The following is a 121273-nucleotide window of genomic DNA, read 5'->3' as shown; positions in this document are numbered from 1 at the left end:
GGCCCCCCGATCAGAACCCGAGTGATGTTTTGTTATTGGACTTCTGTGCTCGTCACGAATTGTCCATAACGAACACCATGTTCAAGCATAGGGGTGTTCATATGTGCACTTGGCACCAGGACACCCTAGGCCTCAGTTTGATGATCGACTTTGTGGTCGTGTTGTCGGACTTGCGGCCACATGTCTTGGACACTCGGGTGAAGAGAGGGGCAGAGCTATCAACTGATCACCACCTGGTGGTGAATTGGCTTCGATGGTGGGGGAGGATGCCAGTCAGGCGTGGTAGGCCCAAACGTGTTGTGAGGGTCTGCTGGGAATGTCTGGCAGAGCCCCCTGTCAGAAGTAGCTTCAACTCCCACCTCCGGCAGAACTTCGATCACATTCCGAGGGAGGTGGGGGACATTGAGTCCGAATGGGCCATGTTCCGTGCCTCTATTGTTGAGGCAGCTGACCAGAGCTGTGGCCGTAAGGTGGTGGGTGCCTGTCGTGGCGGCAATCCCCGAACCCGTTGGTGGACACTGGTGGTGAAAGATGCCATCAAGCTGAAGAAGGAGTCCTACAGGACCCTTTTGTCCTGTGGGACCCTGGAGGCAGCTGATAGGTACCGGCAGGCCAAGCGGAGTGCGGCTTTGGTGGTTGCTGAGGCAAAAACTCGGGCGTGGGAGGAGTTTGGGGAGGCCATGGAGAACGACTTTCGGATGGCTTCGAGGAGATTCTGGTCCACCATCCGGCGTCTCAGGAAGGGGAAACAGTGCAGTGTCAACACCGTATATGGTGGGGATGGTGCGCTGCTGATCTCGACTCGGGACATTGTGGGTCGGTGGGGGGAGTACTTCGAAGACCTCCTCAATCCCATTAACATGCCTTCCAATGAGGAAGCAGAGCCTGGGGACTCAGAGGTGGGCTCCCCCATCTCTGGGACTGAGGTCTTCGAGGTGGTCAAAAAACTCCTTGGTGGCAGGGCCCCGGGGGTGGATGAGATACGCCCGGAGTTCCTCAAGGCTCTGGATGTTGTAGGACTGGCTTGGTTGACACGCCTCTGCAACATCGCATGGACATCAGGGACAGTGCGTCTGGATTGGCAGACCGGGGTGGTGGTCCCCCTCTTTAAGAAGGGGGATCGGAGGGTGTGTTCCAACTACAGAGGGATTACACTCCTTAGCCTCCCTGGAAAAGTCTATTCAGGGGTCCTGGAGAGGAGGGTCCGTTGGATAGTCGAGCCTCGGATTCAGGAGGAACAGTGTGGTATTGTGTCCTGATCGCGGAACAGTGGACCAGCTCTACACCCTTGGCAGGGTCCTGGAGGGTGTGTGGGAGTTTGCCCAACCAGTCTACATGTGTTTTGTGGACTTGGAAAAGGCATTTGACCGTGTCCCTCAGGGAATCCTGTGGGGGGTACTCCGACAGTATGGGGTACCGGCCCCCCTGATAAGGGCTGTTCGGTCCCTGTACGATCGGTGCCAGAGCTTGGTCCGCATTGCCGGCAGTAAGTCGAACCCATTTCCAGTGAGAGTTGGACTCCGCCAGGGCTGCCCTTTGTCACCGATTCTGTTCATAACTTTTATGGACAGAATTTCTAGGCGCAGCCAGGGCGTTGAGGGGGTCCGGTTTGGTGGGCTCAGGATTGGGTCACTGCTTTTTGCAGATGATGTTGTCCTGTTTGCTTCATCAGGCTGTGATCTTCAGCTCTCTCTGGATCGGTTCGCAGCCGAGTGTGAAGCGGCTGGGATGAGAATCAGCACCTCCAAATCCAAGACCATGGCCCTCAGCCGGAAAAGGGTGGAGTGCCCTCTCAGGGTTGGTAGCAAGATCCTGCCCCAAGTGGAGGAGTTCAAGTATCTCGGGGTCTTGTTCACAAGTGAGGGAAGAATGGAGCGTGAGATCAACAGGCGGATCGGTGCGGCATCCGCAGTAATGCGGGCGCTGCATCGGTCTGTCGTGGTGAAAAAGGAGCTGAGCCGCAAGGCGAAGCTCTCAATTTACCAGTCGATCTGTGACCGAAAGAATGAGATTGCGAATACAAGTGGCTGAAATGAGTTTCCTCCGCAGGGTGTCTGGGCTTTCCCTTAAAGATAGGGTGAGAAGCTCAGTCATCCGGGAGGGGCTCAGAGTAGAGCCGCTGCTCCTCCGCATCGAGAGGAGTCAGATGAGGTGGCTCGGGCATCTGATCAGGATGCCTCCTGGACCCCTTCCTGGTGAGGAGGCCCCGGGGAAGACCCAGGACACGCTGGAGGGACTATGTCTCTCGACTGGCCTGGGAATGCCTTGGGATTCTCCCGGAAGAGCTAGAAGAAGTGGCTGGAGAGAGGGAAGTCTGGGCATCTCTGCTCAAGCTGCTGCCCCCGCGACCCGACCTCGGATAAGCGGAAGACAATGGATGGATGGATGGTTATCTATTGTTGCTGTGTTGATTTCAATGTAATAATTTATCAATCTACTGAATTTCACCCCAGATATTAATCTTCGTAGTGTTTCATGACTGTGAATGGTGTCAATGGCGCTATAAAATATAAACTGTGATCTTAATGTCAAGGTGATAAGATGGAAGTATTTTTCAGCATAACATTCTTCTGCCGTGGCCTTTCTCACATCTTTCCAGGACTCTTCTTAGCAGGGTTGATAGCTGAAGAGATGAACTAACGAAATGAAACATAAAATAAGATTGTGGGATTGATAAATATGGATGGCTGGCCCAAATAGCAGCACATGGTCTGTGAATAAGGTGGGTGGTGTAGCTTATACGTAAATCCTGCACTGGTGGTGTCTCTTTAAGAAGCTAATTATCCACCTGTATAAATTGGCCTAGAAAAGGCTTCAAGGTAGATGTGTGTGAGACAACCAACTGCTAACTGGGTGTCGCAGTGAGGAAGTAAAAACTGTGCGCGCGCGCCTCAAATAGTCACGTTAACGTGAAACAATGGGGCTTGTCACAATACAGTATTGTTATATTGATTTGATCTGCGTTATTGTTGCTCCGTTTGTGTATAGATTTTTCGTTTTATTACCATTTCAGGAGTTATTGGGAGGTTTGTGGGGTATTATTTGCGAAGTTCATTTGTATTCCCCTTTTAATGGAAGCCTTGACGAGTTGTATTATATTTATTTGTATGACTCCATAAAGGCATGAACATACATTATATTGAATGCCGGACTTGTGCTACAATTGGTTTTAAAGTTAATTTAAAAAAAAAAGGTATTTGAGAAGCTTAATCTTCCGGCATGAGTCTCTCAGGAAGCCTAAGCCTAAAAAAAGTAGGGGATGGAATTCTCACTGAGAGTTCAAAGCTATTTGATACAAACATGTTATACTGGTGCATATGAAAGATTTTATTCAAAAGTTCACAAAAAGTCTCCATACGCTTTTCTGATAGAACAGTTGTGGGCTTGATCGCTAAACCTTGTTTTAGATATTCGTTGCCAAGTGAAAGTCTGAAAATAAAAACCGACTTGCTGTGTGTGTCTGGTCTGATAACAGAACAAACTGAATTCTTCTTCGCCTTCCTCCTATCATTATCCTCCTATCGTTGTAAAGTCCGCTGTCTGCTGCAGCGCTCCCTTCTCTACCCTGTACTGTCAACTCCGTGCCGCCGCGCTTGCGCGTTCTGCCTGTCCGGCCCACCCCACTTTCTGTTGAAGTTGACGGACGTCTTTTTATTGCATTAGCGGCGCGTTAACTTAGTGCTCACGTTCAACGTGAAGTGGATAGAGAGAACTATAGAAAAGGGCGGTTCTTTTTTGCAAGTTGTTCCCAAACTGTTGGAAACAAGAAACTGAATTAAACAAAATTACAAGTCAGAAGATATAAGTTCAGGTCCACACGATGAAACTGCTGCGGCTTGTGCCGATGGCGCCTTCCCTCTGGAAGGACTCGTGAAAACAATTGGAAGTGTTTGTGTGTAAATCACGCACAATCTTCGGTGGTGCGTTTCCCAAAAAAGAATAATGGTGACGATGGAATAACGAGCAACTTTGCAATGCACGCAGGTAACATGCAAGACTTTTCCGTCCACTTCCCTAAACTCTTAGTTGCCTCCCTATCGTTATCATTTTTCTCAAAAAGACATCCTCTTTACGAGCAAACGGAAAGTCCTACCCAGCTAAACCCCGATAATGAAGCCGCCTACAAAAACACCGATTGAAAAGTAGTCGATTGGCAAAACGTTAATTATTAAGGTGACGCTTTAATCCTCTTGTAGATAGAAAAAGGTTGTGAAAAGTAATATGATGTAAGCATAAAGTTTAATAACAATGCACTGAAAATCAACCTTTATTGTTTTGAAACAAACGTAGCTTTAAAAAAAAAAAAGGCCGTTATATTTGAAAACAGCAGAGTATTGTGGTTTACTAAGACATGCAGTACCCTTTTCAATAGTGGGAAAGGAAAAAACAGCGAGACGATACAAGGAGACGGGCTCAACCAGCCCAGAGACATGCTGGTTAGGTGAATTGAGGTTGGTAAATTGGCCCAAATGTGTACTTGTGAGGGTGAATGTGCAGCCTGTGGTAGACTGACACCCTGGCCATGTGTTGTCCTTGCCTTTCACTGGATGTTTGCTGGGATAGGCTCTGGTTTCCCATGATCTTGCTCAGGTTAAGAATCTGGATGGATGAATAGATGGAAATGATACAATTACCCTGCATATCACAACCTATTTTCTCTCTTTTGGATGCATAGTAACCAATTGGACAGCCAAGTGTAACTTTGTATCATTATGTATTACACTATTTCACACTATTTCAGACAGAATCCTGGATGATTATTTTTCAAATATATGTAAGGCAACATGAGTATAATGCAATGCAAAACAAAAATACTATTTATGAAGACAGCAGCAGCACATTTTCCATACAGTAGTTACACCTTTACCTTGAGTTGCATCACTCTTCAAGTTTGCTGATGTGTTGTTTGGCATTTACTTGTTCTTCGGTCACTACCTGAGAGTTGTTAACATGGAGGAGATCCACCAATAACACCCAGCAGGAATCCAACAACAAACTGTCCATTACTTCATTGTTTCATACTGTTGAATTAGCTCAGTAAACATACCTTCTAGGGCACTTAAAACATGTAAAAAGTCCTACATGACAGCAAATCAGCTGTATGTTCAATGCAGAGAACCTTTATGGCAGGTGGAATGAGGGTCCAAGAGGCTGGGTGTAGGATGGATGTCAGCTACAGTTTACAGGTTTAGTTTTAGTAATGTTTTGTTTAAGTGCAGGGTTTGTGAGGTGGTGGTCAAAGACACAGACATAGAATTCAATGGATGTTAATCTAGATGGGCTTTGTATATTTCAGTCTTAGTCTCTTTAAAAATATATCAAACCCAGAGTTCCTGTACTAACTTTTTCTTTCTTCCTGTTTCTCTACACATAAAACATCTCTTTGAAAGTAAAGTAAAAGTAGGGTGCAATCTTAGAACACAGTCTTCAAAACGTTTAAAGAACATAGAAATATCATCAACTTATAATTTTGTAACTATTAACATTAAAATTTATTTTTAAAAATGTTACAATTTATCTGTAAAATGAAACACAATAAATGCTTTAATGCATTTCATTATGAAAATGATATAACTACATCAGAAATTGTAATATTCTACATGTTCAGAGGGCTGCCATAATTTCAATTTCATCCATTGTGTTTGGCAATCGCTTCTTATGGCTACAGTCGGGGCAAAAGGAAGCCAGTTTAAGAAGCATGTAGCGATTAATGAGTGAGCCAGGGTTTACCTTCAAGAAACCCTCTTAAATTAACGGTCGATCATACAATGGAGTTTACAATATTCTTAGAATTAGGATGCTTTCGGGAAACACAACCCAGAAATGGATGGAGCACGTAGAATGTACAGTATCAAGGTTTGTGGATTGTTTACATTACACTTAAATAAAACATCTTGTCTTGTTCCAGTCTGCAACATTTCAGCCCCATGGAGTTTCAGTATATGGAAGATTATTTCTTTATGAAGTTTGCCTATAGCCACTATACTGGCAGTGCACATAGTATGTAATTAGGTAACAAGAACTGAACAGGCATATATTCATCCATTCATCCATCTTTCCATCCCGGAGGTACAACACCCATGCAGGGTGCCAGTTCATCACAGAGTGAATACACACATACTCACACACACACACGGGCCACTTTAATAATGCCAATCCAACAAATCTGCATGTGTTTAGACTGTCGGAAAAACTGGAACATCTGGGGAGAACATGCAAAATGATATGGTGTCAAGAAACCAGATCACCTTGGCCCACTAGCTAAAATTTGGCCTAAAAATCAAGAGAAGGACTGGAGAGACTCTGGTATCACAATGCTGAAATTCTCTTGTGATTACGTGGCTGTCAATAAGGGGGAACTTGAGAATTGAGCAATTATCTGAGCTTGACTGTTAAATTGTCAGTTAAAGACTACACCCTGCGAAGTGCAGTGCAATGACCTGAATATTTGAATTGTTTTTTTTTTCTTTTTTTAATCATCTAAGCCAGTTTAAGAAGCACGTGACGATTAATGAGTGAGCCAGGGTGCACCTTCAAGAAACCCTCTTAAACTAACGGTCGATCATACAATGGAGTTTACAATATTCTTAGAATTTGGATGCTTTCGGGAAACACAACCCAGAAATGGATGGGGCACGTAGAATGTACAGTATCAAGGTGTGGATTGTTTAAATTACACTTAAATAAAACATCTTTACTTGTTCCAGTCTGCAACATTTCAGCCTCATGGAGACTCCTGAACAGGATATACCTGCCCCCAGGATATGAAAACACCTCAAAGGTTATTTTGTAGCTCCCGTTATTGGCATTATTGAATGCTGATGTGCAGATGGGAATTGCTGTCTCTGTTCAGTTGACAATCTTGGCATGTAATGAAAAATGTCATTTATTTATTTCATGTTACCATTGCTTGTTTTCTTTCAGTATATGGAAGATTATTTCTTTATGAAGTTTGCCTATAGCCACTAGACTGGCAGTGCACATAGTATGTAATTAGGTAACAAGAACTGAACAGGCATATATTCATCCAGTCATCCATCTTTCCATCCCGCAGGAACAACACCCATGCAGGGTGCCAGTCCATCACAGAGCGGATACACACATACTCACACACTGGCCACATTAATAATGCCAATCCACCAAATCTGCATGTGTTTAGACTGTGGGAGAAAACTGGAACATCTGGGGAGAACATGCAGTCTCCACAAACACATGAATGTCAATCTCCTTTACTGTGCCACCAAATTATACTATTGTTATTAATTCCTCTCTCAATATCTTCTATCCATTACTTTAATTCAAATAGAACAGTGCACCTCAAATGATATGGTGTCAAGAAACCAGACCATCTTGGCCCACTAGGTAAAACTTGGCCTAAAAAACAGATTGGACAAGAGATGGACTGGAGAGACTCTGATATCAAAATACTGAAATTCTCTTGTGATTATGTGGCTGTCATAAGGGGGAGCTTGAGAATTGAGCAATTATCTGAGCTTGACCGTTAAATTGTCAGTTAAAGACTACACCCTGCGAAGTGCAGTGCAATGACCTGAATATTTGAATTGTTTTTTTTTCTTTTTTTAATCATCTAACAAATGCAGCATAGGAAGCTCAATAATTACTTACAATAATATGTTTAAATAGTATCAAATATTATTTGGTAGGAACACCTTGAGGAGCTCCTGGACCTGACAGACTCCCCCTCAGTGAAGGAGCAGAACCAGAAGTTAATGTGGGATCAATGCCCGTTTCCCAGAGGGAGGTCACTAAGTGGTTATGCAACTCTGTAGTGGCAAGGAGTGTGGATGAGATACGCCCAGAAATGCCCTAGGCTGTGGACACTGTTGGGCTGTTCTGGCTGACATGCCTTTTGATGTTACATGGCTATTTGGCTGGTCCCTTTGGACTGGCATACCAGGCATACCATTTTTAAAAAATGGAGACTGGAGGGTGTTTTCTAACTACTGAGGGATCACACTCCTCAGCCTCCCTGTGAGAGTTTATGCCAGGATACAGTCGTGGAACCTCAGATCCAGGAGGAGCAATGGGGATTTTGTCTAGGCTGTGAAACAGTAGACTAGCTCTTTTCCCTCATAAGGATTTTGGAGGGGTCATGGGAGTACACCCAATCGGTCTACATGTGTTTCATGGACTTAGAAACAGTATATGGCCGTGTTCCTCAAGGGATTTTGTGGGAATTGCTGGGAGAGTATGGGGTTCTGGAGCCCTTAGTAAGAACTGTTTGGTTCTATAATCATAATGAGAGCTGTGTTCTCATACTTGGAAAAACATCAGCACCATTCCCAGTGAGTGTGGGATTCTGTCAGGGCTGGGACAGGATATCAAGGTGTAGCTGAAAGGGGATGGTGTCCAGTTCATTGGACTTAGAATTGTGTCTCTGCTTTTGGAAGACAATGGGGTCTTGATGGCTTCATTGGGCTGTGAATTCCAGCATGCATTAGGAAGGTTTGTGACCGAGTGTGAAGCATCACCTCCAAATCTGAGGATGTGGTTCTCAGTAGGAAAAGGATGGATTGTCCTCTCCTAGTGGGGGTGGGTTGGGGGGCATTAGTGCCTCAGGTCAGGGTGTTTATATAACTTGGGAACTTGTTCATGATTGAGGAATAAAGAGATGTGAGATCAACAGACAGATCGGGGCAGCAGTCACTATTACAATCCGTAGTGGTGAGGAAGGCACTGAGCCAGAAGATGCTTTGTCCATATTAAGTTTTACCCCTTGAATTATAGGTCTTTGCTCTTAATCAAGCTCATATCATGCCTTCTAACTCAAAATGTCTGCAGAGGTTCATCTGGAGAGATGTCAATGCCTCCGATTTGCACCTTTGTTATCAGATCAAGCCCAATCAGATTCTGGTACAACCTGGAGTTCATTTGCTTAGTTTTTAATGCAAGCTAGAGTTTAGCATAGCTGGATGCTGCATCCAAGGTTAAATCTGCTTTCTTAAGAGGCCTGGTGTTCCACAAAATCCTAGCAGAATGGGCAATACCCATTATGTCTTACACTGAATACTTTCGGAATCTGCTGTATATTATCATTGGAATGATTTTTAAAATTTTCTATGTTTTTTTTTCAGTAGGTACTTTAAGCTCAAAAATGAGGATTCCAGTCACCACCCTGCTGCTGATTATGATGGCCTTTCACGGTAAATTATGTTCAGGATCTAATGCTTCATGACATAAGCCAATATTTATAGACAGTACAGATTTTAAAATAAAGTGATACAAGTTCTAATATTGTACAAGTATGAAGAACCCAGATTTAGTGGGTTCAGAGAAACGATGCATAGATGGATTGAATCTCACATTTCTTGTTTCGTGCTTCTCTTTACAACTGCAAAAGGTAGAATGAAAAGTTGAAATCAACTCACTCATCACCATTACTGCCTCAGTAATAATAATAAAACTTGGACATTTTCAAGTATGTCTGCCTGGAAACCGTTCAGTGCAATGTTACTTGAACCATTAACATTTATAAATATGAGTAAAAATAAAAAGTGTTCCTATTGCAGTTTCCTTTAGTTGCTGACATGGGTGGCACAGTGGTGAATTTCTTACTGCTGCTGCCACACATCTTCAGAGTCACATTTGCATGTTTTTCCCAGGTTTATATATTTCTTTGCCTTGTTAGTCTTCCCAGTGATGTACATGTTGGGTCAACTAGCCATTCCAAATTGGAGGGGGCACAGATGTAGCCTGTTGGTGTTTGTTTACTGCCTTGCACTCCAACCTCTGCAACGTCTAACTGAATTAAGATGCTTGGTTAATGTGCTGGGTTGCTTTCCTTCTGTCATCTCAGAACATCTGAAGGCATGCCCTCAAGCTCCGCAGTCTCATTGTCTTCCCAGAAGCAACACGGTCTAACTGTCTTAAGGATGCTCCAAGAGATATCACTTTTAGCACTCGTGGATCATCTGGTCCCCTACTGAACTGTTCCACTTAGATATTCTCAACATGTTTATCTCGTTTTTCTTCCTAGTTGTATGTTTTGACCCCAAGAAGGTTTTGTTTTTTGTATTTTTGGCCAGTATGAGTGAATGTGTGTCTAGTGTTATTCTTACCTGTGGCCTGAATGCAACAATGCCAGGATGGAAACTAAAAACAGTGTGAATTTATCATGAACATATTATTCAGCATTTTCTAAAAGCCATTCTTGCTAAAACTATTAATGTAGAATGTAAGACTAATTTAAAAATGCTGCATCTCCAGCTGTATTTTACACTGTCTGAAACGCCAGCCTTGGCTTTGTGAGTGCTGAGCCCAAATGGTGTTTTCACTTTTCTACTTCGAGCTGAGCTCAGCTGGGCTACATGGGTCTTTGGTGGGCATAACGGGTCACTGTTATTCCTTGTTTGTGTGGAGATTTGCTTTTCTAGAATTATAGCAGCATGGAGGGGCAAATTTTGGATTGCTTTTTGTCTGGTAGTTCTCTTTAGATCAGTCTTTTAAGATTCACTCAAAGGATCACTAGGATGTATAAGTCACTTGCCCACTCAAGCCATTTAATGTGGTTTCAGCGTTAATGAGTGACACGCTCTAAGGCACAGCCCACTGGGAGAAGGCACGTCCCAGACGTACAGGAGAATTTCTATGTCTTACATCTGATGCTAAGCATTGAATGGCCTTGTCTCTCCAAATCTGTCCATTACCACCACAACCCTTACCATAGCAATCGATTGTGAAAGTCATCAAAACCAAAGGCTGTCTGCATAAGTCACAGGAAGGTAAAGTAAAAGGGCCCACACCTGGCCAGGAATGAAGAAAGCTTTGACCACTAACCCCAGCACTCAGGATGCCACTGCTACAAGTAACTGATGGATTCCTCAAGGCAAATAGCTACCCTGGAAAGAAATACACCATGACGGCCATCAGCAGTTTGTAAAAGATTCATTCATGCAGCAGAATGTTTGAGCCTTTCAAACAACAGCAAAGCTAGATAATTGCAAAGTGGGTTGGCCTGGGAAAGAAGCTGAGTGGGTAAGCCATAAGCCGTTCCGTGGGGGTTCGGGGGAGTCCTTTGAGGTGAGTGAGGGGGCTAAAATGATTAATAAATAATGATTAACATAAATGAAACAGAAGCATTTGGGGGACCTGGCATTTAAATGGGGGGACCTGGCTTCGTCACGGCTTTCAAAGAGAGAACTCCCTGAGGAAGTGTTTCTTGTCCATGTAATTCTAGTAAATCTAATATTTACAAGTGTGTAACTGTACTTAGTAAGTGAGAAATGCAAACATTATTCTAAAATATGTATATTTTTATTTATACTTTAGAATCTAGTAGTGGAATACCCATTAAGAAGCGTAATTGTGAATGAAATTTTGCCCAGAGAACTTTGTTGATTTTCTGGGTCTATGTTATCAATATTTTGGAACGGAGACAACTTGGAGTGAAGCAGAGGTTAGTAAACATTTTTTTAAGTTTAATACTACTCTTAAAGATGTGGGTGCTCACTAAACTAGTATATTCAATTATTTAATGATTAAACCCTACTACTAAACTCATGAACAGTTTGATCCAAGTCCACATTTGCACATTCAGTGACAATTGTTACAAGATTTTCAGGTTCCTAATCTTGATCTACCTGCACAGTGTTCATATTAGTATCATTTACCATTATGTAATTTTAAGAAATATAACAAACTTTCCTTGTTGTGTAGAGTGTAAACTGTTCATCCATTTTATGAGCTCATATTATACATATCAGGATTGTGAAGAGGCAGAGGCTATACCAGCATCAAGTTCTGGACAGCAGGGAGCCCTGGATGAGTCTCAGTCATGCATAGAACTGGCAATTAACTTCACATTCATTAAGTTGTGATGTGAGAGAAATTTGAAAAATCAAGTTACATCCAACACAAACATTTTGCACTTCGCATAGATTGTAGTCAAGCTGGAAACCACAGTCATTGTCTCTGCATTACTGAGGCAGGCACTGTCTCACCTTGCTATGTGTTTACAATGCTTACTCTTTTTAATCAGAAAATTAAATATTACGCATTTCTTTTTTGTATGCATTAAGTATACAACTCTGTATTTATGTCAAGTGAATACAGAGGTTAAATCTAAAAAGCTAGACAAGAAATTTACTTCCCGCAAACAAAGCCAAACTTTACCATCAAAAATCTTAAAGCTAGGTTGAAACATGGTAGCTTGTGTACCTGGGTTGCCTGTCGACAACACTTCTGTTTTTATTTCCAGATCCTTGCCTACTACAAAATAGCCAAGTAATTAAAATAAATTAAATCCACTTGGGAAGAAATGGTGGTAATGGGCCTGAGCGTAACAGTAGAGCTCAAAGGCTTATACATAACTACTAAAACAAGCCTTGAATTGCAACTGAATACGATGAACAGAGCTGGAGACAGGTCCTAACAAAACCAGACATAGTGAAGGCTAAAAAATAAAAAAGAGAACCGCCATGGACACATCACAGCAGTCCATGACAGCAATGACTGGCATTCTATCCTGCCTTGTTTTCTCTAGTGAAGAATAAGGTCAGAAAGTGAACAAATGGACGGATGAATTGAAGTATTTTGATTGTTACTTAGAGCTTACTTGTGTGGCTACCAGAATGAGCCTCTGATATGAACAAAATTGGTTAATCAATCACTCAGCTTTAAATACAAGGTTTTTTATAATGTTATTGTGTCCATCATGTCTTTATAAGCTGAATTAAAGCCTTAATGGCTGGTGTCATGGAAACACTGGATAAACGGACTCTTTGATAGTTAATTAAATTATTAATTTTTGATAGCTCCCTGAAATCTGCTTTATACATCTCAGCTGGCGTTATACCCCCATTTCTACCATCCATGAGCTGCCATGACACATTACTTTCAAACTAGGATGGGACTAAGACAGGTTGAATTCTAAGTAATTAATGCAGTGTTACCTTGGTGTTAACGTTTGCAGTGCACTGTCTATTTGTGTTATATGGAATGTACTTTGCAATGCATGTAGTAATAAAAATGCATTACATTTATCATTCCAACAGATAGCACATCACTAACATTTGTAGCATTGAAAGGCAGTACATCAAATGTTTGTTGTGTTGGAATGACAAATGCAATTATATGGCATTTGAAAAGGGTCTCATAAAAGCAGTGTTAATGTTTGAGATGCACCATCTGTTGAAATGACAGAGATACAGCAACCAGACAGTCACTTATCCTTTTATTTAGATAATTGCTCATCTTAGGTACAGACGTTCTTTTAAATATTTTGTAAAATAAGTAGAATTTATAAATGATAGTGTGCACAGCTATCTTCTACTGCTAGATTTTGATGTTGTCAGCCTCACATATAAAGAAAGCACCATAATCTAACACTCCATTGTTTCCCATTGTTCAAGGTAATGTTCATGATGCCTTTTCGTTTTTACAAATGTGTGACAGCGGAGATTCTCCGTCTAAAGTCATGGCTGATTCGTGCTCATGTTACACTTGGATCTCCATGGATCTCTGCTCTAAGAATCTGCCGGCCTTGTTATATTTCTCTCTTCTGCTGAAAACTGACCTTCTTACCTTTCATCTGGGATTTTTACTTGATCCCTGCTTAATATATCTTTGTTCATTTGAATTTTACTGTGGCCCTGATTTGTTTTTTCATATTCAATTTGTTGTTGCCTTTTTTCATTTGCTTTTGTGTTTTCTCATTTGCTTTTGCGTATTCAGCAACTCTGATTTTTCTGATTTGTTTTGTGTTTCCAATTTGTTTTTGCACATTCAAATTGTTGTTGTAGTTTCTGATTTGCTTTTACGTTTTCCTCATTTGTTTTTGCATTTCCAATTTGTCTTTGCACATTCTGACTGCTTTTTTGTATTCGGTTTGTTTTTGTGTTTTCTGATTTGTTTTTTGCATGACTCAATAAATGCACATGTGAAGGCTAGCTTCATTGTTTGGTTTTATTTAATAATAATCCTATTTGCCTTGTAAAACACTTTGTACTAGTTGTTTCAGTAATCTGACAAATTTTTAAATAAGTGTTATAATTTGCTTCATTATCAAAGTAAATAATTTTGCTAATAACATTTTAGGAAAGCTGCAAACACTATGAAGGCCATCTTGCCTCAGTTCCCAGTGCTGAAGTCAACAATTTTATCATTTCGCTAATTAAAAAGAGCAATGGCAACACATTAGCATCAATATGGCTCGGAGGACATGACACAGTCAAGGTAAGCAAATAATTCTCTAATACATTTTCATTTAACTCATTTTTTCTGGTACATTAACTGCATTTTTTCTTCAAACAGTTTCCTTCCATTGCTTAAAACCTGTTGTGTCCTGGTTAGCTGGAATGAGCACAGGGCATGGTTCCAGTTCACTGCAGGACAAACAAATACCCACACACACTCACAGAAGTGCAAGGACAGGGTGAGGAAAGTGGTGTCTGTTAAGGACACCACTGGAAACAAGAGGAGTTCCACACAGAAACGCCACTGTCTGGGAATCACTCGAAGGTCCGGTGCTAGTGTCTGTATCCCTGTGCTTAAGTTTTTCTTCAGATTGCTGGAAGTCCTCAGGACTACACGCAGGGCCCCCCAACTGGTGACTCGTGGGCAACAATCAGCTTGTAAAAAAATGACCTGGTCCGTTAAAATGCATTTCTCATCACAGATAAACTTGTTTCTGAGCGTGAATGTACTGATTTCAAATTCCTCAAAAAGAAAACGACTTGCTGTCACGTTACATTTAGAGTTCTCGGAAAGTGCACACTTAGAAGCTTTGCTAGGTGGCGAGATTGCACTACTCCTCTTTTTCAACTAGCAAATATCTGCAAACATGTCTAATCAAACTTAAAAAAGTGAAGAATTGACAATGAAAATCCATCCATCCATCCAGCTTCCAACCCGCTGAATCCGAACACAGGGTCATGGGGGGTCTGCTGGAGCCAATCCCAGCCAATACAGGGCACATGGCAGGAACCAATCCTGGGCAGGGTGCCAACCCACCGCAGGACACACACAAACACACCCACACACCCAAGCACACACTAGGGCCAATTTAGAATCGCTAATCCACCTAACCTGCATGTCTTTGGACTGTGGAGGAAACCCACGCAGACACGGGGAGAACATGCAAACTCCACGCAGGGAGGACCCGGGGAAGCGAACCCAGGTCCCCGGTCTCCCAACTGCGAGGCAGCAGCGCTACCCCACTGTGCCACCATGCCCGCCCCGATAATGAAAATAGATAACTTAATAATAATTGGTGTAAGAAATATCTCTTTGTACCTGTTTTAACAAAACCCATGTGTCTGCTCTGTAACAAGTCTGTTGCTGTCACAAAAGAATACAACCTGAGAAGGCACTTTAATACAAAGCACACAAACTTTGAGACAAATTTTCCAGCAGGCTCAGATGTTTGTAGGTGTAAAGTGCAAAGCCTTCTAATGAGCTATGAAAGCAGACGAGATATTGTGGTTCAACCATGTTCTGAGCAGGAAAAGACTGCAGAAGCCTCCCTCTGTGTAGCATGGAATTTCAAAATAAAGAAAAGAAACGTTCACTGACCTCTTAGGCACAGCCATCAGCAGTGTGTCTCTCTGCGGAGAGAGCGTTGACCTTGTTGAGAGGTTTACTTACCTTATCAGTGACATTCATGTCTCTGGTGACTCTTCCTAAGAAGTCAGTAGACAGATTGGAAGAGCATAGCGGGTCATGAGGTCACTGGAAAGGGGGGGTTTTGCACTCCCAATATCTATGCAAAAGGAAGAAGGTCCAAGTCTTTAGAGTCCTGGTGCTTCCTGTCTTGCTATATGGTTGCAAGACATGAATGCTATCCAGTGACATGAAACAAAGACTGAACTTCTTCTGTACTGTGTCTCTTCGGAGAATCCTTGGGTACCGTTGATTTGATTTTGTGCCAAATGAGCGGTTGCTCATGGAGTCCCAAATGAGACACATTACCTGCATTGTGAGGGAGCGACAGTTATGGCACTACGGCCATGTGACGCGATTCCCCAAGGGTGATCCAGCTCAGAGGATCCTCATTGTTGAGGACACGAGTGGCTGAACCAGGCCAAGGAGACACCCATGTAATACCTGGCTGCAGTAGATAGATGGTCATTTCTGGAGGGTGGGACTGGACTGCATGTCTGCCTGGGGGGGTTGCCAACCAGGATCCTGAGCTGTTGTGTAGTGTGATGGGTGCAGCAACATGCTGTACCAGTGCATGCTCCCCATCCTGATCTGACCTGACCTGATCTCAAATTTTATAAAGTACTTCATTAATCATTCTGATAAAAATTCAGTCAGAAGGACTTAATTTTAGACATTTTTAGATTTTATGGTCTATAACAGGGGTAGGCAACGTCGGTCCTGGAGTGCCACAGTATGTGCAGGTTTTTGTTCCAACCCAGTTCCTTAACGAGAACTCAATTATTGCTGATGAAGCACATATTGCTTAAGTGACATTTTAATGCTTCATTTTAGTGGTCTCGCTTGTTAAGGTTCTCCAACCTTAATTGCTTATTTCAATCTTAAACTGCTGCATTCAGTGTTTTAATTGCTCCTTATTAGCAATAAGATGTAAAACAGGGGTAGGCAATGTCGGTCCTGGTGAGCCGCAGTGGCTACAGGTTTCATTCCAACCCAATTGCTTAATTAGAAACCAATCATTGCCAATTTCAGACCTTATTTAATTTTATGGCTTGTTAGTCTGTGCAATGTAAGGCTTTCATATCGTAGATTTTTTTCCTTTCCAAGGTATATCATCCAAATGATTTGAAGCCTAAAACAGATCATTTTCAGTCTGTCACATTTTTCTATTAAGTGTTTTATTAAATCAAGCCGTGCATGATGAACACACACAGATGTAATTGGAAAAAAGCTAGCTGGAGAACTGCTGGCTGCTTTGTCTTTTACATCTTATTGCTAATAAGGAGCAAGTAAAACACTGAATGCAGCAGTTTAAGATTGAAATAAGCAATTAAGGTTGGAGAACCTTAACAAGCGAGACCACTAAAATGAAGCATTAAAATGTCACTTAAGCAATATGTGCTTCATCAGCAATAATTGAGTTCTTGTTAAGGAACTGGGTTGGAACAAAAACCTGCACATACTGTGGCACTCCAGGACCGACGTTGCCTACCCCTGGTCTATAACATGATATATAGTATATTGTTACCATCCAAAATTTTGTAAATACTATGATTTATAATTTTGCTAATGTCAACCACCTCTAACAAACAGCAATATTTCTGCTGGAAAGCAATGGCTTCCTCTGAAGTGTTCTCCCATGAACACAAGTCTTGTTCAGTGTTTTTCATTATAGTGCACACATGGCCATAGACTTTGACAACTTCAAGATATTTCTGCAGGTCCTTTGTTGTTACATTAGGGTTCTTTCTCATCTCCCTCAGCACCGCACACTGCACCCTGATTGTGATCTTTGTAGGACACTCACTTCTAATTAACTTCCTCAGATTGCAGACAGTTTGTTTAACTGTTAACTGATGAACACCTTGGTCACTACAAATGCATTTCTACCCTTTTCTAGCTTTATGCATCTCTATAATTCTCCAAGGACCTCTGATATTTGTTGTTTTATACTATTGTCTTTTCATTTTGAACATTAAAACATTTGTTTTTCCCTTCAGTTTTTTGGAGTATCATAGTTGTGATTATTTCTAATTATATGTATAAAGCTGCTGGTTCTGCTTAGGACTTTCTTTTCTTTTTTCTCAATTTTTTGTCGTAATAAGCAGTGACTAATTCCTTTAGTGATGGTTATTCCATCTTTTATTGACCTCACTAGCCTAGATATTTATATACTTTTTCCAGCCTGGACTGTGAATGTTTAAATGATGTGTCCAGTGTAGACAAGGGGAAACCAAATGTTTGTGTATTAAATGTTTAAATTGATTGTTTGCCTATTATTGTAACTTAGTTGAAGATTTATCCACATTAGTATGAGTAATTAATGGAGAAATCCAGGTACTTCCAAAGGGTCCAGAAGTTTTTTCTTGCAGTGTTTAGCATATATCTAACGTTTTGTAGTTCTTCTGTTTGTTGTGATGTTTTGGTTGAATTGCCCAATATATTATTGCCTCATTTTATTCCTATTTGACTTCATAATTTTTAACATATCTGCTTCAACTAACTAAGCTTTTGGGGGTCAAGCAACACATTCAATGCACACCATGAAAGTCTTGTCTGAGCATCTTAAACACAACAATGAAAACTGAGGTTGATTCTTTTTGGATTATTCCTGAATGAAAACATTCCTCCAAAAGTACCTCAAATGACTAGTCAAAAAATAAAAATCCAAAAATCCATCCATCCATTTCTAAACTAGCCTGAGCTGTCAGCATTTGACATGTGGGAGAAACTGGACAGGGCATACTCGTGTACACCACTATGCTTATACCAAGCCACTTTAGCGTCTCATTTTACTTTAGCACAAGCATAGTTGATTAAATCGGAGTACCAGGCACAAGAAGAAAGTGCATATTCCACAAAGACAAACAAATGCAGAAAAATTACACTAAAACAGTAAGGATTTTACACAGTGTTAGGGAAACACCTTATGGGAAAACTGCATTTATGGTATATGTGCAACTCCTCCCATTACATAATAGCTGCATAACTGGCAAGGCCAGGCAGACCAATAGGATGGACAGTTGTAGAAGCAAGTGGCACATGGAAGACAGGACCATCAGCAGGATCCAGACTCATCCCTGACAGCAAAATATGGCATGTGCAATGATGCAATCCACAAAGAAAAATAAAAACCTTCAAGTCAAAATTTATTTGTTTTTCATTTTAGGAAGGTACCTTTATGTGGACAGACGGATCAAAATTTGGCTTCCAGCCTTGGAATGAAGAAGAACCTAACAATCATGGAGGAAATGAGAACTGTGTTCACATCATTGGTGGCAGTAAGGAGCCCATCTATTAAACTGCTATAAATATCTATAAAATAATATAAAGCATGTTGGTGCACTGTGATGTTCACTTAGCTTTGGATTATAAATATGATACATGAAGTCTGATGTGAATTATGAACTTAAATGAAGGGACTGATAATTAGTGGTTAAGGTGCTGGTCCTGAAACCGTAATACTGCCAACTTCTTATATTTGACCTCTGACACATGGTGTGACCCAATGCATGGCAAGAAAATTTGCATGGCTGGTGTTCAACCAGCTGAGGCAGGCATGTGTCACTCCTCTTGTCAGGTTGCTACACTGACTCCCTGGAGATAGCACATATTAAGTTCACATCCTTGGTGTTCGTCAATGGGAAAGTACCTATATATGGAGACACATGTGAGATCCTGTGCTCCTCCTCGAACACTCAGAAGTAGTATTAAGGCAGGGTGTTTCTGTCAAAATGTCAATCAAAGATGATGGCTCCCTACTCTAGCTACAGATTACAATGTTATCCGCAAATATCATAGTCTGTGGGGACTCCTGTGTAATCTCATATCTCAACCTGTGCATCACCGTTGCAAATAAGAAAGGGTTCAGACCCAATCCCTGATGTAATCCCACCTCCACCTTGCATGCATCCGCCACTCCAACTGCAGACCTCACCACTGTCACACTTCCCTTGTGCATATCTTTTACCACTCTTACATACTGCTGTGCCACTCCCGACTTTTATTATTATTTTATACTATTATTTTAATATTATCACGAGATTAAAATATCTATCTATCCTTTGCTTTATAATTTGTAAAAAAGGAAAGCCTTTTCAATCTAAACTGCTTTTAATTGCTCTCTGTAAGTCGCAGTTCGAGCGAAACAGCCTTCACCATCTCACAGAAAGGTAAGCTGACAGGCTTTGTGCGCTCATGGCTCAGTGTGTAGAGAGAGAGAGAGAGAGCAGGCATGTTCCTTTAGCTTGAATCTGGCAGGCCCTGAGCGTGCCTACCCCCCTGCAGTGGGCTCTTTCGCTGAGAAAGCAGACGCTCGTTTTGTGGTTTTTAACTTTTGAAGGTAAAGGATTTTAGGTATTGCATGTAAAGCACGAGATAACTAGTTTGATATAAGCCTTTTAAAAATCACACAGAGGTAAATAGTATACAGCAATACCATTTTAAATCACGTTTGATACGTATAAAAATCTATCTAAAACAAACCCTTTTCTATCAAATACACCACATTTTAAATAATCAAGTACATTTATGTATGTATTTTCAGATGAGCTAAGGATCCACATTGCGGAAGCATTTCGCTTAACTTTCTAAAGGTGAGAGCTGTACCCAGACACACAGAGTGAACGGGCACACTTGAATAACAAGCTTCCAGAAGTGGGGATTGAACCCACGCTAGCATTTGCCCATTGGATCTTAAGTCCAATGCCTTAACCACTCTGACATTCTGGTGGTGCTTAAAAGGTCGCTGGAAGCCGGGGATTTCTGTTGCAATTGAGCCATTTGTTGTTGAGGTACCATGTACATCCTGCTTGTGTATTCCATATTTATACTCTCAAACCTATTAAACTAGTAATGAAAGGAATGGCCACGCTTAATAGGGCTCTGAGAAACCCTCCTTTCTGATTTAAAAGGGTTTATTTCTTTTTAACGGTAATTTTTTTTATCGGCGAGTTTTTTAGCAACGATGCTTCTTCAGCAGAGGGTTCAGTGCGTGTGTTACTGTGGTATGTTTTAAGCTACTTCACCAGGCACAGATTATCTAATATATTAACACGGTACTAGTCAGGGTCTATTGAGTATCAGGATTTCACTTTCTTTTTTAAAATCTAGTACCTCCTTTTCCCATCTTGGGCATTGTTCAATAAACCTTATTTTTTGGTGGATCGGAACATTTTGCTTACACTCCACTTATTATTCTCTTTAGGTTTTTTACTGTTATCCCTACATTTGTAAGTTTCAGCAGTCCTTTGAAAATGTTTCTGTGACAGTAGTAAGTAGTAACTCTATCATATTGTGCAAAAATCCACACTACTCACTTTTAAAAGCTCTGCTCTGAATTTACCAATTCAACCAATATGTCAGCTTTGCTTCCATCTCACCACTGCAATTGGGCCTTCCTCTTTGTAGATTTATGTTGTAGGGGTTTATTTGTAAAGCACTTTGTGGCACTTCAAGTTAAATTAGATTTACTTGGTTATTCAGCTGTCCTTCAGTGTTTTTTTATTTTTGTTATAAATTGTATTTAATCTCTCTCTTTATTTACTAAACATTTCATATGTTGAATAGAAAACAGTTATCTTGTTCAGGCTTTAATTTAAAACAGCATTTTCATCAACATGCTATAACCACTTTGGTACTTAGAAATTCTGTTAATGCTTGGTAATAGCATTCCATTTTACATCAGTTATGATACCCTGAAAAATAAGAATGGTTATAGTAAGTTATATGAGGATATACACTACAGGTCTTATGATTAGGCTTATTTTGGACATGTTAGGCAAATCAGGAAGGAAACTGTTTTAGTGAACAGTTACATAATATCTATTATATGTGTTAGCACAGTGATTAAAAATTTACTAAAAACTGTGTGGGTTATTCTTTCTTTTAGGTAGTCCATGCTACATATGGCAACTATCATTGAAAACTGCTTTGCCCTTGTTTGTGAAAAGTCACCCTTTATTTTAGTAGCATTCAAGGTGAAGGGGGATGTAAGTTTGAGCTGTGATTCCAAGAATCAAGAAGTGTCTGCATTCTTCTTGAATACAAGTCAAAGGACCAGTGTTTGTGCAGTGATAATTGTCAAGGTCAGAGTTAAGCTAAACATTATTATTCCAAAATGAAAAATTTACTTGCCCATATCCATATCGAGCAAGTATCACAAATATAAGACAGTAAAAAACTAAATTTACAAACACTAAGTCACAGAGGAAATTAAAAACATTGTAAAGAGAAGACAGACACTCATAAAGATTTGGGGTTCTTGGCCCCGTATACTGAAATTCTCAAAACAAAAAATAATCAGTAGTTTTCAACAAAACTCAAAAGACCTTGAAGGGTAGGGAGACAGACAGTATATAGGGTTGGACCGGAAATCAGAACGTGGGATGCTGGGTAAACCGTGGTGGTGGATGGGAGTCTGGCCTCATCGATGGGGAAGCAGAGGGAAGAAAGGAACCCAGAAGTGTTGCAGCTGTTTGAGTTGTCCGGGCGGTCTTACAGCGGTGGTGTCTTGGTCTTTCTGAAGAAATAAAGATAGAGAGATTAGTATGCTGCTGTTGTCCCCTGGCATGACTTGTCACGGTACAAATCGGGTCCTTAAGCTGTTCCCCCAGCACTCGTGCGTGACAACATATCAAGACCAGATCAACAAAGGATCACCCCCAAGCTCACAGCACACTGCAACTGAACCTATGTGTTCTGCGGTATATTATTAGCTAAACCAGGGGTGCCCACACTTTTTTGGCTTGCGAGCTACTTTTAAAATGACCGGGTCGAAATGATCTACCTACATTAAAAATGATATATATATTGTGGAACTTGACCCGGACACAGACAGGCAGACATGTTTTAATCACCACCACACGTTTATTTACACAACTAATATTTACAATTATTGTGCCACAAACCCCAATCTTCCCTAAAGTCCAGGCCAACCACTCTGCCTCTTCGAACCGCCTCCTTCTCTCTTTCTTGCACCTTGTCCTGCTTCCACCCGACTCCAGCCTGGAATGAAGGGAGGTGGCCCCTTTTATCCGTACCCGGATGTGTTCCAGGTGTGTACTGGCAATCCCGCGGACACGCCCCAGTGTGGCGGAAGTGCCGGCTGTAGTCCCAGAAGCACTCCGGGTGTTCCCTCTCTTCTTCCCCCCAGCACTTCCTGGTGTGGCGGAAGTACTGGGGTCCAGGGTCCTTCAGACAGGGGGACGCCCCCTGGCGGTGACCACGGGCCCCTACAGGGTTGGGCTTCCAAGCCCTGTACCCGTGGCCCCCAGTACAACCAGGGCGGATGCCCCCTCGCGGTCAGGAGGAGGAATGAGCCCTCCTCCTGTCTTCCTGAGCGTCCCGGCCGGGCCTGAGCCCCGTCCGGGTGCCACAATATATATATATATATGTATATATATATATATATATATATATATATATATATATATATATATATATATTATGAGGGATTGCCGGCCATACAGTCCGGCCAATACCCCCATGACGCCAAATGTAGCCCTCCCTGCAACATCAAGGTGCCCCGAATTCCAGCAGGGCCTCATGGACCTTGGAGTTTTAATGCACAGCCCTGCTGAATACCATGGGGGCCGCCAGGAGTAGCTGCAGGGAGGCCCAGGGATTTATGCTTTCCGTATAGCCTGGAAGTATTTCCAAGTCACGGGAACGGAAGAAATGATATACTTCCAGGCTGAAGAAAAGGAGAAGTTTTTACCTGACCCGGAAGTGATAGAAAGTCACATGGACTGAGGGACAGAACCACTTCCGGGTCAAGGACTATAAAAGGATTGTGGGAAATCCCAGACGTTGAGCTGAGCCTGGTGGAAGGGTGGCAATGCGTCTGGGAGTGGAGGATTGTATTGATTGTTTATTTGATTATTGATTTATTGGAGTATAGTGGAGTGGAGGGTGCTTTGTGCACTTATTATTATAATAAATATTCATTTTGGCTTTTATCTGGTGTCTGACATCTGGTCTGAGGGTTCAAGGGGGCACAGGGACCCTTTAAACTGTCACTATATATATATATATATATATATATATATATATATATATATATATATATATATATATATATATATATATATATATATATATATATATATATATAATGAGTAGGGTGGCACGGTGGCGCAGTGGGTAGCGCTGCTGCCTCGCAGTTGGGAGACCTGGGGACCTGGGTTTGCTTCCCGGGTCCTCCCTGCGTGGAGTTTGCATGTTCTCCCCGTGTCTGCGTGGGTTTCCTCCCACAGTCCAAAGACATGCAGGTTAGGTGGATTGGCGATTCTAAATTGACCCTGGTGTGTGCTTGGTGTGTGGGTGTGTTTGTGTGTGTCCTGCGGTGGGTTGGCACCCTGCCCAGGATTGGTTCCTGCCTTGTGCCCTGTGTTGGCTGGGATTGGCTCCGGCAGACCCCCGTGACCCTGTGTTCGGATTCAGCGGGTTGGAAAATGGATGGATGTAATGAGTATACTTTATACATAAAATATATATTTTCGTACCTTGCATAACTGAATAACCCTTATGCCGCAATATCAATTCAATACATTTATGGTCTCTACAGTATTTGGATTTAATAATCTTCATGTGGGAAAAGGCTGACTCGCATAAATAAGTACAGCCGAATAATGCAGTCAAGGAGGTAGCACATTTCCTCATGTTTGGGTACTTTTCCTCTGTGAGTAAGTTCCAAAACTGTCCATGAGTCCTGGACTTCAGCTGAATGTCATCCTGTAGTGTCAAAATCTCATCCTCCACTGTAGAGGAGTTTTAGGTGAAACAGTGTTGCAATTTTTGATGCGGGTGAATCACCCTCAACATCTTCCCTAAATGGATAGCACTTAAATGTAGCGATTGGCTCAAGTAAAGCCGAGTCTTGAAACCGTCTGTCAAAGTCTGACAGACAATTTTCGATCTGCTCTGTGTAGCGTATGCTGTCAAGTTGCGCACACGCCTTCCATTGTGTCTCCAGCTCTGACGCGAGGTTTTGGATGTTCCCCAAATCAAGGCGCTGCAGCTTTGAGGACAGATGTTGCATTTTTCGTTTGAAAGCATTAACTGAGCTAATCATATTGACCATGGTTTTGTCTTTTCCTTGCAGCTGTAAATTAAGCTCATTCAACATGTTGGTCAGATAGGAAAAAAAATACCAAATCTAGCAGCCATTTGATCGTCATTAAGTTGCTTGTATTCTGCATGTTTAATGACAAGGAGAAACTCCTTTTTCTCTGGCCAGGGGTCTCGAAATCTCAGCAGGAATTTCTCCCTAGCCATCTGCCTCAACAAAGGCCTCTTTTATCATCTCTCCATCTTGGAAGGACTTCTTATGCTTAATGATCAAGTGACTCACTCGGAAAGATGCTTCGGTGTGTCTGCCTTTGCTTTTGAATTCAGCCGAGTGAAAAATGAAGGCTGTTCGATTAACTGCGATTTTAGTTCCCTCTCCTTTCATTTCTCAGATCACTTTTCGGAAGGAAGTCAGTTTCGTAGTTTTTATGAACAGTTCGAAAGTGTCTTTCCACATTTTCCTTCTTTGGAATAACAATGATAGATTGACAGAGCAGAAAAACGCACTTTGATTGTGACTTTGTGAGAAAAAAAAATCCTCTTCCAATTCCATATCCAGCCCATAACCCCCCCAAAACAACACATTTTTTTTTAAATCCCTTCTTTAGTCGATATAAATTGGAAGGCTAACTAGATCACTAGCCGGAGTTTTGCAGTAGCTCGCGCGTTTGATCGTGCATGCGGGATGACCAGTGTGTTAGAAGAAAAGAGATCTCAGACTGGCCGCCCTGTATATCAATCAAGTGGCAAATACCATAGGGAGTAGATATGAAAGAGTAACATTTAAAAAAAAAGTTTTTTGAATGCAGTGCTATCTACCTGCACTACCTTTCCGATCTACCGGTCGATTCAATGTATTGGGCACCCCTGAGCTAAACTGTCCTCTGTTTAGCCAGTTTCATGGGGTTGCAAAGAGTTAGGGAAACCATTATTTAACATCTGCTAGTATTATGCTAATTAACATTAGCTTGCTATTGTTATGACCTTGTCTGGCACTAAAAGTTGGTTTTGTGTTCCTCCTGATTCAGGAAGAACATTAAATATTGGAGTTAGGAATATTAACTAGACCGGTAGTCTTGATTGTAATGGCATTTGACATTTGTGCCAAAATGAAAAAAATAAAGAAATAAAGGTAATTGGGAAATATACAACATATATTGAAAACGAACAGTGCCAACATGCTAACTAAAAAAAGACGACTCATCTGGATAAGATATTTTAGAATATGTACCTGTTCGCTACCCACATGAGTCTGACAAACTAAATGGTCTCTGCATAATTCTCTAACTTCCTACGGGGTACTATAGATATTGTAATGGAGAGTGAAAAAGATTATGTTATATTTATTCTTTAAAGGACAGTGTTAACCAGTCACAGTACATTATGTTCAAAATTCACCTATTGTTTTTCAGAAGAGATAGGACAAGTGCTGCATGTGTTCTGTTTTCTCTTTTCTGTATTAACTACTGTATTAACAATTACCATACTCCTGATACATTATGCTTTTGTTATGCAGAAGTACATTTCATAAACCCGAATAAATAAATTTTTCCACTTGACAGCTACAACCTTTTCCTTTTGGGCTGTTTTTGAAAACTTTTTTTTCATTCCAAACTTGAAGCTCGACTGAACACCTGGTAGCTTCTGAATCTGAAAATTGTAGGGATCTCTTCTTGTTACAAACTTTCATTGAATTGATGTCTTTACATTTAGCTTGCATTTTTGCATCATAACTTACCACTTCAGTTCCCAGCTCTGTCACAGAATCAATTCAGAGTAAGTATTTTATAATTGGAAATCTTTCTGTTCAGTTTAGATTATACTGTAAATGTTTTAAAACAGTATAGAGTAACTGACAATATATTCATGCAGTATAAAAATATAAAAACTTAAGAATATAAAAAGAAGTGCAACATAATATGAAGGAGAAAATAATTTCAGAAAAGCATTAAATCATTGCTTTTGTCCTGTCTTGAGAATTCGTGATATTACATGCATGTTGATTTTCAAAGGCTCTACTCCACAGTTATGGTTATGTCACTTACTGTATGTTGGATTTATTTTTTACATCATAAATATTTAAAATGGGTCCTTTGACTTGTATTGAAGAATGCAGACACTTCTTGATTGTTGGAATCACAGCTCAAACTTACATCCCCCTTCACCCTGAATGCTACTAAAACAAAGGGTGACTTTTCACAAACAAGGGCAAAGCAGTTTTCAATGATAGTTGCCATATGTAGCATGGACTACCTAAAAGAAAGAATAATCCACACAGTTTTTAGTAAACTTTTAATCACTGTGCTAACACATATAATAGATATTATGTAACTGTTCACTAAAACATTTTCCTTCCTGATTTGCCTAACATGTCCAAAATAAGCCTAATCATAAGACCTGTAGTGTATATGCTCATATAACTTAGTATAACCATTCTTATTTTTCATGGTATCATAACTGATGTAAAATAGAATGCTATTACCAAGCATTAACAGAATTTCTAAGTACCAAAGTGGTTATAGCATGTTGATGAAAATGCTGTTTTAAATTAAAGCCTGAACAAGATAACTGTTTTCTATTCAACATATAAAATGTTTAGTAAATAAAGAGAGAGATTAAATACAATTTATAACAAAAATAAAAAACACAGAAGGACAGCTGAATAACCAAGTAAATCTAATTTAACTGGAAGTGCCATAAAGTGTTTTACAAATAAACCCCATACAACATAAATCTACAAAGAGGAAGGCCCAATTGCAGTGGTGAGATGGAAGCAAAGCTAACATATTGGATGAATTGGTAAATTCAGAGCAGAGCTTTTAAAAGTGAGTAGTCTGGATTTTTGCACAATATGATAGAGTTACTACTTACTACTGTCACAGAAACATTTTCAAAGGACTGCTGAAACTTACAAATGTAGAGATAACAGTTGAAAACCTAAAGAGAATAATAAGTGGAGTGTAAGCAAAATGTTCTGATCCACCAAAAAATAAGGTTTACTGAACAATGCACAAGATGGAAAAAAGGAGGTACCAGATTTTAAAAAAGAAAGTGAAATCCTGATACTCAATAGACCCTGACTAGTACCGTGTTAATATATTAAATACTCTGTGCCTGGTGAAGTAGCTTAAAACATACCACAGTAACACACGCATTGAACCCTCTGCTGAAGAAGCATCGTTGCGCTGTTAAAAAACTCGGCGATAAAAAAAATTACAGTTATAAAGAAATAAATCCTTTTAAATCAAAAAGGAGGGTTTCTCTGAGCTCTATTAAGCACGGCCATTCCTTTCATTACTAGTTTAATAGGTTCGAGAGTATAAATATGGAAGACACGCGCAAGATCTCCCTGGTACCTCAACAACAAATGGCTCAATTGCAACAGGAAGCCCCGGCTTCCAGCAACCTTTTAAGCACTACAGAAATTGAACTGGATAAACAAATGAAATTCATACTTGAAAGCAGTGACTTGAGCGCAGATGCAAAAGTAAAACTTTATACGACCATCTTGCAAAGATACCTTACCTTTGTGAAAAAAGCGGATAAAGAAGCCGGCACAACAGTGACAGGGAATTCGCTTTTCTTCTCAGAATACGGTCAGAAAAATGTATGGATAAAAACTTTTTAAAGTATAAAGACGTAAATAAAAACAGACAGCCTGGTCGAGACAAAAACTAATTGATTGGAATGTCTGTTTCGGTAACAGAAAAAACTAATATTGCTTGCTTCAGTAATATAAACATTGTATTTGTACATTAATCATCATACGCATAGATAGATAGATAGATAGATAGATAGATAGATAGATAGATAGATAGATAGATAGATAGATAGATAGATAGATAGATAAAAAAGAAAGAAAGAAAGAAAGAAAGAAAGAAAGAAAGAAAGAAAACATTTTTCTAATAAGATAGTGAAGACGCACCATTTTGTCTTTCGGCGATATTCGGAGTCATCTTTCAGTATTATCGGCAAGCTGTGTAATGGACCAGTCTGAACGCTCATTTATATATACCAAAAAGAGCGGTATTTTTTTATAGCAGACTTTATAATAAGGAGAGTGATTTCTTTTAGCAAATGTGTGCCCTTTGACCCGTTTTAAGACCGCTTTACATTTACAACAGGAAGATATGAACTTATGTTAAAGGCCTGTATGTGTGAACCTGTTTCTTGTGTCAGCTGCCCAATTACACATATCAGCAAAAGAAAAGCTAATCTTACATAGAGTATTTCACATAATGTTTGATTAGGGCACACAGCTGTGTGCTGTGAGAGTCGCCCCTTCTGGCCTCCCTCGTTTGGAATAGAAGATGAATCTCCACCTGTTTTGGAAGGAACTGAAAGAATGATCACAGTTTTCATGGAGTGGCGAGGATTTATTAAAATGACTTTTTCTACCATCAGAATGGCCGAGTGGTTAAGGTGTTGGACTTAAGCTCCAATGGGCAAATGCCAGCGTGGGTTCAATCCCCACTTCTGGAAGCTTTTTATTCAAGTGTGCCCGTTCACTCTGTGTGTCTGGGTACAGCTCTCACCTTTAGAAAGTTAAGCGAAATGCTTCCGCAATGTGGATCCTTAGCTCAGCTGAAAATACATACATAAATGTACTTGATTATTTAAAATGTGGTGTATTTGATAGAAAAGGGTTTGTTTTAGATAGATAGATTTTTATACGTATCAAACGTGATTTAAAAGGGAATTGCTGTATACTATTTACCTCAGTGTGATTTTTAAAAGGCTTATATCGAACTAGTTATCTCGTGCTTTACATGCAATACCTAAAATCCTTTACCTTCAAAAGTTAAAAACCACAAAATGAGAGTCTGCTTTCTCAGTGAAAAAGCCCACAGCAGGGGGGTAGGCATGCTCAGGTTCTGCCAGATTCAAGCTACAGGAACATGCCTGCTCTCTCTCTCTCTATATCCATCCATCCATCCATTTACCAACCCGCTGAATCCGAACACAGGGTCACGGGGGTCTGCTGGAGCCAATCCCAGCCAACACAGGGCACAAGGCAGGAACCAATCCTGGGCAGGGTGCCAACCCACCGCAGGACACTCTCTGTATATATATATATACATATATATATACACTGAGCCATGAGCACACAGAGGCTGTCAGCTTACCTTTCTGTGAAATGGCTTTCTGTGAAATGGTGAAGGCTGTTTTGCTCGAAGTGCGACTTACAGAGAGCAATCAAAAGCAGTTTAGATTGAAAAGGCTTTCCTTTTTTACAAATTATAAAGCAAAGGTCATATAGATATTTTAATCTTGTGATAATATTAAAATAATAGTATAAAATAATAATAAAAGTCGGGAGTGGCACAGCAGTATGTAACAGTGGTAAAAGATATGCACAAGGGAAGTGTGACAGTAGTGAGGTCTGCAGTTGGAGTGGTGGATGCATGCAAGGTGGAGGTGGGATTACATCAGGGATTGGGTCTGAACCCTTTCTTATTTGCAATGGTGATGCACAGGTTGAGATATGAGATTACACAGGATTCCCCACAGACTTTGATATTTGTGATTAACATTGTGATCTGTAGCTAGAGTAGGGAGCAGGTTGAGGAGACCCTTGAGAGGTGGAGATATGCTCTAGAGAGGAGAGGAATGAAGGTCAGTAGGAACAAAATAGATGTTTGTGAATGTGAGGGAGGTGAGAGGAATGGTGAGGATACAGGTAGTAGAGTTGGTAAGGTGGAGGAGTTTAAATACTTGGGATCAACAGTACAGAATAGCGGGGAGTATGGAAGAGAGGTGAAGAAGAGAGGACAGATAAGGTGGAGTGGGTGGAGAAGAATGTCAGGAGTGATTTGTAACAGATGGGCACCAGCAAGAATGAAAGGGAAGGTTTACAAGATGGTAGTGAGACCAGCTATATAACAAGGGTTGGTCAGAGAGTAAGTCAGAGAGGAAAGATTGCGTTGGTTTGGACATGTACAGAGGAGAGATGCTGAGTATATTGGGGGAAAGATGTTAAAGATGAAGAGCCAGGCAAGAGGAAAAGAGGAAGGCCTAAGAGGAGGGTTATGGATGTGGTAAAAGAGGACATGCCGATGGTGAGTGTAACAAAGCAAGATGCAGAGGACAGGAAAATATGGAAAAAGATGAACCGCTGTGGTGATCCCTAACAGGAGCAGCCAAAAGAAGAAGAAGAAAAAGTGCAGCCTTATGACTGTGTGACAGTTATTTTTGCAGCACAAAAACTTTCAGTTCTAATGTGCAATGTTACTTGTCTATAGACAGCTTCATCTTGCCAATAAAATAGCATTGGAGTTTTTTACTTTTAACAAGAAAGAGGGAGATGGATATGTCATATTTTTCCAAAAGTGTATAAACACATGAAAATCATAAAGAAAACGAATGCACCTACATATTTTATAATTGTAGAGGTGGGAAGTTGAAAGATTCTGTGAGATTATATTATTCTAATATTTGGGTCTCTAATATTTGTATTATTAGGGACAAATTTATAAGGTCCCAATTTAGTACGGTGAAATTCTTACTTGCACATGCTTGTCAACAGCAACATATTCAATATATCATTTCAATTTTGCATGTTTTAAACATTATGCACTGCAGTTTACTCCAACAGTATATGGTAATTTATTATTTCTGTTATATGCAAATCCCTAAATGCCAAAATGTGTTAATATTTTATATCTATTAAGAAAAAAACTTGACACTTCATACTACTTAAATTATTTTTTTAATTGTGGAAATGGTTTTCAAGTGTTTAGAAGTCTCTAAGGTCCTAAAAGATATTTCCTTGATGAAATAAAGAGAAGACAATTACAGAGAACCCAGCTGCTCCTTTCAGGTTACCAGCAAATTCACATGACCACTGCTTGTGACACCACACAGGACATGCCCCCTAGTGACACCTGGAATCACAGCATCAATTGGAAGCCAACATGCTACTAAATAACGAAACACAAAGAAATTAACTTTGTGATGTACCAGTAGTAAGGGAAATCTGATCAGTGCCCATATTTATCAAGTATCTTAGAAATACTAATTGCAATAAAAGTCTGACTAGAATAAGAATTTATCCTACCTCAGAGTCGGGCATGAAAAGTCGGGGGTTGAGGGGTTGGAGTTCACATTTGAGAATGAAAGACAGCAGAATTTTACAGCACCCAAGCCACAAAATGGCACTCATGAAGGTGTTTTTTTAATTTCCTTGGAAATCATGATGACAGTTTGTAGTTTTCTAATACTAACACTAAGGCTTCACCACAAAGATAAAAATAATAATAGTAATATTCAAAGTAGAAAGCTGAGCACTGGCTGATGGGTTTGAAAAATGGGTCTTCAGCCATATCTTCTGATGGTATCCTTTATATCCAAGAAGTTGACATCCATGAAGGGCATGATTATGTTCAAATTGAAGGTTTATGCCACTGTCATGGAGTACTCTATGTGTGAGTCATGTACTGAACAGTGTCACTTCACAACAACATCAAGATTAAAACATTTTCCATCAATGACCACTTGTGTTTTGATACTGTGATATCATTTGCAATTCACATATGCATGCCCATCCACGCTTAGGGCAATGATCTTTTTGTGTGTGCCATCAATTATACTAACAACTCCAGTAAAGCAGTGATTTGCATGAATTGCTTTAACATTACCTCACATGGAGATGTGGGGAAATATATACATTTGAATATTACCTCAAACTTTATAAGGGCATGCAAAATTAAAATAAAAATGGCTGGTTTTGACATACTCCAATCATTACTATTGCAAAGCTTCATTTTCCTTTTGGCCACAAAATGTAATGTTGCAAACACTTAAATTCCGGCTGGCAACTTTGCATAGATGGAGCAATCACATGGCTTACAAGATTTGTTATAAATATTATTCTGTCTCTGCCAGATCAACATCTTTCACAAATTCATTGTTATCTAGTGTTTCCAAAACATTCTGCCTTACCCAGGATGTGTGTGCCAATCTTTACCTGAAAGCCATCTTTTGGAAGCTCCTAGCAAATTAGGGTATCTCATGATCTGGTGAAATCAGGAGTAGTTTCCTAATCTGAAGAATTGATAAAATGCTATTACTTGTACTCTTAAGAGCAGGATCAAATGTGCATCACTCATATTTTTGTGCCAGTTAGAACTGTTTGCTTACTAAATACAGACACTCCATTTTTCAGCCCATACCTCAAGAATGAGGTTAGTTTAAACTCCATCAGCTGTACAACAAAATACAGCTTTCTCCGTCTCCACTGGTCTGTCTGTAGCCAGCTGCAATACAAGGCAAAAAATGTAGAGACTGGCGGACTGATGGACATGAGTATGTGAAAAAGCAGTTGATTTTACAGTCTTTAAACTTAGAAGTGATGATTGTCAAAGACACATAGCTTGTCCAACATTGCAAAATTTTTATTCAAGTCTTTTACAGAAAAGAAATAAATTTGTTGACGTGGCATAATGAAAGAGTTGCTGCCTCGCAGGAAAGACACCAGGATTCACGTCCCAGGTCCTCCCTGTGAGGAGTCTGCATGTTCTCCTCATGTCTGTGTGGGTTTCCTCCCACAGACCAAAGACATGCATGTTAGGTGGATTGGTGATGCTAAACTGGCCCAATGGTGTGTTCACCCTGTAATGGACTGTTCCTGCCTTGCACTCTGTGATTACTGGGTTGGACTTCAGCCCCCCACAACCCTGGTCAGGATAAAGCAGGTTAAAATAGGATTGATGGATGGGTGTAAATTTGTAACTTGTATCCATTTTCCTTTCAGGTGCTGGAGTTTGGAATGACTTATCATGCTCTACTGAATTGGCTTATGTTTGTGCCATTTGAGACTGCATCATCAACTGATATTTTTTTTAAAAAGTACTTTTGCTGACTATTTAACATCAAATTAATTCAAGTACTTTTTGTCTTTTATATATTAAAGAATCCTATAATTCATGGATACCTGAAAATGTTTGTTTTACAACATACAATAAAGAGAAAATGTGCAAAAGATTTTTGACTTTTTAAATTTTTCTCTTCACTAAGATCACTAAGTGAAATCACTAAGAAATCACAAAGATTTCTCCGCCGCCTACTTTGTTTAGCCTTTTAGTCCAGTTGAAGGTGTCTTTGGCAAGTACCTACTTGTTTCTCAAATTTAAAAAAGTGCCCAAACAGTTTAAATGTTTAAAAACAAAAACAAAAGTCTCTGCAATCCCACTAGGCCTGCCTAAATACGTAGTTTAAATAGACCCTTCTGTCAGTTTCTCACCTCCCCAGGACATGGTTATAGATGGGTAGTGCTGCCATCTCCTCTAACATGTCATCTGCCCACCCCAACGTAAAATCAGTCAAAATAAAGTTTTAGCTTATTGTTGTATTTAGTTGCCCTCCCTAAATATCGAAATGCCAACTCCAAGATGACATCCTAGTCACACCACTGGACCTTCCAACATCACCCATATTTCCATTTCCTCTTACCTTTGGCCTCCTGCCTATTTGCTCATTAGCTTTTTTCCCAGCTCAGCTGCTGACTTCAATGTTGGTGCATTGCCAAGGTTAAGCCCACCTCAGGCCAAACTTCAACCACCAGTGGAATCAAGGGCAATCCTTGATGCGGTTCACTCCCCAGTCATATCATCCTCTTGATCACTTAACACTGTATACGACATATTTGGAATTATTTGACATTTCTTTAAATGCACCTTGGGGCTGTCACAAAAAGTAATTTCATTATGTTACACAATGACAATAAAGTGCTTGAACTTGAACTTGAACTTGTGGTCTTTGAGGTCCCTCCAGCCATGGTCCACAACCTACTCAGACCTTCAAGGCATCATCCAGGTGGCAGGGTCCCACCAATCCCTAGTGTTGTCTCTCTGAAGAGCTGTCCTCCTTAGGGTCAAGCATGCCTGGGATTTTTAAAACTGTCTCATCTCTCCTCTGTAACATTGGGCCTACATTTAGCGATTTTTAGAAACCACAGTCAAATGACTACTCACACTGCATGACCGTTTCACCAGTCGTATGTGTTCTCAAACTGTTTGAGCATGCTCAGTTTGATTGACACGCCATGACATAGGTGCTCAGGCTATATGTATACATGGCCCTGGCAGACAGTTCTACCCATTCAAGAAAACAAGATGGCCACAGGATTCTCAAAATTTCAACAAAGAACTACATTGCTGACAGTTGCTGTACTGTGCTCTGAAAGTACAAAGAAAAGAAAAAGACATGGACATGTGGATAGGTGAGAAGACAAACACAATATAGTGTATCTATTTAAAAGAGAGAATTGGAGGTACGTAATCTATGCAATTTAATGCTGTGTACGTTTATTTCATGTTCTTCCTGGTGATTACATCTTGCCTGAAGAAGGGGCCTGAGTTGCCTCGAAAGCTTGCATATTGTAATCTTTTTAGTTAGCCAATAAAAGGTGTCATTTTGATTGGCTTTTCTCTACATTCATAATGGCTAACACGGTACAACACCCTAGTACTACGTTCTTCCAGTAAACATTTCCTAAGATTCTTTTGTCATTGACCATTTAGTCTTATATGAGTTAGCTTTTTGAAATCAAAAATATAAAAATAAGCCTGACAATGGTAAAATCCATTTTCAGACTAACCATTTAATCGAAAACAATGGTATCCCTTTGATTTTTCTGGTTTGCTTCTTATACCCACTGAAGTTCTTCTTTTTTAACATAAGGTGCTGATGTTACTTAGTAAACTCTGCATTTCTTCAAGAATCCACTAGATGGTGGTGTGTATCCCTGCACTGATGAATTCAGACATTATAAATTTTAAGGATTTGCCCTCTAAAAGTACATCATTGGCCTGATGTCTGTGAGAATAAATCTCAGGCTTAACTTAAAGACACAAAGAGTAAACTGTTAGAATAAAAAGCACAATGATAAAATGGGATAGTGGCCTGAAACTGATTAATCATGTCACCCAGAGCTTTATGGGTGTCCTCACACCTCACTACTATGGATGGCCTGCCCGACTCAACTGTCCATAAGCTGTAAAATTGACAGACGTTCTTATTTTAAAAGTGACTTGAAGATTTCGTGCTGCTGGGTGTCAACTGAAATGACCAGGGGTTTCTGTTTTTAAAGCATTTACGGACTTGCCTCATTCTAGCCTAGTAAACACCTGAGATCACCTGATTCCCACAGATTTATCTGGATGTTGGTTTGGGACATTCATATTCAAACCTCCTGTAAAACACACCATTTATCTCTCTCTTACATTTTAATTGTCTATTTTCTAATCAGTTCTTTTGTACCTGTTACCCTTCTTCTTCCATCACTTCACCTTTACTTTTGTAGACGCTTCAAACTATGTTACCTTGAAGTGTATCATGCACTACATGCCATCTTGATCTTTTGGATTATTTTCTTTGTAAATCACCTTGTGAAGGTGTGCTTCTCTGTGAGAACCAATAAGTAAAATAAATTCTAATTCAGTAAGATGTAATTCAGACAGTGTCAGTACATATTAAAGTTCTACCAGTCAGGCTGCCATAGTTAAAGACCAGATGAGACAGGCTGACACTGCCAGAGTGGTAAAGAATTCCTCAAAACTAATTAGTTCAGGGTTAAAGAGTTAGGTGAAGGGCTGCGAGGTGTGACAGATCGTGTAGGAAGAGATACAGCAACATGGGGACATGTTACAGTGTGCTTATTTCATGGACAGTGGTACCCAGACAATCTTTAAATAGAAGCAGGGGAGGATAAGATGACATCTAGAAGGGTGGCTTCAGGTGCTGAGAAGGACATCCCTGACCCCAGCCTTGTATTGTATATTTAAAACACAAAACACAGTTCCTTTTTTAAAAATACATCTCACTAATGAAAAATCCACTGATATAGTTAAATTCCAAACCTGCTTTTTTGACCCTATAGTCATGAGCAGTTGGAGCCTGCCCTGGTAAGATCACATATAGTATATAGCAGGAAGCAACTGCGTTTGCAGCATTCTACAGCCACACTCAGTAATATCAACCACATGAGACTCAGATATCAATCGAGCATGTAAGACAAAGAGTGCCAAAATTGAGTGCTGTGTGGTGCTGCTGAGGATGTAAGCCATCGCCACACTACTGTTACAGGAAAGTAGCCAAGCCCATAAAGAGCTTTGTTTCTAAACTTTCTGAACTAAGAAATGCTGTTTCAAAGTCAGAATTGGAAATGCTTATTCATTCTTTCATTTCCTCACGACTTGATTACTGTAATGATCTCTTTACGGGTTTGAACAAGTCCTCTCTTTCACGTCTTCAGTTAGTCCAAAATGCAGCTGCCAGGCTCTTGACTCGCGCTAGCCGGAGTGATCATATCACTCCCATTCTGCACACACTGCACTGGCTCCCTGTGTTTTATAGAATTCATTTTAAAGCTTAGGTACTTACTTTCAGAGTTTTGCATGGACACGCTCCTGAGTACCTAACCAGCCTGCCCCAATGCTATACAGCTTGCCGGACTGTTAGATCTGGGCAACAGGGCCTTCTAGTTGTCCCACACACTCGGCTAAAGACCTATGGGCCTATGGAATAGCCTGCCTTATAGTCTGCATGCAGCTGAGTCTATTGATTCTTTTAAGAAACAACTGAAAACATTTCTTTTAAACAGGCTTTTAATTAGTGCTGAATTGTTCTTGTTTGTTTATTTATTTTTTTTTTGGTTTTGTTTTAACTGTTGTATTTGTACTGTATTTGCTGTTCAGTGCTCTGTGACCTTTTGTCTGTGAAGGGCGCTATATAAATAAACTACTAACTAACTAACTAACTAGAGTCATAAAGTGTAGAGCTAATTAAAAAGAATTACCCAGGACAGCGGGATGTGCGCCTGAAAAAGTGGAGGTATTACTTTGGAAAATGGAAATGTTTCAATGCTTATGGGATTCTTTGTTGTGGTGTGATTACTACTGAATACTGACTGACTGTTGTGAGCTGCATTCATTGGCAGCAGCAGCCAAGTCAATTTAAGGCAAAAGAATTTTTTCACATCGGCGTTCACTTCAGTACACACACATATAATGTATTCTCTTCTACAGAACACACTCTGCATGAATACATAAATTGAGTTATGATGCAAGAAGCAATATGAATAATGCACACCAAACAGCAGTAATCTAGCACAGAGAAGTATGCAGTACCTGACGATGCAGCGTGTTTAGATATGTATACTTAGCTAATCCAGTAAAACACTTGTGTAAAGGAATAGATATGCTGTTTACTAATTTTTGTGTTGCAGGCAACTTTTGAGTTTGGCTCAGCAGCACCTTCTAGTGGCCACAACTGATGTGTGTAGTGTCCAATCGATACAGAGCTGCCAGACCTGGGGCCTCATGTATAAATGGTGCGTACGCACAGAAATGTTGCGTACGAATGTTTCCACGCTCAAATTGCGATGTATAAAACCTAAACTTGCCATAAAGCCACGCACATTTCCACTGTACCTCATAACCTGGCGTACGCAAGTTCTCTGCTCGGTTCTGCAGACTTAGATCCACATTCCTTATGCGGCTTTATAAATACACTGAAACTAACTGTATATTGTTTATTAGTGTAATGCATCTGATTGTAATTAACCTGTAGCAATATAATGGTCCAGGGAATAGCCATAGTATTCCAAATACCATAACTGCTTTAGCGTTGTTACTCTCACTGCACCTTCTTTTTCTTCTTTCAGCTGCTCCCATTAAGGGTTGCCACAGCGGATCATCTTTTTCCATATTACTCTCACTGCACCACTTGTAGTATTTATATCACTGTATCTGAGTTTGGAATCACAGCAGCAGCTGATCGGAAAGAGAATTATCTGTATACAGCATCAAGCACACTCTGCTTCAGCCCTGGCAAAACGCTTCAGAGCCTTTCCTGTACGGACCTCGCTGTTCAGAAACAGTTTCATCCCAAGAACTTCAAACGCACTCAATCAAGTGCTCCTTGTAGAACTGTTAGTACTTATAAGTACAATCACCTCACTGTAAACTTGCATTACAGTTATAATATTGCACAACCTGCGCCACTTTATTACATATGATAACGGTATCATTTTTAAGATGAAATGCAGCAAAATATATTGATTATATTATACAGATTATATTATACAGATAAAACTTTAACTTCATTTAAATAATCTATATTGTTAATAATCAAACATGTGAGGACATGGTGCCGCAGCGCTGGCTAGTTCACGGATTATTCTATACCTTGTGCTTTATTCTTGCTGGTGCTGGCACGACAGTGGTAGGAGAGATAGATAGAATAATTAAACACGTACTACGAAGATATTTCAATGTTCCTTAAACATTTTGAAGAATCGTCGTTCCAAGCTTACAGATGGCTTAACATCTATTACAGAGCTGATTGTGTGGCGATTGGGTATTTGGAGAAAGAAAAGTAAGGACAAGAATTGGAGATTAGTATATTTGAAAGAGACAGTACTGCTGCGATAAATTATTTCATTGAAGGTCGTGCATGGCGCAGCAAGCATCTTGCGTGAGACATGAACAAGCACTGTGCCACCATGTTCCTATGTTTAATAACATGTTTTCATTCCTATAATCATGAAAAAGATATCCCGTATACATCTCATTATTTTAATTATTCAGAGAGCTGTAATATCACAAATGTAATGGATTCTGTGTCCTGTCGGAGAAAGAGAAAGCCCGTTTAAGAAGCAGGTAGTGATTCACACACACAGAGCACACAGAAGATCAAATACAGAACAAAGCATTTAACGTGCTACTTTAGTTACGATGGGATTTGAGAAATTAGTAACTTAAACGATTTTAAGATGAAGTTTATGATGTTCTACTTTAATGGCAAAATAAACTACGTGATTAAAGTGGAAATTTTGAGATTAAAGTTGACATTTCGTGCTTTTTTCCCACTGTGTGCCTATTTTTTTGTCTGTACCCTAATAAGCTTTCATATGACACTCTGATGGTGGGCTACAGCTTGCCTTTTCACGGCGAATTTGATGTGTGACTTCTTTTTTATTTCGGGCACTGTGCGACTTTGTGAACTTGAGCTTTCAAGTTTCTCCGACACTCTGTCACTCAATCAACTTCCTTTTGTTGATTATACCACTGTTTAAACCAACAAATAGTACGTTTTTCTTTGCATCCACTTGGTATTCGCTGAAATTCATATATTTTCCCCCGTGCTTTTCCCATTGTCTTTTTACAGAAGGCTGAGCTTAAGGGCTATTTATATTGATTTGCATATTCAAAGAGGTGTAATTCTGGGAGGAGTTGGGGCGGGACAGCAGGCGCGTGCACGTGCGTTACTTTTCATGCTGATCGGGATTTATGTAGTGGAAGAACGTGGAAGTTTGCGTACACACAGATTCCTGCATCTGGATTTTTCTGTGCGTACGCACATTCCCGCTTTTGTGCTTACGTCATGTTATAGTGTGAGTTCTACGCACAGCGTTATACATGAGGCCCCTGGTTACTTACTGTACCTACCCAGTAAAACTGTCTCATAAAGGAATAGCCTGCATATCAGCTCAGTCTGTGTGGCAAAGTCTGAACACTCAGATGTTGTTTAGTGAGGTTGAAAGAAAAGTGTGGCATAACATGTCAGCTAAGAGAAAAACATTCATTTGAGAGCAGCAAAACAATACAAGCTTTTATTGTATTAAAATTATTTAAAAACAAAGGTTTTTAACTAGTGAATATCATTCTGTTAAACATCCAAATTAATTCTGTTTTGTGCCTTCTACATGGGTAAGAGCACAAAGCCTTTTTCTGTAATACTCAAGAGGGTTGGAGAACACATTTAGAGGAAGTGGGTTTTGTAAGCAGATTGTTTCCATATCCTTCAAGCCCCCCAGTCTAGATTACCAGACTGCCTTTTTCAACTCAGGTCATAGATTTTCAGTTGGTTTGAGGCCAAATGCTGAGATGGCCATTGCGAAACATAGCTTTTCCTTTCTGCCTATTATCTTTGTTAATTCTAAAGTGTGTTTAGGGTCATTTCCACAGTGTAACTTCATTATGTGACCAAAGTTGTGGTCTTGATACTTTGATACTTGATACCTTGATACTTAGAGTCAATGATGACATTGATCTTACTAAGGACTCCAATGCCAGTAGCAAGAAATCAACTCCAAAAATTCAGTGATACATGTCCACATTTTATAGTTTCAATGAGATTATTTTCTTTGTATGTGTCCATCATCTGATTCGAGACCTATGGATGTTGTGTGGTATTTGGCACACTTCTGACATGTCTGTTGTTATCAATATGTTCTTTCTTATTCTATATATATTCTATACTAGCTGTGTAAGCCCGTGCTGTAAAAAGCCCAGGGTCCTAGAAACTATTGAAATCGTCAGAAAAAAAAAACCTGAAATGTAGAGATGTCAGGTAATTGAAAGGAACTACTCAGGGCATCTCTCACCTAGGAGGATTCATTTTGCCGACGCGCTCACATTGCTTGTGCATTAGCGGCAAGAGGAAAAGTAAAAGGGATACCATTTTGCCAATGTTAGAGGCTAAGTGACTCTGTCTTTCTTCTGAAGTTTCATTTTGCTGACATGCTGGCCTCGCTTGTGTTATTAGCGGCTAAGTACATTTTCTGTTTCCTCAGTGGCGGAGCCCTTACCCCTAGTCCACCTCTCACTTCTGGGCTGGAAAGACACACACACTTCCACGCGTAGACATTTATATATAAGATAGCCTCTTGATGTTGATGTGTCATTTCTTATATTCCATGATGTCATGACACCTTGATGCAACCAGACACTGCTGTTCTCCACCTCGCCTCCACCATCATTTTACTCACTGTGAGTGGGAAATAAAGACAGACCCCTAGCTGTCAGGGAAGGTAATTGGATACTTTTGAATTTCTTCATAATTATCTTAATGATATTAGGTAGTGTATAAAATACATTATTTTATTAGTGAAGATCACTAGTTACAGTATTTGTATTTTGTGATTTTGCTGTATGACCATATTTTCTTAAGTGTTTTGCTTCTTTTTATATAGTTTTCTTTTTCTTAAGTACAACTCACAAGTTATTCACTGAAAACTAATTTTTTTTTGTTGTTTATTGTTTTTTTTTTGTTCAGCTTTACTAAAGGTGCCCATAAATCTTTAATGTGTATTTTGTGCAGAAAATATATGGTTAAAATGTTTTAATTTATTTCCACATATTAAATCAATTGCATTGTACAGTATATTTAAAATATTTTGCAATTTTGAACTATGTAATTTTGTTGAGGTAAATTTGTCTGAAACATTGTTTTAATTTTATTTGATGTACAGTATTAAGCAGTAATTTTAGTCTTGCACATAATCATGCAAATGGTCTGATAAAATTAATGAATGTGTTCTCAGGTCTGAATAACGGTGAGCACACAAATGTCCCTCCAGCCTGCTTGTCCAGTTTGGTGACACAAGGAGCCAGTCCTATCATAATAGCATTAGGCACAAGGTGAGAACAAATCCTCGACAGAGTGCCAGTTCATCACATGGCACACTCATGGACACACTCATGACCACTCATGGTGGGCTAAGTTAAAGCTGCCCATCAACCTAACTTGCACTTATTTAGAATGTTAGATGAAAACCAGAAGAACTGGGGAATAATAAATGTGGACAAAGTGAGAATGTAAAAACTCCATCTTAGACGGTGACTGGGCCTGAATTCAAACCCAGGACTGTACCACTAAAATAAGAAAATGGACAAATGGATGGGAGATATGGACACAATTAAACATCACTAGTGAAACACATGGACTTATGGTCCTAAAGTAAAATGAAAAAACAAACCAGATTAAAGTTAAGAAGCTGTTGATACTTCTTATGTTTTCTAAACAGTTGTTTCTTTCCGTTTCTCTGGAAGTTACATGTTACTACTTGTGTTGGCTCATCTAGAACAAGCTTAACTTTTCTATTTTGGCAACACACACTTGTTTTCAAGACAAAACAAATCCAGCTTGATATTGATCTCATCATTGATGTAACTTCGCTAATTAGTGGTTTTCAAATAAACATCAGTTTGAAGATTTAAAAGCAATGCTTTAATGTGGTGGAAAGTTTTGACTATTTAACAATCTTTTTGATTGCCGCCGTGTATTTCTGTCTCTGGGACGTTTTTGCATTCTGTATCCTGGACTTTGTCTTGCATGCCTGTGAACCATTGCGTTTGTCTGCAGCTCAGTTGATCTATATTTAGGATTACTTTTGCTTGTCTGTTTGGTTCACTGTCATGTCATTTTATTCTTTGTTGTTCTTCATCACTTAATTAACTTAATTAAAGCTAAACAGATGTTGCTGCTCTTCTTTTTCTTTCTGCCATTATAGAGGTTTTAACTTGGCTTCTCTATCACTTTTCCATAAACACACGACCATAGGTCATGGCCACAAGGTTGCCAATACCTAATTTTTTTTTATTTTCCAGAATGTGCTCATAATCTTTTGATCAAGACAAAGATCAAGGTTCTAGCCCCAGTAGTTTGTGAGTATCCCCATGACAGATGGACAGACCTTAGTGTTTTATATACTGTATATTAAAAGGAAGTTGATACTTTGAAAGCTCAGCCAATGATAAACACAAATTCAAAGAATTAAGAGGGGTTCCCAAACGTTTTCATATGACTGTATATAGTTAATTACATATTTATATATTATTTATTTAATGTGTGTTTTATAAAATATTATACAGTATATAAATATAAATGAATTAACAATGATATCCTGTATACATTTACATAGAGACACACATCCTTTTTAATGCTAAAAGCAGGAAATCATCAGCAGAGACACAGAACGTGGTTTATAGCATACCATGGGATTCATGCCCAGTGGTGTACGTGGGACAAACGTCAAAAACACTCGCAACACGTAAAAAGGAACAACGCAATGCTGTCAGAAGAAGGACCCATGGTTTCTAATTTTCCTACATACAAATTCGACTGGACACACATTTAAATGGGACTCAGTACAAGTAAAATTCAAAACTAATACTAAAAGTGTCAGAGAACTGGCTGAAATGTGGCTATCCAGTTAAAAACACCATTAACAGACATCTGGACATGAACCAAGCATTTGCAGGCTTGAAAAGAAGAACATGTATATAATGAAAAAGACTTTATAATCAACACCCTCCAAACCCCACCTCATTAAACCCTCCCTCCCCACATCCACCTCCCCTCCCCTCCTTATTTGCTATATATTGCCTTGAACTCCTGTATGTGTAATTCATTTTTCTCTGATGATGATTCCTGACAGGAGTCAAAAGCTTAGGAATAAAAAACTAAATTTAAGATACATGATTCATTTCCTCCGTTTGTGGGTTTCCAGCTACATATATGCAAACCATATCACAGACCTTTAGTTCCATACACACATACATATATATTTATCAAAATAATGTATAAATTATTAAATTATATATTTGTGATACAATATGACCTCCAGACTTCTCATACACACCAAACACTAAAGAAACCAAATTAATCAAAAGAATCGATTGACTTAAGCTGATTGTTTGAAAGAATCAAATCATTGAAGTGAGTCAAAAAGCCCACCACCACTAATATCAGAACACTGAACAGATTAAGTACTTCTGGGTCAAGTGGAAGCCCCACAAAGTAGGGACAGCCATTCCCTGCAGTGGCACTCACTGAACCCAGCAATGCTGCCTAATGGGACTACATCTCCCAGTACGCCCCATGTGTGTGTTTGTGTGTGTATACTGACTCAGGAATGCTGTCACCCAGCACACTGGGGAAGCATACGGTCTTGGAAGGCTGTTTCCCCATGTCCATCCACCACACTGGTCCCCCAGAAGGGCATGAGTTTTCTGTCCAAACCTGCTGGGATACCAGTCCATCAGTTCATCCTTCCATTTTACCATGACAGGCCAGCATCCAGGCAGAGACAGAGAATGCCTTGCCTCTGACTGCCCATTATGCTGGCCTCCCAGCCAAGAAAGGGTACAGGGGTCCATCCCAGGCAGGATACCAATTCATCCCAGCTGCCCGTCACATTAGACAGTGATTAGGTGGGGGATATGGCCCACTTCCCAGCACTACTGTGCATCCCATGAAAATGTTAATGCTATTTTTTAAGGTTTTTGTGATATTCCAGAAGAGAAAATGAAAATTTGCAATATGATGGACTGCTTTACCATAGCATATTCTGATTGAAGCCCAATGCTGTTTGGATTTGATTTTAGAAATATTTGGATTGAATGGAAATTCTCTTCATAATTTTAAATACATCAACCACATCACCTTTTAATCTCCATTTGCATAAATAAAAAGGCTCAACTCCTTCAGTCTCTCCTCATACTTTATACCTCTTTGTCCTGATATCAGCCTAGTCACTCTTCTCTGGACTTTCCTTAGCGTGGCCACATCTGAAGGCTCCACTACAATTCCTAGGTCTTCTAATCAAGTGTATATTCTAGTTTCATTGTGTATTTAAATCTGTATGATAATACATACTGTATAGTCTGCATTGGCGTCTGTAACAAACAACTTACATAATGCTTTTAGATGACATCGGTCTCATCTTCCACTGAAAGAAGACATCCATTCAAATTCTTTTTACATGAATGGCCATTTCCCACCTGTTCTGTTTTGCCTGTCTTTCCTAAATAATGTGTAACTATCTACAGTATGTTACACTCATCCCCATCTTTGTTATTTAGCTCTGTTTCTGTTATCTCTATGATATCATAATTAAGTGCAGTTACAAACAACTCCCATTCACATGATTTATTCTTGATACGCCTAGCATTAAGCAATTTAATTAATTTTACTTTATCTTTTAAATCTTATACATTTCTATGTATGCTACTGCCCATCCCTGCATGTGAGGTTATAAACTTAACTTGTGATAATCTTCCTGAAAACCACCCCATTCGCTAGTGTAAACAGACCTTGACTAACATATGTGGCGGGCGGCCAGGGTTCATGACCTGCCGGGACACCCCTTCGTTATATGCCCCTGGACGCTAGATGGCTGCCCCCCTGGGTTGATGCGGTGCCTCAGTTTCCCACAGGGCTCCATGGCAATTGGAGTTGGGGGCAACCCTGTTGGGTCCCGCAGGTGCTGCCAGGGGGGGCTGCAGCTGGAACTCCTGAGCCCTTGGGGTCAGTGTTTTCACCACACATGGAAGTGCAGCTGGAACTCAGCAATTAAGCACCTGGAGCACTTCCGGGTGAAGTATAAAAGGGGCCAGCAGCCACCACTCGAGGAGCCAGAATTGGGAGGAGGAGGACGAGGTTGCCTGGGAGGAGTGGTGGAGGAAGAAAAAGAGTGCTTGCTGTGTGTTTTATTTGGTGTGTTGTGCTTGGGACTGTGTACTGCATGTGGGATATGGGGAAGACACATGCACCCTCAGGTGAAGAAAAATAAAAGAGTTTATCTATTTTACGTGCGCCTCCGTGTCCGGTCTGTGTCGGGTCGGGTGCATATATAGCGCCTTTTCACACATACTTAAAGGCTTCCCCTGTAAATGGGTGCCCTTTTATGGTGGGAAAGGTCCTAATTGTTCCAGAAACAGGCCCAATATCCCATAAACCTATCCACCTCTATTTTACACCAAGGACTGTGCCACACATTAAGCCTTCTGATCTTCTCAGACTTACTTGGACTGACATGTGGCACAGGCAGAACTTCTGAGAAGACCACCTTGTCAGTTCTGCTTGATATTTTAGCACTGAACTCTTTATATTTAAACTGTAAAACTGAAAGACTATCCTTATGTATGTGATTTTTCCCAAAATGGACAATAACATTTGAATCCACCCTACTTTGGCCAAAAGCCTATCCACCCTTCCAGGGAGGTCTCCTACTTCTAGACCTGGAATTCAACACACCACACAAGATTCTATTTTTCTGGAGCAAACTTGCACTTCAATCCCCCTAATCACTGAATCCCACCACTGTCACTGCCTCTCTCTTCAATAGATACAATAAATACGAATATGTTTAAGACACCCACCAATTATCAGAAACTGCTTTTAGAGTCATTTGAAGCCTATGCTGGGAGAATCAGACACAAGTCAAGCAGTGACCCCAAAAGGGGCAACTAAATATTTTTCTATGTAAATCAGCAGTCAGGGTGTCATGGCTGTACACTATTCTGAGGTGCTGCCATGCTGGTGATTCTAGCCCATTCCCAACGTGTAGTTTACAGGTTCTTTCCTCTTGTATTGTGCTTTCTTACCAAATAAAAAAAGTGTGTCTCACCCGGGGCTAGTTCTCTGTCTGTGACTGATGCTAGGAAGATGATCTTCATGTAATGCCAAGGATGAGATTGGAGAAAATTCAGCTAAAACGAAACACTTCAACATGCAAATACAGCACCATTTCATGATTTTGAATTAAACAAAGATAGATACACTTGGTGTGATCTCACATCTCCTGTGGTGTACACACCCATGACACAGTTGACCTTTATCTTTTTATGAGTATTTAAGATAGAGGTGATCCTTTAGTTTGTTTGAAGGCCATGGTACCATATGTTTGCTGAATGTTTACTTGTTAGGAGGTCCCAACTTTTCAAAAAGAAAGACGTTTTAATATTCAACACAGTATAAATATGATGAAATTCCTGCTTCTGAACTTCCAGCTCCCATTGGTAAGTAGGAACGTATTGTTTTAGTAACTAATTTCTCTTTAAAGGTGTAATTACTGCAATATCAAATTCTACAAACTAGAAAGAGCAATGGTTTAGCTTGATTTGGAAAAAGGTTTAAACATCCAACTGAATTACAAAAAGCTCCACTCTGCTATATTTTTAACTTATTCATCAAAGATGCTGTAAATATTTGGTGGCTTTTTATTAATGTAGTAGCTGTAAGTGATTTTAAACTCTGAATTTGCCAAATTAAAATTGGATATGTGTAATAGATACACTAAAAAAATTCAAATTACACACAAAACTTTGACAAAGTTTACTCAGTGTTGTTACAGTACGAGAGTGTGCAAAATTAATAATTCATTTTGGATTAACGTGTAGCATGGTGGTCCAGAGGGTGCCACTGCTGCTTCAACTATCCTGGGCTCTTTGTTTGAAGCCATACTTTAAACATACTTCAGGCCTGGAACCCCTGCAGATTTTATTTTTTTCTCCAGCCGTCTGGAGTTTTTTTTTTTTTTTTCTGGCCCCCCTGGCCATCGGACCTTACTCTTTTTCTATGTTAACTAATGTTGTCTTATTTTAATTTCTTATTTTGTCATTTATTTTTCTTTTCTTCATTATGTAAAGCACTTTGAGCTACTTTTTTGTATTAAAATGTGCTATATAAATAAATGTTGTTGTTGTACTTGGCCAGTGTCCATGTGGACTTTGCATTTTCTCCATATGACTGTTGTTTCCAGTACCTCTGGCTTTCTCAGTTATGTATATTTTAGAATAATTGGTAGCTCAAAAGTAACTGAGTGTGTTTGAATTTGCACTGAAGCTTTGTCTTGCATTTAATACGGTCTGGGATAGGCTTCGGTCCCATAACCCTGATGGAATAAGCAGATTTGGCAAATAAATATTAGGATGGGGTGGCACGGTGGCGCAGTGGTAGCGCTGCTGCCTCGCAGTTAGGAGACCCGGGTTCGTTTCCTGGGTACTCCCTGCGTGGAGTTTGCATGTTCTCCCCATGTCTCCATGGGTTTCCTCCGGGCGCTCCGGTTTCCTCCCACAGTCCAAAGACATGCAGGTTAGGTGGATTGCAGATTCTAAATTGTCCCTAGTGTGTGCTTGGTGTGTGGGTATGTTTGTGTGTATCCTGCGGTGGGTTGGCACCCTGCCCGGGACTGGTTCCTGCCTTGTGCCCTGTGTTGGCTGGGATTGGCTCCAGTAGACCCCAGTGACCCTGTGTTCGGATTCAGCGGGTTGGAAAATGGATGGATGGATATTAGGATAGACATAATAAAGTTGAATTCAACAACCTTTCATTTTATAAAATGTGCATTTTCTGTATCTCAGTTTGACATACTGTGTATGATATAAAACAATCAGAGTACAGACTACAATTTTGAATCAATGACGCGTAAGACACGGGTATCTGGAATACTCCATTCTTTTAAATCTTGAAAATACTTATAATGGTATGAGGGAAAAAATAAAATAGCAGCGGCCATAGAAAGCTGCAGATATTGTATGATGGGATACATATCTAACACCATCTGGTGGCCAAAAACTAAAATACCAGGTGCTTAAAAACTAAAACATGTACAGAACAGAATGATGGAGAGTTACTACTACCGACATCTTTTACTCTTTTTCTTTTATTTTTTGAACATTTAGTATTTGCCTAACGAGAGCAGCCGAAAGAAGAAGTATTTGCTGTTAAAATGTGTCAAGCTCCCCCAACAGTGTTGCATTTTTGTTTGCTGTTATCTATTGTTGCTGCGTTGATTTCAATGTAATAATTTATCAATCTACTGGATTTCACCCCAGATATTAATCTTCGTAGTGTTTCATGACTGTGAATGGTGTCAATGGCGCTATAAAATATTAACTGCGATCTTAATGTCAAGGTGATAAGATGGAAGTATTTTTCAGCATAACATTCTTCTGCCCTGGCCTTTCTCACATCTTTCCAGGACTCTTCTTAGCAGGGTTGTTGGCTGAAGAGATGAACTAACGAAATGAAACATAAAATAAGATTGTAGGATTGATAAATATGGATAGCTGACCCAAATAGCAGCACATGGTCTGTGAATAAGGTGGGTGGTGTCTCTTTAAGAAGCTAATTCACCCACCTGTATAAATTGGTTTAGAAAAGGCTTCAAGGTAGATGTGTGTGAGACGACCAACGGCTAAGTGGGTGTCGCAGTGAGGACGTAAAAACTGTGCGCGCCTCAAATAGTCACGTTAACGTGAAACAATGGGGCTTGTCACAATACAGTATTGTTATATTGATTTGCTCTGTGTTATTGTTGCTCCGTTTGTGTATTTTTTTTTCGTTTTATTACCATTTCACTAGTTATTGGGAGGTTTGTGGGGTATTATTTGCGAAGTTCATTTGTACAGTATTCCCCTTTTAATGGAAGCCTTGACGAGTTGTATTATATTTATTTGTATGACTCCATAAAGGCATGAACATACATTATATTGAATGCCGGACTTGTGCTACAATTGGTTTTAAAGTTAATTAAAAAAAAAAAAAAGTACTTGAGAAGCTTGTGTATCTTCCGGCATGAGTCTCAAGCCCAAGCCTAAAAAAAGTAAGGGATGGAATTCTCACTGAGAGTTCAAAGCTATTTGATATAAACATGTTATACTGGTGCATATGAAAGATTTTATTCAAAAGTTCACAAAAAGTCTCCATACGCTTTTCTGATAGAACAGTTGTGGGCTTGATCGCTAAACCTTATTTTAGATATTCGTTGCCGAGTGAAAGTCTGAAAATAAAAATCGACTTGCTGTGTGTGTCTGGACTGACAACAGAACAAACTGAATTCTTCTTCGTCTTCCTCCTGTCATTATCCACCTACTATCGTTGTAAAGTCCTCTCTCTGCTGCAGCGCTCCTTTCTCTACCCTGTAATGTCAAAAGGGTCTCCGTGCCGCCGCGCTTGCGCGTTCTGCCTGTCCGGCCCATCCCACTTTCTGTTGAAGTTGACGGACGTCTCTTTATTGCATTAGCGGCGCGTTAACTTAGTGCTCACGTTCAACGTGAAGTGGATAGAGAGGAGTATAGAAAAGGGTGTTTCATTGTTGCAAGTTGTTCCCAAACTGTTGGAAACAACAAACTAAAATAAACAAAATTACAAGTCATAAGATACAAGTTCAGGTGCACACGATGAAACTGCTGCGGTTTGTGTCGATGGCGCCTTCCATCTGGAAGGACTCGTGAAAACAATTGGAAGTGTTTGTGAGTAAATCACGCACAATCTTTCGGTGGTGCGTCTCCTGAAAAAGAATAATGGTGACGAATAACGAGCAACTTTGCAATGCACGCACGTAACATGCAAGAGACTATTCCGTCCACTTCCCTAAACTCTTAAATTACTCCCTATCGTTATCATTTTTTCTCAAAAAACATCCTCTTCACGAGCAAACGGAAAGTCCATCCATTATCCATCCTGCTATATCCTAACTACACGGTCACGGGGGTCTGCTGGAGCCAATCCCAGCTAACACAGGGCGCAAGGCAGGAAACAAACCCTGGGCAGGGCGCCAGCCCACCGCAGCAAACGGAAAGTCCTACTCCGCTAAACCCCGATAATGAAGCCGCCTACAAAAAACACCGATTGACAAGTAGTCGATTGGCAAAACGTTAATTATTAAGGCGACGCTTTAATCCTCCTGTAGATAGCAAAAGTTTTGTGAAAAGTAATATGATGTAAGCATAAAGTTTAATAACTTTGTATATTGCAGTCATAGTCTTTTTAAAAATACATCAAACCCAGAATTCCTGTACTAACTTTTTCTTTCTTCCTGTTTTTCTACACATAAAACGCCTCTGTGAAAGTAAAGTAAAAGTAGGGTGCAATCTTAGAACACAGTCTTCAAAACTTTTAAAGAACATAGAAATATCATCAACTTATACTTTTGTAACTATTAACATTAAAAGTTATGTAAAACAATGTTACAATTTATCTATAAAATGAAATACAATAAATGCTTTGATGCATTTTATTATGAAAATGATATAACTACATCAGAAATTGTAATATTCTACATGTTCAGAAGGCTGCCATAATTTCAATTTCATCCATTCTGTTTGGCAATCGCTTCCTATGGCTACGGTCGGTGCAAGAGGAAGCCAGTTTAAGAAGCACGTAACGATTAATGAGTGAGCCAGGGTGCACCTTCAAGAAACCCTCTTAAACTAACGGTCGATCATACAATGGAGTTTACAATATTCTTAGAATTAGGATGCTTTCGGGAAACACAACCCAGAAATGGATGGGGCACATAGAATGTACAGTATCAAGGTGTGGATTGTTTACATTACACTTAAATAAAACATCTTTACTTGTTCCAGTCTGCAACATTTCAGCCCCATGGAGACTCCTGAACAGGATATACCTGCCCCAAGGATATGAAAACACCTCAAAGGTTATTTTGTAGCTCCCGTTATTGGCATTATTGAATGCTGATGTGCAGATGGGAATTGCTGTCTCTGTTCAGTTGACAATCTTGGCATGTAATGAAAAATGTCATTTATTTATTTCATGTTACCATTGCTTGTTTTCTTTCAGTATATGGAAGATTATTTCTTTATGAAGTTTGCCTATAGCCACTAGACTGGCAGTGCACATAGTATGTAATTAGGTAACAAGAACTGAACAGGCATATATCCATCCAGTCATCCATCTTTCCATCCCGCAGGAACAACACCCATGCAGGGTGCCAGTCCATCACAGAGCGGATACACACATACTCACACACACTGGCCACATTAATAATGCCAATCCACCAAATCTGCATGTGTTTAGACTGTGGGAGAAAACTGGAACATCTGGGGAGAACATGCAGTCTCCACAGACACATGAATGTCAATCTCCTTTACTGTGCCACCAAATTATACTATTGTTATTAATTCCTCTCTCAATATCTTCTATCCATTACTTTAATTCAAATAGAACAGTGCACCTCAAATGATATGGTGTCAAGAAACCAGACCATCTTGGCCCACTAGGTAAAACTTGGCCTAAAAAACAGATTGGACAAGAGATGGACTGGAGAGACTCTGATATCAAAATACTGAAATTTTCTTGTGATTATGTGGCTGTCAATAAGGGGGAGCTTGAGAATTGAGCAATTATCTGAGCTTGACCGTTAAATTGTCAGTTAAAGACTACACCCTGCGAAGTGCAGTGCAATGACCTGAATATTTGAATTGTTTTTTTTTTCTTTTTTTAATCATCTAACAAATGCAGCATAGGAAGCTCAATAATTACTTACAATAATATGTTTAAATAGTATTAAATATTATTTGGTAGGAACACCTTGAGGAGTTCCTGGACCTGACAGACTCCCCCTCAGTGAAGGAGCAGAACCAGAAGTTAATGTGGGATCAATGCCCGTTTCCCAGAGGGAGGTCACTAAGGTGGTTATGCAACTCTGTAGTGGCAAGGAGTGTGGATGAGATACACCCAGAAATGCCCTAGGCTGTGGACACTGTTGGGCTGTTCTGGCTGACATGCCTTTTCGATGTTACATGGCTATTTGGCTGGTCCCTTTGGACTGGCATACCAGGCATACCATTTTTAAAAAATGGAGACTGGAGGGTGTTTTCTAACTACTGAGGGATCACACTCCTCAGCCTCCCTGTGAGAGTTTATGCCAGGATACAGTCGTGGAACCTCAGATCCAGGAGGAGCAATGGGGATTTTGTCTAGGCTGTGAAACAGTAGACTAGCTCTTTTCCCTCATAAGGATTTTGGAGGGGTCATGGGAGTACACCCAATCGGTCTACATGTGTTTCATGGACTTAGAAACAGTATATGGCCGTGTTCCTCAAGGGATTTTGTGGGAATTGCTGGGAGAGTATGGGGTTCTGGAGCCCCTAGTAAGAACTGTTTGGTTCTTGTATAATCATAATGAGAGCTGTGTTCTCATACTTGGAAAAACATCAGCACCATTCCCAGTGAGTGTGGGATTCTGTCAGGGCTGGGACAGGATATCAAGGTGTAGCTGAAAGGGGATGGTGTCCAGTTCATTGGACTTAGAATTGTGTCTCTGCTTTTGGAAGACAATGGGGTATTGATGGCTTCATCAGGCTGTGAATTCCAGCATGCATTAGGAAGGTTTGCGACCGAATGTGAAGCAGCAGAGATGAGGATTGTCACCTCCAAATCTGAGGATGTGGTGCTCAGTAGGAAAAGGATGGATTTTCCTCTCCTAGTGGGGGTGGGGTGGGGGGCATTAGTGCCTCAAGTCAGGGAGTTTATATAACTTGGGAACTTGTTCATGATTGAGGAATAAAGAGATGGTGAGATCAACAGACGGATCGGGGCAGCAGTCACTATTACAATCTGTAGTGGTGAAGAAGGCACTGAGCCAGAAGGCAAAGCTCTCAGGTTACTAGTCAAACTATATGTCTACCCTCATATATGGTTATGAACTTTGGGTAATAGCCAAAAGAACGGGATCAGGGGTAGAAGCGGTTAAAATGAATTTTCTCCCCAGTGTGGCTGAGCTCTCTGTTAGGGACTTGGTGAGAAGTGCAGGCATCCAGAAGAGGATTGAAGTAAAGTCACTACCACTGTGCATCGAGAGGTGCCAACTGAGATGGTTCATGCAGCTGATACAAATATCTCCTGGAAGATCCAGATGGACTGGGAATGCCTTGCGATTCCAGAGTATGAGTTGGCAAGTGGGGATGGGAAAAGGGATGTATGGGCCTTACTGCTAAAACTGTTGCCTCAGCCACCCTGTCTGAGAGTTGTGGAAAAATGAATGAATTAATAATATGAAATATGACACATAGAGAAAATATAAATAAGGAAACATTGCTTATGTAAAGAAAATTATATTTTAATTATATTTTAAGGAAATAAGAGGAAATTGATCAATTTAAAGAAAAAACGGGAAGTACTACACCCACTCAGAAGGGAAGTGCAGTGTGGTACAAAATTTTAATCATTAAATGGGAGGGTCTGGGTATTAAAAATGAGTACTATATAAATAGAATGAGATTTGTAATAAAAGCAAGGTGATCTTGAAGACAGAGAAAAAGGTCTGAATCAGTGTCAATGCTGCTAAACTGCTGTAAGAATATTATTTCTCTATTACTTATATTTTGCATTTAATCCTTTTAACTTTGTATTTTGTATTTGTGCCTTAACAACATTTTAAACAATTTTAGTATTAATTTGGTTTAGATTGTTAAATTTTTATGGTCTCAGAAGTTTTGATGGGGTGGGTTTCAGCTTAGAGCAGGGGTCTTCATTCTAACCCTTTTCTTTATTAGTGCTGCTAATTAACTTGTTTTCCCTTTATTTTAATTGACTTGACTGAACTGCTTCATTTTTTTCCATAAATGCAGCCAAATAAAAATGAAATGTGAAGCGAGCCATCAGATGACCAGCTAGGTTGTATCCTCAAACTTCAACCAGTTGCTTAATTAGAAGCAAATTCCTGTTGATAATTAAAATCATTATTTTGTAATTAAACCTGTATATTAATTCAGGTGGTTGGTGGTCTCATTCTGCCACAGCAGACATTTCCAAAACTGTTGATTTACATTTTTCAAAGACCACTATTAAAATGTTTTGTGGACCTGAGCAGATCAACATTACTGAGATCCTCGCCTATTTATTTTCAGATATTGTATGGTGGGCACAGGTTGCTGGTCATGTGTTGGCTTGTTTTGTGTCTCATTATGTGTTTGGCTGCTAATTTTGGAAAAAAGGAAACAATTAAGGAGGCTGAGTCTAAATAGCAAGTCAATTAAAAATAAGGCAGAATCAGTTAATTAGCAGCAAAAGCTAGACCCTAATTGTGAAAATGGTTAGAATGAAAACCTGCAGCCACAGTAGCCAGGACTGTATTTGGAGACCCTGCCTTAATGGTTTCATTGAAGGGCTAGGTAGGATTAGGGATGTTAAACCCAGCTCTATGAGACATTGGCCTGCAACAGATAAGCAATTCTGTTAAAGTCTCAACATCAGTTGCTAGGATCAGTATTCTAGAACTGCAGATTGAACCCTAAGGGCTCTAAAGTGACCAATACTTCTATAACTTTCACCCCTTAGCCTGGGAAAGAGAACATTGATTACCTTGGTATCCCTCCAGGCCTGGATCTAAATAATGGCCACTTGACTCAAGCAACGACCAGTTAATAACAAAGACAGCCCTGCACCTCAGCCCACAGTGAGGCACCAAAAAATGATATTTTCATCAGCTGAAGGATGACATGCACAAAGTCAATGCTGCCACTTCAAGATTGTAACAAGTGGAAAGTGACGTGCCAAAAAGTGGATCCTTTGTCAATTCAGGGCAAACACTAGGAAGAAGATTAATCTATTCATATATTTTTCTCCACTCCAGGCACAATGATAATTATAATCCATCTTCCTTTCCCTGCCTTTCAAACTAGTTATGTATCATCTGCAAACTTAACTAGCTTATTATTTATACTACAAGTGCTTCCCGTCTAAGATGGGTTGAAATCTAATATAGACTTCAGTGTTACTGTTTGCAGTGCACCATGCAATGCATGCATCTATTACTGTATATGCCATTTTACATGGGATTTGTAAAGAAGTGTTAGTTTTGTTATCTGTTAGAATGACGGAGATAGACACGCAGACACCCTTTTATTAAGGTGGATACTTGTTAGGATCATTTGCATGTATTAAAAAAGACCTACGGCTCCAGTTCTGATCTCTGAGAAACAATACTTTTAACATGACTCAATTCTGAAAAATTTCGCCACACCATAGCTCTTTGTTGCCAGTGCTTAAGCTAGTTTTGCACCCACATACACACTGCATTTGGAATTCTCACTTCCTTTTGTTTGACTGCCAGACTTTCATGTGGTACTTAATCAAAAGGCTTCTGAATATCTCTCTATTATAAAAAAAAAATCCTGGGAGAGAAAGACTAGGGAGACGAGATGTGATCTTCACGTGAAGATCACGGAAGACACTTAAAAGACCCGCGAGACGAAAAAGATTGGCCACGGAGCGTCTCATGGGGACCTTAAACATGAGACTTTGTACCAAGATTTTGACCCAGGACCGTCTCGCGGGGACGTAGAACATGAGATTCTTGCAAGACACACCCTACTTACAACCAATATCAAATAAGACCACGGGCAGCAAAACACTCAGTCGTGTCAAAGGCTTTGAGCACACACAGATCCAGGGCTCTCAGCACATATAAAGCGAAGAAGAAAGTGCAGTGCGGAGAAAAGAGACTTAAAAGCGTTGGAGAGAAAAAGTGCAAAAAAGAAAAAGAATAATCGAGGTGCAAATTCAGAAAATAAGGAAAGTAATAATCAGCCCGGAACAAGTGGAATTGAAAAAAAAGCACGTCCAATCGGGCTCAGAATTAAAAGACAAAGAGTAAAAGACAAAGTAGAACTTCATAAAGATGTTCAAAAACGTTGGCGCTATACACATACAGACAGGGCCGGATTTTCCTATAGGCTAACTAGGCTTCAGCCTAGGGCCTCAAGATCAAGAGGGGCCTACATTCAAATTGTTAGCAAAATTAAAATTACACTATTCTAAAAACAGTGAACACTAAAACACTGAACCGAAAATAAGGAGAAATTCTACGCATATGACTAATAAACAAACATAAAAATGTATTGGTTAATCACAGTAATGATGTATTTTATTATCTCTCATGTAATTTACAAACTTAAAAATGGAAGGTGAAGGGGCCTCATAAGTGGAATAGCCTAGGGCCTCTTTTCATATAAATCCGGCCCTGCATACAGAGCAGGTTAGAGATTATGAAGGCAGTGGACTTTGAAAGGGTAAAAAAAAAACGATGGCGCGATACACATGCAGAGAAAGGTAAAGAATATGAAAGCAATAAAATTCGAAAGTATTGTAGTGTCCCAGGCAGGCTGAACCCTTTTTTTTTTTTTTTGAGTGACTGTTAGGTTTGATTGAGGGAGGGCGGAGTACAGCACGGAAGACTGACAGCGGGGTGTTGATTGATGTGGTAAGGGGGGAGTGGGGGTTGGAGAGGGTGCTAGAAAGTTGTGTTTGGGGTTATGAAGTCAGCATTCTTTTTCTTGATTGTTCAAGTATAACTTTTGTGAGACTTTACTACGTCTGTCTGTTTTTTTTTTTTTTTTTACTTCTTCTCTTTTCAAGCCGGACGCGGAGGTCGCTACAGTATCAAAAAAAGATAGTAAAGATCGCATTAGCACAAACAAAAGGAAATTATTACTCGAAAAAAGGGAAAATAATCATCACGGACCAGGTGTAATTGAAAAAATAGCAGGACAAAGCGAGGTCAGAAATAAAAGACAAAGAGTATAAAACAAAGTAAAATGTCATAAAGAGGTTAAAAAACAAAGGGGGCCAAACACATGCAGAGCAGGTTATAGATAATGAAAACAGTGGATTTCAAAAGACTCAAAAAAAAAACGTAAGCGCGAAACACATGCAGAGCAAGATGCAGAATATGGACGCAGAAAAAAATGAAGTGTCAAAAAAAAAAGTAAACATTGCATTAGCGCAAACAAAGAGAAATTATTACTTGGAGAAATAACGAAAAGGCGAATAGAGATTGAATATATGGACACAGGTGATATGTCTGAAGTATGTACATATTGTAAGGCTTTGAAGTTTAAGTCAGAGAATTTCAAAAACGGGGTTTACCTCACATGCATTTATTGGTTACTTTGCAAAAAAAATTATTAACTGCTGATGTTGTAGATTGTTTTGTCTGTGCTGAAATTCCAAACAGAATAACCTATCCTGAATTATGGTACAAAGTCATTAAACACATGTCTCACGGACCTCATTTAAAAGATTCAGCACGTTGGGACTCTAAAGATTCCAAATATTGTTTTTAAAGAAGTTCTGAAATAAAAGTGAAACTAATGAAATAGCAAAAATTCAAAGAAAAAAAACTTTTAAAAGTGTGTATCTGGAAAACCAAACACGGGGGTTGGCGAGCGAAGCTAGCAGAGGGTAAAGCCCCCTAGTCAATATAAATAATATCATACTCATCCCTCTGGTTATATGCATTTGGTGCTTAATGAAACCTGATGTCCCTAGTTAAACCCAATCTAACTAGTTGCTAATACATGTACAAGTTCCTTGTACTCTTTCATAATAAATGCTTCCATTATCTAATCTCTGATGCGTTCAGGTTTACTAACTATGACCTTTATATACTGGGGTAACATTTTCTATGTCCAAATCTGTAGGAAATTCCCCAGAGTGCAGTGATTTTTTAAGTACACGTCAAAGTTTTATTTATATATTCAATAACCTCCGTAAACAGCTGAGGATCAGTGTTATCTGTTCCTGGTGATTTGTTTGATTTCATCCTTTTTCATCAAAACAGCACTTCTCTCACTACAATTTCCAGATCACTCAGCACCTCATATGTGGTTACCATTGGAAAGTTATTGACTTCTTCACATGTGTAAACCTCAGACAAAAAATTGCCCTAATGAGTATAGATAATGTCTTACAACAGCTGAGGCCTGGGTTAGATAGATAGATAGATAGATAGATAGATAGATAGATAGATAGATAGATAGATAGATAGATAGATAGATAGATAGATAGATAGATAGATAGATAGATAGATACTTTATTTGGCCCCAGGGGGAAATTTAGTTTTTGGAAGAAACTCTTTAAATAAATAAACAGATAGATAAACATATACATTCATACACACTATGGCCTGATCACACACCAGGATGACTAAATAGATAGATAACTAGATAGAATTCAGAAAACATTCACTTACTTTCAACACACAGTACTGCGTTGTAGATTTAATTTTAAATGGATACATTTGCCATGTCACATCCAGTTACAAAATCAGTGTCTTTTAATAGGTGGGTTTGTTCTGTCCATATTAATTGTCACCCCTTGAATTATAGGTCTTTGTTCTTACTCAAGCCCATATCATGCCTTCTGACTCAAAATGTCTGCAGAGGTGAGTCTGGAGAAATGTCAATGCCTCTGATTTGCACCTTTGTTATCAGATCAAGCCCAGTCAGATTCTGGTACAACCTGGAGTTAATTTGCTTAGTTTGGAATGCAAGCTGGGGTTTAGCATAGCTGGATGCCTGCATCCAAGGTTAAATCTGCTTTCTTAAGAGGCCTGGTGTTCCACAAAATCCTAGCAGAATGGGCAATACCCATTATGTCTTACCCTGAATACTTTCTGAATCCACGGTATGTTATCATTGGAATGATTTTTAAAATTTTCAATTTTTTTTTCAGTAGGTACTTAAAGCTCAAAAATGAAGATTCCAGTCACCACCCTGCTGCTGATTATGATGGCCTTTCACGGTAAATTATGTTCAGGATCTAATGCTTCATGACATAAGCCAATATTTATAGACAGTACAGATTTTTAAATAAAGTGATACAAGTTCTAATATTGTACAGGTATGAAGCCAGATTTCTGCAGACACACATGGCTGAGTGTCCATGAAGAAGTGGCCTCAAGAAACAAAGCTCTGTGTTTTCATTAGATTTAGTGGGTTCAGAGAAACGATGCATAGATGGATTGAATCTCACATTTCTTGTTTCGTGCTTCTCTTTACAACAGCAAAAGGTAGAATGAAAAGTTGAAATCAACTCACTCATCACCATTACTGCCTCAGTAATAATAATAAAACTTGGACATTTTCAAGTATGTCTGCCTGGAAACCATTCAGTGCAATGTTACTTGAACCTTAACATTTATAAATATGAGTAAAAATAAAAAGTGTTCCTATTGCAGTTTCCTTTAGTTGCTGATATGGGTGGCACAGTGGTGAAGTTCTTACTACTGCTGCCACACATCTTCAGAGTCACATTTGCATGTTTTTCCCAGGTTTATATATTTCTTTGCCTTGTTAGTCTTCCCAGTGATGTACATGTTGGGTCAACTAGCCATTCCAAATTGGAGGGGGCACAGATGTAGCCTGTTGGTGTTTGTTTACTGCCTTGCACTCCAACCTCTGCAACATCTAACTGAATTAAGATGCTTGGTTAATGTGCTGGGTTGCTTTCCTTCTGTCATCTCAGAACATCTGAAGGCATGCCCTCAAGCTCCACAGTCTCATTGTCTTCTGAATGCTCCTAGAAGCAACACGGTCTAACTGTCTTAAGGATGCTCCAAGAGATATCACTTTTGGCACTCGTGGATCATCTGGTCCCCTACTGAACTGTTCCACTTAGATATTCTCAACATTTTTATCTCATTTTTCCTCCTAGTTGTATGTTTTGACCCCAAGAAGGTTTTGTTTTTGTATTTTTTGGCCAGTATGAGTGAATGTGTGTCTAGTGTTATTCTTACCTGTGCCTGATGCTACAATGCCAGGATGGAAACTAAAAACAGTTGTGAATTTATTATGAACATATTATTCAGTATTTTCTAAAAGTCATTCTTGCTAAAACTATTAATGTAGAATGTAAGACTAATTTAAAAATGCTGCATCTCCAGCTGTATTTTACACTGTCTGAAATGCCAGCCTTGGCTTTGTGAGTGCTGAGCCCAAATGGTGTTTTCACTTTTCTATTTCAAGCTGAGCTCAGCTGGGCTACATGGGTCTTTGGTGGGCATAACGGGTCACTGTTATTCCTTGTTTGTGTGGAGATTTGCTTTTCTAGAATTATAGCCAGCATGGAGGGGCAAATGTTGGATTGCTTTTTGTCTGGTAGTTCTCTTTAGATCAGTCTTTTAAGATCCACTCAAAGGATCACTAGGATGTATAAGTCCCTCGCTCACTCAAGCCATTTAATGTGGTTTCAGCGTTAATGAGTGACACCTCTAAGGCACAGCCCACTGGGAGAAGACTTGGGCAGTCCCAGGATGTACAGGAGAATTTCTATGTCTTACATCTGATGCTAAGCATTGAATGGCCTTGTCTCTCCAAATCTATGCATTGCCACCACAACCCTTACCAGAGCAATCGATTGTGAAAATCATCAAAACCAAAGGCTGTCTGCATAAGTCACAGAAGGTAAAGTAAAAGGCCCACACCTGGCCAGAATGAAGAAAGCTTTGACCACTAACCCTAGCACTCAGATGCCACTGCTACAAGTAACTGATGGGATTTCTCAAGGCAAATAGCTACTCTGGAAGAGAAATACACCATGACGGCCATCAGCAGTTTGTAAAAGATTCATTCATGCATGTAGTTTAAGCCTTTCAAACAACGGCAAAGCTCGATATTGCAAAGTGGGTGGGCCTGGGAAGAATTGAGTGGGTAAGCCATAAACCATTCCATGGGAGTCGGGGGAGTCCTTTGAGGTGATTGAGGGGGCTAAAATGATTGATAAATAATGGTTAACATAAATGAAACAGAAGCATTTGGGGGACCTGGCATCTAAATGGGGGGGCCTGGCTTCGTCACGGCTTTCAAAGAGAGAACTCCCTGAGGAAGTCTTTCTTGTCCATGTAATTCTAGTAAATCTAATATTTAGAAGTGTGTAACTGTACTTAGTAAGTGAGAAATGCAAACATTATTCTAAAATATGTATATTTTATTTATACTTTAGAATCTAGTAGTGGAATACCCATTAAGAAGCGTAATTGTGATGAAATTTGCCCAGAGAACTTTGTTGATTTTCTGGGTCATTGTTATCAATATTTCGGAAAGGAGACAACTTGGAGTGAAGCAGAGGTTAGTAAACATTTTTTTTAAGTCTAATTCTGTTTTGCTTTGTTTTTTCAACTACTCTTAAAGATTTTATGCTCACTAAACTAGCATCTTCAATTATTTAATAATTAAACCCTACTACTAAACCCTGGAACAGTTTGATCCAAGTCCACATTTGCACATTTAGTGACAGGAACAAGATTTTCAGGTTCCTAATCTTGATCTACCTGCACAGTGTTCATATTAGTATCATTTACCATTATGTAATTTTAAGAAATATAACAAACTTTCCTTGTTGTGTAGAGTGTAAACTGTTCATTCATTTTATGAGCTCATATTTTACATATCAGGATTGTGAAGAGGCAGAGGCTATACCAGCATCAAGTTCTGGACAGCAGGGAGCCCTGGATGAGTCTCAGTCATGCATAGAACTGGCAATTAACTTCACATTCATTAAGTTGTGATGTGAGAGAAATTTGAAAAATCAAGTTACATCCAACACAAATATTTGCACTTCGCATAGATTGTAGTCAAGCTGGAAACCACAGTCATTGTCTCTGCATTACTGAGGCAGGCACTGTGTCACCTTGCTATGTGTTTACAATTTTTAATCAGAAAATTAAATATTACACATTTCTTTTTTTGTATGCATTAAGTATGCAACTCTGTATTTATGTCAAGTGAATACAGAGGTTAAATCTAAAAAGCTAGACAAGAAATTTACTGCCCGAAAACAAAGCCAAACTTTACCATCAAAAATCTTAAAGCTAGGTTGAAACATGGTAGCTTGTGTACCTGGGTTGCCTGTCCACAACACTTCTGTTTTTATTTCCAGATCCTTGCCTACTACAAAATAGCCAAGTAATTAAAATAAATTAAATCCACTTGGAAGAAATGGTGGTAAGGGGCCTGAGCGTAACAGTAGAGCTCAAAGGCTTATACATAACTACTAAAAGAAGCCTTGAATTGCAAATGAATACAATGAACAGAGCTGGAGACAGGTTCTAAACAAAACCAGACATAGTGAAGGCTAAAAAATAAAAAGAGAACTGCCATGGACACATCAGAGCAGTCCATGACAGCAATGACTGGCATTCTATCCTGCCTTGTTTTCTCTAGTGAAGAAGAAGGTCAGAAAGTGAACAAATGGACAGATGAATTGAAGCATTTTGATTGTTACTTAGAGCTTACTTGTGTGGCTACCAGAATGATCCTCTGATATGAACAAAATTGGTTAATCAATCACTCGGCTTTAAATACAAGGTTTCTTATAATGTTGTCGTTCCCACCATGTCTTTGTAAGCTAAACTAAAGCCTTAATGGCTGGTGTCATTGAAAGAAATGCCCAATAAAGTCATGGAAACACTGGATAAATTGACTCTTTGATAGTATATTAAATTATGATATTCAAAGATTTTTGATAGCTCTCTGAAATCTGCTTACACATCTCAGCTGGAGTTATACCCCCATTTCTACCATCCATGAGCTGCCATGACACATTACTTTCAAACTAGGATGGGACTAAGACAGGTTGAATTCTAAGTAATTAATGCAGTGTTACCTTGGTGTTAACGTTTGCAGTGCACTGTCTATTTGTGTTTATATGGAATGTACTTTGCAATGCATGTAGTAATAAAATGCATTACATTTATCATTCCACTAGATAGCACATCACTAACATTTGTAGCATTGAAAGGCATTACATCAAATGTTTGTTGTGTTGGAATGACAAATGCAATTATATGACATTTGAAAAGGGTCTCATAAAAGCAGTGTTAATGCTTGAGATGCACCATCTGTTGAAATGACAGAGATACAGCAACCAGACAGACACTTATCCTTTTATTTAGATAATTGCTCATCTTAGGTACAGAAGTTCTTTTAAATATTTTGTAAAATAAGTTGAATTTATAAATGATAGTGTGCACAGCTATCTGCTACTGCTAGATTTTGATGTTGTCAGCCTCACATATAAAGCACCATAATCTAACACTCCATTGTTTCCATTGTTCAAGGTAATGTTCATGATGCTTCTCTTTTTTACAAATTTGTGACAGCGGAGATTCTCCGTCTAAAGTCATGGCTGATTTGTGCTCATGTTACACTTGGATCTCAATGGATCTCTGCTCTAAGAATTTGCTGGCCTTGTTATATTTCTCTGTTCTGCTGAAAACTGACCTTCTTACCGTTCATCTGGGATTTTTATTTGATCCCGCTTAAATATATCTTTGTTCATCTGAATTTTACTGTGGCCCTGATTTGTTTTTGCATTTTCAATTTGTTGTTGCCTTTTCTCATTAGCTTTTGTTTTCTCATTTGCTTTTGCGTATTCAGCTACTCTGATCTTTCTGATTTGTTTTGTGTTTCCAATTTGTTTTTGTGTTTCCTCATTTGTTTTTGCACATTCAATTTGTTGTTGCATTTCCAATTTGTCTTTGCACATTCTGACTTGCTTTTGTGTATTCAATTTGTTTTTGTGTTTTCTGATTTGTTTTTGCATGATTCAATAAATGCACATGTGAAGGATAGCTTCATCATTTGTTTTTTTTTTAATAATTATCCTATTTGCCTTGTAAAACACTTTGTACTAGTTGTTTCAGTAATCTGACAAATTTTTAAATAAGTTTTATAATTTTGCTTCATTGTCAAAGTAAATAATTTGCTAATACGATTTTAGGAAAACTGCAAACACTATGAAGGCCATCTTGCCTCAGTTCCCAGTGCTGAAGTCAACAATTTTATCATTTCGCTAATTAAAAAGAGCAATGGCAACACATTAGCAGCAACATGGCTCGGAGGATATAACACAGTCAAGGTAAGCAAATAATTCTCTAACACATTTTCATTTAACTCATTTTTTCTGGTACATTAACTGCATTTTTTCTTCAAACAGTTTCCTTCCATTGCTTAAACCTGTTGTGTCCTGGTTAGCTGGAATGAGCACAGGGCATGATTCCAGTTCACTGCAGGGCACACACATACCCACACACACTCACAGAAGTGCAAGGACAGGGTGAGGAAAGTGGTGTCTGGTAAGGACACCACTGGAAACAAGAGGAGTTCCACACAGAAACGCCACTGGCTGGGAATCACTCGAAGGTCCAGTGCTAGTGTCTGTATCACTGTGCTGTGTGAGCTGTCTGGCCTCTTCTGAATATGACAGGATTACATAATATTCTTACTGGACACTACTGCTGACATGCTGTATGGATGGAAACATCAATTGCAGCCATGAATATGGTGCCAACAAAGAATGGAAGGTAATGCAAAGTAGAAAGAATAAGTAAAGTCCACTGAAACCTCAGTTGAGAAGTGAGCTGATATAAAAGCTTTGTAGGGCACAAAACGTATGGCTCAGAAATAAAAACTAGTGTCCATACAAATCAGCACACAGGCAGGTCCATGAACAAGATTTACAAGGCACTCTTTCAGAGATCAAAATGTGCTATTTCAGCACTTTGGTGTGTTAAAAAATAAAGCCTGCAATGCCACTCTCTAGCTGTGCAGAAGAAAAAAATATTTCTCTTCTGAAATAATATACATAGTATTATACATGACGGGCGGCACGGTGGCGCAGTGGTAGCGCTGCTGCCTCGCAGTTAGGAGACCCGGGTTCGCTTCCCAGGTCCTCCCTGCGTGGAGTTTTCCTGTTCTCGCCGTGTCTGCGTGGGTTTCCTCCGGGTGCTCCGGTGTCCTCCCACAGTCCAAAGACATGCAGGTTAGGTGGATTGGTAATTCTAAATTGGCCCTAGTGTGTGCTTGGTGTGTGGGTGTGTTTGTGTGTGTCCTGCGGTGGGTTGGCACCCTGCCCGGGATTGGTTCCTGCCTTGTGCCCTGTGTTGGCTGGGATTGGCTCCAGCAGACCCCCGTGACCCTGTGTTCAGATTCAACGGGTTGGAAAATGGATGGATGGATTATACATGACTGGTTTGATTTTAATTACTAAATCATGTTACCACCTTGCCAATCTATATTTGACCATGGCAGAATAAATATTTCCAGGAAGAAAGAAAAACAGAAAAGCACCAAACCAAGCAATGGAAGAGAACCCTGGTATCTACATCTCTTGTGCATATGTTAAGCATAAGGCACATTCTCTTACCCTTTGCCCCTCGTCCCACCCAACTTGTGTCGCAGTCACATGATTGCTTGGGCAGGACCTTAAAGGGTGCTTGGGATTAACTTGGGATATCCTTTTAAAAAATATCTGACTCTCCTCCAAAAACCCTAATCACTATTATATTTCGTTTAAATGTGTGCGTTTATTATATCTTACAAAAGTGTTGTGTTATAGATCTGGCACCTGACCCCTGCTGACACTTCTGTTCTCACAAATGGCCAAGGTACTTTTCTTCACATGTTTTGAAAGTCCCCTGATCTTTTCCTTCTTGTTCTTTGTCTACCACTCTCATTCCTGGATCCACTCCATTAGTCTTCTCTCACCCAATTCTTTCTCATCTTACACCACTCTGCTCCGCCTCTAACTTCTCTACTACAGAGACTCTTCACTCCACCACCATGGGTGCTCTCACGGTCAGGCTGGCAGTGGCTACATACCCCTTAAGTTTTTCTTCAGATTGCTGGAAGTCCTCAGTCTACATGCAGGGCCCTTCAACTGGCGGCCAGTGGGCAACAATCAGCTTGTAAAAAAAATTACCTGGCCCGTTAAAATGCATTTACAGTATAATCACAGATAAACTTGTTTTCTTGGCTCTCCCCTTGCTGTCATGTTACATTTAGAGTTCTCGGAAGTGCGCACTTAGAAGCTTCGCTAAGTGGCGAGATTGCACTTCTCCTCTTTTTCAACTAGCAAATATCTGCAAACATGTCTTAATCAAACTTAAAAAAAGTGAAGAATTGACGATGAAAATAAATAGCTTAATAATAATTGGTGTAAGAAATATCTGTTTGTACCTCTTTTAACAAAACCCATGGGTCTGATCTGTAACAAGTCTGCTGCTTTCACAAAAGAATACAACTTGAGAAGGCATTTTAATACAAAGCACACAAACTTTGACACAAATTTTCCAGCAGGCTCAGATATTTGTAAGTGTAAAGTGCAAAGCCTACTAATGAGCTATGAAAGCAGACGAGATATTGTGGTTCAACCATGTTCTGAGCAGGAAAAGGCTGCAGAAGCCTCCCTCTGTGTAGCATGGAATTTCAAAATAAAGAAAAAAAACGTTCACTGACCTCTTAGGCACAGCCATCAGCAGTGTGTCTCTCTGGCGGAGAGAGCGTTGACCTTGTTGAGAGGTTTACTTACCTCAGCAGTGACATTCATGTCTCTGGTGACTCTTCCTATGAAGTCAGTAGATGGATTGTGAGAGCATAGGTGGTCATGAGGTCACTGGAAAGGGGGGTTTTGCGCTCCCAATATCTGTGCAAAAGGATGAAGGTCCAAATCTTTAGAGTCCTGGTGCTTCCTGTCTTGCTATATTGTTGCAAGACATGAATGCTATCCAGTGACATGAAACAAAGACTGAACGTCTTCAGTACTGTGTCTCTTCGGAGAATCCTTGGGTACCGTTGATTTGATTTTGTGCCAAATGAGTGGTTGCTCATGGAGTCCCAAATGAGACACATTACCTGCATTGTGAGGGAGCGACAGTTATGGCACTATGGCCATGTGACGCGATTCCCCAGGGGTGATCCAGCTCAGAGGATCCTCATTGTTGAGACCCGAGTGGCTGAACCAGGCTAAGGAGACACCCATGTAATACCTGGCTGCAGTAGATAGATGGTCATTTCCGGAGGGTGGGACTGGACCGTGTGTCTGCCTGGGGGGGTTGCCAACCAGGATCCTGAGCTGTTGTGTAGTGTGATGGGTGCAGCAACATGCTGTACCAGTGCATGCTCCCTATCCTGACCTGACCTGACCTGATCTCAAATTTTATAAAAGTACTTCATTAATCATTCTGATAAAAATTCAGTCAGAAGGACTTCATTTTAGACATTTTTAGATTTTATGGTCTATAACAAGATATATACTGTTACCATCCAAAATTTTGTAAATACTATGATTTATAATTTTGCTAATATCAACCACCTCTAACAAACAGCAACATTTCTGCTGGAAAGCAATGGCTTCCTCTGTAGTGTTCTCCCATGAACGCAAGTCTTGTTCAGTGTGTTTCATTATAGTGCACACATGGTCGTAGACTTTGACAACTTCAAGATATTTCTGCAGGTCCTTTGTTGTTACATTAGGGTTCTTTCTCATCTCCCTCAGCACCATACACTGCACTCTGATTGTGATCTTTGTAGGACACTCACTTCTAATTAACTTCCTCAGATTGCAGACAGTTTGTTTAACTGTTAACTGATGAACACCTTGGTCATTACAAATGCTTTTCTACCCTTTTCTAGTTTTATGCATCTCTACAATTCTCCAAGGACCTCTGATATTTGTTGTTTTATACTATTGTCTTTTCATTTTGAACATTAAAACATTTGTTTTTCCCTTCAGTTTTTTGGAGTATCATAGTTGTGATTATTTCTAATGACATGTATAAAGCTGCTGGTTCTGCTTAGGACTTTCTTTTCTTTTTTCTCAATTTTTTGTCGTAATAAGCAGTGACTAATTCCTTTAGTGATGGTTATTCCATCTTTTATTGACCTCACTAGCCTAGATATTTATATACTTTTTCCAGCCTGGACTGTGAATGTTTAAATGATGTGTCCAGTATAGACAGGGGGAATCCAAATGTTTGTGTATTAAAAGTTTAAATAGATTATGTTTGCCTACTATTGTAACTTAGTTGAAGATTTATCCGCATTAGTATGAGTAATTAATGGAGAAATCCAGGTACTTCCAAAGGGTAAAGAAGTTTTTTCTTGCAATGTTTAGCATATATCTAACGTTTTGTAGTTCTTCTGTTTGTTGTGATGTTTTGGTTGAATTGCCCAATATATTATTGCCTCATTTAATTCCTATTTCACTTCATAATTTTTAACATAGCTGTTTCAACTAACTAAGCTTTTGGGGGTCAAGCAACACATTCAATGCACACCGTGAAAGTCTTGTCTGAGCATCTTAGCACTTGAGTGCTAAACACAACAATGAAAACTGAGGTTGATTCTTTTTGGATTACTTCTGAATGAAAACATTCCTCCAAAAGTACCTCAAATGACTAGTCAAAAAATAAAAATCCAAAAATCCATCCATCCATTTCTAAACTAGCCTGAGCTGTCAGCATTTGACATGTGGGAGAAACTGGACAGGGCATACTCGTGTACACCACTATGCTTATACCAAGCCACTTTAGTGTCTCATTTTACTTTAGCACAAGCAGAGTTGATTAAATCAGAGTACCAGGCACAAGAAGAAAGTGCATATTCCACAAAGACAAACAAATGCAGAAAAATTACACTAAAACAGTAAGGATTTTACACAGTGTTAAGGAAACACCTTATGGGAAAACTGCATTTGTGGTATATGTGCAACTCCTCCCATTACATAATAGCTGCATAACTGGCAAGGCCAGGCAGACCAATAAGATGGACAGTTGTAGAATAGGATGGACAGTTGTAGAAGCAAGTGGCACATGGAAGACAGGACCATCAGCCGGATCCAGACTCATCCCTGACAGCAAAATATGGCACGTGCAATGATGCAATCCACAAAGAAAAATCAAAAAAGATGTCACTTTCATCAACCTTCAAGTCAAAAGTTATTTGTTTTTCATTTTAGGATGGTACCTTTATGTGGACAGATGGATCAAAATTTGGCTTCCAGCATTGGAATGAAAATCAACCTGACAATTATGGAGGATATGAGCACTGTGTTCACATCATTGGTGGCAGTAAGGAGCCCATCTATTAAACTGCTATAAATATCTATAAAATAATAGAAAGCATGTTGGTGCACTGTGATGTTCACTTAGCTTTGGATTATAAATATAGCACATGAAGTCTGATGTGAATTATGAACTTAAATGAAGGGACTGATAATAAGTGGTTAAGGTGCTGGGCCTGAAACCATAATTCTGCCAACTTCTCATATTTGACATCTGACACATGGTGTGACCCAATGCATGGCAAGATGGGGCTGGGCGGTCTCATGGTCTGGAACCACTGCAGATTTTATTTTTTCTCTCCAGCCATCTGGAGTTTTTTTTTGTTTTTTTCTGTCCTCCCTTACCATTGGACCTTACTCTTATTCTATGTTAATTAGTGTTGTCTTATTTTAATTCTTACTTTGTCTTTTATTTCTCTTTTCTTCATCATGTAAAGCATGTTGAGCTACATTATTTGTAAGAAAATGTGCTATATAAATAAATGTTGTTGTTGTTGTTCAACCAGCTGAGGCAGGCATATAATTTGTAAAAAAGGAAAGCCTTTTCAATCTAAACCGCTTTTAATTGCTCTCTGTAAGCCGCAGTTCCAGCGAAACAGCCTTCACCATCTCACAGAAAGGTAAGCTGACAGGCTCTGAGCGCTCATGGCACAGTGTGTAGAAAGAGAGAGAGAGAGCAGGCATGTTCCTGTAGCTTGAATCTGGCAGGCCCTGAGCGTGCCTACCTCCCTGCTGTGAGAAAGCAGACACTCGTTTTGTGGTTTTTAACTTTTGAAGGTAAAGGATTTTAGGTATTGCATGTAAAGCACGAGATAACTATTTCGATATAAGCCTTTTAAAAATCACACGGAGGTAAATAGTATACAGCAATTCCCTTTTAAATCACGTTTGATATGTATAAAAATCTAGCCATTTGTCTAAAACAAACCCTTTTCTATCAAATACACCACATTTTAAATAATCAAGTACATTTATGTATGTATTTTCAGCTGAGCTAAGGATCCACATTGCGGAAGCATTTCGCTTAACTTTCTAAAGGTGAGAGCTGTACCCAGACACACAGAGTGAACGGGTACGTTTGAATAACAAGCTACCAGAAGTGGGGATTGAACCCACGCTGGCATTTACCCATTGGATCTTAAGTCCAACGCCTTAACCACTCGGCCATTCTGGTAGTAGAAAAAGCCATTTTAATCAATCCTCGCCACTCCATGAAAACTTTGATCATTCTTTCAGTTCCTTCCAAAACAGGTGGAGATTCATCTTCTATTCCAAAAGAGGGAGGCCAGAAGGGGCGACTCTCACAGCACACAGCTGTGTGCCCTAATCAAACATTATGTGAAATACTCTATGAAAGATTAGCTTTTCTTTTGCTGATATGTGTAATTGGGCAGCTGACACAAGAAACAGGTTCATACATACAGGCCTTTAACATAAGTTCATATCTTCATGTTGTAAATGTAAAGCGGTCTTAAAACGGGTCAAAGGGCACACATTTGCTAAAAGAAATCACTCTCCTTATTATAAAGTCTGCTTTAAAAAACACCACTCTTTTTGGTATATATAAATGAGCGTTCAGACTGGTTCATTACATAACTTGCCGTTAATACTGAAAGATGACTCCGAATATCACTGAAGACAAAACGGTGCATCTTCAATATCTTATTAGAAAAATGTTTTCTATCTATCTATCTATCTATCTATCTATCTATCTATCTATCTATCTATCTATCTATCTATCTATCTATCTATCTATCTATCTATCTATCTATCTATCTATCTATGTGTATGATGATTAATGTACAAATACAATGTTCATATTACTAAAGCAAGCAATATTAGTTTTTTCTGTTACTAAAACGGACATTCCAATCAATTAGTTTTTGTCTCGATCAGGCTGTCTGTTTTTACTTACGTCTTTAGATTTAAAAAAGTTTTTATCCATAAATTTTTCTGACTGTAATCGGAGAAGAAAAGCGAATTCCGTGTCACTGTTGTGCCGATTTCTTTATCCGCATTTTTCACAAAGGTAAGGTATATTTGCAAGATGGTCGTATAAAGTTTTACTTTTGCATCGGCACTCAAGTCACTGCATTCAAGTATGAATTTCATTTGGTTATCCAGTTCACTTTCTGTAGTGCTTAAAAGGTCACTGGAAGCCTTGGCTTTCTGTTACAATTGAGCCGTTTGTTCTTGATGTACCAGGGACATCTTGCGCGTGTATTCCATATTTATACTCTCAAACCTATTAAACTAGTAATGAAAGGAATGGCCATGCTTAATAGGGCTCCAAGAAACCCTCCTTTCTGATTTAAAAATTTACTTGCCCATATCCATATCAAGCAAGTATCACAGATATAACACAGTAAAACATTTACAAACACTAAGTCACAGAGGAAATTAAAAAACATATTAAGACCAGATCAACAAGGTATCAGTCCAAGCTCACAGCACACTGCAACTGAACCTACGTGTTCTGCAATATATTATTAGCTAAACTGTCATTTATTTAGCCAGTTCCACTAGGCCTGCCTAAATACGTAGTTTAAATAGACCCTTCTTTCAGTTTCTCACCTCCCCAGGGGCCTCATGTATAACGCCGTGCGTAGAACTCACACTATAACATGGCGTAAGCACAAAAGCGGGATTGTGCGTACGCACAGAAAAATCCAGATGCAGGAATCTGTGCGCACGCATACTTTCACGTTCTTCTACTACATAAATCCCGATTTGCGTGAAAAGTAACGCACGTGCACGCGCCTTCTGTCCCGCCCCAACTCCTCCCAGAATTACGCCTCTTTGAATATGCAAATCAATATAAATAGCCTTCTGTGAAAAGACAATGGGAAAAGCACGGGAGAAAATATAAGAATTTCAGCGAATACCAAGTGGAGGCAAAGGAAAAACGTACTATTTGTTGGTTTAAACAGTGGTATAAGCAACAAAAGGAAGTTGATCGAGTGACAGAGTGTCGGAGAAACTCGAAGGCTCAACTTCACAAAGTTGCACAGTGCTCGAAATAAAAAAGAAATCACATATCAAAGTCGCCGTGAAAAAGCGAGTCGTAGCCCACCGTCTGAGTGTCATATGAAAGCTTATTAGGGTACAGACAAAAAAAAATAGGCACACAGTGGGGAAAAAAGCACGAAATGTCAACTTTAATCTCGAAATTTCCACTTTAATCACGTAGTTTATTTTGCCATTAAAGTAGAACATCATAAACTTCATCTTAAAATCGTTTAATTTACTAGTTTCTCAAATCCCATTGTAACTAAAGTGGCATGTTAAATGCTTTGTTCTGTATTTGATCTTCTATGTGCTCTATGTGTATGAATCACTACCTGCTTTTTAAACGGGCTTTCTCTTTCTCCGACAGGACACATAATCCATTACATTCGTGATATTACAGCTCTCTGAATAATTAAAATTCTGAGATGTATACGTGATATCTTTTTCATGATGATAGGAATGAAAGCATGTTATTAAACATGGGAACACGGTGGCGCAGTGCTTGTTCATGTCTCACGCAAGAGGCTTGCTGCGCCATGTGCGACCTTCAATGAAATAATTTATCACAGCAGTACTGTCTCTTTCAAACGTACTAACCTCCAATTCCTGTCCTTACTTTTCTTTCTCCAAAAACTCAATCGCCACACAATAAGCTATGTAATAGACGTGAAGCCATCTGTAAGCTTAGAACTTCGATTCTTCAAAACTTTTAAGGAACATTGAAATATCTTAGTAGTACGTGTTTAATTATTATATCCGTCTATCTTTCCAGTGTCGCGTCAGCACCAGCAAGAATACAGAGCAAGGCAGGAACAATTACTGAACTAGCTAGCGCTGCGGCACTGTGTCCTCACATGTTTAATTATAAACAATACAGATTATTTAAATGAAGTTACAGTTTTATCTGTATAATATAATCAACATGTTTTGCTGCATTTCGTCTTAGAAATGAATACCGTCATCACATGTAAATACGCGCTTTATAAAGTGGCGCAGGTTGTGCAATATTATAACTGTAGTGCAAGTTTACAGTGAGGTAATTGTACTTATAAGTCCAAATATTTCTACAAGGAGCACTTGATGGACTGATTTAGTGTGTTTAGAGTTCTTGGGATGAAACTGTTTCTAAACCGCGAAGTCCGTACAGGGACTAAAGCGTTTGCTGTGGCTCAGGCAGCATCTGCTTCATGCTGTGTACCGATAATTCTCTTTCCAATCAGCTGCTTCTGTGATTTCCCACTCAGATACAGTGATATAAATACTCCGAGTGGTGCAGTGAGAGTAATGTGGAAAAAGATGATCTGCTGTGGCAACCCTTAACGGGATCAGCTGAAAGAAGATGCAGTGAGAGTTACAACGCTAAAGCAGTTATGGTATTTGGAATACTATGGCTATTCCCTGGACCATTATATTGCTACAGGTTAATTACAATCAGATGCATTACACTAATAAACAATATGCAGTTAATTTCAGTGTATTTATAAAGCCGCGCCAGGAATGTGGATTTAAGAATGAAAGGGTGATCACACAGGAACAGTAGCACTGCTTTGACACTGGGTGCCGCCAGTCTGCAAAACCGGGCGGATAAATTGCGTACGCCAAGGTATGAGGTACTGTGGAAATGTGCGTGGCTTTACGCCAAGTTTAGGTTTTATACATCGCGATTTGAGCGTGGAAAGGTTCGTACGCAACATTTCTGTGCGTACGCACCGTTTATACATGAGGCCCCAGGACATGGTTATAGATGGGCAGTGTTGCCATCTCCTCTAACAGGTCATTTGCCCACCCAATGTAAAATCAGTCAAAATAAAGTTTTAGCTTATTTTTGTATTTAGTTGCCCTCCCTAAATATCTAAATACCAACTTCAAGATGACATCCTAGTCACACCGCTGGACCTTCCAACATAACCCATATTCCATTTCCTCTTACCTTTGGCCTCATGTCTATTTGCTCATTAGCTTTTTCCCCAGCTCAGCTGCTGACTTCAATGTTGATGCATTGGCAAGGTTAAGCCCACCTCAGGCCAAACATCAACCACCAGTGAAGTCAAGGGCAGCTCTTGATAAGGTTCATGCCCCAGTCATATCATCCTCTTGTGATCTTTGAAGTCCCTCCAGCCATGGTCCACAACCTACTCAGACCTTCAAGGCATCATCTAGGTGGCAGGGTCCCACCAATCCCTAGTGTTGTCTCTCTGAAGAGCTGTCCTCCTTAGGGTCAAGCATGCCTGGGATTTTTTAGACTGTCTCGTCTCTCCTCCCTAACATTGGGCCTAAATTTAGTGATTTTTAGAAACCACAGTCAAGTGACTACTCACACTCCATGACCGTTTCACCAGTCGTATGTGTTCTCAAACCGTTTGAGCATGCTCAGTTTGATTGACATGCCATGACATAGGTGCTCAGGCTATATGTATACATGGCCCCGGCAGACAGTTCTACCCATTCAAGAAAACATGATGGCCACAGGCTTCTCAAAATTTCAACAAAGAGCTACATTGCTGACACTTGCTATACTGTGCTCTGAAATTACAAAGAAAAGAAAAAGACATGGACATGTGGATGGGTGAGAAGACAAACACAATATGATGTGTCTATTTAAGAGAGAGAATTGGAGGTATGTAATGTATGTAATTTAATTCTGTGTACGTTTATTTCACGTTCTTACAGTAAACATTTCCTAAGATTCTTTTGTCATTGACCATTTAGTCTTATATGAGTTAGCTTTTTGAAATCAAAAATATGAAAATAAGCCTGACAATGGCAAAACCCATTTTCAGAGTAACCATTTAATTGAAAACAATGGTATCCCTTTGATTTTTCTGGTTTGCTTCTTATACCCACTGAAGTTCTTCTTTTTTAACATAAGGTGCTGAGGTTACTTAGTAAACTCTGCATTTCTTCAAGAATCCACTAGATGGTGCTGTGTATCCCTGCACTGATGAATTCAGACATTATAAATTTTAAAGATTTGCCCTCTAAAAGTACATCATTGGCCTGATGTCTGTGAGAATAAATATCAGGTTTAACTTAAAGACACAAGGAGTAAACTGTTAGACTAAAAAGCACAATGATAAAATGGGACAGTGGCCTGAAACTGATTAGTCATGTCACCCAGAGCTTTATGGGTGTCCTGACACCTCACTACCATGGATGGCCTGCCCGACTCAGCTGTCCATAAGCTGTAAAATTGACAGACGTTCTTATTTTAAAAGTGACTTGAAGATCTCAGGCTGCTGGGTGTCAATTGAAATGACCAGGGATTTCTGTTTTTAAAGTATTTACGGACTTGCCTCATTCTAGCCTAGTAAACACCTGAGATCACCTGATTTCCACAGATTTATCTGGATGTTGGTTTGGGACATTCATATTCAAATCTCCTGTAAAAGACACCTTTTATCTCTCTCTTACATTTTAACTGTCTATTTTCTGATCAGTTCTTTTGTACCTGTTACCCTTCTTCTTCCATCACTTCACCTTTACTTTTGTAGATGCTTCAAACTTTGTTACCTTGAATGTATCAGGCACTACATGCCATCTTGATCTTTTGGATTATTTTCTTTGTAAATCACCTTGTGAAGGTGTGTTGCTCTGTGAGAACCAATAAGTAAAATAAATACTAATTCAGTAAGATGTAATTCAGACAGTGTCAGTACATATTAAAGTTCTACCAGTCAGGCTGTCATAGTTAAAGACCAGATGAGACAGGCTGATACTGCCAGAGTGGTAAAGAATTCCTCAAATCTAATTAGTTCAGGGTTAAAGAGTTAGGTGAAGGGCTGTGAGGTGTGACAGATCGTGTAGGAAGAGATACAGCAACATGGGAACATGTTACAGTGTGCTTATTTCATGGACAGTGGTACCCAGGCAATCTTTAAATAGAAGCAGGGGAGGATAAGATGACATCTAGAAGGGTGGCTTCAGGTGCTGAGAAGGACATCCCTGACCCCAGCCTTGTATTGTATATTTAAAATACCAACACATTTCCTGTGTATAAAAATACATCTCACTAATGAAAAATCCACTGATATAGTTAAATTCCAAACCTGTTGGAGCCTGCCCTGGTAAGATCACATATAGTATATAGCAGGAATCAACTGTGTTTGCAGCATTCTACAGCCACACTCAGTAATATCAACCACATGAGACTCAGATATCAATCGAGCATGTAAGACAAAGAGTGCTAAAATTGGGTGCTGTGCGATGCTGCTGAGGATGTAAGCCATCGCCACACTACTGTTACAGGAAAGTAGCCAAGCCCATAAAGGGCTTTGTTTCTAAACTTTCTTAACTAAGAAATGCTGTTTCAAAGTCAGAATTGGAGATGCTTATTCATTCTTTCGTTTCCTCACGACTTGATTACTGTAATGCTCTCTTTATGGGTTTGAGCAAGTCCTCTCTCTCACGTCTTCAGTTAGTCCAAAATACAGCTGCCAGGCTCTTAACTCGCGTTAGCCGGAGTGATCATATCACTCCCATTCTGCACTCACTGCACTGGCTCCCTGTGTTTTATAGAATTCATTTTAAAGTTTTGGTACTTACTTTCAGAGTTTTGCATGGACAAGCTCCTGAGTAGCTAACCAGTCTGCTCCAATGCTATACAGCTTGGTGGACTGTTAGATCTGGGCAACAGGGCCTTCTAGTTGTCCCACGCACTCAGCTAAAGACCTATGGGGATTGTGCCTTTCAGTCTGTGGCACCAAGACTATGGAATAGCCTGCCTTATAGTCTGCATGCAGCCGAGTCTTGATTCTTTTAAAAACAACTGAAAACATTTCTTTTAAACAGGCTTTTAATCAGTGCTGAATTGTTATTGTTTGTTTATTTATTATTTTTATTGGTTTTGTTTATGTTTTGTTTTAACTGTTGTATTTGTACTGTGTTTGCTGTTCAGTGCTCTGTGACCTTTTGTCTGTGAAGGGCGCTATATAAATAAACTACTAACTGCTAACTAACTAACTAACTAAAGTCAGAAAGTGTAGAGCTAATTAAAAAGAATTACCCAGGACAGCGGGATGTGCGCCTGAAGAAGTGGAGGTGTTACTTTGGAAAATGGAAATGTTTCAATTCTTATGGGATTCTTTGTTGTGGTGTGATTACTACTGAATACTGACTGACTGTTGTGAGCTGCATTCATTGGCAGCAGCAGCCAAGTCAATTTAAGGCAAAAGAATTTTTTCACATTGATGTTCACTTCAGTACACACACATATAATGTATTCTCTTCTACAGAACACACTCTGCATGAATGCATACATTGAGTTATGATGCCAGAAGCAATATGAATAATGCACACCAAACAGCAGTAATCTAGTACAGAGAACGTATGCAGTACCTGACGATGCAGAGCGTTTAGATATGTATACTTAACTAATCCAGTAAAACACTTGTGTAAAGGAATAGATTTGCTGTTTACTAATTTTTGTGTTGCAGGCAACTTTTGAGTTTGGCTCAGTAGCACCTTCTAGTGGCCACAACTGATGTGTGTAGTGTCCAATTGATACAGCGCTGCCAGGCCTGGTTACTTACTGTACCTACCCAGTAAAACTGTCTCATAAAGGAATAGCCTGCATAGCAGCTCAGTCTGTGTGGCAAAGTCTGAACACTCAGATGTTGTTGAAAGGTTGAAAGAAAAGTGTGGCATAACAAGTCAGCTAAGAGAAAAACATTCATTTTAGAGCAGCAAAACAATACAAGCTTTTATTGTATTAAAATTATTTAAAAACAAAGGTTTTTAACTAATGAATATCATTTTGTTCAACATCCAAATGAATTCTGTTTTGTGCCTTCTACATGGGTAAGAGCACAAAGCCTTTTTCTGTAATACTCAAGAGGGTTGGAGAACACATTTAGAGGAAGTGGGTTCTGTAAGCAGATTGTTTCCATATCCTTCAAGCCCCCCAGTCTAGATTACCAGACTGCCTTTTTCCAACTCAGGTCATAGATTTTCAGTTGGTTTGAGGCCAAATGCTGAGATGGCCATTGTGAAACATAGCTATTCCTTTCTGCCTATTATCTTTGTTAATTCTAAAGTGTGTTTAGGGTCATTTCCACAGTGTAACTTCATTATGTGACCAAAGTTGTGGTCTTGATACTTTGATACTTAGAGTCGATGATGACATTGATCTTACTAAGGACTCCAATGCCAGTAGCAAGAAATCAACTCCAAAAATTCAGTGATACATGTCCACATTTTATAGTTTGAATGAGATTATTTTCTTTGTATGTGTCCATCATCTGATTCGAGACCTATGGATGTTGTGTGGTATTTGGCACACTTCTGACATGTCTGTTGTTATCAATATGTTCTTTCTTATTCTATATATATTCTATACTAGCTGTGTAAGCCCGTACTGTAAAAAGCCCAGGGTCCTAGAAACTATTGAAATAGTCAGAAAAAAGAACCCTGAAATGTAGAGATGTCGGGTAATTGAAAGGAACTACTCAGGGCATCTCTCTCCTAGGAGGATTCATTTTGCTGACATGCTCACATCGCTTGTGCATTAGCGGCAAGAGGAAAAGTAAAAGGGATACCATTTTGCCAATGTTAAAGGCTAAGTGACTCTGTCCTTCTTCTGAAGTTTCATTTTGCTGACATGCTGGCCTCGCTTGTGTTATTAGCGGCTAAGCAAGTTTTCTGTTTCCTCAGAGGTGGAGTCGTTACCCCTAGTCCACCTCTCACTTCTGGGCTGGACAGACACACACACTTCCACGCGTAGACGTTTATATATAAGATAGCCTTTTGATGTTGATGTGTCATTTCTTATACTCCATGATGTCATGACACTTTGATGCAACCAGACACTGCTGTTCTCCACCTCGCCTCCACCATCATTTTACTCACTGTGAGTGGGAAACAAAGACAGACCCCTAGCTGTCAGGGAAGGTAATTGGATACTTTTGAATTTCTTCATAATTATCTTAATAATATTAGGTAGTGTATAAAATACATTATTTTATTAGTGAAGATCACTAGTTATTTGTATTTCGTGATTTTGCTGTATGACATAGTAATGGATGATCATATTTTCTTAAGTGTTTTGCTTCTTTTTATATAGTTTTCTTTTTCTTAAGTACAACTCATGAGTTATTCACTGAAAACTAATTTTTGTTTTGTTGTTTATTGTTTTTTTTTGTTTAGCTTTACTAAAGGTGCCCATAAATCTTTAATGTGTATTTTGTGCAGAAAATATATGGTTGAAATGTTTTAATTTATTTCCACATATTAAATCAATTGCATTGTACAGTATATTTAAAATATTTTGCAATTTTGAACTATGTAATTTTGTTGAGGTAAATTTGTCTGAAACATTGTTTTAATTTTATTTGATGTATATTATTAAGCAGTAATTTTAGTCTTGCACACAATCATGCAAATGGTCTGATAAAATTAATGAATGTGTTCTCAGGTCTGAATAACGGTGAGCACACAAATGTCCCTCCAGCCTGCTTGTCCAGTTTGGTGACACGAGGAGCCAGTCCTATCATAATAGCATTAGGCACAAGGTGAGAACAAATCCTTGACAGAGTGCCAGTTCATCACATGGCACACTCATGGACACACTCATGACCACTCATGGTGGGCTAAGTTAAAGCTGCCCGTCAACCTAACTTGCACTTATTTAGAATGTTAGATGAAAACCAGAAGAACTGGGGAATAATAAATGTGGACAAAGTGAGAACGTAAAAACTCCATCTTAGACGGTGACTGGGCCTGAATTCAAACCCAGGACTGTACCACTGGGCAACACATTATATTTGTTCTCAGTTTTTATAAACATCTATATTTCATGTAGGCTCCAGCTCCCTAAAATGCAAATTAGGAAACACTAAAATAAGAAAATGGACAAATGGATGGGAGATATGGACAAAATTAAACATCACTAGTGAAACACATGGACTTATGGTCCTAAAGTAAAATGAAAAAACAAACCAGATTAAAGTTAAGAAGCTGTTGATACTTCTTATGTTTTCTAAACAGTTGTTTCTTTCCATTTCTCTGGAAGTTACATGTTACTACTTGTGTTGGCTCATCTAGAACAAGCTTAACTTTTCTATTTTGGCAACACACACTTGTTTTCAAGACAAAACAAATCCAGCTTGACATTGATCTCATCATTGATGTAACTTCGCTAATTAGTGGTTTTCAAATAAACATCAGTCTGAAGATTTAAAAGCAATACTTTAATGTGGTGGAAAGTTTTGACTATTTAACAATCTTTTTGATTGCCGCCGTGCATTTCTGTCTCTGGGACGTTTTTGCATTCTGTATCCTGGACTTTGTCTTGCATGCCAGTGAACCATTGCATTTGTCTGCAGCTCAGTTGATCTATATTTAGGATTACTTTTGCTTGTCTGTGTGGTTCACTGTCATGTTGTTTTATTCTTTGTCGTTCTTCATCACTTAATTAACTTAATTAAAGCTAAACAGATGTCGCTGCTCTTCTTTTTCTTTCTACCATTATAGAGGTTATAACTTGGATTCTCCATCTCTTTTTCATAAACACACGACCATAGGTCATGGCCACAAGGTTGCCACTACCTAATTTCGTTTTTAATTTCCAGAATGTGGTCATAATCTTTTGATCAAGACAAAGATCAAGGTTCTAGCCCCAGTAGTTTGTGAGTATCCCCATGACAGATGGACAGACCTTAATGTTTTATATATGTAGATTCCCAGAACTATTTTGTGGTTCAGTTGGACAATTCCAAAGTGCTTATCCTCCCGTGGGTTTAATATGGATAATGCTATGAGCATTCATGGACATACACTTTCTACTAACCTCTCATTCTGTATCTTCTTTGCCTAGAACAAACTGTTGAGGTTAAGTGTCAGAAGAAATGCATTGAGTTTATTTTGCTTTGCAGGGTGTTGCCCAAATGACTTCCTTAGACTAGCAATACTGTCAGGATAGGCGGCAACTCTCCTCAAGCCTAAAATGGGAACAAGTTAGAAATTGGATGGATGGATGGATGTCATAACAGACAAGTGTTTTAACTTTCTTAATCATCAACTGCAGTCCGTGGGGACTTTGAGAATCATTCTTGCCTACAAAACACATCCAGGTAAAAACTTGTATAACATAAAACAGAGATAGGTTAGCTAGGCTTTATTATCCCTCAGGGTAATTTGTTTTATATTTATGGTCAGCAAAAATATGTTCATTACATACTGCATTAATTCTTGGGATGGATACTTACTGTTCAAAAGGCAGAATTTATTAATGAAATGGGAACATCATTCTGCACAACAAAGAACAAGGTCATGCTCTAATGATTACGAACACCACAGGAAGGATCACAAGGGTAGAGAAATGCTGTTCTCTTTAGCCTGATTAGGAGCTTGAAAATGGAATTTTTGTTGAAGGGTGGCAAGCAGGAGATAAAGCGTCTGTTCTGTGAGGGAGAAAAGGTAAGGAAGGTAGGGGGTGAGAGGGATCAAGAAATGAAAAAGACAGCTATTATGTATTTATTTACTTAAAACCAATATATACATACTGGCTAAATCAACAATCAATAACAAGTTGATTTACCTTGTTAATTGAAGGGTAATTTGCAATTCATTAAAAAATATATATATGTTAAAATCTATGTAAGCAGCTGTACCCTCCCCACTCTGGAACAAATCTACACCTCCTGATGCTACAAAAAAGCAATAGACATTTCGCAGGATTCATCACATCCCATTTATTGCATCTTCCAGTTTTTGCTATCGGGCAAAAGATACAGAGCAATGAAAACCAGGACAAACCGCCTTAAAAACAGTTTTTATCCAAAAGCAATCATGGCCCTGAACTCAAATAAAAACTGCTCCATATCATACTCTAAATGTGCAATATAGACCTTAAGTCAACCAGTGCAATTTGTATATACTGTATGACAAGTGTAATCCTCTTTAATAAAACCCCTGTGTGCGTCCAGTGTCCGTGTGTGTGTGTCTTCTGGTGAAATGCGCATGCGCGGGGCACGGTGCGATGCTTCAAAGGCCGCCTGATGCGTCACACAAGACAGAGAGGGCGGGACCTATAAAATATCACGTGGCAGATCCAATCATATTTCGGTAAATGAGGTAAGACCTAAAACATAAAACATGAAAAATCCAATCGGGTACTGAGACGCGGAGACCAGCTTCCCCAAGTGTTCACTCTGAGGATGTCAGATTTGCGATTAAGAAGCTTGGCCCGGTAAAGTGTAAAGTGTCAGTCGTTGAAGGGGTTTTCCTAAATATACGAATTTTCATGATATTACAATACAATGATTTTTAAAAGTAGATTTATTTTCGCGCACATTACATCAGTTGCTGGGGAGAATCTGCTGATTGCCCACCATTGTGACAGAAAATTAAATGCATATTATGGACAGCAAAGCCAGTATTACTGTCAGAGAAAATTACAGGCATTTTACAGAAAAAATTTAATGAGGTAAAAGGTCCCTTGCCATTTAATATAGACTGTTCCTACTAATGTTTATGGACTACTGTTCTAGCGCCCATTATTGTAACGGGCTTAATGTCTAGTTTGTATATATTTGTAATGTACTTCTATTACTATTCCTTTTCTTGTTTTTAACTCTTATGCCTCACACTGAGTCAACAGCACCTTCAATTTCGTTGTTCCTTTGTAAAAGTGACAATGACAATAAAGATTTATCTATCTATGTAGACATCAGTGTACATAATTCTTCAGGAAAGAGTAACTTTTCAAAGTTTCAGCATTGAGAGCTTAAAAACAACACTGCACTTGTTCTTGGTCACAGTTGCATTGGGAGCTCATTAAAGGACAAGGGTTTACCTGCAGATTTCCAGAGCTCTGCAATTCAGAAGTCCTTGCAGAACAGTCAATCGGATTGCATATTGACGGTACATGATTTACACTCTTAAAACTCCAAGAAGGGCCTGCCTGTGATACACGCCACTACATGACACTCATGCTACATGACACACCTACTACAAGACATGCCTACTTAATAGTACATTACATTCTTTAGTATTATTGTCTAATCTTATTTGTTTCTCTTTTCATTTAACTTTCTCTTTGATATCTTATAAAGCACTTTGACCTACATTGTTTGAATGAAAATACAGTATAGTACATTTGTTGTTGTTGTTGTAGTCGTCATTACTCTTGAGTAAGATAAACCAATATAATCTTACCCATACTGTGAGAACAATGTGTAAGGTACACTTTGAGAAAGGAGTGCTGAAAATGACACAAATGGTCAAACGTGTCATGTAACAAGACTGACGTGTACTGCAAAGGCCACTAAATGTCACTGGATGTGTGTGATTTGTTTGGCTCGTGAACAGGGCAGAGCTGCGGAGGTCTGCAGTTGGATTCTATTGCAGAAAAGGACTACCACTGTACAGACTGCATGTTTGTGGCTTCAGTAATATTAATGGGCACCAGTAGGAAGCAGTCTTATTAGCTGCTATTGTGTGGTGAGCACATAATTCGGTCACTTGCCTCACCAATAATTAGCCAAAATTCTAGCAAGGTCTCTCATCTGGAGGTGAATATGAAAAGGTCAAACAAGAAGAGAAGGAACTGAAGTGCTGAAGTGAACTATGACCAGCAGTATAAAAGAGCTAGTAAGGCAATCTCCCACCATTAAATGTAAAATGAAATAAAATTGTGGCTATTTATACTTATTTTTAAACACTTTTTTAGTACTGTGAATGCCTTGTATAAATTCTCAGTATTGGCCTTGTGTCAGTGAGGTGTGCATGCTTGTGAGTCCTAAAATGATGTTGCATTCTGACACTATGTGCCTTTTATGTCCGTTGTTGATAATTGCCCATGGAAAATTTGTATGTAGGTGGACTACATTTTCTCGTCCTTTTGGGCTTTTTTATGAATTGGCACAAACTAGTCATTCATTACATTGTTGAAAGTCATTTTGTTGTTTAAGAACATCTGTGAAGGCAAAAAGAGACGTTGAAACAGAAAAAGACTCTCAGGACCTCCTCTTGACTGATGCTAAAAGGGAGTTAATGAACAACACTACCACCCTGACTGAATCTATCATTAATCACAATGCCAATACTGTATGCAGTACTGTGCTTACAGTGAGACATGAACACCCAGTAGGAAAAAAAAGAAAATCTGTCCTATGCTGGAATTTATTTATCTTCATTGGAAATAAAGACTGGAAGGGAGTAGTTCAGTGACACCTTGGACAGAGGCAGGGACTGCTCAGACATGCCAGATATACAGATATATAGCATGTCTTTCAAAACATGGGAGGACACATTATTTGTTAGACTGCAAATTCCCATGAAGTTGGCACAGTGATATATATTATTGATTTTATCTGCCATCGTAAGAGTCCTGATAATACATTAACTGTACATTATTATGGTTAAGCATCCAAAACATTGACATCTTGTAGCAGGCAATTGCTATGGCTTAAATAGTGGATCATTATAGAGATATATGCGTGAGCTAAATTTGATGCATTTTCCTATAAAGAACAGCTAAAACATCCATGTATAGAATATAATTTAATTTGTGTCACAGGGAATCAGAACCTAACCCAGAAGAGACAAGTGCAAGACCAACAAGTGCAGGAACAGGAACAAGTCCATAGGAAGGCTCACTCAAGTCAAGTCAAGTCAGATTTATTGTCATGTACACATTGTAAAATGAAATTCAAGACAGTGGACAAAAAGACAATGCAAAAAATATGTACAGTAAATAAAACAGAGAAAAAGTATGCTTAGCATAAAACACATATACACCATACAATCATACAGTATTTGTATGTATTATATATTTGTACAAACCATTTGTTATGTTACAATATTTAAATTCTTACAATTGACTGCTCAGCAGCCTTATGTCATATAGGTAGAAGATATCCCTGAACAACTGGTGCGAGTGCCAGTAGTCGTGTGCTTATATCCACACACACTGGCCACATCTGCACATATTTAGGAAACAGGTAGAAAATGTAATTATAAAGAGAAAACCCTACTCAGACAGGTAGAACATAAAAACTCCACACAGAACTTGACCTCCTGGAGCTGAGAGACAAACATGCTAACCATTGTCCTACTATGAAAGAAATATGAAAGAATTAAAAATACTAATAAAAATAATATTTCCAGAGGGCTGCATAGTAGCACAGTGGGTATAGTTGCTGCTTCATGGAGACAGCATACTAGTTTTGAAGCCACAGCCAGATGTTGGCTGTGTGGAGTCTGCACATTCTCCATGTTTTGGAGTGGGATCTCTTCTGGCATGTAAGTTAGATTTATTGGTGTTTCCTAACTGGACCTTGAGCGAGTGTGTGTATGTGAGTAAGCACTGTGGTGGGCTGGCAGACTGCACTATTGGACAGGTAGGGTTTAGTAGGATACTTTACACAAAAAGTATCCTAACAGATAGTTGCTACAGGTTTCAAGAAAGGGGATAGAGAGCATTGGATATTTGATATGTAAGGCCTCTGGTCAGAGTATACTACATTCCATCCCAGTGACAATGACACATTTGGACAACAAGAACATGTCCTGTTGCCATTAAACCTATTGAAATTACACACCATTGTTTGCAGGAGAAAAAAAATAGTCTTGGCTGTGCATTAACTGTCCTATTTACTTTACTTGTCTTGTCAGCATGGAATGTGTGTTTCCTAAAATTCTGCAACTCCTGAACTTGCAAATCTGTAATCTTAAGAACACCTTGAAGCAATTTAGAATGAGAAATACAAGAAATGTTTCAACTAGTGGAACAAGTTTGTGTGTGTGGCAGTGGAGTAGTTTAAAAGAGTTTTGTAGCAGCTTGTTGCTTAATCGTTTTTTGCTGGCAATCTCCTGGTGTGTTGACAATACCCTGCATGCTCCCCTTACTTGACACTGCCCTAAGGTTCTGTAGAATTGCCATGCCAACAATAAATAATATATATGTACAGTATATGAAATCTATCTTTGCCAAATAAATAGTCTTCATACTTTGCAGAACTAAAAAACTGTCTCACATAAATTCAGACAATAAGGAAAGGATAATAGGACCAAAAAACTCTGATTTTTAATGGCCTCTAAGTCCAATGTAATCAAAGAGTCATATAGTAGACATGCTGTGCTCTCCAGTGATGGTGCCAGCCTTGATCTGTTGAAAGCTGACTTAGGTACAGGTAGGGACCCTGCCGATATCTGAACCCAGGTTCCATCAACTACTTAATAAGGCATAAAGCAAAAGAGACCCTGCCACCGCTCTGCCGTTGTAACCAACAGTCAGACATAATTAATAAGGGATGACTTAAATGGCTTGTTTCCATCTTATCTGGAGCATATGACCACATTCATTTAAATAAAACAAATTGCATTTTGCTGAAAGTGGGAATTACAATATATTGAACTGTCCAATACAGTAATTATTTGGAAATTAAGGTAAATACTTAAAATAAGTCAATACAGCTTATATAGTTTTCTAAAACTTGAACTACAAAAATAAAGTTTAAGGTTTTGTGAGGTTCCGGCGTGGAGTTTGCATGTTCTCCCCGTGTCTGCATGGGTTTCCTCCGGTTTCCTCCCACAGTCCAAAGACATGCAGGTTAGGTGCATTGGCGATTCTAAATTGTCCCTAATGTGTGCTTGGTGTGTGGGTGTGTTTGTGTGTGTGTATGTGTGTGCGCCCTGCGGTGGGCTGGCGCCCTGCCCGGGGTTTGTTTCCTGCCTTGCGCTCTGTGTTGGCTGGGATTGGCTCCAGCAGACCCCTGTGACCCTGTAGTTAGGATATAGCGGATTGGATAATGGATGGATGGATGGTTTTGTGAGGATTGTTCAGAAAGATTTAGAACACTATTTTTATTGCTAGTAATGTATTATACAATTGTTTTAACATATTAATAGAATAACAATATATTTGCTGCACTCCTTATTTATCTGCAAAGTGTCCATGAACCTCCTAATTTTACTGTATATTTCTTTGAGTTGCTAGCTTGTCGACTGTTCTTGTTATATCTTGTTATATTAAGTGTGAGTTGATGCTCACAAAGAGTAAAGCCATCCGGCCCAGTACCTTAACAATACAGTCTGATTCGTCTCAATTGAGGGTTAGTTAACTGCTTCTTGAGCCTGGCCTGGAGCCTAAAACTCTTTTTTTTGTTGATTAATGAGAATCTGATTCTAGAAGTTAATGGAATCTTTCATTAAATTATTTGCCTCAATCATAGTTATTTGTCTGCTTTAAAATTATATATTACCAAAATGTGGCATGAGCAAATGAGGATTAGTGGACATCAGATCTCAGTTTTTTTTCTCCTCTTGTTTTGTTAATATTACAGTTTAATATGAGCAGACACAGTTTCATAAAGAGCTCTGTCATTGTTTGCTACCTTTTTATTTGCACCTCATTTTTGGTTTGCAGTTAATTAAGAGTAACGAAGCAATGACGGGATAAGAAACTTCACAGGTAGGTGCACTATAATGCATCCCTTCATCCGTTTTTGAACCCTCATTACAGGGATGCATGGAGCCGATGTTTATCCCAGCAGAATTGGAGAGCAAGGCCACAATGAGTGACATTCCAGTCATTCTCTTAGAGTGGGTCAGCTTAGAGTCACCAATTGTCCAAGCAGACATCTTGTTATGGGGGAAAGAGCTGGAGCACCCAGAAAAATATAAGAGGTTGCAAACACACAGAGACAAGTGACCACTGTTAATTCAATAATTAAAAAAATGTGAGAAAAGATGAGCATCACTTACAGTATATTGAGAAGCAAAACCTGCAGTATTAGTTATTTCTGAAATTACAGGAGAAGCCATTTAAATAACTGATTAAATCCATTAACATTTGTAAATGGCTTCTAAATTAAGACATGGCTTGGAGTTAAAACCACCAGTCATACTGGATTCTCAGAACTAGGAATATGAACTACTGGAAACTGTAATCCACTTATAAAAAAAGATGTCCTTTCACCTTTTATACAATAGGTTAAGGCTGTAATGGTACTTTGCATCTTTGCACACCAGTAGCTCATAATTCTCAGGTTCTCTTCAACAGCCCTACAGCTGCATATTCTAAAAATGATGGGCTCCATGTATCCCTGTCAGGCATTATGGGGGGATGATTCCCTCCTTCAGGTTCTCCATACCATCAGTCCTTAATGAGCAAACTGGTTCCGGGTTTCTTGGCTTCCAGCCAGGCTTCACTGAGCACACTCTGCCTTCAGCTCATGCATGCCTAGCTGCACTTGCTGTGTTGCCTGCTCCACCATTGTTCCAGGTTGTTATTCTCTCTCTCTCTCTCGTTCTGTCTCTTTCTCTCTGTCTCTTAATCTAATGTATCCCAGATTGGCAATTCCCTTCTGAGAAACACTCTTCAAGGACTGAGTCCTCCATCTCTAGCAGTCCCTGTCCTACCACACTGGCATGTACAGGTCCTGTGAAATAGCCAGTGTCCAACTTTATATTCAGTGCTTGTTCTGTGGAAAGCTTTTGCTTGCCCTTTGTTGCAATTACAGTGCAGGCAAGCATCGCATTTCATTCATAACAAAATTCAGAAATTAAAAAATTAAAAAAATCTTTCATCACTAGTGTTACTTTAATTAAGCTATTGCTTCAGTAGAAGTTTTAGTTTTTTTTTTTACTTTTTCAAAAGTAAACAGCGCAAACAATTACATAAAAAGAACCAATTTATTTAGAATTTGAAGACAACAAAAGCATGCTTATGAACAAAAAGTAAGAAATCACATAATGCATGGCTGATATTCTCTGCATAATATATATCTATATATTGCTTTCTAAATCTTTTCAGTGACAATTCAATAAAAAAATATCATGAATGATCCATCTTCTGTCTTTGTAATTAACTACATGCCAGAGAGTAGAAATACAGAATTGAATGCAAATGTCAAACAATCCCATATTACTGTAACATGTTGCAGTGAAAGTGTATTTAATGTTAAAAAGAACCTCAGGATTCATGAAAATTGATCAAATTACTTTATATTCTTGGAAAATATTGCCCTGTACCAGTTTTCAAAGGTATAGCAAGCTGTTGACACTTATACTGAGATGTGTTTTCTATCATGGGGTGTAACTTGATGCCTCCCTACCCAAATGAGCTGAACAAAGAGCCTGCGGGAAAAGCAACACCTCCCTCCACTGACCAGGTACTCTGTCTCTCCATAACTGATGTGAAGAGGACTCTATCCAGAGTCAATCCAGGACCTGACAACATACCTGGTCGTGTGCTCAAAGAATGTGCCAGTCAACTGGCTGGTGTCCTCACAGATATCTTCAACACATCTCTGAGTCAGTCATCAGTCCCAACATGCTTCAAGTCGACCACCATCATACCACTGCCGAAGAAGTCATCAGTGACATTCTTGAATGACTACCGACCAGTTGCACTCAAGCTAATCATCATGAAGTGCTTCGAAAGGTTAGTCATGTCACACATAAAGACTAATCTCCCTGCCTCCCTTGACCCTCTTCAGTTTGCATACCGCTCAAACAGGTCAACTGCGGATGCCATATGCTCTGCCCTTCACCTCTCCTTGACACATCTGGATAAAAAAGACACATATGTCAGGATACTATTCATAGACTTTAGCTCTGCCTTCAACACAATCATCACTCAAAAGCTGGCTGTAAAACTGAGAAAGTTGGGCCTGAACACCACCCTCTGTAATTGGATCCTGGACTTCTTGACAGAGAGGCCCCAGTCAATTTGGATGGTTTGCAACATTTCCAGCAGCATCACACTGAGCATTGGAGCGCTGCAGGGCTGCGTACTTAGTCCACTGCTCTTCACCCTGCTGACTCACGACTGCACAGCCACACACAACACCAACCACATCATCAAGTTTGCGGATGATACGACGGTGCTGGGACTGATAACAAGTGTGATGAACGGCCAGGTCCCATGCCTGGCCGGGACGCCCCTGCTGTATATGTTCAGGGGGAGCAGCCATGGACAGCTCAATACCTCCTCCGGGGCGCTTGGTGGCAGCCTCCCTGGCCGACGCTGATTCCCGAACCTCCCGCAGGGCTCAATGGGAGATGGAGTCCTCCACAGCTTGGTTGGGGCACGGGGTGGCCGCTAGGGGGGGCTGTCTCCTTCCAACAGCCCGGCTGGACGAATCTACAGCCCCATCCGGAAGTGCAATTAGGACCAGGTGGTCAAGCACCTGGAATGCTTCCGGGTGGATTATAAAAAGGGCCAGCCACCACCACTCGGGAGCCAGAGTCGGGAGGAGGAGGACTAAGCCTGAGGAGGAGTGGTGGTGCCAGAAGGATTATTGTGATTATTGTGAGTGTTTTGGGACTGTGTTGGGCCTGTGGGACACGGGGAAGGCGTGCCCCACGGCTGAAGAAAAATAAAAGTCTGTTTCTTTAAGTATGTGCCTCTGCGTCAGTCTGTGCCGGGTCGGGTGCTATATAGCGCCTTTCACACCAGGTATGATGAAACAGCATACAGAGATGAGGTGGAATGGCTGTCTGCATGGTGTGAAGGCAACAATCTATCTCTCAATGTAAACAAGACAAAAGAGATAATCTTGGACTTCAGAAAATCACATCCTGCCCACATCCCACTCAGCATCAACAGTTTAAATGTGTAGACTGTTAAGAGTACCAAGTTCCTCGGTGTGCACATACCTGAGGAACTTACGTGGTCGCATAATACCTCATCACTAATCAAGAAAGCCCAGCAAAGACTACACTTCCTGAAGCGGCTGAAGCAAGCAAGTCTTCCCCCTTATATCCTCACCATGTTCTACAGAAGCACCATTGAGAGTGTTCTGACCAGCTGCATCACTGTCTGGTATGGCAACTGCAACGTATCTGACCGCAAGCGCCTGCAAAGGATAGTGAAGACAGCAGAGAACATTATTGGGGTGCCTCTCCCTTCACTGCAGGACATATTTTACAAACGCAGTGTCCGCAAGGCCTGCAGCATTGTGCAGGACCCCTTACACCCCTCACATGGACTTTTCACACTTCTGCCATCCAAGAGAAGATACTGCAGCATCAAAGCCAGATCTGCCAGGCTGCAGGATAGTTTTTACCCCCAAGCTGTCAGACTCCTTAACACCATGCTGCCACCTGGGATCTTCCACATGGCCTCAACCACCTCTAAATACAGAACTTTTATACATGAAAACCACTTTCCTGCAAAGACTAGTGTGCATGTAGAAAAAGAACTGAAAATCTCATACTGACCTTTAAGTATTTTGACATTCTTGATATCCTTCTGCTGTGAAACATTCTGATCTGTCATTGTTTACACATGTCTTAAACAACTATTATCATATACAGATAATTTCTGTATTATCTATATCTATTATTTATTATTTATTTATTATATTACATATCTATTGACTATATTTATGTATCTAGATTGCAAATACCATACATTGCATCAATGTTCATATTGCTAACTACACGTCAATATTGCTGCTACTTCTTTTTTTTGTCTTTGCACAATGTCTTGTCTTGTTTGTGTTTAATTTTAAATTAAAATTAAAATTTTAATTCTATTTTTAATTTATTATTTGCATGTCATGTTGTTACACTGTGGACCCTGAGCTTCGCAATTTTGTCTATCTGTATACTTGTATATTGTTGAGATGACAACAAAGTTCACTTTGACTTTGACTTCGAACTTGTCATTAAAAGAACAAACATCTGGCAAAAAGTTGGTTATTCCTAAACAAGTTACCAAACATTATGGATAAGCATAAAAAAGCAAAAGTAATTTGAGGTTTTACTGGTTGAACAATAAAGAAAAAGAATGTTGTAATGTTAGTGTTATTAACTTTTCCAAAATGTAGGAAGAACATTACCTCAGGCAACACTTAAATATTATAGTCCTTTAGAATTCAAAGAAGATCATCCTTTCTAAACAAACGATCTTCGCAGTAGATTGGACCTGTACCTGATCTCATTATAGCATGGTTCCTCCTCTTCTCTCTGTCCACTCCTGTTTGTTCTGTCATAGCCTGATCGATGAAGCCACAATACCAAGGCTAGCAGTGTTAGAAGGATCAGAGCCATCGTGAGTGTTACAAAAATACTCTGGAGAATGCCAGAAGTACCATGTGGCGCTATTTGGAAAGAGACACAAACTACAATAAAAACAAAACCTACAGATGGATTTACACTGTTCTAGCTGTTTAATAGGCAGCATACTGTGTTTCATTTGTATAACTGATACCATTTGGCTTTGAATACAAATTAAGCTCTTCAGTATCCTTTTCCTGATTTGAACTAGCACTATTGAAAAGTACTTACTTTTTTATTCATGTCCTCTTAATTTGGTTCATTTTGTAATTGTCTGTCTAAACGGTATTTTAAAACCTACCAGTAAGCTAGTTATTAACATTCAGTTACTTACTACTATGGATGATGAGCTCCACTGAGCAGATCTCTGTACCCAGTCGATTAGAAACTGTACACTGATAGAGTCCAGATGTCTGGGAGGAGACATTGAAGATCTGCACTGTTCCCCTTAGAGAATCTGTTTTCCATAAAAACACAAGGTGGATAAGAGAAGTGCTGTTACCAAACATGTGAGAAATTAGTTAGAAGGCCAAAATAACTACTATGGATTTAATTGTGGATAACAGATCAAAAACAACAATATGAATGTGATGTTTCTTAGAGTTTAGGCATTTAAGCTACTACTTAAATTAATGCAAATGTATAATATATACATATTGAAAATACACAATATATAAATCTCTATGCACACTCTATAAACGATTAATGTATGGTGGCACAGTGGAGCAATGGAAAGCACTGCTGACTACTGCTGTCTAAGCGCTCCAGATGACTGGGTTACAATCAGTTTTTATGCAGAATGTGCACGTTCTCCCTGTTGTAATTAGAAGCACACAAGATGACACAAAGGGGTGAAGAAGCTACAAAATAAACAAAAAACTGGCCAAGATTTCACTGGTCAGAATCAGAAACAGACCTCATCTGATCCTAAACTCAAAATGCAGGCTTCAAAGGCCTGCACAAGCTCAAATACTCCAAACACTCAAAAATACACAAAACTCCTCTTCAAGGAAGAGAAAACCATAGAATCTCTAGCTTGAGAAGACAAGGAAAACTAAAAGTTTTGGTAAATAAACAATGTTGTTACTGTAACAAAAAGAAGCACAAAAACAGCCAAACAAGGAAAAATTAAAAAAACATCAAAATGTACTGTAATGGTGGAGGGTGGCAAACTGAAAAGTTGAAACATCAAAAGTGGGGACTCCGAAAACACTTATAAGCATTTGAAAGCAGCATATGTTTTAAAATCTTAAAGCAGATTTGCCCAACATTGATACTGATGAGAACTTATCCTTCGATTCTTACTATTTTCTGTTTTTAAAAATGTCATCCTTGGTTAGATTGCCATAAGATATTGCAGTTACAATCATTAGAGGAGACCATTCCTGTCACATCAATGTGTGTTGACTGAACATGCAAGTAAGAATTAGACTCTACTCTGTACACGTGTCTATTACTACTACTACTACTAATAATAATAATAAAACATTTTTATATGTCTTCTACAATAACCCACGTATGAAAGAAATCAGCAAGCCATTTCAGCAGGCTTTTCACCGTGGATTTCCTATTTTTATGCTTTTCATTTTGAGAAAAAAATGTAGGAACTGAGAGAAACTCACAGTGGTATGGAGAAACTATGTCTGAAAAGCCCCCTTTTGACCTCTGTACTTTTGAAAAATCCTGTCACCTGCATTTGAAAAGCCTCCCTTTTGACCTCCGTACTTTTGAAAAATGCTGTCACCTGCATTGTTGTGTCTTAAGGATGTAAGTGAAAATTGGTATGTTGTAATGTAAAGTAACTAGTGATATCATTAGAGAATGGATTCAGATTAATGATACCGAGATTCAGAGGTTAGTCAAGTATGGCCAGAATGGTAATCCCTGCAACCCTTGTATGCAATAAATGAAAAAGAAAAACTACAAAGAGCAAGCAAGGCTACACTTGAAAATACAGACATTAAAGTCAGTATTCCAATGGAATTAAACAAAAGCAAAACATAAAGGATACAGCAAAGTTGAAAAACAATAATATTGTCACTAGAAAAGCAATTTAAATTAAAAACATGAGAAGTTACTGAAGCATACATAAAGAATGAATTCTGTGTAAATGACCTCAGGTGACTAGCAGACCATTGCTGTTGCTATGCAACTATGCAATGTAGTGTAGTGTTAGATCACTGGTCCTCATCCACTAAGTTGCTTGTTCATTCTCTTCTCTGACTTAATCTGCCTAGGTCCTGATCTCGTAAATCAGATGAGATAAAGGTAACTGCTGATATGTAATAATATAAATAACATATGAAGCTACAGCGAAACTGAACTACACATGGAAAGTGTAACCAGACACATGCTGAAAGCCTGGGCACCATTGATCACCTAATATTCTTCATATGTATAGTTTAATTTACCTGACCTGATATGAGAAGGAATGGAATGTACATAAGTATGCCTTGTAATGGACAGAAGGTCTCTCCATGGTTTTTTGTTGCCTTGAACTCATTACTAATTGGTGTTGGGTTAGGCACAGAAAATGGTTGGACAATTAAATATGGCAAATGAAGTTTGAATACAACAAGGCTTAATGCTGTTTCCATGACATTATACTTAGATATAAGCAGAATGTTATGCCTAAATTCCTATTCCATCTTCCTAAAAGTTTACTTGCATGTGCTGTGATCTGAACATACTGTTGGAATCACCAAGATTACAGTATTATATTTCTGAAGTCAATATTTCCTATGATTATTGTATCTGTTCATTTACAGTATGTGACAGTTGTACTGGACAGGTGAGTATCTATGTATGACACATTTGTATTAATCAGATACTTCATATGTCAATTGTGGTCTCTAGATGGTGCTATTTCACCAAACTTAAATGTTGGTTGTGAGGAAAAAATAACTAAAAAGCAAATCTTTTCCTTTATGCAAGAGTTTTACTGAGTAGGTAAGTAAATGTGTCTGGTACCTCCATATCTGTCATACAGAGGAAATGTTATACAGGCCTTGGAAAAGGGAAACCAACAGGAAAGATTAAGAATGATGTACAGCAACTAACTCAGTTTCCATTTAAGACTTTCGACTGGAGGAGAAGCATCCGTAAGTTGCATGACATCACTTCTATTTCCCAGTCTGAGGCCAAGCTCCTTCCCCCTCACTAACTATATAATCAGCCACCATCCTGGAAGACAACATTCTTTTAGGAACCTGCTTTTAAGGAGAAAGGAGTTCCAACATCGAGAAGTATTTGCTCATTGGTGTTGTAACCCCAGCATTGCTGAGATTGCATTTTCGGTTTTCTTATTTAAGATTCATCCTGCACATTAAACAGAGCGTCCCCTAGAGCCACAGAGTTTTTCAGTAAATTAGCTCATTTTCTATACTTTCTACATGCTAGCTTAGTACTGTCTGGTGTGCATTATTCATGTTGCATCTCATTCATGCTTCATAATACATATTCATGTAGAGCAAGCTGTGAATGAGCAAATATAATGAGAACATCAGTGTGGAAAAATTTATTTGCATTAAGTCAACTTAGCTGCTTCTAGCAATGAGCACAGCCAACAATATTCAGTCAATAGTTAGTAATAATCGCTCCCAAATAATATATTTTGGAAGAAGCAATAGTTTTTCTAATATAACACTTCCACAAATTTTTAGCCTGACATAAGCATTTCATTGTGAATGACTGATTAATAATTTGCAATTCTGTTTCATTTTCTATTCATTTAGTTGATGTGACGCATGTGGTACATGCATTCAGTTGTTTGCTTTATACACCAGTAATTTTTTATTTCAATTTTATTATTTTTACAATTTAATTTACTATAGTTAGATGATAATATATAGTGTGATTATTTTTGTTGGTGGTTTTGCATTAAAGATGCAATTTTCATTTATTCATACACCATTGCAAAAGAACTGAGTAAAAAAAAAACTCAAAGGTTGTTACTCAGAACATAGTTAATTGGGAAGTAGTTAGCTAATCCCGAAACTAAAAGCCTGTGGCGGCTTAGATAAATATACCACTAGTACCTTCGAATGGAAAGCCTGTAGGGCAGCATGCAGAGTACATGCAAACATACAAAAAGTTAATTGTACTTCATTGTAAATGTTGCATGTAAAACAGTTTTTCAGTTAATTCCTGAAAGGATCTAAACTGATGATGCTGTGGTTTACATTACCTATATAAAATAAAATCATAAACAATTTAGATGTCTGTTTGTTTGCTCAGCAATCACACAAAAACACAGAAATGATTTTCATGAAAATTTGCATGCGCCATGCCATTGGTCTGACTTAAAATATAGGCTATATGTCATATCAGAGAGGGGTGTTATAAAGTGAAGGATGCATTCACAAAACATTATGGGGACTACAATTCCCATCAGGCAGCAGGATTGCCAAAGCATGATTTCAAAGGCCACTGGCACATACAGCACTCTCTTTTCCGTTAATCTGGATAACAGTTTCATTGTCTTGCTGGATTACAGCTTTTATCTAAGAGTATGTCTTTTTGTCTTATAATTGGTTGTGTTTAGCCATGCTGTTTATCCAAAAGAAAGTTTTCCCCATTTAATTATTCCTGCAATGCTGTGTACTTCAGCTAATACATTATAAATGACGAATGGACTAATTTATTTTAGACTCCCTCTACTGTTTTTGAGCATTTCAATTTTACTAGAAAATCTGTCTTAAAAAGATGAATACACAGTACATAAGGTATGACTGGAAATAAGGTGTGATCTCCCTTACCTTCCATGTTGACTGGAAGAAAGATCTTGTCAGGTTTGATTTTGCTCCAGTTTAAATCAGGTACTGGGACTCCATACTCTACAAAGCAGGTCAGAGAAATGCTTCCTCCTTCATCCATATTACCACTCACAAAACAGTGAGGAGAAGAGGGAGGTGCTGCGGTGTAATACAGAGGGTTATTGTCTTTAAAAAGTTAGACAAGAATAAGGACAAACAGCAAGAAACTATATTCTTGGAAGAATGAAAATAGTGAAACAGGTGCGCAGAATTTAAATATCCACCGTTGGTATTAGGAGTCACATATGATAAAAGAATTTTCATCCATCCTCCAACTTGTTCAGTCCATATCAAGGTCACTCAGGGTCCTGCCTATCATGACAGTCTCAGCTACATAGTATAACAGATGCAGGACACATGTATGTACTGTATACTAGTCAAGATAGAATCACAATTAATCTTTGTGTTGTGAGAGAAAAATGAGAAGAAAAATTCATATAGAGACATGTCCACCAACAGTCACCAGCATGAGATCTGAACCCAGATCTTGGAAGCTGTGAGGCAATCACACCACCATGCTGAGTCACACAGGTGTATAACTTGTTAAACAGCATACTACTCTAACAATGCAGCTACAAGCAAATAAAGGCAGAACATAAAAGCAAATGTTCTATTTGCAGCATAATCAAATAAACAAAATCTGATTTTTTTAAATATTTTTTCTGATGCAAAGAACTTCAACCTTAGGTATTCTTTCTATCAATCAATGAACAGCATGTGTCTGAAAATCTGAAAAGTGGAAAAACCTGTTTACATAATAATGGAGATGTCACAATATACTGTTGGAGAGCTTTTGCAAAGAGCTTTGATACGTCTGCCACGGATCAAGTCTAGGAACGTTTAGAGAAATGAATACACTCTCTCAATGGAATGTTCCTGCAAGTCCAGGCATAAGTCAAATCTATAAGCATAATCCAGTGCAGCCCTTTGAGCCGTAGTGCTTTTGTGGTCCCTAATTGAATTTTTGTAGAAATTTACAATGCTAAGTAAACATTTTTTCAGCTCAGAAGACTATGATGCTACCATTTAAATAGCAGATTACATTCCTATAGAAAACATCTGATGTTAACTAATGTATAGATGGAAAGTTAGCATAGCTTGTGATGTTAAGTAACTGTTTTATTAATGTATTAAAATGTATCTTTTTAGGCAATCATCACTGAACAATTGTAGCACTGGGAGAGTAATATGATTGGTGTTTGAATGTACCGTAAGAAACCATTTTGTATGCCATTAACAGCATAATGTTTGAAGAACTCTCAGTGCAAAGTCTATCAGTACAGTATATAGAAATGTTGAGGTATGTTGAGTAGCTATGAAACATGCAATTGTTTAACACCCATCTAAGCTTCTAAGATGCTTCAAAATACACCAGGCTCCCTTGTGACATTATTTTAAAAGCCTTCAAAAAGTGGAATGAGTAAAAAATTGACGTCAGGCTCCTAGACTTGGGGACTTTAATTCACCTTGGGGCATAAAAATTATGAGCATCAGAGAAGATTCAAGAACTTCATATGTTACAATAGTCTTTTAATGTCTAAAGCTGAAATCACCAACTTGCTTCTTCACATTTTATTTATCAAGTACACCTCACTCCTCAATGTGCCATGGGATGTAAACATGTTTCCGATCCTGCCTTTAATTCACTGCATGTTTTTGAGATGTTTCCTTCCAGGCCTCTCCTAAAGAGTTCTCCTCCTTCTCACTCATGCACTGGCATCTTCTTTCACTGTGAGTCTTCTACCTGTCCTTTGTCCTTTTTGATTGATTTTGTTAAAATAAAATCATTTAGGCTCAACAAGCTCCTCATTCTTCCAATTTTCAAGACCGTATTTGCAACATGATTTTTTTTCTTTTGTTTTACTTTTAATAACATTATGCACAACAGCTCAATACATTTTAAAGCTTCCCAGATAACTTTCAGTTTCCTGTGGCAGGCATCAACTCTATTGACAAAAATTGTTAAGTGAAGCCATAGACTGCAGAATCTTGGGGAAGGGGGGGGGGGGGGGGGGGGGGGGGGGGGGGGGGGGGGGGCGGGGGCGATAGTCAGGCTTGTGTCTGGGCTACTTTTAACCCAGAGTATTCTACGGTGTTATATTTTAAATAACATATGATTTGCTACATTGGAAAGTGGTGCATATTGTGTGTTGGTCAAACATGCAAATTAGAATTTAATTGTACTCTGTACATGTGACAGTGCATCTGAACTGTACTGATTATATTTATTGTCAAATCAAAACCTTACAGTTTCTGAAAACAGCTAATGTCATCAGCCACATGGCCACTAATTTTACAATGCCGATCGACACTCAGCATTACACACTTTCTATGATGTGATCAAACAATAAGAAAATACAAAAGAAAAACAATTTATAGCAAAGCTGTGAGGAAATAAAAGCAAGTGCCATAAACCAATTATTAATTTATATATATAAATATATATATATATATATATATATATATATATATATATATATATATATATATATATATATATATATATATATATATATATAAATAACATGCAGAGTCGCTGTTGTTGACAGTATGGTAGGGAGAAAGAGAACAACTGAGGACAGTATTTTGACTGAGTAACAGTAATTAGAAACTTTTACTCTTTTCTCCCTGTAAACATTTGTTCCAATCCATAACTGGATGAGACAATTGTGTTCTCAGACTTTGAAGCAAATAAAAAGTTGTGATTCATAGCAGTTTTTATTATAATTTGACAAATATTTAATTATCTATATTACATTCCTGATACCACTACTGGTGATGTCCTTGCAGTAGGGAGTCCCACAGTAATCATCAGACTGCCATAACCCTTTTCTTGAGCTCCATGAGTCTCCCCACCATTGACGATGCTTTCAGTGGTCCATGAATGAATACTGCATTCACCTTACCACTTTTATGCCTTCATGTGAACTTTCACTCTGACTTTTCAGCAAAATGCTAGGTCACTGTTGATCTGTTATTTGGTCACAAAAAAAGTGATTTAAGATTGCCTGTATTTTTTCATGAAAATAAACAACAAACTAAATGTATTAAATGTTTGTTACCTTGTTCCAAATGCAATTACACTTCAAAATGGTGTTTTTGTCTGATTCTGTCAAGTAATATTTGACTAATGTTAAAAATTAATGTTACATCACCGCTCAGAGAATTTGGGTAGCTTTATTTTATCTAAATTTTCTGACTTGTGGCTACAACTTTGTAGGGCATTCATGTGGAATTTCCAATTTGGAAACTCATACTTCTCATCTATCCAATAGTATCATATGCCTTATCTATATATTTGGGAAAAGGGATAACATTTCAACTTTACCCCCTCATTTTTCTTTTTCTTTGCTGTTTCTAATGTTCATACACTGACTTTGGAGTTTGAGAACACTAAATCAGTGGACCTTGAAAAGTGTGTTGGGTACCCTGTTGTGTGTAAGGGGTTAGGAATTTTTATAAATTAAAAGTGATCACAAAAAAAAATATTTTGTAGAAGCTTACAAATTCAGTAGGTGCATCTAGGTATCCACTTTCAATAATGCTAACACAGGGTAATGTAGTGGCAGTTGCATCATGACATGTACAGAGTACAGTGAAATTCCTACTTGCATCATGTCACTCTCTGGCATGAAGATAAACAAAAATATGCAATATGTGAAGATGAAAGACTATTCTGATAGTATGGCTCAACAAAGAAACAGTCCATTGTTTGAACATCAATGTGTCACGTCATACGCCCATACCCACACTGCCAATCTTTCTGCCGGCAGACCAGACAAATCCCACTGAATTCTTATAATATTTTTATAAAATATATTTGTTAAATTGCCTGGATTTTGACTTAGGCAGTAACATTTTTCAAAAGCACTATGGTGGAGGAAAATTCACAAAGATGAAAAAAGAACAATAATTGCAGTTTAAGAAACACATCACTAGAATGGCATCTGGCTGATGGTTATGTACACTCTTGAGACCTTTTTTCAAAGGAAAAGAAAAGCTACTAGAACATTCACTCATGCCACACAGTCATTAAGCACGTCTGTGCCCAACACATGCATGACAACAGAAATCACTGAGGTGACGTCACAACGGGGTAAACACTTCACAACCTTGGAAGGCAGGAAAATGCAAGGCGGAAAAAAACATAAACCAAAATGAAAACTGAAGTATAATGAATTTTTTAAACTGTGCAACACTCTCAACCAGGTGTTGAACCCTAATTAACCTAATCTGCACATCTTTGGGAAGTTGGATTAATGTGAAATACCAATTGAATCCAATGGAGACTTGGGGAGAACATTCAAAATCCACTTGAACAGTGACAGAGGTTGGAAATCGGAACTCAGAAACTAAACAGTAACAATAAGGACATGTAAATAAAGAAAACCAGCAAGAGGTGATTAAACATAAAACATAAATCAGCACATATTTCTATTTTTTTTTACCAAGAACAGTAAGGCTCAGCTCTGCTATTCCAGGAGATCCTGATTCAGGGGGGTTGCTCACTACACATCGATATTTTCCAGCATCGGACAAGCGAGTCATGTTGAGAAGGATGTCAGCACTCAGTGGAGCAGAAACAAACCTGACTCGGCCAGTTAAAGTAGGACTTTCAATTGCCTGGCCTTGATCATAGACAATAACCTGAAAAACAAAACCGTCACAAAGTATTACCAAAATTTTTATCTTATTTAATTCATTTTTAAAAAATAATGAAATGCTTTATGTCAGATTATAATTCAGTGTTATCACTGTTTTGCAAGTCATAGGTAATGTGTAGGAAGAAAAAGAGCAGAATGAAATCAAGCTGATCTGAGAAGTGACATATCATACAACAACATTTAACTGCTTCTAATCGAAAATTAATATTAACACATTTTAAAGTTATTTGACCCTTAAAAAAGAAAGATGATACACATGTGTTACAATTTAATGTGTGGAACAAACAGCAATGAAATCGAGGATTACCTTGAAGATGAGCTGCTACTTAGCTCTTGTTTTCTGACTATAACTCTACTGTATCTAAAGATTTCACTGCCTCATTTCTTGTCTAACATATACTCTCAGAAATGAAATCAGAGGAATATCTTTTGATTTGGGACTCCCAGGCAGACTATTTCTTGCTTTGCTTTAAATACCTGAGATTTTCGCTTCCACTTACTGTATGACCCTGCATGACAATAGCTTTGCTAGTAGCTTATATTCCTGCTTTAGATTCATTCTAGTTTATAAAGGGTGTACTGGTGAAAAGGCCCCTCACTAACACATACTCCTTGGGCGCATGCCCAAAACTCCCTGATGGTAGATCCACCGCTGCTCTGAGTCAGGAATAAGACAGGTAAAAAATGGTACATCTTATTTATTATAATCCAAAATCCAAAAAGGAGCATTAAATACAGAAAGTAGTCAAAATACACACACACACAACCACATTAATATAAAAAGATAGACAAACGGTCAGAAACAGTAAACACATTAGTCTGTAATCACAAGAAAGGGTTCAGGTTAAGATACAAAGTATAGCCTTGTTGTGTAACAGCCAGGGTTTTTTCCCCTGGTTTGTATTTGTTTTCTGTTTCATGGTTGTTTTTGTTAATTTTGAATTACATTTTTATTATGTTATTTGTATTCTCTCTTTAAATGTGCTGCCATTTTTTGTGCTTTGTGGGTGGTGCCACGGGAAGTGTGGTTACCCTGACATCACTGCTGCTGGGTCCTCCTTCCGGCTTTAAATTCAGTCAGAAAGAGAAGACCCAGAAGTGGAGCACTGACTTTGTAGTAGAATATGTAAGTGTTGTTTTCTTTCTTTGTATGTACTGTTTTTTGTGATTTGTTTGTTTTTGTTCTTGAATTACTGCTTTCATATTGTGTATTGGACTTGGTTACCTCAGATTGCTTTTTTAGGCACATCCTTTTTTCTCTTTTGAACATTTTGGTTTCAACTATTTTTGTTCATAAATTCTGAATTTATATGTTTTGTCATTGCCCCTTTGTTAAATAGCCACAGCTTTAACAATTTCTCTCCATTGTTGGGCATTTCAAGACATTTGCAATATTTTGCTTTTAAAAAGCAAATTCCTTATTGTTAAGCCTATGTAAGCTTCAGCCTGCAGTTTCAGTTTGGAGACTTGCAGACGGGGATAAGCCTCTTCTGAGCTGGCCTGCTTTGTGGTCTTCTGGAGGTCTTACACATTCTTTTGCCATGCCTGGAACTCCAGCTCATAATAACGCTAGAGTAACACACTTCAGGCAGACTCTACAAATTGTATTTGACCCTCCCATCTAATACCTTAAGCACAGTTCTCCATGTGAGGCAACAAACACCAAAGAAGGGGCCAAGGGCAAACTGCCTGAAAACATAATGGACAAAAGTTGATCTTAGACTGCATCTTGAGAGCATGTTCAAGTTCCATAGACTGAGACAACCTACTGAAAGGTGAAACTGCTGGGTACAATATAATCATAATCAGAATGATATTAAAGTGGTGAAGAGTGCAGAATCTGATATGGGAGTGTGCAAGAAGATCAACAGTAACAAACCACCAACAGTGCCTTCATTTTCTAGATGAATGTTCACTAAGGTCAGCATGATAAGTTTTTTGCCTTTCCACATGAGGTACAGGAAGTTCAAACTAGTAAATCTGAGTCCCTTAGTGTTACAATAATGTTATACAGTAGAGTGCATTTCAGTTACATACCTGAGAGGGAGAGCTTGGCTCTGATAAAGGTGTTGTGGTCCAGATAATGTTGAGACGTGATGGCACAGCTGTAGTTACAAAGGAGCAGGGCAGCAGAACAGCCTCTCCATGCTGAACCTCCACATTTGTCCGCTCAACTCTCACCTGTAGACACACCACTGAAACAGAGACAAAAAAATCAAACAGATAACATTTGGTTTTATTATGGTTTAAGACAGAAATATACTATACTACTATAAAGGGGACACGTTTCACTTTTGAAAACTGCAATCATTATCATTGATTCCAAAAACAGCCATGGGTGAAATTAATTGATTATGAATAATGCATGAATGTGCACTCTGTTCATTTACTCCACATTTTTATATTACACTATCAGTATAAAAAGTTTCAAAGACAGCATAAGCACCATAAACATTAATACCACTAATAAAACTATAAAGCTGAGGGTATATTGAAATTGTTGCAATACTGTAAATATGTTCATAGTAACCAATATGACAACAAAATTAAATGTGAAATAAACAATGAGGAATGAGGTTAGAAGCACACGCTGATACAGCGCATTGCCGCATCCACCACATGACAAACCACCTCAGGATCCCATATTAGGACCGAAGTGCAGCCATGTAACGAGTGACACCTCAACACCACACTAGTTCAGATGGAGTGGAACAGAATGAGGTATTTTTATGGTGGCTGGGGAGCCAATTCTGCCACCAACCCCCAGGTTTTCCCTGCAGGTTGGGGGGCCTACATGCAGGGAAGGATGCAGATTAATGTCATACCCAGGATGAGTGGAGTGGAGACTATAAAAATTTGACAATACTGTATGTTTGTTGGTGTTACGCTGTCTTCTCTTATCATATTCACCACTAAGTTAGTCTAATAAGTATGAAGTAGCAAGAATATATTTTTATTTACACTATATTACAAAGGACCTTAAAGTGATTTTAATGTGTTCAATTTGAGAATCAATACATGGAGAAAGTAATTAAAAGGAAGAGCAAAATGAAATTACAATACTTTTCCATGCATTCACATGCATGACCAGTGATAACCGCCTCCTGGCCCAACAGACAAACAAACATACAGCAGAAAATGCAGGCATCTTGTTTAATTTGAAATGATGATCTAAGACAGCAGTGTGTAAACAACTACAGTATGAAGTATGTATGCTGTACCTTGAAATCATGGTAGAGACTTCCCCAAGGGATAGATATTTGTCTGTGTTTCACGTGCAGCTCAGTAATTAAATAAAAAGAAAAGAAAATGAAAATGATCTTGAATCTGCAATACTGAGGCTAAGTCACGTTTCAAGAAATAGATGAAAATCTGGCCACACTGAGCCAGAAAAAATAAGGTTCTTTGCAGATCCCCAAACACACTGATTAGATTGGTGATTTTCATGTTGTCAGGAACATCACATTAAAATTTTAGAGCTTGGTATTGTCAGGTCCTACACCCATCCATGCCCTTTGCTATTCCTTCATTGATCGGATCAACACAGCACACTCACCTGCGGCCCATTTGGCAGCATATTTAAACACTCTCCTGACCTTTTCAATGCTCATTCATAACACAGATTCTGTTTATTAGTCCCCTGAGCTATTCAAGTCTCTATTTTCTTTAACATTTTAACCTTTTTGCTTTACTGAAAGTAATGTTTGCCTGGCCTTCTTGCTTTGTTTCTCATGAAGCCCATGTTTCCACATTACTTTTTCCTCGACAATATTTTTTCCAACCAGCTGTCTGGCAAATATGGATCCACAAATGACAGTATGAAACTTCTGTACCTTACTTTAAATTTGGCTCTTTATTGTCTATTAACTTTCAAATTTTCTAATCAGCACTTCCAATATATTTTATTTAGTTTGTTTTTATAGGTTGTCTTGGTTAAATGTACCTGTGAAACAAATTAAAAAAATAACAATGGGAGGTTGGCAAGGGATTCAGCATTCTGTGCCCAGCTATTGTTTTCTCAGAGATTGCATGACCTTCTAGTATCTTCTTTAATGTAGTCTTGGCATCTGAAGTACCAGTGGGGATTTATGGAGGAAATGTAGACTCTACCAAATAAGGACAGGGCTGTGGATTCAAAACCAGGATGATAGAGCTAAGAAATGGGAGTGTTGACTGCTAGAACACCATGCCATGTTTTTCATACTATAACCCATTGTAAAACTATAATCGACTACATTATTTTTTTTTCAATCTATAATGTTAAAATTAATAGACAAGATTTCATCCATATGTTTTCATTTTTCTACAACCTCTCTATTTTATCCATTTGCATTTTTGATCACTTCCCACCCTCAGGGCTCTCTTTACCCTTTTGTTTCTGTCAATTGTGCATTCATTACGTTTTTAATTAAATTCTCAGTCTGTCTCATTTAGCCCTGAGAGGCTTGTTGTGGGAATCCATCAAGTTGTCTTGTTATTAATTGAAAATGACAGATCTCCACAAACATGGACACATGCAATGAAAGTGAAAACAATGCAATCTATAAATAGGAAAAGCAGATAAAGAAAACATTGAAAAGGAAAGCCGTTTTGAGGTCACATTTCATTGTGTTAAGTATGTAAAGATTATAGATTCCAAGCTTTTAGCTGAATTACGAGAGTACCACGTTTAGAAGGCATGTTACTAGAAAATGACTTTAGATGGAAGATTTTGAAATATGCAGGAAAGTATTCTTTTTAAGAAACACTTCTGTCTTACTTACAATCAGACTAATGAAGGCTTGTTGAGCAAAATGTTAGACAATAATTTAAATTAAAAGGAGTTGGAATTGACCATGTTGAACTTTGGAAGAAAGGGCACTGCTTAATAATTACACACCCTTTGGTTGCAAGAGTAAGAGCTTATTGAGTGGAGCTGTAACTGAAAAAAAACTGAACTGAAGTGACTTTAACAGAAAAAACTCAGACATTGGTGTTCTAAGAGCAGGTGACATTAATGGTCTGCAATGCTTGTTAAAACAAATTCAATGAACTGTTAATGTTGTTTCATGTGTGGGAAATGAATAGAAGTTTAATTGTATGCTTCAGTGGCATTTTCACTAAAACAATACAATACAACTATACATAAGAACATCAAAATTTTCACTTTACCCAAAGTCATGTCATTTTTTAGCAATAATCTTAATGTAAACTGTAATTGTGGAAATCATATACTGTACAACTAAACCCAGTTTTTTTTTCAAACAATAAAAAATAGCATTCAGGTTACATGAGAAAATTATTTTAGTACTCACCTTTATGGAGTGTGCAGTAATGTAGACAAGTGACCAAGCTTACCAGAGCTTGAAACACATCCATGGATGTTGATGCGACTCCCTTCCCAGGCAGCCCAAGCATAATAAAGGCTCTGAGTTACCCTGACACGTTACATATGTCTGTGCTCCCCCTCTTCACTGCCTCAAGCACAGTGTCTCTTTGATCTGAGTTTTCTCTTTGGCCAGGCTTAATCACACACAATTTAAGAATGAGCTGCTCTGCTGAAGAGGTCAGATGGATGTGGTCGAGCTCTCCCAAGGTACTCAAAGTCATAGTGCTCTGCACAGGAGCCCCAAGAAATGCTGGGGAAAAGTAAATGTGCTGAGCTCTCACACTCAGGTACTTCACTTTTTATAAATTAACTTTATTACTGCTTGCCTGTTGTTATCAATGAATTTTGTCATACACAGTAGATATTATAATATATAATGAAATACTCCTCTATTCCTTTTTGTTCTGGATTTTTTTAGTAAAAACTGCTCAAATGTCAAACAGCCTGTTTTCCTTTAGTTGACATTTTAAGTTTGACTTTCTTAATTCATGCTGCCTGTTGATATGATTAAACACTAAGTTTCCACTCCGAATAAGCTTGTTTTCACTAAAAATAAACCCCTACACAATTTTTGTTTGTGGTTCAGTTACTAGCACTACCGCAACACAGGTCCAGCATCCGGAGTTTAAATATTGTGCCCAGTTGTTATCTGAGCAGAATTTGTAAATTTTCCCAGTGTTTGGGTGAGTTTTCCTCCAATGGCAATAAACGTGAATAATACATACAGTCAAGAGGATACTTAAAAGTATGCGCACTGTAAATAAAGGAAAAAGATAAAGGATTTGGGTCCCAAGAGGAAAAACCCAATATACTGTATCTAAAGGTTGTTGAACTTAAGGTGGATGTGCGATTATAGTATCAGGAGATACAAAGTGCTGTTGAAGTGCTTCCATCAGAAGATAACAAACAAGTGCGGAAGGTTGGGACTATTTAAAGATCTGAATCAGGTCGCGGTTATTGTGTAAGGCCGGGTGGTGAAGAGGACAGACAAAGCCTTCGTTACACTGGCAGTTAACACACCAAATTGGTCACTACACAACACATGAGATGCAATAAAACACATTTTATTAAATAAATAAAAAAAAAACACATGGCTTTTTATTTCTTTTACTTTGTGCTGGGTAGTTGAATTGGTGATTTTGTACTGGCCTATATGTGTGTGAGTTGGCCCTGCAGTGAACTTCTATTATGTCTAGGACTGTTTCTTGTCTTGTATGCAATACTGCTGGGATAGGCTCCCCTCACCCTGTGACCATAAATTGGATCAAGGGCATTTGAAAAAGTGTTACTCTTAACTGTACTGCTTGAAAAAACTGCTTCTGCAAACTGCGTCTTCTTTACACTTTTCAATTCTCATTACATTGAAAAAAATCAACAATTTTCGCTTTGTGCCTTCCCGCACCATAACCTATCATCTATGGGGCGGTAGTGAAAACTTGAGATTTGTCAAAAATTTCAATCTCCAATTTTCCATGGATCTCTGCGTTTTAGGGTCCCCTGATACCAAAAATATTGATACAGTATCTTGATTATGGGTGTGTGTCTGTGTGTAACAGTTTCTTGAGGATGGTCTAGAACTAAAACAACTGGATAGAAAAGTACCAAACTCGAAATTTAAGCCTATTATGAGATGAAGATGTGTTGATTAGTTTTTGAGCCAAATCATGCAGAAGAAAGAAGCTCTCTAGAGGAACACTTAAATACTGTAATTCTGCACTTAATTATGAATTCTTCTCATTAATTGCTATGGTAATGACCTATTTAATGATCAGAAATATCAGCATCAGAGCAGTAAATAATTACTGAAATCTTATAGAACAGTTTGGGTAACTTGGTTCCTAGAGCGCAAAGTCTACTGACACATCCGAATAACTTTTTACTTTAAATGAAGTATACAGAAAGTATTGTAATCGTCCAAAAATTCGATGTTGAGATATTGATGAATCTCGATGTTTTAGAGCTCCCTGAGTCTGAAAATACCATTTTTGGAATTATGTCTGTGTGTCTGTCTGTGTGACAGTGTGTATGTAAACACAATAACTTGAGTACGCTTTCACTTAGATCAACCAAATTTTTCATACAAGTATTAGGTACATAGCATGTATTTCAGTCAACGTTTGGGCTATTTCTGCTAACCGAAAGTGGTATTTTACCTTTTATTCATGCTGCTGCAGTTTCCAATTTATTCAACTTTACTTTTGTAATAATTGTTAAATATATTATTCATTTGATTTGATTTGTTGTTGGTGGTTCTTTAATATACATCATATAAAAATATAATCATTCTCTTGCAGTTTACTACCTGTGTCTTTTGTCCAGGTGTTCTGGTTTTTCTCCCAAATCCCAAAGAATTGCATGTAAAGTATTTTGTAGGTTTTGTTCAGTTCACAAATATCAGAATATGATATGTACCTCACTTCTGTGTCCACAATACAATAATAATATTTCATTGCGTTCTTGCCTATAATTTTTGAAATTAACAAGGACATAGAAGTGTCTGTGAAGGGGAGATACATGTAATGAAGATTTAGGATGTTGCAGCTCAGGTCTGATCTCTCCACTTGCCATTTTTGACTCTCTTGCCAGCGAGCAGCCTTTGTTAAACTAAAAGAAAAACGTTTTAGATGACTTTCAAAGTGGAGCAACATAATCAGACAAGTTATTGTGGCCCTGCAATGCAAAAAATATGTGGTAACATCTATTGTTCCTGCAATTAAAACAAGCCATGAAATAAAAGGACTGAGCAAAAAAACAGTTAGGCTAAAGTTCATTAGTGGTCAGAGGCAGATCAACTACAGTATTGAGGCATTGTGAGTGTATACCAATAGGCTGTGATGGCAAGGGGTCAATGAAATGATTGTGAATCTGTGAGTCAAATTGACCAAGGTGGACTCCAAGTTATACCTGACCCAGGAACAACATAGTAAGAAATGTGACCCGGTGTTAAAAGTATGATCAGCTCTCTGTTAAGGAGTTAAGACACCCAGGAGACTGTCTGGGCTTTAATCTGGCCTTGGTGGAGGTAACTGAAAAAGATCATGCACCAAAACAGAAGACGAAAAATCTGAGACAAAAAGGAAGGCAAAGTTTCAAACAGAAAGGAGCCTTGTCTCACCATCTTTCACATGATTGCTGCCAAAATGTCAAAGTTCACATGACCTGTGTGTCACATTACAAACAATGGCCATACCTATGGAAAACAACACGGTCACACCTGTAAAAATTCAAAATTGCATTGCAGTAAATCAAGATATTAAAAAAAAGAGAACATTTCAATATATGAGAAATATTAAAATAATTTAAAAGGTCTCAGGGAATCAGGACAATATGAATTCAGTGTGCACAGAATAGGGAGGTAGAAATGCAAAAAAGAAAAAAAAAATGCCAATCCCACCTAAGTGGAGTTTGCTCATGCAGTTCTACACAGTTTATTGAATGCCCACCCTTCTCTATCATTTGCATTCTTCTCCCAAGAAACAGCAACTCAAAATTAAAGTGCTAATTACAAAAACAAATATATTGACAACATTATATAAAAGTACAATTTTTCAATTTTTGATTTCGATTTCAAATCTTAAGCATGAATTTGAAGCGACTACTTGGTTTAATGAAACAAGTCAGTAGAGTTATGTGTATTTTAATGTTTCATCTATTTACTTTCAACCGGTCTATTCAAATACAGCATGAATGTATGGTGGCCTAAACATAAATTTACACAGGGTTATGGCCGTGTTACTTTAAATTCATTTAATACACGTACACTTAGCTGTGCACCCTGCCCTTTATTTACACGTTGGTCAATTATGGTAATTGTACGGCTTTCAAAGTCCACTAAACTAGGGAGAATGACATACAGTAGGTCTTATACCATCCTCCCAAAAGCACATATTTGCATTCAATATACAGTATTTAATATTTTAATTCTCTTTTTAATTTGATCTGATATTGTTAACAGCAACAACAATTATTATTATTATAATAGATAGATAGATAGATAGATAGATAGATAGATAGATAGATAGATAGATAGATAGATAGATAGATAGATCTTTATTGTGCTATTATACAGTATATATTTTATATTTAGCTATGTATATATGTATTTTCATCAGAAAAGGTTTCTTTTCACACTTTTCTAGACAGAATAGCACTTTTTGTAACTCATATAAGTTAATACAGAAAGCAGAAAAATATTAAAAAGAAACATCATCAATAGGAACAAGAGAAGAGCAAATCTCTACTTTCAAAACCACATTAAAAATTACCAATCTAGCAGAGGAAATCTCATCTTTAGGGGTGGGATTAACAAGGGACTGAGAGAAAAATGACAGTTCTGAAGAATGCGCTGCATGTCACTAATTACCTTAAGGTGTGAGTTCTGGTGTCTCAAAGCTGAACGTTTTCAACATCACACAGAATGTAGACTTCAGATAAATTCAAATTATCTTTCCCCATGGCTCTGAACTAGATAGGATGGTAAGAAAATAGATGGATGGAGGAATAGAATAATCACCCTTAATTAAAATAGCAAAATGTTTCAGTTTTTTTATATTCCAAATACTCAAGTCTTCCTTCCATATCCCAAATATATGCAGACAAGGTTGCCAGGCGAGTCTAAACTGACCGTCTAAACTGACCGTGGGACTGAAATGTAATGGTGTCCCTTCAAATGTTACTTCCCATCATGCATTCTGAACTGTGCTTGTTCTTAAGAGTTTTTTTATTAACTATATTGCAATCTGTAGACCCTGCCTTTGATTGAATAAGTTGGAAAACTTTGCTGAATAAATCTGTGTGCAATATAAGTGGAATCCAGCAGGCCAGGAAGTTTGCTTCCAACTCCCCATAACTGAAGAGCACTTCGCTTTTTTGTAAAAGGGTTGCTAGATATTCATGAAATACTTTGGTCTGGCTTGTTGTATGTAAATATGAAATAGTGTTAATAAAGAGATAATTGTCTCATTTCATTCATGATACACTTTCATTCACTTTATTGTGAAAATCCATATTGTTTATTTAATGCTGACTGCAGAAGTAGGGTGTGAAGTCACTCACTAATACCCATCCATTCATTCCGTTTCACATCCACTCTTTTCCAGTGGCAGTCTTTAGCATTTGAACTGCATATCCTCTGGTGTTTACTAGAAGACCTACAGCTTTTCTACCAGACAGGAAATGTTATAATCTAATACATCGGATTATTCTAACCATTATCCATAGTAAATGAGTGTACAAGTTGTTTAAATAAAGTGTAACAGAACGTTGCCTGATTTGCGTTTGTCAGGATGACTTGCACCTTCCGCTGCTTTTACGTTTTGCCGTAGGGTAAGTCATTTGAAACCGCCCCTGAAGGAGTTACTTCCTTACTTTGACTGGAGGTGGGAACTTCAACGTTAGTTAAAGAGAAGCGCGAGCTGAGGGAAGTGAACTCCAGATAGATCTCCACAACATGGCTTGCTCAGGTAGACGGGTTTTGTTTTTCTGGGTTACTTTTATTATTCTTTTAACAATTACCGTTCGATCACCATGTTTTGAGTTTTCTTAACGAATATTTCAAGATCGATAAGTTTCTTGTACTGAAAATTTTAAATAAGATTGTAGTCTACTTAAAATTCGCAATACACGTATTACTGTGGTTTATAAACATATGAGTGTAATCAGTAGTAGTGTAAAGCTTTCCGTTTAACAGCGTGCACTTGGTGGCATCTTAGTGCATATCACCTACAGGGAGCTGAATTTGAGTCTTCTCTCCGGGATAATCACAGCGGGTGGTGTTTGTCTGTTCTGTCATTTGTTTTTTGCTGTAACTGTCTTCACTTTAAAATTGATCCCACTGCCACATTTCATCATCCCCGATTCTCGACTTTACTACTCAGACCATCGCTTCTCGTATAGGATGGAGAGCTGCAGCCACGAGCGCACGCCGGTTGTTTTCTTCTTTAAAGTATACAGCATCACGCACGGCAGTTGCCAGGCAAGTGTGTTATTGAGCATATATTTAGGCACAGATCGAGCAGCCTTTTTCAATGCAAATTTAGAGAAAACTTTATTCACTGGCTCCACATCTAGCGAAACCAGAATGAGCATCGCTAAACCTGTAAATCAGGTAAAATCGGCGCTTTAATATCGTGTCTCTTAAGAGCCGCTGTTTCAAATACACATAAAACAGAGTTAAAAAGAGCTACGGTTTGTATAATACCTTTGATGAAAGTCCCACATTGCCTGATTTTATATATAAGATAGCACCCTTTTAGACCAACATTGCATTTATTGGTCCAGGAGATCAGTATATTTCTGGTATGCTCAGTCTGCCCTAACAACAGTTTCTATATTTGAATTTTTAATTACCACATATACAGGTATTGGCAAATGCCCCGTTATTTCACAGATTCACGTCCGACTCGGTGTATTGTAATTTAAATTACATAAACTGTCAACGTTTTTAAAAATACCGTTCTTGAAGTGTTTTATTTCTGCCAGTGCTTTAATAAGAATTGTTTTCATTTGTACCTCTTTTGCTCCGTCTCCAATAGAAACAGTTGCCATTGTTATAATGGCTTCTGTCCTGGGATCTGCTTTACTCTGTGCCACCTTAGAATTGTCATGGGACTACATGTATTATTTATTTATATGAAACAAAAAAAAGGCTTAGCTAAGGCCTTGTCACATAATGCTAGTTGACAAATAGATGCGCTGTAGGGAGCCCCCTGTATTCAACTGTTAGGGTCAGTGCTTTGTAAGTTTTCTTAAAGCCAAGCAAAGTATTTGTTAAGCTCTTGTTACATAGCGGGAAATAACTGAAACATGTATCTATCTGTTGCCTATTGCAAAGTGTGGCTAAGTTATTGCAGCTTTTATGTTATTATCATTTATTAGTACAGCACCTATGCTTTCTAAATCTTAGTCAAGATAAGTAACATTAAACTAAGAATGTGGATTTTATCACAGCACACAAGTGCACAATTTGTATCTCCCTGATTTTTCCAGTATCCCATTGTGTCGCTGGCACAATCATGTACACCAGTTCACACCAAGCCAGTTTAGTTCTACTAAACAGCCAAAGAGTATTCTCTGAACTGTTTTTGGAATTACATGCAAGAACCAGTAGAATGTGTAAACTTGCACAGAAGATCCCCTAGCTTGGGAAAGTGCAGTGAGGTGGCTACACTAGCAATTACCTTACCATGTGTATTCATGCACTAATCTTCATCCATCCATTTTCTGAACTTGCTTTCTCCTCTCTTGGGTCACTGTGAGCCTCAGACAACTCTGGTAGCATCTCCTGCAATGTCGGAACAAGTGTTTGCTGTCAGTTGACAGTAGGAAGTACATACACACGTACAGGAACCAGTAGTGCGCAGTAACAGGCCTTGAGGTATGAGGGAACATTGATAACCACTGTGTGGCCCATCTATGACCATGAATGACAATCTTACTTGTACATGTGATGTCAGAGGCAGCAATAAGTGAAGAATTCTTATGATATTTACATCTGTTCGGGAAATCTGTTCATTTACTTTGCTTCTTGTTTTATTTTTGGGATCTCAGACAAAGTTATATCATACAGTGATCTGAAGTCTTTACTGGACCAGGACACTCCTGATTTAGTTCTTGTTGATGTCCGCACTCCAGAAGAAGTTGCAAAAGGAAAAATCCCCGGGTCAATTAATATTCCAGGTATATGTTGTTTTATCTTTTGCTGATTTCTCGGGTTCAATCTACACATATATTTTTTTAAATTTGAACTTTGATATATTTTTTTTTGTTTTTTATTTTGCCTTATACAATTTCTTGTATTAGGAATTTGTTAGTTTTCGCATACCCCTTGTGGTCAGAGCGCAGGGTCAGCCATTGTACAGCGCCCCTGGAGCAATTACAGGTTAAGGGTCTTGCTCAAGAGCCCAGCAGAGTAGGATCTCTTTTTGGCAGTGACAGGGATTCGAACCAGCAACCTTCTGGATACCAGCGCAGATCCTTAGCCTCAGAGCCACCACTCCGCCCCTGATATTGGATAAATAGTACAAGCTTATGTTGCAGAAAATGTCATTGCTGTATAAGATGGCTACATTTCTCCATCATAAAGAAATTGTCATTGTCAACTGTCACCAGGTTTTTCAAGATGAAGATTTTTATCTCATTGCTAGCAACTTACAAATACTTCACAAATGACATCCTGTTGCAAAGCAGCTCAACAGCACGAGTGTCATCTAGCCCGGTCTGCACAAGTGTCCAGATGCTATCTTGCTGCTTGAGGCAAAAAATTAAATTGAACAGATTCATCTCATTTTGCTCAGCTCACATGAACGATAAAGGGGGGATTTGTAAGATTTTTCCATTGAGTTTTTATTTTTAACTGAATAGAGGCTTTTTAAAAATAAAAACACATGATGATGCTTTAATTTTTTTTACCCTTTATATTAGCAGTGTAATGTCTCTGATGCTCTGTTGTATTGTAGTAGTATTTCTCTTCATTTCCAGTAAAGTTAATTTACAACATCATGTGCTTGTTCCTGTTGTGCAGTGGAATCTGTGAAGAGTGCATTCTCCATGGATGAAGATTCATTCCTGACAAAATATGGCATTGAAAAGCCACCTTTGGATGCGCCCCATCTTGTCTTCCATTGTCAGTTGGGTCGCCGTGGAGACAGTGCAACGGAAACGGCTCGGGCTCTAGGATTTAGCAGGTGATTAAGGCGCTTGCTCCGGGTGCTTTGTTAAAATTGTAGAGTCATGCTGACAGGAAATTTTAGTCTAACCAGATTGCTTCGTTTTGTTCACCTTTAATCAGCCATGTTACAAATGAGCCCTCTAGTGACAGGGATATGCATGTAGAAGGGAGATTGCCAGCAAAGATCAAAGTGTTTTGAATTCTTGGGGAATGGTGCTCATACAGGAAAGTGCCTTTTCCTGCTGTTTTAGGACATAATTTTATAAAATGTAAACATTTTTGACTAACCTTGTAAAAGAACGAAAAATGGAATCTAATTTTAGAAAAAGTTATCTATTCTAAACTGCAAGTTTTCCACTAGATTACATACTCTATTTAGATCTGCAAAACTCTATGGAATAAATGAAAAAGCTTTGATGAAAACTAGCCAGCATAACTCATCAATTTCTATTTGATTTGTGAAGCTGAATTGCATGGCTACACTTGGGTCCCAATCCGGGTGGTTTGTTGAGTGGTGGGTGTGACAACTCGCTGTAATCAGCACATCCTCCCAACCTTTCAAGAGCCCCAGAATATAATATATGAACATTTACTAATTTCTATAGATCCATTTTAATAAAATTACATATTTACTTAATTATAGTATTTTATTTGTTTCATGTTGCAGTGTATTATTATTTATTAATTAATTTAAAAAAAATCTATTTTGATTCAGTGCCTACTTACACAATAAGAGCTTAAGAAACTTTACCACTCTAAAAATGCACATATTGTGGACCACCAGGGCGTGTACAGCTGCCCTGACCCGACACAGACAGGCAGACCAAACGAGTTGCCACACAACACACGTTTTATTTTAGGTAGGGCAGCTCTTTCCCTTCGCTCCCCACTACAGAGCACAGCACATAAGCACAAAGTAAAGCACCAACACGAATACACAGCCCTTTCCTTCCTTCTTCTCTCTTTTCTCTACCACCTCCACTCTTCTTCCAGCAAGTTCCGTCCACCTCCTCCCCACTCTGGCTCTCTGGATGGAGTGAGGTGGCCCCTTTTATAGGGCACTCGGAAGTGCTCCAGGTGCTCCCAGAACTTCTTCCGGCAGCACTTCCAGGTGTGGCGGAAGTGCAGCAGCCCAATGCTCAGGAACTGTCCAGGCGCGCCCTGGCGGTGGCCATGAGCTCCAACCAGGTTGAGCTTCTAAGCTCCAAACCCATGGCCCCGCTGTGAGCCAGAGGGGTTGCCCCCTAGTATTCCAGGGGAGGTATTGCTCTGAATATGCCCTCTCCCCTGGTCCTTCCATCAGAGGGGCATCCCGGCCAACCACCATAATATATATATGGCATAAGTGTTAAAAAAAAAAAAAAAAAGTAATATAAAACATTTTAAAAAATGACAAAGTGAATGAATAAGTTTTAAAAATTAATTAAAAGCATTTTTGTTTGGCCAAATACATAGTCTTCATTAAACCCAACAAGTGACAGCAGTCATTCAGCATTATTTGGTGTTAGCTGTGGATAATGATTAAAAGCACACAAACCAGACATAACGTGCAGAAGTATCAAAAAATCATGGCTACACAAGGAGTTACCAACAATGACAACAGATATGCCACAGATATTGCCATGTCGGGCTTTGAAAGTTAATACTTTAATTTGTATATGCCAATCCACACAGAGCCTATTGAAATGATGAAGACCTGGGGTAAGGCTAACTTGGAGCCTTTTGTGTGACAAACAATCTGACCATTTGTAAATATCACTTGAGTAGAGTGCTAGAGATGATGTTAGTCAGTCAGGTGTGAAAAAGAAACCTGACAGCAGAAACGCCTAATTAGGGTCCCCCAGGTGTGGAGTCATTAAACAGAAAGAGAGAACACACAGAGATGAAGAAGGATTAGTAAATGTGAATGTAATCCGCATAAATATAAATTTGATGCTCTATTTGGGAATGAATAATATTGCCTAAAGGAAGGAAGCAAGTGAATGCTCAAGCATAAAACTAGATGTTTTGGTTGCTTAAAAAAAATTTAGCACTGTTGTTAGAAGTACTGCCTCAAGGCCGCAGAAGTCAGGGTTCAGGTACCAGCACAGTGTGGAATTCGCACATTATGCACATGTTTGTTACAGATACTCTGGGTTTAGCTTAAAAGCTAACAATTTGCAGGTTAGTTGGATTAATGACTGTAATCTTGCCCACCTACAAAACTCAGAATTGGAAAATAAGTCCATTGCAACTATAAAAAATAAATTAGGTAATTTCAAAGAATTTCTTATCAGGGTTTTAATAAATCTTATACAAAAAAAATAAATAAAACGGCTTAAATATGTGAATAAAGACACTTTTAAAACTACAGCAGTAAACTGAACATTTTACAAAAAAATGTAAAAAATATTGGACCTGGAGGAATACCAGAAATTTCAAGGCATTAAAAGCTTTTGAAAGGTTAGAAGAGAAAGTGAGGAAAGAATCAATATTGAAAATAAAAAACAATTGGTCAATAATTATTTCAATACTACTAAGAAAAATGACATGGATAGGGTCAAAACTTATTCGGGGGTACCAAAAAAAGGACAAGACGATACTCGAGAGTCAACGATAACAAAAAAGTTGAAATTGAAAATGAAATCCTACCACTGGGGCCTACTTGGGAAATAAGATTACTGACGTTAAAGGTTCTTTATATTATTATTTATACACCGAGTGATAACATGTAGTGTGAACACCACCATATTCATAGAGTAATACCTGTTATATCATCAGCGTAGCAATCTAGATCACAAGATCTTGAAAAATGGCATCATGTAAATAACGAAAATAATGTTAATGAAAATCATCCTTTAAAATTTTAAATAAAATATGAACCTAATGGCAAAAATGGATTCCTCATGTTTCAACACCCCAGAATATGCAGACAAAAGGTTGTCTAATACTACAGAAATTATATTTTGCCCAAACCCAAATTGCTGATATTTGTCCTGAAGTTTTGGTAATGCTATTTCAATATTGCACAACAGGATAAAATGATAAAAGCAAATTTGCATCTCAATCTCAAAAATTAAAGTAACACGATAACATTCTCATACCCACTTAACTCAGCTGTGGGGTGTCAGTAGACCAGGGCCTATCCTAGCAGCATCAAGCACAAGGTATGATCACGTCCTCTATAGGGTACATCTACAGGGAACCAATTAAGAGCTGCCAAGTAGAATGACTTACAGTACACTGTATATTTGTGGGATGTGAGTGGAAACCCAAAGTAGCTGAAGAAAAATCTGCAGAGAATATGCAAACTCCAAGATCTAAAGCCAGTCTTCTCGAACCTTGAGGCAGTAGCTTATTTCCCTCATTTTATTTGTGACCTTCCAGTGTATTTTCCAAAAATATATCTAACATACCCTGTACTTTGTTGTGTATAAAAGTACAGCTGTGTTTCTCAGGTTAATGTTTGTACTGCTTTTAGCACTTGTTTGTTTTAAATGCAGTGACTTTAGGATACCAATTGACAGTGAGTTTTTAATTCAGTTCAGTTTATTTTTGAATTTTGCTCTTCATTGGTTAAGTGCTGTAATGTGTGTGCAGGCAAAATGCAATTGCAGTCTTTACAGTTTCTAGTTACATAATGAATCCACATAAAGACACAGTCACAAGCAACACCAGCTTAGTTTGGCCTCTTCAGTCTAAATTATTTTTATACCATGTGTTACCTGCATAAAACATATTTTACCTATGAAGAAAAAATAAATCTGAAAAAATAACATAGAAAATAGAAAGAATAACTGTATATTTCTTTAAAGGTAAAACCATAAAATGGCTTTCTAATTTTTGCATACAACTAAAGTATTATTGGTAATTTTATAAAGTGAAAAAAGAAACAGATCATTCAAGAGAGCAAAACATTAAAGTGTAAAAATAAATAAACCAGGAGAGGTGACAACTGCATTTGAGAAAATCAGGAATAGTCACATACTGTATCTACACGTAAATGCACGAGGACTAGTTCTTTTCATACTAAGCTAACAGGGAAGGTGAATGTTCTTTATCAAAGGTGTCGAGTTTGTTAACACTGCTGTTAACCTTCTGTTTTCTTTCTACAGTGCTCGTAATTATGCCGGAGGATACAAGGAATGGGCTGAACGAGAATCTCACTGAGGAGGATACTGAAATACATTTAATTTTGCTGGTCTAATTAAATTATAAAAGATAAACTATTTTATTGTTTTGATACCTGAACCAGTTGTATGATGACTGTTATATTTCTTTCTGTAATTTGTTTTTGCACAAAATCATAGTTTACATGTAAAAAGAGCTGAAGGGGGATTTTTGACAAAACCTTTGGCTTAACATGACTCCTCGGCATTTCTTCCAGAATGCTGGTGGGTCCACACTACAAGCCTATTTTTAAGTAGCAGCTTCTTTTAATTGCCTTAATGCCTTTCATTTATTTTGAATAAAGATGGCATGGTGGTACATTTTGTATTGTTGCTTTCCTAAAATGTGAGTTTCACTATGAGGTCATCAAGCTTTCGTCAGGGTCAGATCTGAGGCAGTAAAATTGAATGCCTCCTCTGTATGTTGCATTTTAGTCTTCCAGATGTACTCCTGGACTGAAGGGTGTGAATTCTTAGAAAACGCTAAACATGCTAAATGTTTTGAAACTAATTAAAATAAGGCTAAAAAGACAACCTAGAAGCATTTAAAATACAGTAACTATTACATTCGTGTTCTAAACCTACTTACAATAGTTCTCATTAGGGTCTATCACTTAAGGAGCACGGAGCTTTCCTGTTAGCAATAAGTGTACTGCAAGAATCAGCCCTCAACAAAAGAAAGTCCATCATGGGACACAAGCGGACAGACATCAATGAACCAAAGTCTCACATCATAAGAGCAAACTGTGTATACTGATAATACAGAGCCATGCTATTATGCCAACCTCTAATATCATAACATTGTAGAGTTCAATTTAATTGGAGTTTTTATATGCATAAATATACTATAAACAGTTGAATGCATTTCTGCACTTTATAGAAACTATAAAATAGTTGTATCGAGAGGTAAT

General features: G+C 38.7%; 3 protein-coding genes and 2 non-coding genes across 6 annotated transcripts; 3 read left to right on the top strand and 2 right to left on the bottom strand.

Annotated features, from left to right (window-relative positions):
* Positions 1–29086: 29086 nt before the first annotated feature.
* Positions 29087–29169, top strand: trnal-uaa (transfer RNA leucine (anticodon UAA)). The gene has a single exon. It is a non-coding gene; the product is annotated as a tRNA-Leu (tRNA).
* Positions 29170–54307: 25138 nt separating this feature from the next.
* On the top strand, positions 54308–69714 carry LOC127526539 (alpha-N-acetylgalactosamine-specific lectin-like). Its single transcript, XM_051922236.1, has 5 exons — positions 54308–54358; positions 59521–59589; positions 61789–61913; positions 64567–64704; positions 69583–69714. The coding sequence occupies exons 2-5, from the start codon at positions 59541–59543 to the stop codon at positions 69712–69714; spliced, it is 444 nt and encodes a 147-aa protein (XP_051778196.1). The 5' UTR covers positions 54308–54358; positions 59521–59540.
* A 1064-nt stretch (positions 69715–70778) lies between these two features.
* trnal-uaa (transfer RNA leucine (anticodon UAA)) lies at positions 70779–70861 on the bottom strand. Its single transcript has one exon. It is a non-coding gene; the product is annotated as a tRNA-Leu (tRNA).
* Positions 70862–81790: 10929 nt separating this feature from the next.
* zgc:165604 (uncharacterized protein LOC792578 homolog) lies at positions 81791–107627 on the bottom strand. 2 transcript variants are annotated; one of them, XM_028793650.2, is made up of 7 exons: positions 107473–107624; positions 104216–104373; positions 101963–102161; positions 97458–97613; positions 93035–93157; positions 92576–92744; positions 81791–82091 (listed from the first exon to the last, which is right to left on the bottom strand). In XM_028793650.2, the coding sequence occupies exons 1-7, from the start codon at positions 107573–107575 to the stop codon at positions 82031–82033; spliced, it is 969 nt and encodes a 322-aa protein (XP_028649483.2). In that variant the 5' UTR covers positions 107576–107624; the 3' UTR covers positions 81791–82030. The 2 variants fall into 2 exon arrangements, with proteins under 2 accessions (XP_028649483.2, XP_051785353.1); XM_051929393.1 differs by lacking the exon at positions 81791–82091 and having other exon boundaries at positions 92307–92744; positions 107473–107627.
* A 5259-nt stretch (positions 107628–112886) lies between these two features.
* tstd1 (thiosulfate sulfurtransferase like domain containing 1) lies at positions 112887–120681 on the top strand. The gene is made up of 4 exons (XM_028802018.2): positions 112887–113008; positions 115095–115223; positions 116068–116230; positions 120309–120681. The coding sequence occupies exons 1-4, from the start codon at positions 112996–112998 to the stop codon at positions 120361–120363; spliced, it is 360 nt and encodes a 119-aa protein (XP_028657851.1). The 5' UTR covers positions 112887–112995; the 3' UTR covers positions 120364–120681.
* The last annotated feature ends 592 nt before the right edge of the window (positions 120682–121273 follow it).

The sequence above is a fragment of the Erpetoichthys calabaricus genome, chromosome 1, assembly GCF_900747795.2.
Source record: "Erpetoichthys calabaricus chromosome 1, fErpCal1.3, whole genome shotgun sequence".
Classification (NCBI taxonomy): Eukaryota; Metazoa; Chordata; class Cladistia; order Polypteriformes; family Polypteridae; genus Erpetoichthys; species Erpetoichthys calabaricus.
The sequence above is the reverse complement of the archived record's forward strand: the minus strand, read 5'-3'. Positions and strand labels throughout refer to the sequence as shown.

Excerpts from the sequence above, each read along its gene's own strand:
- zgc:165604 (XM_028793650.2), bottom strand. The coding sequence starts at position 107,575 with ATGCTTGGGCTGCCTGGGAAGGGAGTCGCATCAACATCCATGGATGTG. Across the intron at positions 97,614-101,962 it reads GCTGAGCCTTACTGTTCTTG|CACCTCCCTCTTCTCCTCAC; the intron begins GTAAAAAAAAAT and ends ATTACACCGCAG. Across the intron at positions 92,745-93,034 it reads GGAGCTCATCATCCATAGTA|CGCCACATGGTACTTCTGGC; the intron begins GTAAGTAACTGA and ends CTTTCCAAATAG.
- tstd1 (XM_028802018.2), top strand. Across the intron at positions 115,224-116,067 it reads CGGGTCAATTAATATTCCAG|TGGAATCTGTGAAGAGTGCA; the intron begins GTATATGTTGTT and ends CCTGTTGTGCAG. Across the intron at positions 116,231-120,308 it reads CGGGCTCTAGGATTTAGCAG|TGCTCGTAATTATGCCGGAG; the intron begins GTGATTAAGGCG and ends TTCTTTCTACAG.
- LOC127526539 (XM_051922236.1), top strand. The coding sequence starts at position 59,541 with ATGAAGATTCCAGTCACCACCCTGCTGCTGATTATGATGGCCTTTCAC. Across the intron at positions 59,590-61,788 it reads GATTATGATGGCCTTTCACG|AATCTAGTAGTGGAATACCC; the intron begins GTAAATTATGTT and ends TTTATACTTTAG. Across the intron at positions 61,914-64,566 it reads CAACTTGGAGTGAAGCAGAG|GAAAACTGCAAACACTATGA; the intron begins GTTAGTAAACAT and ends ATACGATTTTAG.